This window comes from Cryptomeria japonica, chromosome 3 (genome assembly GCF_030272615.1).
Source record: "Cryptomeria japonica chromosome 3, Sugi_1.0, whole genome shotgun sequence".
Lineage (NCBI taxonomy): Eukaryota > Viridiplantae > Streptophyta > Pinopsida > Cupressales > Cupressaceae > Cryptomeria > Cryptomeria japonica.
In genome coordinates, this window is record NC_081407.1 from 540,565,611 (window position 1) to 540,709,789 (window position 144,179).

General features: G+C 38.0%; 1 protein-coding gene and 1 non-coding gene across 2 annotated transcripts; one reads left to right on the top strand and one right to left on the bottom strand.

Annotated features, from left to right (window-relative positions):
• Window positions 1–14,484: 14,484 nt before the first annotated feature.
• On the bottom strand, window positions 14,485–106,573 carry LOC131075086 (tRNA (guanine(9)-N1)-methyltransferase). The gene is made up of 3 exons (XM_058011901.2): window positions 105,997–106,573; window positions 64,623–64,982; window positions 14,485–14,880 (listed from the first exon to the last, which is right to left on the bottom strand). Exons 1-3 carry the CDS (start codon window positions 106,450–106,452, stop codon window positions 14,650–14,652), a joined length of 1,047 nt encoding a protein of 348 aa, XP_057867884.2. The 5' UTR covers window positions 106,453–106,573; the 3' UTR covers window positions 14,485–14,649.
• Window positions 33,240–33,311, top strand: TRNAA-AGC (transfer RNA alanine (anticodon AGC)). Its single transcript has one exon. It is a non-coding gene; the product is annotated as a tRNA-Ala (tRNA).
• Window positions 106,574–144,179: the final 37,606 nt, after the last annotated feature.

The window sequence follows — 144,179 nt, forward strand, 5'->3', positions numbered from 1 at the left end:
GGATTACCTGTATCAAAAGGATTTGTGGCGGCCATTGGAAGGAAAGGCAAAGAAACCGACCACAATGTCAAATGAAGAATGGGACATTTTAGATAGAAAGGCACTGGGATCCATTCGACTGTGCCTTGCGTCGTCTGTAGCATTCAATATAACAGAAGCAAAAATGACTATAGATTTGATGGTAACATTGGCTAAGTTGTATGAGAAACCCTCGGCTTCGAATAAGGTATTTCTTATGAAGCGTTTGTTTAATTTGAAAATGAGTGAGGGAGGATCTGTAGCAGAGCACTTAAATGAATTTAGTACAATTACCAGTCAATTGCCTTCAGTAAAAATTACCTTTGCAGAAGAGGTTAGGGCTCTCTTGATTTTATGTTCTTTGCCAGAAAGCTGGAATAGCTTGGTTATGGCTGTAAGTAACTCTGTCTCTGGTAAAAGTACTTTGGTATTTGATGATATTGTTGGTGTTATCCTAAGCGAGGAAATGCGAAGGAAAAGCACAGGTGAGACTCTAACATCATCGGGTAGTGTTTCGAATGTGGAGAACAGAGGAAGATCAAAGGAAAGAGGAAAAGGCCCTTGGAATGAGAAGTCACGAGGGAAGTCAAAGAAAGGACGCTCTCAATCTAGAGGAAAGAAAGATTGCTGGTACTGCAGAAAGCCTGGTCATCTAAAGAAAAACTGTTGGTCTCGGAAAAACAAAGAAGGAGACAAAAATGAAAATGACAGTAAGGAAGCTAATATTGCAAGTAATACTTTACAAGATGTTTTAATCTTATGTTTGGATAATGTTAATGATTCCTGGGTAATAGATTCTGGGGCTTCATTTCATGCTACACCCCATAGAAAATATTTTCTAGATTATGTTCAAGGTGATTTTAGACAGGTATATTTGGGTGATGATGAGCCTTGTCAAATTGTTGGAAAAGGAAAGATAAAGATCAAGTTGCAGAATGGAAATGACTGGTTTCTGCAGGAGGTAAGACATGTTCCTAATTTAAGAAGAAATTTAATTTCTGCAAGGCAACTAGGTAGTGAAGGTTGCATAGTTACCCTCTCAGACAGTATGTGGAAGGTCGCTAAAGGATCATTAGTAATAGCTAAAGGTGCGAAGGTAGGCACATTATATCTGTGTACAGGTAACACTTACTCTGCCCTAGCTACTACAGATAAAGTTACTGCAGGGACAACAACAATAAATGTTGCAAGAACAGATTCGATAATGTGGCACCATAGGCTTGGGCACATGACTGAGAAAGGGATGAAAACCCTTCACTCCAAAAATCTATTGCCAGGACTAAAGAAGATTGATTTAGAGTTCTATGAAAACTGTGTTTATGGTAAACAGAAAAGAGTCAGATTTCTCAAGGTTGGGAAAGAGAAGAAGAATGAGAAGTTAGAGCTTGTACATTCAGATGTATGGGGACCGGCTCAGGTATCATCTCTTGGTGGCTCTTGTTATTATGTTATTTTTATTGATGACTCAACCAGAAAAATATGGGTATATTTCCTAAAACAAAAATCAGATGTTTTTGAAACTTTTAAGAAATGGAAAGCTTTGGTTGAGAATGAGACAGAAAAAAAGTTGAAGTGTCTCAGATCGGATAATGGAGGTGAGTATTGCAGCAAAGCATTTGAGGATTACTGCTCCTTAAATGGGATTAGAAAGCAAAAGACAGTTCCAGGAACTCCACAGGAAAATGGTGTGTCAGAGAGAATGAATAGGACTATCATGGAACGCGCGAGGAGCATGAGATTGCATGCTGGATTACCCTTACATTTTTGGGCAGATGTTGTACATGTTGTTGTCTATTTGATAAATAGAGGACCTTCAACCCCTTTGAATGGTGGTATTCCAGAGGAGGCATGGACTGGTAAAAAGGTAAATTATTCTTTTCTAAAAACTTTTGGTTGCGAAGCTTTTGTCCATGTTGATAAAGAAAACAGAACCAAGCTTGATGCTAAATCTCAGAATTGTACCTTCATTGGATATGGGATAGATGAATATGGCTATCGGTTATGGGATTTTGAAAATAAGAAAATAATTGGAAGTAGAGATGTTATATTCAATGAGAAGGTTATGTATAAAGAACAGATGCGGGAAAAGAAGCATGAACAAGACAAACAAGAATATGTGGTGTTGGATGAGATTCCTGAAAATGAAATGCCACAGGTACCTGATGCTCAGCAACAACAGATTGTCCCACAAACTCCTATAAGGACAAGTAGACCCCCTGAAAGATTTTCTCCTTATTTGTATTCTATTTTATTAACGGATTCTAGTGAACCAGAAGAATATGAAGAAGCAATGCAGGTGGATGTCAAACAACAGTGGGAGTTAGGCATGAAAGAGGAGATGGACTCCTTGATGAAAAATAAGACTTGGGACTTAGTCCCTTTACCTGCAAAAAAAAGAGCCTTGCCTGACAAATGGGTTTATCGGCTGAAGGAGGAGGAAGGAGGTCAGAAAAGATATAAGGCCAGACTTGTGGTAAAAGGTTTTGCACAGAAAAAGGGTATAGATTATGATGAAATATTTTCTCCAGTTGTAAAAATGACTTCAATTAGAAGTGTACTTAGTCTTGTGGCTGCAGATGATTTACATCTTGAACAATTAGATGTCAAAACAGCTTTTCTCCATGGAGATTTGGAGGAGGAAATTTACATGTTGCAACCACAAGGATATGAGGTCAAAGGAAAGGAGAACTTGGTGTGCAGGTTGAAGAAAAGTTTGTATGGCCTAAAACAAGCACCCCGACAATGGTATTTAAAATTTGATAGTTTCATGGCTGAACACGGTTATCATAGATGTCATTCTGATCATTGTGTATATTTTAAGAGATTGGATAATGGCAGTTATATTATCTTGTTGCTTTATGTTGATGACATGCTTGTTGCTGGTTCTAACATGGAACACATAAATGATCTTAAACAAAAATTAGTCAGGTAATTTGCTATGAAGGATTTGGGTGCAGCTAAGCAAATTCTCGATATGAGGATTAAACGAGACAGGAAAAATAGAACCTTGAATTTGTCCCAAAGTGAATATATAAAGAAGGTGTTGAAAAGATTTAACATGCAGGATGCAAAAGCAGTTAGTACACCTTTGGCTAGTCATTTCAAATTGACTAAGGAGATGTGCCCAAAGGCACAGGAAGAGGTTAATAAAATGTCTAACATCTCGTATTCATCAGCTATTGGCAGTCTGACGTATGCAATGGTATGCACAAGGCCAGATATTGCACATGCAGTGGGAGTTGTGAGCAGGTTTATGAGTAATCCGGGTATGGAACATTGGAATGCTTTGAAATGGATTCTTCGGTATTTGAAAGGAACTACTACAAAGGCATTATGTTTCAAAGGATCTAATGCTGCTCTGAGTGGATTTATTGACTCTGATCTGGCGGGTGATATTGATTCACGGAGGAGTACTACAGGGTATGTTTTTACTATAGGGGGAACTGCAGTCAGTTGGGTTTCTAGGCTGCAAAAGGTTGTTGCACTTTCAACCACTGAAGCTAAGTATGTTGTTGCTACAGAAGCCAGCAAGGAGATGATTTGGTTACAATATTTTTTGGAGGAATTGGGTCAGACACAGGAGGATCACCCATTGTATACTGATAGCCAGAGTGTCATTCATCTTGCGAAGAACTCTGCTTTTCATTCAAGGACAAAGCACATTCAGCTCAGGTACCACTTCATCCGGACTGTTTTGGAGGAGGGTCAGTTACGGCTTGAGAAGATTCACACAAGTGAGAATCCTACCGATATGTTCATGAAGGCAGTTTCACAGGAGAAGCTGATTTCTTCATCAGTTTATGTTGGTCTTCTTGATTGATAATTGTGGAATTTATACCAATCGAGTCCTAGTGTTTTATCCAGCAGATGCTGCATGTACAGTGGTGTCATGTAGTATCAGTCTCCAAGTGGGAGATTGTTCGGTGTGGAGCCTGATTAGTCTCCAAGTGGGAGATTGTTGAAATGTGGTGACTGATCAGAAAAGTACTATACACTCAGCATGTATCCTCACCGGGTTATTTTTTGTTGATGAAAACCAACATTGTAATAAAATCCTAAAAAGGCCAACTTTGATTGTTGCCCTAAATTATAAGTGACTGGGATACTTAAGGCATAATAAGGTTGATGTACTATTTTTGTTGGAAAATAAGAAAGATTGGACGGCTGTGTATGGTGGACGTAACCCATTCTGGGTGAACCACGTTAAATCTCTGTGTTATCTGTGTCATGTTTTATTCCTTTATCTTTTGTATTTAAATCTGCATATAATTGTTAGTTCATATTTGCTTCGGATCTACTTGAAACCCTAACAGGAAGCTCAATAAGTCTGAAACCGACTGCTCTTGTTTGCCAGACTGTAATTTTTTTCAATTATGAACACAGATGTGCCTGTATACTTCACAGACGTGGTTAAATGACATAGACGTGGTTGAACACTGCACAAACGCGTTTCTGAGATTTTGTGAATGCAATTTTCTTTAGGATGACACAAACGCATTTCTGTACTTTACAGATGCGATTAAATGACACAGACGTGTTTCTGTCAGACACAGACGCATTTCTGGAAACTGAGTGCAATTTTTTCAATTTGTAAAGTTGTTTGTTGTGACCAAATCTGAATTTTTGACTATTTTTCATGACAAGAGGACACAATATTGATGAGGACTCGATGTTTGGAAGTGTTTAGACTCAAAATAACTCAAAAGAAAGTGTGTTGTTTGATGTATAAATGTTTTGCATACACTTGAAGACACAAAAGACACAATGTTTTGATGTTTGGTCTTGAATGTTCGAATGTTTAAAAGAAGACAAGCACAATTCATATGCTTGGCCAGGACAATAGTTGTTGATCCCACATGGGGTTGCCCCCAAGGCTATGCTATTCAAAGTTGATACTTAGATGCTTGACCCCACTGGCTCTACCCTCGGCACTCACTTCTCTGGGACAGCCAAGCACCAGTCCCCACGAAAACTCTCCGTGGCGAACTTTGTATCTCTACTAAGAACCGTATGTGTGTGGGCCACTCCAGAGGTCCGACCTCCTGCCCCAACAACTAGAAGGATTTTGGCTTTGTAAAACAAAAAGGTGCTAATAAGGGCATCCGCTCGTGTGGCCATACATGCGGCACTTTCAGCTCTGTAAATACAGAAGGCTCCCAGCTGGTAGGGGTTACACCCTACAACTGATCAAATAAATTTGATCAAACGGATGTATGGGGAGACATAGTGTCGGTATGAACTAATCAGCACACGTTACTCATGGCTTTCACCATGGATACAGTTATTTATAGTGGTTCGGAAGAGGTGGGTTTTCCTCGCTACCACTTGGGTCGCTCTCTCCTCACTAGTAGTCCTAATGACAACACGGGGAGACAAGCCCTCTAGAGATTAAACAAAAAGAGCCTATTGCTCAAGACACAAAAGACATTGTTTCAATTTTAGTGCACCAATTGAAGTGTTTGCTAATCTATGAAAACAAGGCACATAATGAAGAACAAAAGAAAAACCCTTGGGAAAATTCTGCAACAAATATTTATTATTAGTTATGCAATAATACCCCTCCTGCAAGCACACAAGTTAGGTAAATTTTAGATCCAAAAGACTGTGAAATAGGGGGCCTTCAACAATGCATTTTTTGACAAATTCAAAGATCTGATTTTCCACGAGTTCTTTTGCATCATAAAAAAATAGAGAACCTGTAAAATTTCAAGACATTTTCAGAAATGTAAGAAAATCCAAAAAAATTGCTAATTTGCTCCAAAAATTATTTTTTTATGAAAAATCATAAAAAATTCATATAAAATGCAAAATTAATCCAAAAAATCTGAATTTTGTACTGGACACTTCTGATAGCCTTCCAAAACTGCATAAAAACATTCCTGCAAAAAATCCAAGCAGTTTGTGAGATATGAGCAAAATAGTGCAAAACCCTAATTTTCAAAGATCTGATTTTTTAGGAATGATTTTGTATCAAATTTAAAATCACAAAGAACAGATCCTGTGTATAATTCTGAGAGATTTCCAAAAATATAACAAAATCCAAAAAATTCGCTAATTTTCTCTCAAAATTAATTTTTTATGAAAATGCATAAAAAAATCATAGAAAATTCACATATGATCCAGAAACTCTTATTTTTTTATAGAGAATTTCGGATACTGTTCTTGACCTGCGGAAAAAATTTGATGTCAAAATTCAAACCATTTTGTGAGATCTGATCACAATAATGAAAAACCCTAATTTTTAAAAATCCGATTTTTTAGGAAATGTTTTGAATCAAAATTAAAATCACAAAGAACAGATCATGTGTATAAATCAGAGAGATTTCCAAAAATATAAGAAAATCCGAAAAATTCGCTCATTTGCTCTCAAAATTAATTTTTTATAAAAAAACATAAAAAATTCATAGAAAATTAAAATATACTCCAATAGATCTGAATTTTGGATTGAGATCTCTTGATACTGTCTTCAACCTGCCAACAAAATTTGGTACAAAAATTTCAATCCGTTTGTGAGATCGGATCAAATCTCTCCAAGATCTTGATTTTGTGTACAAAACCCTAGCTGCACAAGGTTATTCTCCAAATTGTTTTACAAAACAACAATATAGGGTTAGCAAAACCTGCAAAAATCACAGATCTAACAAAAATCCATGTCCCACGGGGCGTGCCAAAATGTTTATGGTAAAAATGGAAACAACAATATTGAAAGACTAAATGAATTCAACCACAAAACTCTAGCCTAACAACAACAAATATCCACCATAACATATGAAGATTACCTAAGACAATGCAAATCAAATAAAATCACAAAGAATATACCATCACATGTCCAATCGGTTTTGGATCTCCATTCTTCCTATCCTCATTGATCTTGCTTGATATATTTGCTCTCATACTTTATGTGTGCACAAGAGCTCAACAAAAAACGGAAATGTGGTTGCAAGTAGACTTGATCGCATGTAAAAAAAACGTAGTTGGGGGTTAGAGTTGATAATGAAGGAAACATCTACTTATATAGAAGACACTATAAGAAATGGAGGGATAAGATTGAGAGGTGTAAAAGATAAATGGACAGCTAGGATTATAGGGTAGGTAGAGAAAATAAGAAAATAATAAGAGGGTACGTAGTGTAGGAATGAAGAGATGAATGACATGTGTCATTGGTAGAAAAGGTTAATGAATTAATTAAATAAATAAAGATTCATTGAATTAATAAAGGAAGTGGGATCAATTATATAAATAAAATATTTATTTAATTTAGGAAAAGGGGAATTTAAATAAATAAAGGTATTTATTTAAATGAGAAATGAGGATAGAAGAGAATAAATGAATTAATTAAATAAATAAAGATTTATTTAATTAATAGAAGAATTAGGCTAAAATAATTAAATAAATAAAGATGTTTATTTAATTAGACATGACAGTTTTAGGTGTCTACACCATGCATAATAGAAGATAAGCTCCACTTACCAATGGGAGTGAATCCTTGTCATCTGCATCCTGCATTGCACCAATATGGCTTCCCTGTTTGAGCATGCATATCTTCAACTTGTGATATCATCTTCATCTGGTGGGAGTCTTGTTGATTGACATCCACACAGTATACTGATGGCCTGCACATACTTCACCTCCGGTGTTGATGTGATTTTGGTAAAATTCCCCCTCTTCATCACAATCAACAGCCCAACATCTTGCTCTCTTGTTGGCTGGCCACAGTGCATTGCCAACATGTCACTTACCGATCTGTAGTCCTTATGTCTTCAACACAAGTCAACACTAACTTGTGTATTGGTGACTCCAATGGTCATTATGCTAAATGACACTCTCTTCCTTATCGGTGACCTAGTAAGCTAGGTGACACCACAGGCATCACTTTCAGTATGCATCAATGACAGTACTGCACATACATCTCCCATATCGGTTGCCATCCTATACCGGTTGACATCAATGACAACACAATGCCAACAAGTTGAAGGATGGAGATGTTGGCGGAGAAAAGACGCCCTCCCCTATAATGTTCAGATACTCCTACAAGGAGAGTGCCTATTTGCAGAGCCTAATGGGTAGGTTTCATCTTTTGGGGTGTTGGCTCTTGCAGCTTCTATTATCCTAGGCTAGGGGCTGCAAGTTTGAATGGAGCGGGAAAATTTGAATTTTGAAAAAAGCTGGTTTTGGATGAAGTGGTATCGGGTGAGGTGGGTTCCTAGGTGGCGAGGGTATCGTCAAAATTGCCTTGGCAACTCCCGTGTGCTAATGTGGACTGGGACCCACCTTTTGTGTGGTGTATGTTTTATGATGCTACGATATGATGCACTAACATCATTAAAAACTGAATCGGGTAGCAACTGGAGTAATGATGACAAGTTAATCCCTAGGGAAAGAAATCCTACGAATTTCAATTAAGCTATCACTTCACAATTCATGTTGTGTTGTTGTCACACACGAGGGATTAAGGAGAGATATGGGTGCATTTATGACTATGATAGCCTATTCAAAACTTGCCTTCACATTTACTGCGATAATTCTGGAAAAACCTTCACAATTTTCTCTCATGTTTCTAACTTTTCTACAAAACTTGCTTTCTACTAGAAGAATGGGACCTGAGACCTTGTGCGCATAGAGTCAGATAAGTCGAACGAGTTCAAAAATGTTGAAATTGTGTGGCACATTTGCAAGGAAGGAGGCGTTGATGGTTATCATGAACAAATGCAAGGGTTTGATGAAGAAATGTCGATCTAGTTCGCTACATCTTCGGTGAATAGAAGGGTCATTGTGGGTGGTATCTCGTTTGAGGTTAGTAAGGAAGTGATCAGGCAAGCAACTAGCCTCTCAATGTAAGCAGGAAGTGGAAGAGAATGACCCATGTTGCAAACAATGAAAGACTGAAGCGGTTCTTTCATGGGAAGGAAGCCCATGTGAAGTTGCAAGGTGGTTATGCGAGAGAAGAGTTCCCCAACCATTGGAAATGGTATATTTAATGATAATGAAATATTTCGCTCTCGAAGGTCATCATAATGTCTATTATTTCTACCATATGCTACTTCTCAACTATTTTAGGAACTATGACACCATTTCTTTCCCTTTCTATTTATTCCACTCCTTGGAACACTCTGTCAAAGAAGCCCTTGATTTGAAAAAACAAGAGAAAAGTCGATGCCTTTGCACTGGGATTTGATTTAAAAGCTTTATTCGTTCCATCTTGCCCTTTTTCTACCTAGAAACATTGTTGTAATGGGAACCCTGCCACGAGTGCTTCCCCCTTGCTAATTTGTGCACCTAATACCTGTACCAAACACTGCATTCCCCATTCGGAGGTTGCTTTCATGGCTTCCCCTAGAACCCCTTCCACTTCTATGGTTATAACAAAAATCGATATGCCCAAAACCTAAAAGGCCTTGACTAGTAAGAAGAAGGGGAAGATCTCGAGCCACAAACAGATTACAATTGTTGACAAGTCGAGCAAGGAGGAAGATGAGGAGAGGGAGAGTAGTCGAAATGAAGACAAGAGACAGTCGCACAGACTTGAATACCGTGAGTCTAGAAAGGGTAACAAGTTAAAATTGGTGGATTATAGCTCTGAAGATGAGGAAGGGTAGCAGGGTAGAGATTATGAAGAAAAAGGGGATGGTGGTAATACTAATGGTGGTGGAAAGCATCTAGACGAGAACCCTGAGAATTTGGACACGAACCCTAAAAATTTGGAAGACAACCCAAAGAAGCTAGTTAACAATAGCTGGGCGGAGCAGGGGAACCCGACTAGGGATGAAAAATTAGAAGAGGTGGCCATGGAAGAAGATGGGAAGACGAATGTTGCAGGCAAGAGTTGTGGGATGTTAGAAGGGTGAGAAAGAGCTCGGGGATATGGTGGAAGAATTGTGCAAACTTAAAGACAGACTCATTGAGCTAGAATCAAACATGGGCAGTGTTTGCAAATATGGCCTCAAACTTATGCACAGTTTAGCTACTTCTCTTTGTTTAATGCGGAAAAAGGTACTTGGTGATACTGCGGATGAAGGCATTCACAGGGAACTGTTTAAGTTCCTAATTGAGGATTGGAACAACGCCCTATTGCAAGCAGGCTAGTGTGTTAAAAAATCTAGCAATGCCTAGTTATTTAGAGAACTTTATTTTTTTAGTTGTTTTTTGTTTACAAGAGCTTGGCTTCTTTGTTAAACTCTATAGGTTACTATGGTAGGTTTTGTTGTTTCTGGTGTGTTGTTTAAATTTTGGACCCCTTCGTGCTGTGGATGTTAGAGGAACAGCACCCTTGTTATGCTGCTTATGATATCAAAAACAATAACCAAAGAAATTATGAATATTTTGATTTGTATATATATGCAAGAGGCCCTCTGTCTGCCCATGAATTTGCTTTGTTTGCTATAGGATAGGACGATTTATTATTTTCAAAAAAAAAATCAAATAAGGGGAAAGCGTGAGCTATAAAGATTTTGTAATTTTGTAAATAAAAAAAAGGAACACGGTTTATTGACTTGTACATATACATTTATATATGGTAAACCATATCTAATTAGTTCTCTTTCGTTTTCTCAGCTATTATAATAAATAAAACATTAGATGGTATTATGAGGCTGCCCACATGAATTGTAAAGTAATCCAATAATAGACAACAATGTTCAGACTTTGTGCATGTCGGATAACAGGCAATCTTTAAGAGCCATGGATATAGAATAGCTTTCTACAATTCATAAGGTCATTCAATCTTCAGCTACTTTAGGTATAAAGCTTTATTTTTAATATCCTATATTTTGAAACCACAGTTGGGAAATGCTTTACTAAATTTGGGAGTCTAAATATTACATCTGTGCACTTAACTTCTAGAACCTTTGCATGTTTAATTTTTAGAGATCATATAACAAAAACAAAAGCTGGTTTCTGATTGATTAAGTGAAAATGTTTTAATCACCTGTTAAACACTACCCCCTCCGCTATAATTCCATGGCAGGAACTAATAACTCTTTTCTAGCACGTGAAGTTTTATTAAACGCAAATATGGACTTTATAATTCCATCACAAAAGTTAATTTGTTCTTGCAGTATGGCCAATCTTCATATTGATGCTTATTTTACTACAACACGAATGTAACTTAGCAATTACTCAGAAATTCATTACACATTCCAAATATTTTTCCATGTACCATGCGCTTTTAAAACCACCCCAGTTTCTAGTTCCACTGAGTCTTGATAGCATATCGCACCATGATATATCAGTTGCCAAAATTCAGTTAATGGCAGCTCATAGATTTAAAAGTTTGTTTGTTGTGATACTTGTTAGCCAATAGGTATTCCTGCATATTACCACTACAACTGTCGAAGGTCTCTAAACTGATGTAATTCCGAAACCATATCAGAAAACCGCGAAATGACAGCTGTAAAACTACTCAATGTTTTCCGTTTGTTCCTTGCAGGAATAAATCTCTGTTTTTTATTTTCCAACTATAAAAAGAAAAAAGGGGGTCTGCTTACCAAATTAAGATAGCGTAAGATAATTTGTTATATAAATGAGTTATGCTGCTCTTTATTTTCTGTCAAAGTATTATCACTGCAGACACAGCTTTACACCCAGGTAACTTGCATATTTCATTAGTTCTGGTTGCCGTGTAAATTTCATTCTAGTCAGGTGGGTCAAAACCGTTGAGCCCCAGAGAGCCCTGAACACTGGCCGCAGACCTTCACACTGAATTGCTGATGCTGATTTTCTTCCTCACTGATCTTCCTTTTTTAATTGCCGAACCTAAGACAGAAGGAGCAATCTCTAGAAAATGGATCCTCCATTATTCTTTTCTCCTTATTTGAAGATGGCAAGATGGCGAACAGAAATAAGGCAGAAACACTTCCTTCCCCCCACAAACCACCTCCGAAATCCTTACATCTGAAAAAGCCACACCTTCAAGCTCATTCATTGCCAGATTTATCATCATCTTCCAAACAAACCTCTTCCATCCATACACAAACATCCTTCTTAGGACAAGCATCTACGTGGAGACAAACATTTAGCTCTATTTATTTTATCTTGTTTCTATGTTAAATTCAGCAATTTTGCTCTGTTGAATTCGGTGATTTTGCCATGTTATTTTAAAAAATTATATATGTCCGCTTTTAGCTGGTTTTTATATGAATTTTCTTCCACGTATATTTTAAGATTAAATTGGCATTATTTTAGTCATAGGTAAAAAATGGAACCACTACATACCGAACGATATTGTAATAAATCCATACGATTTGTATGCACAGAATCGGAGATGTATTCCTAGACTGTTATCAAATTAAAAAAATGCCTTACATCTTACAAGATCATCCAGCAAACCCCTTGAAAGATTAACGCTCAAAGTAAAAGCGCAACTTCCTTCAGTAAGATACTGTCACTCAAAATTAAACATTGAGAAAATCTCATTCAGAAGAACAATATCTTTTTTTTAAATTAAAAATTCTGATTTAATAAATAAGCCAAGCACTCTAACCTTCTCCATTTATCTTGATCATTCCTCGTAAATTCTACTCCCGTAAACTATCAGTTTATTTCTCGAAAATTGCATACAAAAGTCTTTAAAACTCCTTTTCTTTTCTTTTCCAGGAAAATTTTATATACAGACCACCAGTCAATTTCTTCCTTCGAAAACCGAGGAGGAAAAACATTATCGATCTGGATATCAAAACTTGGGGATGTGAGAAAAAAGGGACATTAGTCAACCCTTGCCACATTTGGAAGTTTTTATAAAACCAAAATTTTATTGCCCAACGGTCAGCATGTGATTATGAGTGTTAGAAAATTTCAGCTTGGAATAGTCGAATTGCTTCGAGCTTTTTTGTATCTTATCCTATTGCTGGATCCTCGAGTCCGTTGGTCGAGCACTCCCCACTGCTTGCTTGCCTTGCACATTGCCCTCCAGTAGCCAGTAGTGGTGGGTCCAGCACGTCACCCGATCTCCGATCTGCAGGCCACTGGAATAGCTATAACTCCCAGCCGCAGCAGAACCGGGGGGCCTCGATTGATTGAGAAATGCCCCATATATGGCATTATGCCCCTAGACCCCCCGGGGATAGAGGGCACTCTCTATAAAGGTTAGGGTTAATAGGGGATCCCGACAGGACAGCATTTATGCCCGGGAGGCCGAGGCCATAGATACATCCTTCCTGTCGTTGGCCCGCTATAGTTCCCATCGTCAGCCTACAACTTTCCACTGGTAGGTTGAATTTTTCTTTCCTTTCCTTTCCTAAATACGAATATGCCATCAGATGGTCTAATTTCTTTTATTTGGTTACTTGCAGGATCGAAGTCTAAATTTGATGGCCATATGGCCGTATTTAAGTATTTTGTACAAGCCCTTCCTGCTTGCCACAAATGACCCACGAAGAAAGAAAAATCGCACAACAAAAAGACACTAAAAAAATCATAGAGAAAATATTCTCTTTCATAGATTTTCTTATCTAGAGTCCAAAATTACATGTCTATTGAATTCCATTAAATAATTCTTATATTCAATTTTTTATTTCTTAGTCATAGCACTGATGAGGAAGTGGCTTTGAATTTTCCATCTCTTGACTTCTGCAAGAGAAAAGGGTAGGCCCTCTAATATTCCAAAACAGCTACGATGAGGTACATGAAAAACTCAGCCCAAAGAATTGGAGTAGCATAGATCAATGAAAATGAAGTTTGTCATTGCCGGTATTGGCATAGTGTGATAGTTCAAATGTGGTATAGTGTGACAGTTTAAATGTGGTGGTGTTGTTCTCGCTACCAAGGTTCAAACCCCATTAGGATATGATTGTTGATTGTTATGTTGGGGATGAAGTCCCTGATTTCTCACCTCACCGATTTATAGCTCTGCCTCAAAAGCATTTAACCTTTGAAAAAAAAAGTGAAGTTTGCCACAAAAGAAAGTCACTGAATGTAGTCTCCCCAAAAGTCCTATCAACAGCTCTGGCTCTGGGCCTATGATATATCATAGTGAATTTATTTTTCTGGTATTTGACTAAAATGCACTTTCTCGTTTCCTGAAGGCTACCAAGCCGAAAAAATTCAGTCCCAGAAATATTGTCTTAACTATAAAAAATATAATAGGCACTGGATTTGTTTCTTTTAATAAGAAAAATCAATCTTCTAAGTACAACAGAATACTTTTCAATTAGAATCTGTACATAATCCCTATCCTTGAACTCACTGCACCACAAAACAGTGCAGGTAATAGGTTATATGAAGCAATATCAAGATCAAGTTACAATTCTATATGGTGTTTCAAAAGATGAGGAATGACATGTAATATGGATATGCAACAATGTATTGCATATTTGAGATTTGAGAAGAAAGGTGATTCCATGTCAAAATAACCGGAAAAGAAGCAAAAGGATTTCATTGTTAAACCTTTTTCTTATGAAGTATATCACACCTCGAAGAGCCATTTTAAGTGCACTAAAAATAGAATATCATGCATACTGCATAGAGACAAAAGAGACCAATGCACACTTCCATTTCAATCCGTATAATCAAAATGCTTGTGTTCTTGACAAGCATATAATGCAGACAAGTATAAATAAAGGAAGAAACAACTTCAAGGGCTTTATCTCTGAATTATTAAGCAATATTAAGTTTTAAACATAGCCTCTATAAATAAGTTTATGTTTGAAGTGTCACTTCCTCCTCCTTTTCAGTAGACTCAAAAGTACAAGAAGTTTCCTCTCCGCTATTATCATTAGAAACAGTCACCTTCTTTGCCTCATTACTTGGGTCACTATAATCAACTTCAGATCTTTTTCTCTGTGGTATAACCTTCATTAGAGATTTCTTCCAATCTTTTAACTCTAAATACGTGATGAGAATTTCAAACACCTGATTCACAGTTAGGACCTGCAAATGAAAAAAAAAAAAAAAGTCAATTCTATTGCACAATGAGCAAAACAACACTAAATTCCTAATCAAATACAATCTTAGAACACATAAAATTAACCCTTGAATCATGTCTCAAGGCATCTGCTACAGAAAGAGGTTACGTTCTAATTAAATAAGGTATCCTCACTTATGAAGCTTAAAATCAAAATTAGTGGAGAAAGCACCTAAAATCTAAGAAAAAAGATTTTACGTGTAATTGCTTAGCATGTGATTTTTATATTTGAAATATTACCTACATGGCAATATAACAAATTGAAGGCACACAATGGAATCATACATGTTATATTCAGTCAAGATAAAACCAAATTCAAAGCATAAAGAATAAAATCTTGAGACAAGATTTATGTAATTCAGCATTGTTCCAGGGATGTGCTTCCCCTTTACCCTGCAACCCCAAACAAATCATGAAGTTTCCAAGACAAGGACAGACCCATAATGCCAATAAGACAACCCTCTGCTATCCCACAACTGCCACTTATTGTGGGAAACATTTTTGGGACTGCTTTGCAGTGCAGGGGACAGCTAGGAGCTCCCTGTTGTTTCCAAGACAGCTAGGGAATACCTCGGCATCCATAGACCATCTAAGGGATCTCAAGGAATCCCCATGATTTTGAAAATTCTGGTGCAAAGCCTGTTGTCCCCATTACAAAAATATTGTCATGTGTCAAGTTTTGAGCCAAAACTTGGTCTTTTCATTAAACGCAAAACCATGTTCAGAGCTTGGTTTTGTTCATCCCGTGGTTTTTGCCTTTTTCTTGAATATCCTTGCAAAATCAGTTCAACGTTTCCAAAATCATCTCATGTCAAAGAATGGATGGAAACCTTAGGGAGGAGAAGGCAATTTTTGATGGTAAGGGTTGTGATTCCCTTATCAGGTGTGCACCCATGAATGGAAAAGTCTTCCCTTTTGGAAAGTCGTGAAACATATATTCAGTGGCACACCTTTGAATGGAAACAATGATGAATGATATATTAGTCCAGACTGCACCATGAATGGTATTAATGTCTTCGTGGACAAGTTTGTTGCATGACTTTATGAAATTACTGAATGCTTTACAAAAATAATTCAGCTTGTTGAGAGATCCAACAATTACAGATCGGCATCTGTTGGAAAATTATACCACAATCTGATTTTATGAAGGTCTTCTTCGACATTACATGTCACCTAAGTATGTTACTTGTCAGATACTTATATTGGAATACATCAAACAATGGCTGAAGATGATGCAAGGTAATTCACTAATCAAGGAAACAAGTCTCATTTCCTTTTCTTTTACTTTGATAATGGTAGCTTAGCTTTTGAAAAAAATCTAAAGATCCCAGACAAAATGCTGCATTATTTGGTTTTTAAACGATATTTTGAATAGGTTTACAACCCACATGGTCTCTTCAATCAAAGGAAAGCTATGTATCCTTATCAAGCTATCAAACATGATCCAATGTCCAAGGTAAAACATATAGCTAATAAAATACATGGGAAGATGTCTTAAATAAATTGCAAGCATTGGCCACAGCCAGACAATCAACACCTGAATAGGTTCTCAATCAAATTCTCGCTACATTTAAGCCAAACATATGGTGCAATTTCTACAAGAAAGCAGCCAGAAATGCTTTGACGATATGATACCACCAAGATTCCCAAGTTGTCTTAAAAATGAAAGAAAATGGCCAGCCAATAAGATTAATATCCTGTTTATAATGAGTTGAGAGTTTCAAAAAAGATGGGAATGTCCATAATTTTGGTGACATGTCGAGAGATTAAGAATTCTCAAAAAATTGAGCGATTGCCCCAATGATGCCTCAGAAGAAGAGCAGACCTCATTCAATGATTGGGCCAGGATATGTATATACAACTTTCTGGGATGCAATCTCCAATATTAACCCAGAGCTTCTCCAAACCTATACAGATGGGGAAATCTTAAGTGAAAAATAGGGTTATTGGTGGTTTGGTAACACAACAAACAAGGAGCATAGAATCCTACACAAGTAAAGGCCAGGCCCCAACACACTAGAAATAGATCATTCACAGAAACATGAGATATTCAATCTCCTCATTTTCCTTGAGGAGACATCATTTGTTTTAGCTGTTTGTGCTGCCCCAAGTACCAAAGTGTCATCGGCCATCCCTCAAAACCAAGTCACTAGGGAAAAGAAGATACTTGATGGAGCTCTAAGAGAAACTAAGCAGAAGAAGCCAAAGTTTATCTTCAGAAACCCTGCCTATCCTCTCACAGGAAACTCTTCATCCAACCCTCCCACTACTGCTAGAAACCCTACTTGGAAATATGCCTATCAAGGATTGATACACAGGAATTATTTGCATTAGGGCAACCATAGCAGAACCCATAGTTAGTAGTCATGGTCCTCAAGTGCAACCAGAATCAGATGAAGATACAACATGTTAAGGCACGGTGGGCTCTCTTCATTGTCCATGCATCCGAACCAAATCAACCTCCACTTCATCTACTTCAAGTAGAGTGCTAGCATTCACACCTACACGCACACCATAGTTTTTTGAGCCCAAAAATATGCCTGGAGCACAATTATCATTGGAAGCTACATGGTGGAACAAGGAGGTGCATGAACTTGCAGATATGGCATGTGCTGATTTTTGGTACTTCAACAACATTCCTTTCAATGTGGCGAGTAGCCCTTATTGGGAAAATTTGTTAACTGCATTGACATTTGCTGGAAAAGGTTACAAGGCACCTTCTCGTCAAGACTTGAGTGGGAGGTTAGTTAATTTATGCTAATTTGTCATGTCCCCAATTTTTGCCCTTCCTTAGTGATAGCATTTCTAGTAGGGTTGGTCTATTATCTGGTTCCCGTAGGCCAGCAAAGCGTGGAGGGAACCAACTCAGGGACCTAGAGAGTCATGCATGAGCCTTTCAAGTAATTTGCAACAGCTTCCTATAATTTAGGAGGGATCCCTATTTTTAAGGGATTGACTGGGAGTGGTCTAAGGGGCATCCAGAGACCTCTGGGAACATTTTGGAGACTTTGAATGCATCTCCTATTTTTTAGGAGGAACTCCCAATTCACTGACAGACCTTTCAGAGGTGCACACCGCTGGGGGGGACCTTTGGGGTTCAGTTTCAGGTTGATAGGGTCAATCTCCTACATTTTAGGAGCATCCCTTGATTTTAGGAGAGAACTACCAGTTGGCCTATGAGGTTCAGGCATCCTTCACAGTCATGTGGCTACAAGCAGTTTTCAATTTTGAGCTCATTTGAACATTTTATGAATAAATTATGAAATATTTAAATATTTCCTAAGTTGGATTAAATAAATAATAATAAAGTGAAATAATATAATCACTATATATTATAATAAAGTGGCTCCTTGACGCATTTAGAAGTTATAACTTAAAGGTTATAACTTAATAATATGACCACTTTTAATGAGGAATTAGACCCTCAATGGGTCAAACCACTTAAGGGAAGTTATTTTTTAATAAAAAGAAACATTTTAACATGTTTTATGATGCCAAAAGTACAACTCTAACCCCAAATTCGAATTAGGGTTTGAGGCATGTTTAAAAAATATTAAAAATGATGGAGGCAGCCATTTTGCTCATTCACGATTCATTTCTTTCAACAGCAAATTGCAAATCAGAGCTCTGGAGCACGAATTGCAGCAGAGATCAAGCCTTGGGAACGGAAACTCCCTTGGAAAGTGAAGGTTGGACGAAAACCCAACAATTCTTGGAGGGTGAATTCATTTCAGAATTCATCATTGAATGGGAATCAGTGGATCAGTCATCTTGAAGGGCAGATTTAAGGATCAGAGTGCAGATCGGGGTTGTCTTAGGTGCATATATCCATCACTATCAGCACACCAAGCTTGCCGTACCATCCTTGAGTCATTTGCATCAATTCCTTCAGCTGGGTGCTAGTGTTTGGAGCCAAATCAGACCTTAGACCAGAGAAATTAAGTCTGATATCTCAGATGAGACCCACGGAGAGGCCTTACTTGTCAGTAGAATTTACCCAGGTGGCTGGAAATTGCGGATCAGACCTATCACAGTCATTTGATGCTGACCCAGAACTCAGATCAGACCTGGAAATTCATATCAGTCTAATATCAGACCTGTCTGTCTCAGTCTAGAAGCTCATACCATCTCCAAATAAGTCTCAACATCATCTACAACGAAGAGGAAGCATTCCGGGTATGTGAGCATGGTCTGTGAACCCAGATCTTTAATTTGGATTAAATCTGTAACTGCTGTCACAGTCTGAAACTTTCATATCAGACCTGTCATAAGTTGTAATCAGACCTGGTTTATATCAATTAAAGGCAAATTTGGGTGTGGTATACTTGATTCGTGCTTATGCAGTCACTTGATTATCATTTTGTGCATTTGTTTACATATTGGCATTGAGGAACTTTCAACAAACATCAGAAAATATTCATACACTCAGAAAATCAGAACTGAAACACTCTTCATGTCAAGTGTTTGACAAAATGTCAAGCAATCAAATCTGAAAATTTTGGGTCAAATTTGAGTGGGGATCTTTCATAATTTAAACATAGTAATTTATTTTGAATTGTAGTATAAAGTTTAAACTTATGTTCATTAATTTATAATAATTTATGTTGAATTTGGGCAATTTTTTGTGTTTAAAAATTAAAATTTTGTACTTAGAGGCTGCTCCTGAATGCAAACAAAAGCACAAGGCTAATAGTGGAAGAACAAAAAAAAAGCAATGGAAAAAATATGGCTGCACTATTCTTTCAGATGGGTGGATGGAAGGGAAAAACCACACCATTATCAATTTTTTGATAGCTTCGAATGGTGAGATGATTTTTTTTTAAATTGATTGTGGCCTCTAACAAAGTCAAAAACGCATAAACATTGTATCTAATGTTGGAGGAAGTTGTCATGGAGGTGGGCATAGAGAATGTGGTACAAACTATAATTTATAATGCAGCAGCATATGTGGTGGCTAAGAGATTGCTCCAAGACAAACATAAGACATTTTTTTGGACACCTTGTGTAGCATGTTGCCTTGACCTTCTTTTGCAGGACATAAGCAAACTTGATTGGGTCAGATCACTTGTAAATGATGCAAGAAACATAATAAATTTACCTGCAATCACCCTTGGGTCCTTAATTTGATGAGAGTATCACACCCAAGGGAAAAAGTTGGTAAGATCGGGTGTCACAAGGATTGCAACAATTTTCATAACATTTCAAAGCATTATTGGTTTGTTAACTTCTTTGAAACAAATGTTTGTGAGTCAAGCATGGCTAGACTCATCTTATTCAAAAAGCCGGATTAAAGCATGGCTAGACTCATCTTATTCAAAAAAGCCTAAATGAAAGAGGTTTACAAACTTACAAGCACAGTCTTTGACAACCTCTTTGCATAAAGATCTATAGAGATCGTGAAGGTAACCATAAACTTTAAATTTAAAATTAAACTGTATATTTTATTTTTTAATTTAAGTCTTTCATTATAAATTTGTAACTTTTATGTTTTTGTATTTGTAGATTGTAGGTGTTGGAGCCCTTTGTTAGAGTTCTCCATTTGTTAGAAGGGAATCAAAACCCAATGGGGTATATATTTATGAGGCCATGGATAGGGTCAAAGAGTCCATCCAAAGTCATTACAAGGGGGATAGCCTCAGATTTGATCCCATTTGGGAGATCATTAATTGGAGTTGGAACAATCAACTCCACCAACCCATCCATGTAGTAGGGTACTTCATCAACTCCCATTTTTTCTAATGGGAGAGGATATGGAAGGCCTCACGAAATGCATTTTGAGGATGACACCCCAAGTTGAGGTAAGAGACCTCATTGTCCAAGAATTGCACACTTACAAGACAGAAGGGATAGGCTCTTTTCTTCAGAGCTACCTACTCAAAGAAGAATCACTTAGACACCACGCATAAAATTTGGAGTCTTTATATCACATGCATCTTACAAGTTACAAATTTCAAATTTACAAATATTGATTGTTTGATAAAGTATGTTTTGACTTTTCTTTCTAATTCTTCAATGTTTTATTTTGTAGATTCTTGGTGGATAGATTGGGGTCCGATTCTCCAAAGATTTTCCCTTTGCGTTTTGTGCCAACTTTGTGGTGCCGATTCTCCAAAGATTTTCCCTCCGCGTTTTGTGCCAACTTTGTGGTGCATCCAGTTGTGAGCACAATTGGAGCTTGTTTGAGACCATCCACACAAAGAAGAGGAACAAATTAGCTCAAAAATGCCTCAATGACCTTGTCTTTGTGCAATACAGCATTCGGCTGCACTTAAGAAAGGTAGAGAACAACTCAAAGGATCACATTGATTTAGATGAGATTGATCCTTATAGCAATTGGATAGGGTGGGATGAGCAACGTCCTTGTTTATTGAAGATGAGATTCTTTATTTTGAGAGGCAAGTGTTGGAGGAAGTGGGTGCAGCAAGAGATATAGGATTGGATGACATTGATGAAGCTGAGGAGCCATTGCCATCTACTACCAGCATAGAGGTTGAGCCACAGCCTTCTATGTCAAGCAAGGAGCCACAGCCTTGTATGCCAAGCATGGAGCCACAACAAACTCCAAGGATTAGAACCTCAACCTCTCCCCAAGTTTTCACTAGATTAGAGAAGAGGAAGATGTGAAGTGTTGTGTTTACTATTTCATTATGTCAACTATCTATTGTATCTAATCAATCAATTCTAACAAAAAGCACTTTTGCACTCATCTTTGGACTCATTGAATACATCTCGTTATTGAATTTTGTAAAAAAATGTGTTTCTAAGGAAATTTAAGCAATTTTTTAAGTTGCTGAGTCAAAATATTTCGAGTCTGCCAACTATGGTTGCAAGTATGTCATCCATATAATGTGCCTCGCATTCTTCAGCTTACTTTGTGTATAAACAAAATGAAGTAGCTTGTAAACAAAATGAATGGTTATCTCCTTATCTAAGAGATGGTGTCACCACTGCTTCAAAACTTTAAACTTTGTGGAGAGCACCTCATTGGTAGTGTACATTCACACAGGATCACCAAATGTTTCTGAACGGTTTGCAACAAGATGTCCATGCCAAGTCAGTACAGCATAATGTGAGAAATTGGATGCATTGATCTCAATTTCAAATGACATAAAGCAAAGTGTTGGTGTAAATAAATATTCATTTTGGATATTATTACACTTACTTAAGTTAACTTAGGATAATGCATCTCTTCGTAGTTTGGATTTGAGACACTTAGGGAAGTGTGCACATAGGGATAGAGTTTGTAGGAGAAATTCCACCTTTTGTGGTCTTATTTTGCTCTTACACTCCACATTCGGTGGGTCATCCACCTCTTGTGGAATATTATATTATTTCTCCTACCTACCCTTAGTATTTCTTACCTACCCTTGTTTCTCATTGAGCCACATGTCATATTTGTGTGCTCATACATCCATATGGCCTTGCCTATATAAGCAGGCCTATATTCATTGTATTGGTTAATCCAGTTGATCATTTTGCATATTGATGAGAATACAGTTTGTTCTTGTCATTCTATTGTCTCTTTTATGCTTTTCATTGTGCCATTGATCTTGGCAAAATCCTACATGGTATCAGAGCTATTGGGGCTTCATTGATCGGTTTTTGGAGACATCGTGGAAGGCTTCTATTTTCGGATTTGGGGATCTTCATTTCTTGGGGGCGTCATACAGCGATTTAGACATCACCGTTGAATCCGGGAGGCTGTTTCCATAAATTTCGACTATAAAGTCGACCTATTTTGCGATCAAAAATAAAAAATAAAAAAAAGTTTTTTTTGGATCGCATTATTGGGGGTCCGCGGACCCCCCGTACTCTGTCGTACCTGCGTGTCGCAGGTGCCGCCGGCCGTTCCGTCCTCCCGCCGCCGCTGCAATGTACCTCCCGCTCCGACCGTGTACCCTCCGGAGCCCGTCGCCGCCGCCGGCCGTCTCGCCCCGTCCTCGCGGTTTCCACCGTCCCCGTCGCCGCCACCCGAGCAGGTTCCTCCGGCAACCGCTTCCTCCTTCGACGATCGCTTCCTCCTCTCCGACAGCGCCTCCTTCCGCCGGTAGTCACTAAACCAGGAGGACCCGCGTCCGCCACGTGGCAGGCGGCCACTGGCCCGCAGGTAAAACCATACATTCTGTCAGCCACGTCAGATCCGTACGCTCTGTCAGCAGACCTGCCCAGTCAACAGTCCGTATAGTACGAACGCCCAGTCAGCAGGGAGGCGAAGTTTTTGCGACGGTCATATGGCCATCAAATTTAACACAGTGAATTGCTGACGTCAGCGCCACATCAGCATTTTTTGAAAAAATTTTGACCCCTCTCCATTGGGCTTTTCAGTTTTGCAGTCCAACTTTGAAAGGCCATATCTTGCTCATTTCTGCTCCTTTTTTGGTGCAATTTTTTTTTAAATGGGCTAAAATTTCGTGATCTTCGCAGTGGTGTGGTTATTTTCTGATTTTGGTGCACAGGTTTTTCGGAATTTTCGGATTCTCTCAACTGTACCTGTCCAATCCTCAATTCTACAACTTCAAAGGCCTCGTTTGAACTCATATGACCTCCTTTTCAGGTGCCGTTTTTTTTTAAAGTGCATATTTTTTCGTCTACTTTCATAATCTATGATCAGATTTCAGAGATTTTGAGTGAAAATTGTACTTTCAGATGTTGGTCTTATTTGGCCTATTAGGTACTTGTAAATTGCTTGGATCTTAGTTAGATCTCTTGCATTATCAGTTTGAGACTCTTTTGGCCTTATTAAGGCAGTTGTAAAATTGTAATCAGAAGTCCACTTTGCCATTTTTTGCAAGTGGCCCATTGTATACGCACTACTTATAAAGTGCCAAATCATCACATTTGGGGGGGGTTCTTTGATGGAGTAAATTAATGGAAAAGGGTCTCACACACTACATAGATGGAACAATAACAGCACCACCTGATCCTAAGGCTGATCCAATTGCTCAATTAGAATGGCTCACAAAGAATTGCATGGCTCTTGGAACCTTACGCAAGTATGTATCACATGACCTCATTTTTCACATTGAGAAGTGTAAAACAATCAAAGAGGCTTGGGATATGTTTCAGAAATTGTATGGACAAGTTGATGAAATCAGAGGCTATCAGATTGACAATGAGCTCACCAACTTGGATCCCAAGAGTTTTGATACAATCCAAGATTATGTCACCAAAGCAAATGAGCTAAGAGCAAAGCTTAAGGATTGTGGAATTGACAAAAAGGATGCTCAGTTGATCTTCAACTTGTTGGATAAGCTTGCACCAAAATATGCAGCATTTGTGTCTAGCTTCCAAACTCATCGTTTGACAGTGGGGAGTTCTTATGTTATGCCTTCATTTGATGCTTTCACAGAAATGTTAATATTGGAACAATCTAAGTTGTTGAACATGGGGTTTCTCAAGTCTTCAAAGTCCAAGGCTTTGGTGGCTAATCAAGGGAATCAAGGAAGTCAAGGCAAAGATTCCAACAAGAAGAAGAAGCACTCTAAGTCTAAACCACACCAGGAAAAAGGACAATCATCCTCTCCATCACAAGGCGATTTTTCATCCTCTTCCAAGAAGGGGACACCACCTAAGAAGGATAAACCAACTTGTGCATATTGCAAGAAGTATGGTCATGATGAGCATCGATGCCACGCAAAGCAAGTTGATGAGTTAACCAATCTTCTCAAGAAAAACAACATCAACTTGCCATCCGCCTACACAAAGAAGGATTCATCTCCTTCCTCTTCCTCACAGGCTAAGGGAAAAGGGCAAGCATTTGTGGCTACAACAGGTTCTTCACAGCAATGGATACTTGACTCGGGTGCCTCATATCACATGGGTTCTACAAAGGAGCAGTTTTCTTCATTGGAGCCATCTAAGGTACCTCACATTTACATAGGTGATGACACACAAGTAGAGGTTGAAGGGAAAGGTTCAGTTGACATGGATGATGGAACATCAAATGTTCCCTATGTTCCTAACTTGTCTACCAACCTTCTCTCCATCTACCAAATCACTCACTATGGGAATGGGAAAAAGGTTAAGTTTACACCAGATTCAGTTGTGGTAAAGGAACTTGATGATGATGCCTTGGTAGCAATGGGACAAGTCAATGACAACTCAAGGCTTTATTCATTCTCCCACTTTGTGCCAAGTTCACCTTCTAGGGCCTTGCTTACTCATTCAAATTCAGAAAGTAAGCTATGGCATGAGCGGTTTGGTCACCTCAACTACCGCTATCTTCAGCAATTAAGCACTAAAGACATGGTCACAAGTCTACCTCGAATTAGTTTTTCAAAGGGTGTATGTTCAGGTTGTTCCCTGGGCAAGCATCCCGAAGAGAAGTTTGACAAAGGGAAAATTTGGAGAGATTTGGAAGTTCTTCAACTTGTTCACAGCGATGTAGCAGGTCCATTTCCAGCACCTTCATTTAGTAAGGCCCGCTATGTTCTTACCTTCATTGATGACTACTCCCGCTTCACTTGGGTCTACTTTCTCATTCATAAGAGTGAAGTATTTGACAGATTTTGAGGACTTCAAGACTCGTGTGGAGAAGCAATCAGAGAAAGTGGTCAAGATTCTTCGCACAGATGATGGAAGGGAATATGTGAACAAAAGACTTGAGGATTTTTGTACATTTGAGGGGATTGATCTTCAGCATTCTGTAGCATACACTCCACAACAGAACGGGGTTGCAGAACGCAAGAATAGAACTCTCAAAGAAATGGCTAGCTGTATGATACATGCACGTTCTCTTGATCCCGCCTTTTGGGCAAAGGCTATCAGTTGTGCCACACACATCCAGAATCGGGTTCCTCACAAAGCTTTGCAAGGTGTTACTCCTTTTGAAGCTTGGGCTGGTAGGAAACCGATTGTGAGACATTTCAGAGTCTTTGGGTGTCCAGCATGGGCTCGCATACCTCCGCAGAAACGCAAGGCACTGGAACCACAAAGTCGACCTTGCATATTTGTTGGATATCCTGAGGGTGTTAAGGCATACAGATTGATGGATCCAGAGACACATGAGGTATTCATTGAGAGGAGTGTTCACTTTGAGGAAAGCTCTCCTAGCTTAGCCTCTCTACCTCCTCCACCTTCCTCCATTGTGGATAGTGATGTTAGTGATTCAGATGATGAGACTCCCTCAACTCCGACTCGCAGGGTTACACCTCCGCAGGGTCCACTTGCAGTTGAGGAGCCTCGTTCTCCACCTCCACCTAGACCTCGTTGGGCTCGACAGACACTTGAGTCCGCGGGTTCTCTTGTTGGGGATCCTTCAGATACACGGAGAACTCGATCACAACATCAGGATCTTCCACATGCATTCATTGCTACCGCTTCTGATCCACAGACATTTAGGGAAGCATCGGGGGTTCTTGAGTGGGACCAAGCTATGGAGGAAGAGTATAGTTCCTTGATGAGGAACAACACATGGGATTTAGTCCATCTCCCTAAGGGGAGAAAGATGGTTCGATGTAAGTGGATCTATCAGACCAAGTTTGCAGCGGATGGAAGTGTGGATAAGTATAAGGCTCGGCTTGTTGCGAAAGGTTTCTCGCAAGTTGCAGGTGTTGACTATACTGAGACCTTTGCACCCGTAGCCAAGATGAACTCCATTCATTTGACACTTGCTATTGCTGCAGCTCATGGTTGGGCTGTCCATCAGATGGATGTGAAGAGTGCTTTTCTTCATGGTGATCTTGATGAGGAGATTTATATGGAGCAGCCACAGGGTTTCATCCAAGATACTTCCTTGGTTTGCAGACTAAGGAAATCTCTCTATGGCCTTAAGCAGGCCCCCAGGGCTTGGTACGCCAAGATGGATTCCTTTCTTCTCTCCGCAGGGTTCACCAGGTGTCATTCCGATCTGAATGTCTACATTTTGCGACAGAATGACTCTCACTTGATACTTGTGCTCTATGTTGATGACTTGATCATTACAGGGAGTACTTCATCCATCATTAGCAGGGTCAAATCTGCTTTGCATGACAGATTTGCTATGACTGACTTGGGTCTTTTGCACTACTTTCTCGGGATAGAGATTTCACAGTCACCTTCCGGGATTACACTATCGCAGCCCAAGTATGCTCTTGATCTACTTGCACGCTTTCATATGGCTGATTGTAAGCCTGCCCCGACTCCCTTTCTTTCAGGAGTCAAGCTTGAGGCTCAGTGTTCTTCTCCACCAGTTGATGCCACTTTGTATCGTCAGCTTGTGGGTAGTCTCATCTACTTGACTCATACACGCCCTGATATTTCATTTGCAGTTGGCATGGTTTCCCGCTTCATGCAGGAACCACATGAGCTTCATTGGAAAGCCGCCAAACGCATCCTTCATTACATCCAGGGTACACATCACTATGGGATTCACTATGCAACAGGCACTGGACTTCGCTTGGTTGGTTACACAGACTCCGATTGGGCTGGCGATCTTGATGATCGTAAGTCTACTTCTGGTTACAGTTTTGACCTTGGTTCGGGCCCCATTTGTTGGTAGAGCAAGAAGCAACATGCTATTGCTCTCTCTTCGACTGAGGCTGAGTATCGAGGCGCTGTTAACGCAGCAACTGAGACCATTTGGCTCCAGCAGATTCTCACAGAGTTTGGATTCACCACTCCACGGCCGACAGTTCTACATTGCGACAATTAGAGTGCTATTGCAATCTCGAAGAACCCGGTCCAGCACCAGCGGACCAAACACATCGAGATTCATATGCACTATATCCGAGAGCTCATCCAAGAGCAGGTCATTGATTTGCAGTATTGTCCTACAGCAGAGCAGGTTGCTGACATATTCACCAAACCTTTCACCGAGAGTAAGTTCCAGCAGTTGCGAGCTCTCTTGGGGGTGCGGGATGTGTCATTAGGGGGGGTCAGCTGACTTCTCCTTCCTCTCTTATGGGGGGGACTTTTTCCTCTTTGAGGTTTTGTCCTTCTTCTTTGAGAGTCTTCTGTACATTCATCTCTCTTTGGGGTGGAGTTTTTTCCCACTGGGTTTTCTCCCTTTCTCCGTTTGTGAGAGATTGCATTGCATAGTTTTGCTTGCATTTGCATATTGTACATGGGTACCTATCATGGCCTAGTAGCCGAGACCCATCTTGCATTGTTGACTTGAGTCTTCATTCCCCTAAGTTGCACTTAAGGGGGGGTGTTGGTGTAAATAAATATTCATTTTGGATATTATTACACTTACTTAAGTTAACTTAGGATAATGCATCTCTTCGTAGTTTGGATTTGAGACACTTAGGGAAGTGTGCACATAGGGATAGAGCTTGTAGGAGAAATTCCACCTTTTGTGGTCTTATTTTGCTCTTACACTCCACATTCGGTGGGTCATCCACCTCTTGTGGAATATTATATTATTTCTCCTACCTACCCTTAGTATTTCTTACCTACCCTTGTTTCTCATTGAGCCACATGTCATATTTGTGTGCTCATACATCCATATGGCCTTGCCTATATAAGCAGGCCTATATTCATTGTATTGGTTAATCCAGTTGATCATTTTGCATATTGATGAGAATACAGTTTGTTCTTGTCATTCTATTGTCTCTTTTATGCTTTTCATTGTGCCCTTGATCTTAGCAAAATCCTACACAAAGCATAGAAAGGTACAGAGCAGAGTTTGAATTTGGGTTTTTCACATGCTTGATGTCATACAAATGTCCATTAAATGCTGACCATGTACCATTAATAGAAATTACAGGTCTGAGATAATATCTGTAATTATATGTGGTTGCAAGGAGTTGGTCAATCTTGAATTATCTTGATCTATGTCAAATCTACATGAGTTGTTCATGATCAATGATATAGCCCAAGTACTAAATCTGAGTAACACCAAATGTATTATGGCCTATGTTGGCTTGCAACTTATCAATGATATAGCCCAAGTACTAAATCTAAGTGACACCAAAGGTTCACTTGCCCATGTTCACTTGCAATTTGTGGGTGCAAAGTTTGTCAAGAACCTTCTAAATTTATGCAATGTGATCTTCCCATGTCTTACTGTAAATAAGAATACCATCTAATCATCTAAATAGAAAATGATGAAGATTTTGGTGAAGGATCACAAGATTTCATTCATAAGTCAAATGACGGTTGCAAGTGCAAAGCATTACCAACACTGAAGCAACCTTCCTTTGTCTTGAACACAATCTTCCAAATGTCTTCCATGTTGACTAGAACTTAATGATGGCTACATTTCAGATTAATCTTTGCAAAGTGTTGTAGACCTCAAATCATGTCTAAAATATAAGCAAACCAAGGTAGATGGTGTATGTTGGTCACAATGATCTTGTTGGCTGCATGGAATTCAATGTGAGACGCCATGAGCCATCCATCTTGAATGCAGGGAAAATTAGACTACAACATGGTGTAGAACCTGATCAAATATTTCCCTAGTTAATAAGGTCCTGAATTTTCCTACAAAACTCATCATTCTCCAAAACTGATCTGTAATAGAGAGGAATTTTTTGGAAGTACTGGTCCCAACATGAAATAAAATTGATTCTTGGAGCAATCTACAATAATTCCTTTGGACTCATCAAAACCATCTCTGTATCATTGCAAGAGGTTGTCATGTTGCACAAGTGTGCTTCTTCAAAGTGGTTTGCATCAACTCCAGATGAACAATGACTAGGATGAACTACTAGGTGTGAAAGATCAGCTTTTCCCATTGTTTCCCAAATACCAACATAATGTTAGTTTTTGGAGAACTCCAAAATGCAACAGATGTAATTGTTGATCTTGACAAATTATCTTTAAGACTTAGCTTTGTAGGTTGCATCCCAACCATACAAAACATAGTTGATAGACTCTGACTTGGCAAAAGCTCAACAGACCCAAAACTTGAGAGACAAGAAAAACTTGATAACTTTAAAAATTGCTTAAATTTCTTTACCAACACTTTTTTTTGCAAAAAAATGTGGCTAATGAGTCCATAAATGAATAGAGAAATGTTTTCTATTAGATTTGATTAATTTTTTTACAATTTGAGTACAAAATTGCATCATGATGCGAAATCGTAATGTCCCCTTCCTAGTTTGCCCTAGAATTTTCCCTAAAATCACAATTGCAACAAATTAGGGTTAGGGTTACAACTTACTGAATAAATCTTTCCTAATATGTTCCTAAATTTGGATCCTGCAATCACAACATGTAAGACATATGCAATATACATACATATATATATAGTTAATCATTAGGGTTAGTCAATCCACATTATATTCATAGAGTATAAACACATTGGGGGAAGGAGACATGATGGTTCCATCTGAAGCCATTTCTACACCAAGCCTAAGAGTGGATGTCTACCACAGCCCTCTTGCTCGGCGGTTTGTACTTGCTTTCCCCAACCATGTCTCGTCTCCCTACAATCAATTGCCATCTTGTAGAGTTGGGCAGAGGTTGTAAGGGGTTACTTGACTCTGTAAGTGCCTACTTTGTCCTAGGCCACAATGGTCCTTCTAGGACGACCTACTTACGAGACTGCTCACCACCCTTATCTTACACCCTAGGCCCTTCTCTCGCAAGCTGGATTTCAAACAGTATCCATATCTATTCCCTAACATAGAGGCATACACTTCAGCATAAATCTCATATATAAATATGCAAACATATACACCTAAAGAATTGACAAAAATGATCTGAGCATTAATTATATCAAGATGTTGAATGTTAGATTGCAATCCCTCAACTGCTATTAATTGATGGACTGATCTGATATCAACTGCTGGTGCTCAATGCTATGCTAGAAGTACGATCTGTCATTTGGTGATTGAAATGCTTATTGCTTTCTGATCTTGTTAAGCTGATTCTTATATTTCTGCAGAAGTATTTGAGAATGATCAATGATGAATGATGGTGTTTGATATTGATATTTTCTAAAGGCGTATCTCGTTGATTGTTGATGATACTGGAATCTGAAGATGTGTTTTTTTATTGCTGATGATGTTCGATGATTGATGATTCTCCCATGTGATGATTCGATGCTTTGACTCATATATGTCTCAAGATAGAGCAAAGAGCTATGTCTTTAACCAGATCACAACCCTTCCAAAAGGCACGTGTTCCTATTGACTTTTTCTTAATAGACCAATGATGTTTTATCTTATTGAAATTGTTGTCTAAGTGTAGTCGTCCCTCATCACTGATTAGTAAACATGTATGAGTATGTGCCTAGTATTGCTGCCCTCTCTAAACCGACCCCCAAGCATTCTTCACTCATCATTGTCTTCCTTACGGTGGGACATGACAGTATTCATGCATCAGATCATAATACCATAGGCACACATATCAAACATATATGAGTAATCATACAGAAATCTACTCCATGCTGTATACCACAATAAGTAATATTTCTGCTATATTGATTGGATTTCAGGCTTGTTTAAATTACAAGCTGGATATATTCGTTCTCACTGCTCTTCTTAGATTAGTTCTGCCCCTTTTTCCCTGGAGTAACCCGATCTGCAGCACATATATATATATATATATATATATATATATATATATATATATCTCCATCAATATTGGAGAGTCATGTCTTCCCTGTAAAGTCTCCTCAAAGTGATGTCTCTTCAAGGATGTTTGTTGCCTCTTGCTGATTACACCGCTCATGTTATCTTAACCGAGATTACTCTTTAACACCCATACCTCTTCGCTAACAATTAACTATTGTTGTGGTTGTAATCGCACCTTGTCATCAGTTAATACATACACATCCCTTCCTCTTATTGCTAGATTCATTAAGTTTATGCCTTGATGAAAAACGCTAGCCTCTTAAGTCATTGTCTTCTCATGGTCAGTTGTGCAGAAAACCATGAAGTCTTATGAATAAGATCATTTCCCTAGTGATGAGGTCCTTTCTTCATGACCTCGGGACGTGATAAAAATGTTGATAGCCTAATACAATAGGAAGTTGACAACTATTATGAATTTATGATGATTGCCTTAAAAATCATCATAATTCATATATTACATATAACAAAATACAACATTTTATATCTTCCTCTTCCCTAATCTAGTGAAAACTTGTGGAGAGGTTGAGGTTCTAATCCTTGGAATCAATTGCAGCTCCTCACTCAGCATAGAAGGCTGCGCTTGTGACTCTAGCTCAACCTCCAACCAACTAGTAGGTGGCAATGACTCCTCTACCTCATCAATGCCATCCAATCCTATAGCTCTTTTTGTCGCACCCACATCCTCCATTGCTTGCATATCAAAATCAAGAATCCCATCTTTAGTAAATAATGGGGGCTACTCATCCCACCCTGTCCAATCGCTATAAGGATCAATGTCATCCAAATCATTGAGCTCCTATGATTTGTCCTCTAATCTTCTTGTGTGGAGCCAAATGTTGCATTGCACAAAGACACGTTCATTTAGGTGTTTTTGAGTTAATTTGCTCCTCTTCATGTGGATGGCCTATGGCCTCAAACAAACTACAATTGGATGCACAATTGGATGCACTACAAGGTTGGCGCAAAATGCAAAGGGCTAACCTTTGAAGATTTAAATATTTGCACCCCAATCTATCCACTAAAAATCTACAAAATAAAATATTAAAAAGTTAGTAAGCGAACCATATTTTATCACATTATGGATAGTTGTGAATTTGAAATTTGTAACTCATAGCGCGCACATTGCATGTGATGTGAATACTCCAATCTTTGTTACCCAGTGATTGAATAGTTCTTCATCAGATTACTAGTTGAAAAAAAAAAGAGGTTGCCCCTACCAGTCTTATAATTATACAATTCTTGAATAATGAGGTCTTTCGCCTCAATTTGGGGTGTCATCCACTGAATGCATATTGTGAGGCCCTCCATAACATCTCCATTAAGCTCTAAGAAGCTATCCAAGTGAAAGAAAAAAAATTGGGGTTGAGTATGTACCCTACTGCATGGATGGGTTGGTGGAGTTAATTATTCCACCTCTAATCAATATCTCTCAAATGGGATCAAATTTAAGGCCGTCTCCCTTGTAATAGTTTCAGATGGACTCTTTGGCCCTTTCCATGGCCTCATAAATGTATCCCATTGGGCTTTGATACCCATCTACCAAATGGAGAACTTTAACCAAGGGCTCCGATACTTAAAATTTACAAATACAAAAAATTAAAGTTACAAATTTATTATGTCAGACTAAAATTAAAAAATAAAATAATCAATTTTAATTTAAAAACAAAATTTTGAAGTTATCTTCACGATCTCCATAGCTCTTTGTGTAAGTAGATCATCAAAGACTATCCTTGCAACCTTCTCTCCATCAAGCTTCTTTGAATATGATGAGTGTTGGTGTGGAAATAAGCCACACCCGGACCGACAATGGACTAGTCCAAGAGGGACCAGTAGCTCAGTGGTAGAGCACTCCAGTAGCATATGGAAGGTCCTAGGTTCGAGTCCTAGCTGGTCCATGTCTCAACATGGTATCAGAGCCAGGTCCAGGCTAGGAGCCCCAAGCACACGAGAGGTGTGGCTTAAGGGGGGGGGGGGGGTTGGTGTTGGAAATAAGCCACACCCGAACCGACGATGGACTGGTCCAAGAGGGGCCAATAGCTCAATGGTAGAGCACTCAAGCAGCATATGGAAGGTCCTAGGTTCGAGTCCTAGCTGGTCCATGTCTCAACAATGAGTCTAGCCATGTTTGAATCACAAACATTTGTTTCAGGGAAGTCGGCAAACCAATAAGATTTCCAACATTAGGAAAATCATTGCAAACCTTGTGCCACCTGATTGCAAGCCTAGATTATAAATAAATTTTTCTATGCTTTTTACATCATATCTACAACCAATTGCAACCAATCAAGTTTGCCTATGTCCTCCAAAAGAAGGTCAAGGCAATGTGTTGCACAAGGGATCCAAGACAATGACCAATACCTCTCTTCAAACAATCTCCAACAATCACATGTGTTGTCGCATTGTCAATTTTAATTTGAACTACATTCTCTATACCCATCTCCAAGACAACTTCCTCCAACATTAGATTCAATGTTTTTGCATTTATTACTTTGGCATAAGCATCAACTGACTTCAAAAAAAATGCCTCACCATTTAAAGCTACCAAAAATTTGATAATGATGTGGTTCTTTCCATCCATCCACCCATCTAAAAGAATGGTACAGCCATAATTGCATCATTACTTCTTTTGTTCTTCCACTACTAATTTTGTCTCTTCAATTGCATCCATGAGCAACCTCCCACTTAAATCTTTCCGGGAAGGTGCCTCGTAACCTTTCCCTACTACTGTCAATGCAATTACCGAATTCCCCACTAAGGACTGCTCGCCACATTGAAGGGAAAGTTGTTGAAGTACCAAAAATTGGCACATGCCTTATCTGCTTCTTGATGCACTTCCCTACTCCACCCTGTGACAATTGTGCTCCGAGTATGCTTTTGGGTACAAAAAAGCTATGTGGTGTGTGTAGGATCTCTACTTGAAGTAGATGATGTGAATGTCAATGTACTTTGTATGCATGGACCACGAAAGGAGACAACTATGCCTTCAAATATTGTTTCAACTATCTCTGCTTGCATTTGAGATCCCTTACCACTAGCTATGGATACTTCTATGGCCACCCTTGTCTTCTCCCTTCGAATTTTTTTCTCTTCTACCAATGCAAGGTAAACATTCATCTCTTGTTTCATCTCTTTTGTGGTGTTGGTATACAGCTTGTCATCATGATGAGTAATGTCTACAAGATGATATTTGAAGCAATCTACACCTCTATGATATAGGTTTTAGCATCTAATGGAAACAGCTACCCACATGGCAATCCCTAAATGGCATATTCCAAGCAAGGTCTTAAACTCCAAGGGGACAAGTGTTTGTAACCAACATCCATTGGGTTAAGCCTAATCTCATCTAAAGGTTTCTCATTTGTCATTTTATCAAACCTACAAGTACAAAGTGAAATTGCAATATTTTTACTTTTAAATACGGAAAAATAGTCAGAATTCAATATCAATTACTATAAATAGGTATAAATTTATTATAAAAGAAGTATAAATAAATATAATTTAGTTTAATTCGACATAAATTCAATATAACCTAATCATTTTATTCCCAAAAAAAGCTTAAAATCAAAAAAAAATATTTGTATATACAAATAAACAGTAAATTCAATAGAAAATCAGCATGAGTGAACAAAAAATGGTGATGAATCCAATTCTTTGGAAGTAAAACTTGTTTACTCCCAAATGGAATAGCTTTAACTTACAAGAAATAATAAAACATAGAACATAATAGAACTAATAGTAAAAGATATTCAACACAGAATATGGCCAAATGATATTCCTTTATTCTCTGGTGTAATGTATGTACATCCTCACTATCCCCCTATTCCCGATACAACAATATAAATAGTACCGAACAGTTGGTTAAGGCTGCCAACCGTTGACAACCGACACAACTCTCGAGAACTAATAACACTGCCATTATTATCAAAACATGAACAAAGTATTATTTATTATTAGCGACATATTTGTTGTCTACATCAAGCCCCCCCCCCAAATGAAGTTGTCTTCAAGACGACAGAACAAAACGGGGCTGATTCTACACAACTACTAAGAGCTAGAAAGGTGAGAAGACGTCCCTAGAGTAGGTGAGGGCGTCGAAAGCTATTGTCGCAAATGTTGTACTTGCTCCATGCGGAGTCGCAAGTCCCACTCAACAAGAAGCTGACACTCCCGAGCCATCTTTACCATATACACTACCTCCATAATATCCTTCTCTTACCGTTCTAGAAATGTCGTAACTACGGCAATGTGTTCCTTCATCTCAGGTATCCCGTTCTGCTACAAGTGCTTTTTGTCGCTCCACCTCTTCCAAGGTCTCTCGCAACTATTGTTCTATTTTAGTAAGCTTCTCTTGGAGTGCCAACTCCTCTTGTACAGCTACAACCTTCTCCAATGCGGCTACCTTCTCTGCCTCAACCTCTTCGGCCGAGTGTATTGCCCTCTGCATCTAGTAAAATGTCTCCCTAAAGGAGCTCTCTATGCCCTGCAAGGTGACCAAGAGTTTGCCCTAACCCTCAATCTAAACTTGACGCCAGGTCTCTAGCATCTCCGGAGCCTCCATGGCTAGCTATCCACGACGCGTGAAGAGTTGTGCAAACTACTCACAGCCACCCCTCAAGAAGGCAAGGAGCCTCTCAGCCTCCGATACAAAACCAATCTCTACCTGCATTGCCAGATATAAAACCCCTTGGGTGATCGACACAATATCATCTAACTTTGCCAGGAATCTACATACAGACCTGAGGGCATCCTTTGGGTCGGGTTTTGAAACCCAAACATATCTTTCAATGTGACTCTCCTCCCTCCGGTTGGATTCCTCTATTACCGACCTGGTCTCCCCCAAATGTGTGCTTTCGTCTTCAAGGTCTATGACCATTTGCTCTCTCTCATCTGATGATTCGAGAAACCCTTCATCCTTCCTACCAATGTGCTTTGAATACAATTCCATCTCCATCTATTTTCCCTTTCGCCCTCTAGTTGTAACTCCTCCTCAAGGTGGGTGCCTTTAACAGACCATGGTGAGGATGGTGGCGATGCGTTGGGTGTCACGTACCTAACCAACTGTCTACTGCTGCATCAACCTCTCGGCTAGGCGTAGCAAGTACACCCATGGGCTCTCTTGGCACAAACCTGGCAATCAATGTATTAGTAGTGGCAACTAGTACACTAGCAATTGGTATAGTTGTAGCAACCGGTACGCTAGCAACTAGTATGACAACTGGTACTAAGGTGGCAACTGTAGCAACCGGTATGGTGGCCACTGTGTCACTACTACCACTGGTACAAGGAGGATTGATTTGGTACAAGGAGGTTTGGTACAGGGGTGGCCTTCTGCAACCCTTCCAACGTTGCAATTTGTATGATCGAACTAGGTGAGATTAGATGTGCCATTGGGGACAACTTGGCTGGTGTGAAGGTGATGGTACAACCTGAACCTCTCGATGCGGTAGGAACCTTCAGTTGTGCCTCTATAATCTTCAGCGGTTGCAGCACTCCTTCAACTAAGTCATCTCTCCCCATGGCCGAGTCATCTCTCTCGGCTGTTATATCCTCCACAGCCTCTTACTCGGGCTAAATTTCCCCTTTGTCCTCATGTATGGCCACCCGAAATGAATTATGTTTGCTCTCACTCTCCATGGATGAAACATCCACCATGTCTTCCTCTTCTTCACCCTGGCTTCCCTCATCCTCAACACCTTCCTCTTCGGCACTTGGCTCCATATCCTGCAATTCGTCTCATCTCTTCTACCTAGGCTAAGACTGGTACTCGACTGTGTAAAAATGCATCCAGTAAAACATTGTGGGCTTATTTGGTTCTACTCAACTAATGGGTTGGAACCACCCCCTTCTATCCATAGGTACCTGTGTGCGCAGTGCCTCCAAAAAGAGTCCGATGGCATGATGGCCCATGTAGAACGTCTTGTGCTCGAGAGTTAAGAATTCTTTGATACTCTTGGAAAGCACAGTCGCCTAGTCGTAGATGATGCAAGACATGACCCCATTCATTAGTTGAATAATCCAAACTGCAATATCCAAGGCTCTGCTAGCCCCCATGAGCCGACTCTTTATCAAGTCCAAGATGCGTCTCCGGTGATGTTGGATGCATGGAGATTACTTAGGGGTTGTCATTGATGGCAACTCAGTCTAGTAATCATATCCGGTACCTATAGATTTGATCTACCGGAAATCATATTGACTTTAGGCATAAGTTCGGCAAAGTGTGAACACAGTGTACAAATTCAATGAGCACAACTCATTTCCGGTGATGCAGTTTTGGTTGCAGTGATTGGGATAGTCAATTGGTTGTTTAAGGCAGATCACCTTGAAATTCTAGCCTCCGATGTCGATTCTAGTGCATGATTCTTGGTCCGGTTTTCGATGACTCCAGAAGAGTAGAGCTATTGTGTGGACAAGATGGGTAACGTGTGTTGCGGAATTGTAGAGATGATTTTGGTGATTGGTGGTGCTCGAGGAGTTTGTGTCGTTGCGTGTGAAGCTTGTGATCATATGTTTTAGGTCCAATATATGGATTTGTGATGGATTGAGCCGACATGAGACTACACGTTTCACATTTTGCAGTTTTGTGAAGCTGACTTGTTGGAGATCATTTTGGCGGTGCGGATATATAAGATCGACTTGGATGATCATTTTGGTGGGATTATGCATGTGCGAAATTGTTTTGGGAGCGATTGAGCACAGTTTCACGTGCGCATCTTGAGTCTTGGTGATTTGGTATTTGGCAACAGAGCAATTTTTCAGATCAGCAACAGTCGATCATTTTGAGCCTAACCGGAACTGATTCCTGGCATTTGTAGATGATGCTTACCAGTTCAAACATTGTATTTGCCTTTATATCTCATTTGTAGGACAGTGAGTCAACTAGGGTTGCAGCCCTGTTTTGTATTTGAGCAATGACCTCTAGGCAGTGTGCCTGAATGCAAGTGCATTCCCCTTTTGTAATATTGTTCTACTACTCACCACAGTATAATAATATTGTGGGTTCAAATCCCACCGTGGTTTTTCTCTTTCCGGGTTTCCATGTAAAAATTTCGATGTTATGGTTGTGTGGCTATTTGTCTTGAGTTTTTACATTATACTTTCTATCTTTTGTATCCGGGGGTTTAAGAATCAGTTTAATAAACTAGTAAATTACAAAACACTGATTCACACCCCCCCCTCTCAGTGTTCATTGACTCCAACAATTGGTATCAAAGCCTAGTTCCTCCGAGGAAGCCTAACAGCTTGAGGAAGATCCAGGAGATTGAATCAATGGACTCCAGTTTGCAGAGACAGCTTAGCGTGGCACTTGAAGATCATGATGCAGCAAGAAAGGAAGTAAGTTCCCTAAAAAGTAATCTGAATGCAGCTGAAGACTTCATTGAAACACTAAAAGATCAAGTGAGCACTTCTAGAGAAAAGAGAAAGGAGCTGATGGATAAGCTGAAGGAGAAAGAAGAACAAAGTGTAGACAATCAAGCCCTACAAGAAAAGACGGATGAATGTGAGAAACTGGCTAGGGAGAATGCAGTTCTGAAGAATGAGATGCAATCTATTGTAATGAAGCTAACAAAGGAGATTGAAGACCGGAAGAAGAATAAAGAAACCTTAACTCAGTCACTGAAAGACAGATCTGATGAATGTTGCATATTGACATATGAGAATGATCAGTTGAAGCTTGAATTGGTGCAAACAAAGAATGATGGACAAGAACTTGAAAGACAGATCATAATTCTGAGAGATGAGCTGACCGTTGCTAATGAGTACAAAGAAAAATTCAAAGCTAGTTCAGCCCGATTGTATGAGATGCTGGAAAGTCATAAACATGGGAAAGATATGTGAGGACTTGGATTTGAGAAAAGAGAATCCTCTGATTCTGGTCAAAGTAATCATCAGCAAAAGAACAAGAGAGCTTCGATAAGACAGCCTAATACCTATAAATTCAATGGTAAATGTTTTGTTTGTGGCAAGTTTGGTCATATGGCAAATCAATGCAGAAGTAAGATGAATAATGGAATGATGAATAATGGACCTACTTTTACCGGTCAATGTTTCATATGCAACAACTTTAGTCATAAGTCAAACATGTGCAGAACAATGATAAGCAATTTTCAGAATGAGAGATGCTATGCTTGTGGAATGTTTGGACATATCTCTAACCAATGCAGGATGAGACCTAATCAGATGAACATCAGGCCTATGCAAAAGAGTGTTGTTTGTTATGCATGCAACAAATCCGGTCACATTGCAAAATTCTGCAGAAGTAAAAACATGAGTAACAATGGTTCAGTAAACAAGAACCAATCAAATGAAAAGGGCAAAGCAAAGGTAGATGAGATCAAAGATCGGCATAAGAAGATGTGGGTGAAGAAAGAAGATCCTAATGCAGTAAATGGCTCCACACCTAATTTTGGTGTTGGAACCTCATCCGGTAACTAAGGCATTTTGGCCTTAGGGGGCAGATTATCATGCAAATTCATAGAACCCCCTTGCGGAGATCTGTAACCGGTTCTAGAAGGTTGCAGAAGATCTAGATTAGATGTCCAAATGTTATCCGGAAGAATTCATGGCGATTTAAGATTCCGGTGAGCGAATTGATGCAAAACAAGGTATCCGGAAGCTTTTAGGGTTATGTAGTTATTACAACTAAAAGTTAGGTTTTCTGAAGATAAAACGACATTTCTCTCATTGCGAACGAAGAGAGAGTGCAGAGCAGTGAAGTGAAAGAGATTCAGAAGCAAAATTTGAGTATGTAGCGATCCAACAAAGATTCTTAGCATCCGGTTGAGATTGGAAAGGTATTTACCCACATTCAAAGCTATTTGTTCATACCCTAATTTTCATAATGGCACCATCTTCTAGTATTTCGACCCCTCTTGTTGTGGAAATTACTGAAAGAGCAAGGTCTGTATTTAAGAAGCATCCATTTAAGTCAATAGAAGACCATCCGAATGGTGCATTTTCTTTTGTACCGTACGAAGTTTTACACAACGAAGATATTAGGGCTTACATACACTGTAACATTGAAGAATTGGGAAATTCAGACATGCTATCCCTGTACGCTCAGCACATGGTTGATGATTTTGGCAGTCTGAAATCAGATTTTAAGAATTTTGAAGAAAAGGGTTTCATTCAGTTCGTTCATTTCCCAGTATTTGACGAGCCCGAATGGGTGAGGTATGTACTAAGTCAAATCCATGATGAACTCCTATGGCTAGACAAACCCTACAAAATCACAAAGCAGGCTATTCGAGCAGTTACCTATTTAAGTCCATTCGGTGTAGTTCCTGGATTCCGGCATGTGAAGAACACCATTGTGATGGAGGTAACCAGTTCAAAGCATGACAATCGGTCGATGACAATAAGTGATATTGTTGAGCATGATGTTAGATTTGCATCGATGGTTATTGGTTACAAGGTATATCACTCAAGCAGGCAAAACTCAATATCCGGTACTGCTATCTATGCAGCTTATCAGATGCTAAAAGAAGATAAGAGGTATGATTTGTGTGAAGTGCTTCTTAATGATGATGAGCAATATTAAGAAGATCAAGCATGACAACAAGGATGTATTTAAATTTGGTTCTTTGATCATTTGTTTGGCACTGTATTTCTTAAATGAGATTCTTGAAATTGGAAAAGTTCAATGGGCATAAGACAAACTGGTGGCAGCTCAAATCAAAGAAGGTTTGCAGGGTGTGGGTGATGCAATTGCTCAACAATCTGCCTTATGGGGTTACTTTAAGACTTTTCAAGAGCTAATGCAGGGCAGAGAAAGAATTCCAAGGCCATAGTTGAAAAGTATGAAAACACAATATGCTTCATGGTAGATAAAGACCAATGTCACATGGAAGCAATTGAGCCTAGAACAGTTTGGATCCTGTTGATGGGTTATGAGGTGGATGAACTCACACTTGACACCTATGCTCAACACATACAGGAGGAAAGATTTGGTACTTTCAAAGAAAAAGACTTGGATTTGCACAAGCAATTCACTGGGCCCAAAAGGAAGAGGAAAATAAAAAAGGAAGTAGAACAGTTGGCAGAGCAAATGGGCATAACTACAGAAGTTGTGCAAAGGGCTAGAGAGCAAAATATATTGAAGGAGGAAGACATGGTGAAGCAACAGGCTAAGCCGGTTCCCCCTCCTCCAAAGCAGGCCAAGGCTAAGAAGAGTAAGTCTGCACACATCTCCGGTGTGCAGAAGGTGGTCCCTCCACCTAAGCCACAATAATCTTCTACCGGTGGAGTTGAAAAGGAGAAGTTGGTGAGAAAGTATGTTGTTGTGGAAGAAGAAACCAAATCAGATGAAGGGGTTAGAGAAGTAAAGAAGACTGCCACATATGTCAGGGTAGTCCGGAAGCCCTTATCCGGTGAAGCTCCACCTGTAAAGAAAGCTAAAACACAGGGCGAGCCATCCGGAAAAACAAGAGCAAGCAAGAAGAAATCAAAACTAGATGAAGCTCTCAAATCGGGTAAGCTTGAAGGTCCTTACACTGTTGTGCCTCCTTTGACACTAAGTGAGTTGATTAATCAAATAGTCAAGGAAGGAAATTTGAAGAATGTTTCAGAATATTACAAGAATTCTGATGAGAATGAGCAGAGATCAATTGAAGAAGCTATAATAGAATATTTGAATACATATAGTAAAGTTTCGTTAGAGCTATCATCTATAATTCCGAAGGAATAAGATAATGTTTGGTAAATCTGCTGAAATTGCTAAGCAAATTGAGAACATTTTGAAGAAGTTTTTAAAGGAGGATCAGTATTAGATCAATCCGGAGAAGGATGATTCCCTACCGGAAGAACAATTACCAGAAGACACTTCCATTCCGGAAGTACCAGCAAAAGCTCCAAGTGATCAGAGGTATCATTCATCTGAGCAGATTGATCTAGCAGAGCAAGAAGTTGCAGATGACATAACTGCTAACCTCTCAGTTGATGACTCCGGTGATGTTGTACCAGACCCTACGGTGATTGAAGTTAACATTGAGAAGACAACTAAAGAGATAGGAAAAATTGCAGATGAACAGTAGGAAGGAAATACTGAGAAGGATGTAGGGGTGAGCATGGATGCAGAGGCAATGAAAGAGAAAGGAGAAGAGCAGATTGATGAGGCGTCGGTGACCATGGCAAGAGCCACTAATAAAGGGAACCAGATTGCTCTTGATGAAGATGACTTTTCACATGGACTGATTGATTTAAGTACTCTATCTCCTATTCAAGCATTAAAATTAGCCACCCTTGCCCAAATCAAAGCAAGTGAGGACTTACTTAAGTCCACATCTGAGGAAAAAGAGGTTATATCTCTGGCGACTAAAGTCTTAGAGAAAATTTTGCCTAACCTTAAGCAGGATTCCAGTGACACACCCTCCGGTAAGCTTAAGGCTATGTTACGTAAAGTTGAATCAGATTTTGAGTCATTAGAGAAAGCTGCAGATGAGGTAGTTCTGAAAAGATTTAATGACATGACATTGAAAACAACTTTGCAAGCGGTTGAAGGTGATAGAGTCAGTTTGAAGACTATTGTAAAGAGTGTTGAGGATGCCTTAGATGAAGGTGGTAAGATCTATAAGTCATGTCTCATTTTGCCTAAATTTACAATAGACATCAACAAGAAAATAAGGGATCATGAAGGGCAGTTGGCCGGCATTGCACAATCTTTTGCCCCTCATTCAGATTTTCCCAGTAATTTTGAAGCTCAAATAATAGATCTAGCTGATAAAATAAAGAGCTTGTATAAAGAGAAAGAGCAGATTATGAGCAGAGTAGGGGAATAAAGGAGTCTAATCACTCCCCGGTTGGACACTTTGCTTGGAGCTCAGCAGGATGCAATAGTTGTTGTTTGTTGTATGCTTGATTAACCATGGGCAATGACACAGTGTTGCCCTTCCAAACATAGACGATAAACTCAATCGTCACCCCCAAGCACATCTCTTCTCAATCTATAGATCTGCTATATGATTGAGTGTATAATCGATGGAATGAGTGGAAATTCGATCTCCTTTAAATATGTTGCAAGTGACCCTTCACCAAGGGTCAGCCCTTCTCCTAATCAACACGATTCAAGGCAATGAGGCGGTGGACTTCCAAGTCAGCCTTTGCCTTGATAAATACAAATCATATTTACAAAAGCAAGTCGGCTCACATATGATTGATATATCGATGCATATGAGTATCTATAAATCAAACCTATAATTGTCTAAGGCCAACAGACCAATTAGACAATTATGTAAGCTATGTCGGCCATAGAAGGATCTGATTGAAGCTACACATCAACACTCCCTCTTAGCTAGGGAGGAATCCTTCTAGATGTCTACAAGTCACATCACCTCATCGTGATGACTAACACAATGATGTGTATGAAAGAAGCTTATCATCTCATCGTGATAGCATATCACCTCATTGTGATGTTTGACCATAATGGCTACTCCCATATGTGGAAAGAAAAGATATCACCTCACTATGATATCAACCATCATGGCTTCTCCCGTGGATGGTGTAAGGATAGATATCACCTCACCGTGATATCAACCATTATTGTGAGATAGTCACCTCACAATGATGGTAAAATGCACAAGTGTTCATCATTGTGAGATCGTCACCTCACAGTGATATTCACCATAGCTCATCCCAGAGGGTGAACACACAAGTACAAGAAAATCATCATGGACTCTCTCACGTGATGTTATCATGGTGTCACATAGTGACATCCACCATGGCTTCTCCCAGAGGGTGGATCCATCATGGCTACACCCATGTATGGAAATATGAACACAACCACCATGGGCACTCCCAGAGGGTGGGTCCATCATGGCTACTCCCATGAATGGAAACGCAAATGAACACAAATGCCCATCACGAACTCCTCAACGTGATGTCGTCATCTCATCATGACGTTCACCATGGCTACTCCCAGAGGGTGAAAACACACAAGTGCTAAGTCATGGAGTCTCTCACATGACATCCACCATGGCTACTCCCAGAGTGTGGATCCACCATACCTACTCGCAGAGGGTGGAACAAGGGCTTACACCTCAAACTTCTCTCTCACAGAGAAGAACGCATTAACAAGGGCTTGCACCTCAAACTTCTCTCACAGAGAAGAATGCATTAAACAAGGGCTTGCACCTCAAACTTCTCTCACAGAAAAGAAAGCATTAAACAAGGGCTTGCACCTCAAACTTCTCTCACAGCGAAGAATGCATTAAACAAGGGCTTGCACCTCAAACTTCTCTCACAAAGAAGAATGCATTAACAAGATCTTCATGATGATGTGGCTCCCTCTGAAACTGATATCAACCTTCTGACCTCCTCGTCCAAGGTTGCATCTGATGAAATGTCAGACTCCCTCTGAATCAGATATCAACCTTCTGACCTCCTTGTCCAAGGTTGCCTCTGATGAAATGCCAGACTCCCTTTGAATGCTAATTCCTCCTCTTCGAAGAAACTGATCGCAATGACAACCTGAATAGGTTCTTCCTCTTCGAAATGTTAGTTTTAGATCAGACAGTAGCAGAATAGATAACACTTAATGAAATGCACACAAAGAACACCAATGTATCCTGGGAAAACCTCCCTCTTGGAGATGAAAAACCCAGCTATAATTCTCAGATCTTATTATTCAATGATCAACAGATATCTTTTACAATTAGCTTCAACACTTGAAGCAATCAAAACCAGTAAATTATGCACAGTAGAACAGCATCTTCAACTTAGGATATGCACAATGATGAACTTATCTCTTAGAATAGGGTGTTTTCTGTCACAAGGAGATTCGTTGTCTCAGAGATGGAGTTTGTTGCCTTCAAATGGTGTTCGTTGTCCTCAAAGAATATTCGTTGTCTTCAAGATGATGTTCGCTGTCAGAAAGAACAGTTCGCTGTCCTTTGTATATGATTCGCTGACCTTTGAATGTGCTTCGTTGACTTAGGAATGTGCTTTGCTAACTTAGAAGATGATTCGCTGATCACAAAAGTAATTCGCTGGAGAGTGCCGAAATAGGAATGTAATCGCTGATTGTGTGTCATTACAATGATATTGATTTCGCATATATATGTGCCTCTAGCATCCTAATTCATTTATGTCGGCCTTGTTAGCTTTTGGCGCCAAGGAGGATCAGGCCTATAATTTACAAGTTACATCCATATAGGTCTTAACAAATTACAAGCTACACATGAGTGGTTACAAGTTACATTTAATCATTAATGCCTTTTAAGGCCGACAGGCCACATAATTGCTAAGTGTACTAGGTCAGCCCTAGAAGGGATCCAACCTAGCTACAAACACCAACACGAGTGATGTCTCCAGTTATGTATCACCAACTCAACAAGTTGTGTCTCTAGACTTCAGCCCGCGATGCATCCTCACAGGATGCCACAAGCTCTTCCTTCCTTGAATTCCTTAAGCCATCTCAGATAAGTAATTCATCATTCATTTGCTTCTTGATCCAACTGGCTGCACAGGGGTATTAGACACATCAAATAAACGACACTAGAGATCAGCAACAAAGAGAGCCGCAGTAGGATCTCTGTAATTAAGCAAAAGAACCTCTTGTGCAGTAATAATTGCCTTGATATGCTCCAAATTGATGACAATAGCTCGCTCTCGACCAAGTATAGTAGACGGATAAGAAAGCAAAGGATCCAAAATACGCAAATCACGAGCAGGTAGTCTCGTGTGGCGCATTATTGCATGTTTTTCGGCCTCCACAACCTGTGCCTGCCCAGACGAATTGAGCAGCAGCCATGCCCTCATGCCTACACCCTTCTTCTTCACTCCTCCGCTTCGTATGTCGCCACCACATGGACCGTCCTCCTCCTCTTCACCGTCGCCACAAATGGCCGCCTTAATTGCAATAGCCTTCGCCCTCATTGTCTTCGAAGTTTTGTTAGACGACTTCAAAAAATTGATCATGGCAATCGAAAGTTTACATTTCTCAGCTCCAAGATCTCCGCATGTTTGTCTTTTTCTCTATATAGTTGTGTGGTTTGTGATAGTGATCGGAGGAAGATAAATTGTGGCACTCTTCTTCACGAATTTAATATTCTTGATGCCTCCATCGCATGTCTTAAATTTGATCCCTATATCTCTTAACTTGACTACCCGAGGGGTGCGTCTCATCGTGTCTTTGTCGCTGTTATTAGCTTCGCCGGTCTGATTCGCAGGGTCACCATGAACATCGGAAGGTGTTTGCAACAAACTCTCTTCCTCGATTGTGGCTATGGCTGGAGACGATGTCTTGCACAAGGGATGTCATCAGACTTCTTATGATCTACAGGGTCAGCAACAGGAGTACATGGTGCATACACAATCAGGTTGTGCAACAAGCCAAGGAGATGTTCTGATCGCCGGCTATAAGGATGATTTACCAATGCATAGGCTCAGGAAAGAACTGCTTTGATACCATGTTGTTTGTTGTATGCTTGATTAACCATGGGCAATGACACAGTGTTGCCCTCCCAACCATAGACGATAAACTCTATCGTCACCCCCGAGCACATCTCTTCTCAATCTATAGATCTGCTATATGATTGAGTGTATAATCGATGGAATGAGTGGAGATTCGATCTCCTTTAAATATGTTGCAAGTGACCCTTCACCAAGGGTCAGTCCTTCTCCTAATCAACACGATTCAAGGCAATGAGGTGGCGGGCTTCCAAGTCGGCCTTTGCCTTGATAAATACAAATCATATTTACAAAAGCAAGTCAGCTCACATATGATTGATATATCGGTGCATATGATTGTCTATAAATCAGACTTATAATTGTCTAAGGCCAATAGGCCAATTAGACAATTATGTAAGCTATGTTGGCCATAGAAGGATCCGACAGAAGCTATACATCAACAATAGCTGCTTTGGGAAAAGATGTATCGTTAGATCTTAAAGGCGTAGAAGTATATGCATACATGTTTTGTGCCTTAATTAATGTTTTGGATTGTTTCCTGAGAGGATGGAATGAGTATCTGAAGTCTTTGAAGGTAACTTATGCAAATATTTTCAAGTTTTTGTAGACCACTGTATACATTCTCTTGTATATAAGTTTTAGCGGATTCCTACTTTTGCCATTGATGCAAAGGGGGACAGAGCAGTAAAAAATGGTGCACATTCTTAGGGAGAGTCAGTTGAGTGTACAGATTATCAAATTTGATTGTAGTTTTGGAGCACTTGTCATTTTTCACAGTGTTGCCATCAATGCCAAAGAGGGAGATTGTTGGCTAGAGACACTATTCCGGTGATGTTAGATGCATGGAGATTACTTAGGGGTTGTCATTGATGGCAACTCAGTCTAGAAATCCTATCCAGTACCTGTAGATTTGATCTATCGGAAGTCATAGACTTTAGGCATAAGTTCGGCAAAGTGTGAACACAATGTACAAATTCAATGAGTATAACTCACTTCCAGTGTTGCAGTTTTGGTTGCAGTGATTGGGATAGTCGATTGGTTGTTTACGGCAGATCACCTTGTAATTCTAGCCTCCGGTGTCGATTCTAGTGCATGATTCTTGGTCTGATTTCCGGTGATTCTGAAAGAGCAGAGCTATTGTGTGGACAAGATGGGTAACGTGTTGTGGAATTGTAGGGGTGGTTTCAGTGATTGGTGTTGTGTTCAAGGAGTTTGTGTCGTTGCGTGTGAAGCTTGTGATCATATGTTTTAGGTCCGGTATATGGATTTGTGATGAATTGAGCAGACATGAGACTACGCGTTTCACATTTTGCAGTTTTGTGAAGCCGACTTGTTGGAGATCTATTTTGGTAGTGCGAATATATAAGATCAACTTGGATGATCATTTTGGTGAGATTATGTATGTGTGAAATTGTTTTGGGAGCGCTTGAGCGCAGTTTCACATGCGCATCTTGAGTATTGGTGATCCGGTATTTGGCAGGAGAGTAGAACAAAGCAATTTTTCAGATCAGCAACAACGGATCATTTTGAGCCTAACCGGAACTGATTCTTGCCGTTTGTAGATGTTGTTTACCAATTCAAACATTGTATTTTCCTTTATATTTCATTTGTAGGACAATGAGTCCTCCAGGGTTGCAACCCTATTTTGTATTTGAGCAGTGAGCTCTAGGCAATGTGCCTAAATGCAAGTGCATTCCCCTTTTGTAATATTGTTCTACTACTGGCCATAGTATAATAATATTGTGGGTTCAAATCCCACCGTGGTTTTTCCCTTTCCGGGTTTCCACGTAAAAATTTCGGTGTTATGGTTGTGTAGTTATTTGTCTTGAGTTTTTGCATTATACTTTCTATCTTTTGTATGCGGTGGTTTAAGAATCGGTTTAATAAACTAGTAAATTACAGAACACTGATTCACCCCCCCCCCCTCTTAGTGTTCATTGATTCCAACAGTCCAGGATGCATCTCCATTTTGCAGTAATGATATAACTCTTCTTCACCCCTCAACTATTATTACTGTTCCATAACCCTACCCAATGTTCCACAGTCAAATCATTTTTGCATACTAACTGGAGCAATCTTTGTTTTTCCTCTTTCTTCATTTTGCCAAAGGGTTTAACCACCCCATGTCCTTTTGATGGGATGTCGAACACTCTAGTGAATTCTCCTGGGCCATAAAAGACTGTAACCCTGCTTCCCTGAAATTCTATGACTGACTTATTAGAGTGTCAGTCATATCTTGCAACCAAAGTCCACAACATTGGCTCATATTCCTTCAAATTGAACACAAGCATTTGAATCGCCTTGTCTGCTTCATCTTTCCTCAGCAATGCCCTCAATGAGTGGTAATCGGGAGCCTCTTGCCACCATGTGTGGCATTCAATACCGCTTACACTCTCGAACATGAGGTTCTCTACCGTGACTTGGTCATCCTTCTGGATGCGTGGCCGAAGTTTCTTGCTCTTGCTGTTGTTGGTTGCCATGACTGATTGATGTGATGTCTGACTGTTATCTTATTCGCTTTTATTCCCTATCAATTCATTATGATAATTGTCACCTCTAGTCGCCCGACCAGGGTTGCCCAAACTTCTCTTTACCATGATCTCATTTTTGTCGTACTGCTCACAACCTTATCCCTTGTCTTGTACGGCACAACCCTTACTGCATTCATATGGTCCTCTTCCCATCCATACTGTCTTTGTTTGTAAGATGTTTGGCCTTCTTTTCGTCCATAGGATGTTCTCTTCATCCCTGATCTCCATCCATACAACATTCTGCTCCTCCCCTGCATACCGAATGTTGTTCCCGTACCGAATGATTTGCTCACCCATATAGATGTCTAACTCCTTCCGCTGACTTCTTCTGGCTGCGTACAGATTTCGTACAAACTTTGTTCTTTGCTTTGTGTAAGGAGTTTCTTTCTCTGTTTTGTACGGACCCTCAGCATATAGAATTCTTATCCTTTGTACGGCGACTTCCTCCTCTTTTTCGTATGGTATAGTTTCGTACGGTGATGCTAGCCTTCGATATTGTTTCGTACAGATGTGGGTCTGTAAGGTGTTGCTTCATACGGTTTGTGTTCCTCCTCATGTTTGTATGACGTATGGATTAAAAACTCTGCCACCTCGTGCATGTAATATGCTTTTCATCTGTATGGCGTATGGTTTCCACAACCTGCCAAGGCTTCCATGTGGTCAATGGTTTTCCATACGGGGTGCTTTTGTGATGATTCTTTATCCATACGTGTACGCTCTTCTTCCAACCATTTTCCTCCTTCCGGCTCCTGGCGCTCTGCTTCTACTTCGTTCCTACGTTTTGGGATTAGATGGCTACTGTGTGAAGTTTAAAAACCTTTGTGTGTCAAGGGTAGGGTTAGCAATACATATCTAATTAACTTTTTATAAAATAGTCCCTTTTTTATTTTATTCATTGTTTCTTTTTTAGTCTTTTATCTTTTCTTTCTCCTTTATTTTTTCCATCCATTTCATAATTTTTACTTCCTTTTCCATCAATTTGCTAATTTTTTCCAAAAATTTTATTTTCCTTGCTTTTTCCATTTTTAACTTTCTAACCTTCAATACTTTATAGAAAATCATGCCTTTTAATTTTTTCACTTTTGGACTTGGGCTTACCTCTCTCCTTTCTTGCTTTTTTGTCCTTTTCCCTTTGAATTGTTGGCTCTTCACAACTCGATAGCAATTCTTCTTTTTAATTTTCTTAGTCTTGCCAACTTTGTGATCCTCCGTGTTGCCTTTTTGTTTTTTCCATGGTTCCTCATTTTCCTTATCATCCTTGTGTTTTGTCCCCCTCAGATCGACATTAGATCAGACCCTGGCCTCCGATTCATACCGCCACCAGCAAATTCCTGGCAAGGTCTTATAACATTCGTCTTTGCAGCACATTCCAATATATTCGAGATCGAATATCTTGTCAAGGGTGCTAGCCCCCACTCCTTTATAACTGACATCTATGTACCTCCTGCCATATTGTTGGTACCATGTTGCTTCATCCCCGTCAATCGTTGGTGGTTCTGTTGGATTTAAGATGACTATTCACAATGAATTAGAAGTAGGTAAGGTTGGGGGCTCTCTCCCTTCCTCCACGCATCTCCGAATAATATACTCATTATGTTTGTCTCTCTCTACTACAAACAAAACACTACTTTAACCACCATTTTAAGACAAGGCCCGAGAGTAGCTTCGTACTCCTCCAGGTCTATCTCTTCTTCCAATTCCTCTTCTTGGACTTCACCCTTCTCCACTTGCTCTTCCTTGCGTTTCCTCTTAGCTTCCTCATCAATGTCGTACGCCACATATCCTTGGCGCCTCCCCTCATATGGCGCCTTCCACTTCCAATAGCCATTCATCTGCACCCATAGTGCATGTGTGCCAAACAGTGCGTTGGTAAGGTGTTTGTGGACTCTCGAAACTACAACGCCATCCACATTCTTCCTTGCCAACCTTTCTTCTGGTGCTATCATTGGCTTGGCCCTGTCCACATTTGGCCTGTACAGTTCTTCGGTGATTACAAGGTCTTCTTTGAGTTCATCACTTCATCCAATTGTCCAATCTCCACGAGTTGCATACCCCAACATATTTATTGCCACAGTCGGCTTCTCCTTCGCTCTGCAAATTTTCAACTTCAATCCATTTACAGCATCTCGGATGGGGTTGTCGTCTAAAGTTGATAATTTGAGTGCCCCATTCAAGCCAACTTCCCTAACTTTCTACAACCCCAACCAATGAACTGTAAACTTCTCGGGCCGGAGTTTGTTACAGTTGTTATATTTTAACACCAACTATCCCGACCAAAAGCTCATCCACCGAAGATGCTTGTTGTGCCAAAACTTTTGTCGCCATTGAGGCACCTTTGTTGCCCACTGCGTCGTCATCCTCCATTCGTCTAGCTTAGATTTAAAAGACGTTCGTTCAAGCTCTCTGCATCACCCAAATGGTTTTCCATTACAATCCTCAAGCTCGGTATGGTGTACTCTGCTAGCACCACTGCTTATTGTCCGTACATTAGCTGGAACGGGGTGTATCCCATTGTCACCTTGTACCTAGTGCAATACGCCCACAATACGATTGGGAGTCTTTCTTCCCAATCCTCCTACTCCACTCTGCATGACTTGTATATGATTGACACTAGCACCTTATTTGTAGACTTTGCCTATCCATTGGCTCGGGGATAGTACAGACTCGACAAATTATGGAATATCTTGAACTCCATCGTCATTGCCCGAATGACATGATTCACAAAGTGTACCCCCCAATCGCTTGTCATCTGGACGGGGATGTCAAACTGCGTAACAATCTGTTCATAGAGGAATCTTGTTGTGTTGACTGCGGTGTTGTCCGATAGTGCCCTTGCCTCCACCCACTTCGTAAGGTATTTTGTCACCACTACAATGTACCGACACCGATGCATATTACTCACTTTCAATGCCCCAACAAAGTCGAGACCCCATCTTTCGAACAATTCCTATGGCTACGAAGGGAACGGGGTACGAAGTCCCTCTTCAATGACTTGTCGGCCCTCTAACATGTGTCACACTCCAGTACCCACTCTCAAGCATCTGTGTGTAGGATCGGCTAGGATCGGCCACCATAGTCCTGCCAATAGCACTTTTCATGCAGTGGCGTCCAGACCCATGTGGCCTCCAGCGAAGCCTTTCCTTTTAACACTCTTGGGATCTCCTCCTCCATCGCACATCTCCGTAGAACCTAATTGGGTCCCATCTTATACAACAACCCGTTGATGAGCTGACAGGTTTTACTTTTGAAAGCCAACTTCCTATGTTCGCTTCGCAGCATGTCCCTTGGAAATGTGGAGGTAGACAAGTACTCGCCGATGCTTCTGTACCAGGGTGGCAACGCAACTATTTGAAAAAAGTGGGCGTCGGAGAAATCTTCATTCGCCCCTTCTGGAGGCTTCTCCAAACCTGATCCTTGAGAGTTCGTTTGCTATGACGTGGCTCTTTCTAGGCCATACCACAATGGTGAAGGTGAATTCCTACAGCAGGAGTAGCCACCTACTCACCCTCCCTTGAATGATTGGTTTGTTCACTAGGTACATTAGCACATGGTGATATACGTAGAAGGTGAATGGTGTGACAATTAAGTAGTGTTGAAACTTTTGTAGAAAGTATACCATGCCCAATGCCTCCCTCTCCGTTGTGCTATAGTTTCGTTCAAGCTTGGAGAGTAAGCGATTGGCCAAAATAAATGGGGTGGTCTAGCCCTTCAGTACCTGCCTATGCCAATGTGGCGCCAATGGCATAGTTGGAAGCATCTACATGCACATGAAACTCCTTGTCCCAGTCGGGGTACGCCAGGATAGGTGTTCTTACCAACCTCGACTTAAGTTCCCTAAACGCCTCCTCTTGCTTTGTTCTCCACACGAACGGTTCGCCCTTCCTTGTTAGTGCATCCCACGGGTAGAAAATCTATGCGAAGCCCTTGATGAACCTCCGGTAATAGCCCATGTGTCTGAGGAAGGATTTGACTCCTATCACATCCTTCGCACTCCATCTTAACGATGACCCCCACCTTGTCAGGGTCCATCTTCAATCCCTCCTTACAAACTATGTGACCAAGCAATTTGCCTTGAGGTACCATGAACCAACATTTCTTCGAGTTGAGAGCCAATCATGCCCTCCACCTCTCCATGCATTCCCTCAACACAGTGAGGTGGGTCTCCTATCCACTATAAATAGACCAGTCGTCCAAAAAAGCCTTAAAGCTGCCTGCGGACACTTTGTCGAAGATGTGCAATGTTATCCTCTGAAAGGTGGCTAGGGGGTTGCACAGTCCGAACGGCATCCTCCACCACGAACGTGGTCTTCAATTTGTCTTCCTTAGCGATGCTGATAATTGTACTCGGAAAACCCATCCATGAACGAGTACATCTCATGGTCTGCCACATCCTCCAGTATGTTTTCCGCAAACGAGATCAAAAAGCGATCTTTGATTGTGATCGCGTTAAGACACAAAAAGTCCACACAAATCCAAATTTAATTTGCTTCCTTTTTAGGGGATATCACGATCGGTGAGACCCACTCACTTGTTTCTACTTTAAAAATGATACCAACTTCCAGCATCTTCTCAATATCTTCCTACACTTTCACCGCATAATTTTGTTCATTCTATACGGTCTCTTCCGTACGGGTTGTGCACTTGGTATGAGAGGTATCCTATCTATGCACAACTCTAGGGGTACCCCTTTAAGGTCTTTGTACGTCCATGCGAAGACATCCTTGTATTCCATGAAGATTTTGAATGTTGTTGCCTTTAGTATGGGGTTTCAATTGTCCCCTACCAGTATCACCTTCAGGTTGTCTTGTTCCCCTAGGTCGACCTTCTTTATGTTTGGTTCCTCATACTTTATCATTTTATCCCTCTTGAACCGGTGAGCGGGCGTATTATCTACTCTCGCCTCTCCCTCCTTGTACTCTCTATATTTTGGAGGGAAGGTGGCCTTCTCTGTACCAACTTCAATCTCCCCAACATTCTCCATACCAACTTCTTCAATCTCCCCAGCATTCTCCATACCAACTTCTTCAATCTCCCCAATCTACAACATGTTCGGGGTGGAAGACTTCGCAGTCCTCCATCTACCAATGGAACAACCCGTTGAGGGAGCTTGTCTCATCCTTTGAGCAGCTTCCAAGTTCCAACACCCATTCATCATTGGGTTCCATTGTCCTTCCTTCCTCCATCTCGAATTCTCCATTCTCAAACTCTTTGTCCAATGCCAACTCCTGGCTTACTCCTTAGCTCCATAGGTCAATGATGTACTTCCTCCCGTTACTCTCGATGGAGAGTGTATTCTTCTTCCAATTGTGGTTTACTTTCGTCGTGATTAGCCAACCCCTTTCGAGGAGGACATCGTACGCCTTCTTCACTAGTGGGATGACAACAAAGTCCAAAAAGAAATGTTGAGTGCCAATGGTGACCTTCTATGCCATGAGCGTCTCGAGTGGTTTGATGTCGTGCTAGTCAGCACCTACCAGATGGAAGGTTGGTGGCCAGAGTGTTGGCTTGCCAAGCCCCTTCCATGTCTCCTCTGATAGTACGTTCACACCAGAGCCTCCGCCAATGATGGTGTTTGTCAACTTGCATCCCATTATCTCCATCTTGACTACGGTCGACTTCCTTCCAATGCCCACTGTCAGCAACATCAAGTCAATGACCAGGCTGCCTATTGGCTTCTCCGTTGGCTTGTTATGCTCCTAGCCGACTACGTCGTCACCGACTACATTGGTAATGGCCATCTTCAGTTGCGGCATGGTTTGCAGAAAATTGGATACCCGTACAAGTACGGTGGCCTACAACATCTGTCTCATGATAGTTTTCTCCGACTCCAACCGCAATGGAGTACTAGCGGCCTCATTCAAAACCCTTCTCCGCTATCGCCCGTTCAACGTCAGACTTAGCTTCTCGAAGTCTTCCCTTCTCTGTACGGGGGTCAAGATATATTGCCTTATTAGTCTGGAGTCTAGTGATCGCCAGTACTTCCTCATCTAGCTCCTTTACGTCCAACATGTTCACCCCTTTCTATTTCAGGCAATCATTGTCTTCATGGTTTCTAGGTCCACACCGTTTGCACAGCAACCCTGCATTGTTACTTTGGCCACTCTGACAATCTCGTGCGAAGTGACCCCATTCATTGCAACTCTGGCATTGGATCAAGGGTCTAGCCTTCGCATCATACTATATTCTCCTTCGTGGGGTGTTGTTATTGCTATTATTATTCCCTCACCTATTATTTTGATACCCTCCAAGAGATGCATTAGAGTTGGCAAGAAGTTTTGGAGGTGTAGCCGGAGGGGTTGTTTGTTCCCCTTGGGCGAAGAGCACTTGTGTGCTTCTTGTTTTCAAATTGTATATGCATTCCTTGATGGAATGTCCCAATACCTGACGGACGTCGCAAAATGACTTATTTGGGCAAGTAGCCTTTGTATGACCTTCTGCCTCGTAGTCAGTGCACCACAACTATTTACCATCCTTACCGCCATCTTTCTCCACCTTTAGCTCCACCATCTGCAACATATCCCTTCTTAGGGCTTGTACAGTTTGATTCTCCGTCGCTGCTTTCTCTTGTATTATCATCATCATTGGCCTTATTCTTTCCCCGTGATGTCTTATTCCTGCTTTCTATGTCCATCGCCCGATTGTAAGCATCAATGTACAAGGACAGGGGTACCACCTTTATTTTTTTCCTTAAGGAGGGAATCAATCCCTCAACAAACCACCGCTTCTTCAGTCCATCTACTGGTTCGTTTTCCATCTTGTTCAATAGTTCCTTGAGCCTACGATTGTATGCTCGTACGTTCTCGTTCTTCCCTTGTCTAGTGTTGTAAATTTCTCCAACAATCTCATGTCATCTTTAAGCAATTTGAATTCTTCTCGAAATGCCTTCTTTAGTTCAGTCCATTCCGTCTTGTGCTTAGCCTCTAGGTTTGTATACCAATCAATGGCAATTCCTCATAAAGTGACGAGAAATGCCTTCAGCCAATAATCCCGGTCATCCTAACCATTTGCCTCTCATATTGTTATGCAAGTCTTGCAATGGCGTACGGGATCCTCTGATCCATCCCCTGTGAATTTCAAGAGTTTTTGCCTCTTGGGTGTTCAACAGTCTTCACTTGGAAGGTACCGTGTGAATTCAACCAAATTGGACCGTCTTGCTCTCGTTTGCGTTCTTGTGCCTCTCTTGCACTCTCGGTCGTGTGCGAGTTCTCTACGCATCCACCTTCTATGTCCTCTACACCTCGGTCACCTTCTTTTTTCCTATACTCTCTCCTCCCCGAAGTCTTCCGTTCAAACGCCCCCATACTCAACTCTTCTATGAGGGACAGGTTCTCGATACAGTGCAAGTTTGTTTCAAGAATGTCAGCAACTTCAATCTGGAGGTTCCTTTCATCCCCTTCCTCGCATACCTATTGTACGGACGGGCTGCTAATACTGTTACTGTGTGTAGATTCAGAGTCTTCACTTGAAGAAGAGTGTACGATTTGGTTACTTGCCTGGTCGGCGAGATCTTCACTTACTTTGTCATCCGAGAGTGGCAGGTTTCTCACAACCTCTTCCAACTCACTCCAAGTACATGATCTTTCTCTCTCCCGACTACGGCTTCAGCTAGCACTTCGACTCCTACTTCTCACAAGACTCTCAAAGTCTTCGAGGATTCCCCATAATCGTCTTCTTTCACTTTACTCTCTCAGGCAAAGAGATCTCTTTACTAATCCCTCCTCTCGAGTGTTTCTAGCACGTCAGTCCTTATTTGGTCGTAGGGGCATTAATTGTTGGGGGTACGGCATCTATCAATAGCCCACTCTTCTTCCTCCCCTTGGTTCCTTTCTTCATACCATTGCAGTATTTGTTTTTAACGCTGCTCTTGATTCCTTTCCTCCTATTGGTCTTGCAATTCAATCAAATTTTGTGCCAATAGCATCAGAATTCTCCTGAGAAGATCGAAGACCATGTGATTTACTGAAAGTTCATCACGTACCATGCTCTTAGGGACCGCTCTCTCCCAAGCTTCCCTCTACACATACTGATCAAAACCTCCCACAGGTTTACCAAGTCTTGCGTCAACCGATCTTCCAATGTTTCTTCCTCGGTGTCACTTTTTGTTACTAGTACTTGTTGTACATACAATCGGCCCATTACTCTGCCATGCCTATCGCCACTCTCGGGGTACACATAGATCTCCAAGTTCGAATTGGTAACGGCGCCAAAATGTTTACTCCCGAATGGAACAGCTTTAACTTACAAGAAATAACAAAACATAGAACATAACAAAACTGATAGTAAAAGATATTCAGCACATAATATGGCCAAATTATATTCCTTTATTCTCCGGCATAATGTTTGTACATCCTCACTATCCCCCTATTCCCGATACAACAACAATATAAATAGTATCGGACGGTTGGTCAAGGCTGCCAACCGTCGTCAACCAACACAACTCTCAAGATCTAAGTACTACCTAGTTTTAAAAAATTATGAATTTTTTATTGCCTACATGCTAGATTTAGCAGCCAAAATGAATTTTAGTGCTTGAAAAACAAAAATCAAAAAAAGATTTACAAACCTGCCCTTGAAATTCTTCAAATTTGTTTTTCAAATTCATCTAGAAATCCTTCCAATCAGCTCAAAATTTTCTCTTCAAGTGTTGTGTGAGTAAGTGTGAGGGAATTCATGCATTTATAGGGCAAAATGGAGAGTTTTTGCCACATTTTAGGCACATTCCACATTATGGATGCATCTAGCGAGTTTTACGCTCAGACTTGCCAAGTTTCTAGCAACTACTCACCAAAAATTCGACAAGTTTCCTCGGCAATTTTTCTGACGATTTACTTGTTTGTAAAACAACTCAACGAGTCTGCCAATTATGTACAAAGTATGGCTAGCCAAAAATAATAATTACAATTTGACAATTGTGCAACATCACAATAAGTGTTTCACACATGGGTAAGATACCAATCTTGAATGTGCACTATCAAATGACTTTGATATTATGTCCTTACTAATGTCATCTAAGTGAATATAACTACGTATCTGCCTGTACTAGTGTTGTGACCTTTTTCACACATCGCCCCATTGCAAATGGGGACCCTCCCTTTTCCTGCTTTCTAGAGTTTTTGTTAGTGTCTCGTGGCCTTCCGCTTCAGTTTTGCCAAGCCTTGCTCAATTTTGAGCGATTCAAGTCCTAGAGATTGAAAGCTAGTTTTTGCAAGCCAAGTGATACCAGAGTCCGGATACCATCAAAGTGCCTAGAAAGGCCAAAGGACAAAGATCGCAATTGATTTGGATGAATTTGGACGACTTTCTATTTTTGGAAAGTTTGCTTTTTTTCTTTTTCCTATTTTTTAGGAAGTTTTGTTTTGGGCATTTTTAGCCCAATCCCCGGTATGGCTATTTTTAGAAAGTTTTCCTTATTTTTTAGGGATGTCTGCTTTTTGCTTTTTCAGAGTGGGGACCTAAGGTTTGCACTAATACCACTGACCCGCTTCGACCGCGATCCAAAATTTTCAAGTTTTGACCCAAAAAGCTAAGTTCCTATATTTTAGGGGGTCATGGCACATTCAAAGGATAATCAGCTCGAAAAATCATCTGAATCTGGAATGTCATCCTGATCCTCAAATGTCCTGAAATTTGGCTGTCTCGAATGTCATCCTGATCCTGAAATTTGACTAAGTCTGGAAAATTGAAGAATCCTCCAAAAACTAGATTTTGCATTATAACTCCTGGAGGTCCAAAACCACTCTCAAACATCCTGACAATATATATGAAATATAACTTAAAGTATAAGAAATACCACTTATACTTAAAATGTTATATTTCATATATAGTCCGCCCTCTTGATGAAGAGTCTCCAAACTCCGCCCAAGGTGATGATGCATGGTGAGCTTGCAAAAGTCCGCCCAAGGAGGACACCTTCCAAAATCCGCCCTATGCCTTGAGAATGTAGTGAAAAGTCCGCCCATGACGGTGTGCAAGCCGCCTTGGTGTCCTTCCAAAACTCCGCCCTATGATGGAGAGTGCCTAAAGTCCGCCATGTAGAGGGATGTCAGCTCATGATGGTGTGTAAGCCTCTTAAGGCCTCCCAAAACTCCATCTTAGAGGTTGTCTCTTCAAACTCCGCCATGCCTTGAGAAGGTATCTAAAGTCCGCCTTGGTAGTCATGCCTTCAAACTCCACCCTATGGTGGAGATGTCATAGAAGTCCGCCCTCCTTGATGCCTTCCAAAGTCCGCCATCCTTGGTGATAGACCAAAAATCCGCCCTTGGAGATGGTTTCAAAAGTCCACCCAAACTTAATGGTGAAGGTAGTAAGGTCATCAAAAGTCCGCCATGTTTGATGAAGATAGCCATGTCCTTCCTAAACTCCGCCCAAGCAAGATGATGTAGGTGCTTCAAAGTCTGCCCTAGGAGGAAGGCATGTGAAGTGAACAAGAAAGAAAGTCCGCCTTCCATGAGCTAGAAAGTCCACCCTACCTAGTAAGCACTTCCAAGTGTAGTGTCAAAGAACCTAAAACCTCCGCCCTATGTAAGAGACATCAATGATGGCAACATGAAGATTGGAAGTCAGTAAATGGAGAGGTTAATATGATGCAATATGAAAGAGAAGTGATGACAAAAATTTAGCTAAGTATGAAGGGATACTTGGTGCCAAGTAGAAGTCCGCCCTACACTTGGGCATGCAAGATGTTGTGAGGTGTCTAAAGTCCGCCCAAGGAGAGAGCCTCCAAAAGTCCGCCCTATGAATGGGATGAATGAAGTTTAAGGCAAGCAAATAAACATGATGATAGAAGTCATAAAACTCCGCCCAAGCATCATGTTAGAAGATGAAAACTCCGCCCAAGCATGAAGTTGAACATTCAAAACTCCGCCCTACTCTTGGAAGTCAAATAAAGTCAACAAGAATGTGAGTGATGTCATCAAATCTTCCCAAAAATCGAACTCCTAATCAAATTAGAAAGTTGGAAAAAGAGATTTTCAAATATCATTGAGTTGAAAAGTCAAAATGGAAACTCAAAATTAAAATTGGAAAGAAAAGGATTTTCATACTGAGTTCCAAATTAGAAACTTTTTGGAAGATACTATTTTATGAGCCTAGTTTGAATTAATAAACTAAAAACAATTTAGAAACTTGCATAAGTAAAGGATTTTCGAACTAAAGAAGATGACAACACTTTCCCAAAGATTTGAGTTAGATTTAGAAAAGTGAGTTGGATGATTTTGCGTGTTTCTAATTGGGAATTCAACTTCATTTACAAATACATCATTTGTAGCTTCATTTTTACACCAAGACGTTCGAAATTCTTAAGGAGAGCATAGTGAAGTGTTTGCAGATTGGAGTTCATCTGGAGAAAATCTTGATATTGCTTGCAATTGGGTGAGCTTCTTGACTAAGGTTTTACAAATTTTGGAGTGAAGCCAGCTGGTATAAGGAAGAATTGTTAATTCTTTCTGAGTTTTCTAAGAAACTTCCAGCCTTATTTCAATCTATTCGAAGGTGAAGTTGAATTTACAATGCAGATTTGTGCATTTTCTGAGTTTTTTTTCAGAGTCATTGAAAATGATTTTAGTGGATTTATTCGAATTCTTAGTGAAGGAAAATCATTTTATTGACTAAGCAAAAGAGAGTTTTTGAAGTTATAACACTTGGTGTTGGATTGTGATCACAGTCATCCTTAGGATTGAAGAATTTATATACAAAAATCCATTTTTGTGGCTAAGTATGAAAATGAAATAAAATCTCCAAACACTTAGCCGTTCGCAGCCTCAATTTTCTTTAATCCAAGATAGATTTCTAACTTATTTTCCTTTGGTTTCACAGGTCGCAGGAGGAAATAGAAGCGGGATCATCATAGAGATCGCAGCTGGAATTTCGGCCCTTGATCACTGTTTGATCTCGGCCATTCATTTATTTTTGAAAAACTATACAAGGCTACCTCCTCTCATTTGGAGAGTGTGAGGTTTTTGATGTATTGTTGCATAAGGTCATTTCCAAATAATATATTGCATGTGCGCTTGCTTTGTAATCCCTATTGTTTGAATGATTTGAATGGTTTCAATTTCCTCAACACTTAGTTAAAATTAATCTAGATTTGCTTTCATTGTTGTTAATTTGAATGAAGGATTTGATAAGTATCGATTGATGGTGTACCTCCACTCATACTTTTGGTAAATGGATGATTTCCATTTCACCGTGCAAAGTTAGTCTGAGCCCGTCCTCTGTGCATCCCAACATCTTAATCATAAGCACAATCCATTGAAGATTGCAGCGGCTTTGTGTAGTTGTCCCTAGTGTGGCGAAGCAAAGTTTGGTTTCTCGAAAGCACCCGATTGATACCGTCTCCGGAGTTCGTAGGATTAGATTAGCTTTCTCAAACCCTATCTCTTTTCTCCTTTTTTTTGAAAGTCTAAATCCCAGAAAAAAGAAGAGCCTAAAATTGCTAAATCCGTCTAAGTCCAGCAGTTCAAGACAGTTGTTAAACGTAAGTCCCCCTTGAGATTTTCAGCATACACTACCCAAGAAGCTATTCCACTAAAGTCGCTTGTTCGCACATATAGACCTTGGAATCAGTAATGATTTTTCAGGAGAGGATAGAATGCCTTCAGGTATCCTATCCTAATGTTTGGTAGATGATAAAACAGACACCAACAACTAGCAAGCCTACACACTTCAGATTTTCTTATGCCATTATATTCTTTTGGCTTCCAGTGCAATGATCACATGAAGCAATTGTCCCTTGACCTAGTAGTCAGTGTGGAAATGTCATTCTTGTTCTTTGGCATCAACAAGGGTAAACAATATAACTATGTATCTACCTCTACTAGCAAGCTTAGACACTTGAGATTTTCTTGTGCCATTATATTCATTTGGCTTCCAGTGCAATGATCACATAAAGCAATTGTCCCTTGAGCTAGTAATTAGTGTTGAAACGTCATTCTTGTTCTTTGACATCAACAAGGATAGACAATATAACTATGTATCTGCCTCTACTAGCAAGCCTAGACACTTCAGATTTTCTTGTGCTATTATATTCTTTTGGCTTCCAGAGCACTGATCACATGAAGCAATTGTCCCTTGAGCCAGTACTTAGTGTCGAAATGATACTCTTGTTCTTTGGCATCAAAAAGGGTTGGTTGTGCATTGATGCTCAAGCAAGTTGCAACATTTGGAGCAATGCTTTTTTTTTCTACATGACATTCTCGGTCATTGTGTGTCAACCTTGTAATTACTGGACCATTGTTTCCTTTCACTTTTTTTTGGCTTTCCAAAGATAGAGTTTTAGTTGTTCATTCACCCCTAGCTTAGGTATAGGTAGTCCACGACAAGGTAGTTGTGTGTTGCAAATTATAAGTATTTCCTGAATATTTTTTGAAAGTGTAAGTAGCAAGACAAAACAAGGATTTTTTGTTTTTTCTTGGCTTGTTCCTTGATCATAACATCTTATTGATAGGATTTCCCCAAAATTTCACACAATAAGCACTCCATGGTGATTTGAAAATATTGATGAAGGCCGCTAGTGTACTTAGGACTATTTAAAGGTCTATTCCACAAAGATTCAAACATGCATAGATTTCATGGAACTTGTCTCGACTCTTTATAATTCAGAAGTAACAATTACTTTTTTCTCAACACTTTGTATCTCTTCTACACATCACAGTAGTGTTTGAGAAGGCAATATTTAAAACATAATACCTCAATGAACTCGGATGGTGTACCAATAGGTTTGAAATCGCTCTATTACTTTGCACTAACACTAAGAGATTTCTATCAATAAAGTACCACAATGGATATTTTCACTCTTACTTTGCACTAAGATATTTCTATCGATGGAGTACCACAATGGATATCTTCACATTTGTTAAGATGATCTTTTCTACATTTCAACATTTATGAACTTGTTGACAACATAGTATGCCTCCAATTGTGGAAGCCAATCGTCCAGTGCCTTGGCATCAATTTTGCCTTGCAACAACAAGACATCAAGATTGACTTGCACCTTTAAGGGACTTGACCTAAAAAGAACTAGGAATAACCACAAATGTTGTCATGGGAAATACAAGTTGCCACATTAGGTCATGGAATTGAGAGAAAATTCTATCATCTATTCTTCAAGATCATGGATGAGCCTTTGGACTTCTACTGAAACAACTTTCTTTTCATCATCAATCATCTTTGCTTTGTATGCCTTTTTTCTGATAGTGTACAAGTTATTCATGCACAACCAGAACTTGTTGCGGAAACTGACCAACAAGATAGTTGCTTCTGAAACGAAAAACAATTTTTTCATCATCAGTCATCTTGGCTTTGTATGCCTTTTATCTAATACAGCGTACAAGTTAATAATGCACAACTAGAACTTGTTGCAGAAACTGACCAACAAGATAGTTGCTTCTGAAACCAATTCTCTAGATCAGTATGAAGGTCACACAAAGAATGATATGGGGATGGCAATGTGTTCTAATTTTCATAATCCGTACAAGCACAAAATTGAACAAAGAATAATGCACAAAATAAGTAGAAGATGAATCAACTTAATTTATTAAAAAAGACAAGAGATGGTAAAATAAAGCTTATGAGTACAATGCCAGACATAAGCCAAACTCTCTGATTCTCGTGTGTCAAATCTTCCCAAGAGTTGAATGGTGTTTGTGTTTCTTTGCATCATCTACGTAGACTTATGAATTGAGTGAAATATAATGTTACAATCAATTTACAAGAACAAACAGTTACAAAGACTCTTCATATTCCAACCATTACATCTTCCTTAATTGTGGCTGAACGTGAAATATGAAGTGCAAATAGATGGCAGGGACCCCATACCAATGATGTGGCTATGTGTAATGGTTGTGTAGCCCAACATGTGAGAAGTGCAGTTCACAGCTTTATTTTCACAAGGTGCAAATTTCACGATATTCAAAGTTAGAAGAAGATTCCCTTCATAACTCACAAAGTAGGCTATAAGAGAAGCAAATAATACTTAGGAAGTTGTGAACCTGACTCTAAGATGCTTTGTTACAGCTCAGATCACCAACCTTAAAGGTAAACTTAATATTTACAACAAAACACACAAGGGAAACTTGAGGCATTCACTGTTATTCATGAATTGTATTACTTAAACATTTTTTGTGTTTACAAATACAAGTCTAAAAAAATTTTATGCTTGATGGCCCACATGAAATCATATCATGATATATATGAAATAATTTTGATGTGTATCTGTTTATGCAAAGCGACAATGTTCATATCATATCTTACAATGGAAGGAATGATAATGCTGACCTGGGAACTTGTCATCCTCAAGTGTTCTGAAATTGGAAGCTTTACTGTTTGAATGCCTTGATCTTCTGCTTTCTGCATGGTTATTCCTTTAAATCTATTGCGGTCCACAAGTCCACCAATAATATAAATTTTAGATGAATCCAGTTCTTTAACAACATTTTCTGAGTCTGCAGTAAGATAGACCAGATTATCCTTCCGCTCTTTTAATGCTTCAATATAGTAGCACTCTTCCTTTTCAACATGCCAATTATCAAAGCCTGGAACTTTCTCCAGCCTGCTTTTGATTTTCCCTCTACAACCAGTCAGCCAGATATGTGCTGGCGTTGAAGATTTTTTGTTTGCTGCATAACAGTACATGATCTGCTATCCAACATTAGTGATATATATTTTACCAATTTTTTAGAACTTCAAGTAATATTGCCAAACATAATAACAAATATTCATAGTTAACAATGTCTCCTATCAATGCAATAGCTTATAAAACAGTGGAGGAAACCATAGAAGAGACATATAAGTTTCATACTGCCTAATGTTAGTGAGATTTAATAAGCTTCTTAGTTCCAAGAACACATTTCTTTATTTGTCCCCACTACGACAGTAAATTAGAACTTCAAAGATTGTATGTAGCCAATGGAACACCTACAATGTACAACAGTAAACTGTCATTAAATTTCATAACAGTTATCATTTTATTACAATTTTCTTGTACTGCACTAGAGTTCAGCATAATTGCACAACTGAAAACCAACCCACATGAACTACATAATGAAACTGGTACTTGGACTAATCCCAAATATGCCTTGGGAACAAAGAATCTGTAGATGTGCAACCTTAATAAAGTAAATGATGAAACACATTTTCTTCTGGCATAAACCCCATATAATAATATTATGCACTATTACAGAGATTTTGCAATCAAACTTTGTTCATAAAATAATAATAATATTCAAACAAAAAAATCAAAGCAAGCTTGGGGAATTAATTTTAAAACTAAACACTGATGGAACCAATCGTCTAGGCAAATAAACACTTTTAATTGGTCCTAGAACCATAGAACTAGTCTTCTAAACAACTAAACACTTTTATTTGATTCTACGGTCATAGAACAGGTCTTCTAAACAACAAAACAGTTTTAATTGATCTTACAGACTAGTTTAGCCTAAAGGACATTAGAAGTCATCTCATCTCATCTCAATAACCCTGGATAAGATGGTCAGGATTCCCTACACTCGTTATATTTAACTGGCTGTTCCCTCAGACATATTACTGTTGTTTTTGTAAGTATTAGTACATTTATTACTTCTATTCGCTAAGCTCTTGTCCAAAGGTTGTTGCACCTATATGCATGATTATATCTGGAGTACAGAGGTTCTATGATATTTGTTGCCTAGGGAGGATCTAACAAGCTCTTTTTATACCAGAAGTAGCAATGTATTTGACTTGTTTCATGAGTCATAAGCAATACAAGGACTGAATTGTTAGCTTAACAGTTTGGCCTGCTCAATTTTCCTTCATATCTAATTTGGCACTTAATGCATGCTGTATTTCGCTAGCCTCTTCCTTAAACCTGCATTACATTTGCCAGTTTAATGTAAGAAAGCCCATCTTTTATTCTACTGTTTTCAAGTTGTTGGTGGTCTTTTTGTTGCAATGCATTCACTACTGGAACACAACGCTAAGAAAAGATGCCATGTTCAGGTTTCTAACAATGCCACTCACCTTGTTTTCTAGAAAAGCCACTGGCAAGGCACATTTCATTTCAACCAAGACATCTTCTACATATTTTGTCTTCAATAGCTTACTACATATTGCAACCCTCCTACCAGCAACCAGGAATTCTCACTTTAAGCTGTTGAGGATCAAGGGTTAAAATGCTACCAATTCTTATTAGGATGTCCAAATCCAAATCTTGGTCATGAAGAATCTCCCCATAAGAGGATCAAGCAACAATTACCAATAGCCAGGCAATCTCATTGACCTGAGGATTACACCTAATCACAAGGGGAATCACCCCGGCCCTGCAAACAGTAAAAGCCAAAAGTCTCACATCACAAAACTGGAATGAAGGTTTGCCTACTCAATTTGGTATCGACTAAACATAAGAATGAGAAATACAATCTTTATTGAGGCAAAAATAAATACAAACAGTAATTCAATTAAAACAAAAATAACTTGTGCCAGCTTAAATGCACTCAAGGTCTTATGATATTGGAAGGAAATATTCCTTGTCTGGGAGGAGAAACAGTTTTCCTTGTTTTTCCAACGAGAAATTTTACCCAAAAGCTGCATCCCTGGAACAGATATACTCAATAGGTTTCTGAGTTGAAGACCATACTGAATTTTTTCAACCAGATCAGAAATTGTGAGTACAGTATTTGTGTTTATTCCGTATTACTCCTCGGCAGGCAAAAGACACAACAAATAAGGCCACAAATCCATCTTAAATCACATCTTTAATCAGATTAATAATCATTCTCCGTCCCTAACAACATGTCCACTGAGAAATTGCAATAAACATTGACAATGCACCAGAATCCTCTTCATAGTTACTGGTCTTGACAGAAAAATATTATAGCAATAAAGCACTTTAATTTATGGTGTTGGATTTCTATTTATGGAATTCAACATGACCCCAATGTCTCTTATTTTCTTTTGATCATAATACCTTTTTTGGAAAACTTTTACAACATCCTACCAGGTTTTGGAACTTTGAATAAGGCCACAAGTTGTGTTACTATTGGAAGACTCTTATGGTCGAGTATCCCCCTATGTTTTTTAGCCCATTTGTGACACACTACCTTGAGCTAACCCTAGAGAGCATTGCAAAAGTCTCATACACTTACCAAGCTTATCTGCAATCACATGAGGATGATGTGTATAATGTGCTCTTTCACAAATGACAAGGAGCTAGTTCAACTGAGGGTGACAAGATTTGCTATGCACTTATTTGCATCGTAGACTCCTTGCTAGTAAAAAATGAAATTGAAATAAATGTTTGTTTCAAATGAATGGATGGAGTCTAGATTCACAATTCAAAATGATGGCAAAATAGTGGCACAGTACATTTTTCTACAAGTTTTTGGAATGCAACTATGTAGATTATGGAATTTTCAAAGCTTCTAGTATCAGTTTTGATGCTAGTGATGGGGAGAAATCCTCAATGGCCTATTTGTATCAGGCCATTGTTAGGGCCAAGTAGGTGATGTGAAGTAGGATGGAACCCATTGTGGGACATAATCAATAGTAGATGGGATCAACAAATGTGATCCCCTTTCCATGCCACTAGATGCTATATAAACCCCCAATGTTGTTGTATGGCCCCCCATTCAAAAATTAATGTTGAGAACACACAAGACCTATATAAGTGCATATAAAAAATGTTCATTACCCTAGAAGAGTTTCATGAAGTTATGGCAGAGCTAACAATATATGGGCAAGCAAGGGTTTTTTATCAAGTATGGTTGTTGTGTAAGGCAGGAAAACCTTTGAACTAAGTAGACTCCATGAACTTTTGATAATCTCTCTCTATTGTGGACATGTAGTTTAAGGTGTTAAACTTTTTGTAAATCTTACATGATATCATCTCAAAATAATTTGTATTTTTCGATGCAATGATGGAACTTTTGTGGCCAAGAAGCCAAAGATCATTACTGGATAGCAATGAACATTTTGAGCCAGACATGTTGTTCATCTACTTGTGGGTGTACTTGGAGCATTTTTCAAGACATAAATTCCAAAAAACACAACCATCTAACATAACAACGAATGAACGACTTGGTGTTTGTCCATCACAACTTCCAGCTGAGCTAAAGAAAGCTCAAGATTAGAGTTTTGAACTACTTACAATCATAATTATAAATCGGAATCATCGTTTTTCTACTTTTGATTGCCAAAACTAATTTACATATAGACAAAATCTGGTACTGTTGAGGAAGACCAGCCAATTGACATCAACAAGATTGATCTGGAATATTCCTAAATAGGGATAAAGGAAAAACAACAATATCTCCAAAAATATGCAACAGAAAATTCTGAAATTTTATTTGCAAATAAAAAACCAACTCAGATCTAGGCTCAGAATATTTATTTGATTTTTCTGCTAATTTAAAGAAATTTCTGAATATATCTGAATATGAAATAGTTTCAGAAAACACACTAAATCTGCCCAGAATTTTCAGAAAACTTACATTATTTTTTTCTTATTTTTCTGAGATGAATATGACCAGCAGTATGCACATTTATGCTCAAATACCTCAGAAATGCCTTTGAAACCCTAACCGCCCTTGTCAAAACCAGAACTAACTCTCACAATGACGTCCCACTTGTCCTTGTTGATGTTAGCTTCAACTTTGTTATAGGTTGTCCAAATATGATTATGTTAACTCTGAATCACGCGTCCAAAATGGCCTTCAAACCTGATAAGAATGTGCAACCTTGGAAATGGGCTATGGCATCATGGACCAAAGCCCTTCCACCGAACCACACTCTCGTGACTAGGGGGAGCCCACACATCTCTCTGAAACCAATGATACTAAAGAGTTTCAAGCCTCAAGCCAAAGATTGCAGCAGCAATAGAGAAAAGTCTGATCACATAATGAGCTCCAAGAGAACCCTAGAATGTTATATAATGACTCCCAAAAGAATGATTTAATCTAAGCCATAGATCCATGGCAAGTCCAATCCAATGATCCAAATAAAACCCTCAAAAACAAGCCAATAGGCTCCTTGATTTCCAACGCCCCCTTGACCCTTTATGCACGTCTCTTAAGTCATTAAACTCAAAAGGGGGAAATAATAAGTCTTTAGGCTGAGTCACTTAAGTTGGATAAAAAGACATGCCTACAACATAAGAATAGAATAGAGAACAAGACAAAGACTCTAACACTTGCCCAATGATGCTCTAAGTCCTCTTCCTCTTGGGTAATCCAAGGAAAGGACAGCCAATGCATACTTAAGCCTCACAGCTTGAGTTGGGAACATTAAATGATCCAGATTTTGAATGATGATGTTCTTAATGATGGTGATGATTACGATCTCGTAAGGAATGGAACTATATGATAGTTGTGTGGTTGAACAACTCAAAAGAGGCTCTAACCCAAGAGCTTCAAAGTCAAGTTCTGCAACCCTACAGTGTAGCTCTCTTCATAGTAGCAAAAGAATCATTGGCTGTCTAATTTTTTGGAACTTTGCATTCAATTTGCAGGCTGACTTTGTACAAAGTAGATCGTAATTGAGAATTTGAAAGCTCTTAGCATCAAGTTATTATTTATGCAATGGTAATTGTATATTAATAAAGAAAACGGAGTTTACAATATATAGGCAGTTACATTATGATGTTTCTGAAAAAAACAAACATAAACAGAAGCCAAAATAAGAAACTAACTAAACTAACTAAGATGACCATTAAAGAAACATTACATTATTTTAATACCCACCCTTAATGCTCATTATTCTAGCTTCTCTACGACAAGGATGCCCCCTTCTCTTCAAAACACTCTACGACATGAGTCTGCTATTGAGACCCTCCCTGATGCTACAAAACTTCTAGAAATGACCAAGATAACCAAAATCCTTCCAACCTGATGTTAGGAAACAAAACTGTCCTGCCCTATAGCCAAAGATACCAAGAATAGCTTCTCAAACTGAAACCACGATTTTGAGGAGAAAATTGCCAAACCCAAACTACTTCATAAAAAAAGCCAAAATTTTGTTCAAAAATTGCCAAAAACTTTTGCAGATGAGTACTACGACCCAAAACAAACTGCAAGAAACCACAATTTTTGCGGAAAAAATCACCAAACCCTTGATGTGATGCTGAGATCACCCACGAAACAGCAATTTTTTTAAGGAAAAAATTATAAAACCTAACAGTAATTTTTTGAGGAAAAAAATATAAAACCTAATGATAATTTTGAGGAAAACATTATAAAACCCAAACACGATTTTTGAGAAAAATCAGAAAAAACCCAAAAACAATTTTTAAGGAGAAAATTGAAAAAACCAGACACGATTTTTTAGGAGAAAATCAATCAAAACCATACGGTATTTTTTGAGGAAAAAAATTATAAAACCCAAACCACACAATTTTTTAGGAGAAAAATCGATCAAAACCCACAAAATACCACAAACCCTCCCATGTTTTTTTGTGGCAAAAAGTCAAAAAACCCTTTTACAAACAAAATTATGATTTTTGGGAAAAAAATCGCACAAAACCCATGAAAAAACACCACATTTTTTCGAAAAACGTGAAAAAACCCATTGCTCCAAAAACCCTAGCCATTGTAGAAGAGCAAAAACCCACGATTTTTTGTGCAAAAACCCTAAAAGCACGAATGCAGGCTTGAACATCAAGAAAATTGTGGCTCCACAAAACGCGAAAGAAACAAAGGTCTTGTAGGAGAAACGCGGGCTCGAAAAAATTCAAAAGAAAAAGTCGCACAGAGGAACAAAATGGCGCAAACGCAGGCCTTGTAAGACGAAAAACGGTGCCAAAACAATTTGCCCTTCCGTCTGCAAGTCACAAAAAAAAAAATGTGGGCCATTATTGTGAAAAGCAGTATGCGATTCTTCAATCTCCTCCACAAATTCTAGACTAGAAAAAAAAACATGAGTTTACAAAACCCTTGAATTGAAAAAACCGCTTCACAATTTGCAGTGAATAAACAACCTTCGATTTTGTTGAAAATAATCGAACTAAAAACCTCAAAATTATTTAGGATCAGACCACGAATTTTTTAAAATTAAATTTGCTAAAACTTAAAGAATCCCATTGACCCACTCTGATACCATGTAATGGTAATTGTATATTAATAAAGAAAACGGAGTTTTCAATATATAGGCAATTACATTATGATGTTTCTAAACGAAACAAATGTAAACAGCAGCCAGAATTAAACTAAGTAAGATGACCATTAAAGAAACATTACATTATTTTAATAATTTAAGCACTTTAAAGTATGCATCGTGCAATGCGGTGTAATCAGCGATATGAAAATGACAAACATCTTTATTCCATAATTCCTTGGCTAAACTCTCAATTTTATTTGCTCTCTCTGTCTCTATGATATTAAAATGCCATCAAATTTAAAAATCAGCAGGTTTTCTCCTTTTTTTTTGTTTCTTTACTCTTTTTTTAATCCAATTAAATCTCAATTTTTGAAAAAATCTTTTACTTTTGATTCGCTGATTTTTTCCCTAAAAGTTTTTGCTGATATGGGCCATCCTTTAGATGTGCCAAATTTATAGGAATTGTATTGTTAGTACGAACACTAATATTCTAAAGAGCACACAGGCAATATTGAGAGGGGGGGCAGCTGGGTGAATCAATATTGCAGAAATTTAACCTTGTTAAATTCTGAAATATATAAAAACACAACAAGAGCAAGCACAAAGACAAATACATCAGATATCTCATGGAAAACCCTTTCGGGTAAAAAGCCACAGCATCAAATAGCTTTCATTAATAAGAAATGGGCACCAACCCAGATTACAAAAGAACTAATAGTTTTTTGAGAGCACCAACTCTCTGAAGAACACACCCTGCAAGATGAAGCACCCACTCCACCTGAAAGAGGCACCAACCTCAAACTCTTCTTCAAATAAGATTAACTCCTTCAATCCCTTCCACAACTCTACTAAACTTCCTTAAACCATCGTTAACCCAAAACACAGCTGCACACACACACTCAGAAAAAAATTATTCTCTCTACTACAGCACAAAAGAAGAACACACATTTTATATATACTACACTCCCATCACTGTGATGTTTCCAGATTTAGCTGAGTTAATGAAATCTTTCTATATTGTCCACCTTTTCAGTCTTATGGACTCACTGTTATATTGATATGCTGTGCTGAAGGAGAACGATGCCCACTTTTGAAAATAATATCCAACTTACAAAAACTTCAACCTTTAATCCCAAAACATATCTCTGCACAAATACTTTTTCAGACCATCAACTCTACAACTTCAAACTACAGAATCTCCTTATGCAATATCAAGAATTTTCTACCCCTTCAAAAACGTTATTCCACCTCATACAGAAACTTATTTGGAATACCCTTTTTCAAAATCCCCAAAACCTGAGCTTCTAGAATTAATTCCATCAATAGCGCGGCCCAGTAATTGTGCACACGACACTTGTTTTTGCCAAAACAATAACCATCTTTTTGTGAAAATGATTTTTTTGAATATGGAGACTTCAACACACTCAAAGAGGATATGATGTCACACTAAAACTGCACCATAATAAAAAAAAATGAGCTGCATAGTCAAAGAAACGACTCCATCCAAAAACACAATGACTCCCATCCCGCCAAGAGTTTTTCAATATATCATCGCACAAAAGCTTTCATCAGATTTTTCAATCTCCCAAAGCGCAACGGCTGCAAGTTGTATCTCATGATGTTTTTTTGAAAGAAAAACATAACTCCTCACCAAAATCCCATCACACCCAACACCTTAAAAACCTTTTTTTAACAAGCAATGGTGCATTTTTCAATCATCCGCTAAAGAGTCACCTGAAACACAAAAAAAAACATCTGCTCCACTCTATCAGCACACTATCCATTTTGGAAGAACTTGTGATAGCCAAAATAGCTGCATACTTAATTTGGGCCACACGGCAGCTATTAGACTCTACCGGCATGAGAGAGAAACCAAAGAATTAATTAACAAAAAGAACACGATCTGGCTGTAGCATCCCTCCTTTTTTGGCAACAATAAAAATCCAAACAAAAATAGTCTTTCATTTGTATGTTACAAATCAGTTCCAGAAATAGCACACCATACTTCTTCACGGCATGCCCACACGGCTTATGAGGATTAAGACTGAAATGTATTAATGAATACGTTTTTTATTAGCAGCATACACGATATTATAATTCCAACCATATCACCAAACTTCCACTTACAATAGTGGAAATATAAAATTTAAACAAACCACCATTTAAACAAGTAACTTAATACGATTCCAAAGAGTCATCAAGGGATAAAAAATCATATTTGAACACTTAGCTGATGATGTGGCATGAGCAGTTCACAAGTAAGCACACAAGTTGCTTAAGTAGACACACAGCTAGGTGAAGCAGACAGGTAGCTAACTCAAGCACCTCAAGCAGACAACCAAGCAGCTCAACCAAAAACTCTATTGTTCAAAGTAAAACAATGACATCAATGACAAAATGTTCAACATATTCTATATCATGACATTTGATTTTGTAGGAACTGTATTGTTAGTATGAACACTTGTTTGTTTGTAATAATCAAATAAATATGAGTATAATCAAATGTCATGATATAGAATATTATAGTGTGAGGGATTTGTAATATTGCTGCACAATTATTTTTCAATACAATTATATTTTTGTTTTAAGAAGGATTCTCTAAGGTGGTTGCTTGCAGTTGGAGAGTGTGAAAGGGTCCACTAGCCAACCTATCGGTAATTATTCTGCTTATGTTTGTGTATGTGTTTATATTGTGAGTGCTAATGTTTGATTATGTATTTAATTATTGTAGTTTAGTCTTTTAATAAAGACTGATAAAATTACTTTGTATGTGAAGCCAATTTGGTTATTTACTTGCAATAGTTGCTTTGAATTCCTTTAGCTTTGTCATGTGGGAAAAAATCGGCAAACTAAAAGTATAAGATTTTTTGAAATAATTGGGAATTAAAAAGGAAAAAACCGAGAAAATATTGGATTTTAAAAAATTAATCAATGTTGAAAAAGAGACAAAAACTAATTGTGTTTAAACTCTAAGGGCGTGTCCATAACATAGAGATGTACAGAACAAATAAAAGACAGTTTAGCCTATGAATTGTCCAAATGAAAAATTTGTCTAAAATAACAAAATGCAGTGTAGTATGTAAGCTTTGCTACTACATGATTCTTTGATAAGTTCTATATGAAGTTGATAAAGTTATTGCTAAGTTAACAATAAAATAGTTGAATGATATGCTAGTAGACCTCTAGTCTTGTTGTATGATGTGAGTAGATGGTAAAATGTTACTAACAACACTAATTTCAAATTATTATTAATGTCAAAAGAATGTTTAACATAGAGACTATACTATTATAACAAACTCTGATAACTTTAAAAACTTAGTGAGACCTCTAGACAAATAAAATAAACATGTCTGCATTCCAATAGGATAAAAGAAAAAAAGAAAAAAAAAACATTTTATCATTGTGAAATTTTCAAGTAGGAAACTTCAAAGTGTTGATTGTAACTAGGGGTGTAGGGGTTCGGATTGCCTTAAGGCAACATCCGAAACCCCTTTAGGACCGGGTCCTACCCTAAAATAATGTGACCCCATCCTTATTCACCATGCCACGCTAAATAAATTCCAAAATAACTTTAGCACCAAAAATAATAAGGAGGCCGACTTAAAAGGAATAAAGATGCATATAAGTAAATGACAATTTGCAAGTCATTTCATCAAGTTTAATCACATCAAAAAGGCGATTTAGCTCTGCTGTGTGAACTTAAGGAAAAGTGCGAACTTATTCAGCTTGGTGTGAAATTGCCCAAAGGGACATAGTAGATTTTGATGCAAGACATTGAAGCATACAAGGACAGATTTGATATGTGAAGATCAGATTCAAGCTAAGTATTGTACTTATATTTTAGAGGAGAATATATAATCTGACCTATGGGTCTTTCATGCTGGGTTTTTCCTCCTTGGAGGTTTTCCCAGGGTATGCTTGTTTGTCTTCTATTCTATTTCTGATTTATGTTGGCTTACTAAATATTGCAAATCTGATTACAATCTAGGGCACAATTTAATCTATGTTGGTTTACTAAAATACTGCAAATCTGAATACAACCTAGGGCATAATCAATTAGATAAATCTGGTTAACATACCTAGGGTTTAAAATAACATGGTATCAGAGCTCTAGGTGGCACTAACTTCTGATTTTAGCAAATCAATTGTTGCATATAGCTGTTGTTTGTGTTCAGATTAAAGATGTCAGGTTTGAAGGCTGAAAATAGGCTTGAGGGAGCCATTGATTTTGCTGCTTGGAAAGTTCGTATTCTGTTGATCCTTGAAGAAAATGACCTACTGAAATTTGTAGAAGAAGAAAGGCCGTCTCCTCCAGAAGATGCTGAAGAGCTGAAATTGTTCAAGAAAGATTCCCTCAAGGCTAGAAGGATCATAATTGAGTCCGTCAAGAACCATCTTGTCACTATCATATCAAAGTTCACATCTGCCAAAGAAATGATCAAACACTTGGAAAGGATCTATGAAGTCAACAATCTCAGCAGGGCTCTTGCCCTAAGACAGCAACTTCTTCACATGAAAATGAAAGAAGAAGACTCAATCATAGCCTACTTCATGAAGATCAATGAACTAAAGGACAAGCTAAGCACTCTTGATTGCCAAATCTCAGATAAAGACCTTGTTATGATTGCATTAAATGGTCTACCAGATGAATGGGAACCATTCATTCGTAGCATTGGTGGAAGAGCCGATCATCCCAACTTTGAGCGTCTTCAATTTGATTGCATCGAAGTGGAATCTCGAATTGAGGTAAGAGGAAAATTCAAGAACTCTCTCAAAGATAATCATGTTCTCTTATCTAAATCTAGGAAAGGTGGTCATTGGAAGAAAGAAAAGAGAAGCAAAGATTTTCGATCCTCCTCCTATGATCCAAGGAAAAAGTCAAGAGATTCCTCTCACATTCGTTGCTTCAAATGTGATAAGTATGGTCACTATGCCAGAGATTGTCAAAATGACCCAAAGGAAAGGGAAGCTAACTTAAATGAAGTTGCCGAACAAAGTGAAGACTACCTTCTTATCTCTGCTCTTTCCAGCAATGTTCCTACGGACAGCAATACGTGGATACTTGACAGTGGTGCCTCCAGACACATCTCAGGATTTCATGAACATCTCTCAGATCTGATTGAAAAAGACACCAATCTTCATGTAGTAATCGGTGATGATGCTCGATACTCGGTAAAAGGTTCTAGTACTACCTCTTTAAAACTAGATTTTGGTATTTCCTTACAACTCTGTGATATTCTATTTGTACCTGGTATTAAAAGAATTCTTATTTCCATTTCTGCTTTAGAAGATAAGGGTTTGCAAATAGCATTTTCTGAAGGGAAAGTACTCGCTTGGTCTAAGAAATCTAACTTCAAATCTGCTCGTATTATTGGAAATAGATGTGATAGTTTATATAAGCTTGCAGCTAATCCAATTCAAGCTCTCATTCATGAGACCCCTGAATCATGCGAGCTATGGCATAGAAGATTGTGTCATCTTCACTTTCAAGCTCTTCCCACTCTCGGTAAAATGGTCAAAGGTATGCCTAATCTCAGTTTATCTCATGATGATGCTTGTAAAGGTTGTGCAATGGGTGAGAATGTAAAGAATCCTTTTCATAAAAGCGATAGTAGGGCTAAAGAAAGGTTAGAGCTTATTCATTCAGATTTATGTGGTCCTATGTCAGTAGCATCTCCTAGTGGTTTCCTATATTATGTTATCTTCATAGATGATTTCTCTAGGAAAACATGGATCTATTTTCTTAAAACTAAAGAGTCTGAAGAAGTCCTAAACAGATTTAAAGAATTCAAAGCCTTAGTTGAAAATACTACAGGAAATCGAATTAAATGTTTGAGGTCTGACAATGGAGATGAATACACCTCAGGTAGTTTCTATGACTTTTGTGTTAAAGCAGGAATTAAGAGGGAGTTCTGTGTTCCCTACAACCCTCAGCAAAATGGAGTTGTTGAAAGAAAGAACAGGACCATTGTTGAAGCTGCAAGAGCCATGATACATGATCAAGACTTGCAACCTTCCCTATGGGCAAAAGCATCCAAAACCGCAGTTTATATTCAAAATAGATGTCCTCATCAAGTCCTAAAGAATGTGACACCTGAAGAAGCCTTTTCAGGAATCAAACCAGACATCAGTCACCTAAGGATATTTGAAAGCCCTGTGTATGTTCATGTGCCTAAAGAAAAACGAACCAAGCTGGATCCATCTGGAAAGAAAGGCATCCTAGTAGGATGCAGCGAATCTTCCAAAGCCTTCAGGATCTACATTTCAGGTCAAAGGTATGTTGAAGTAAGTAGAGATGTAACTTTTGAAGAAGATATTGCTTTCAAAAGATCTAAAGGTTCATTAATCAACAATGATGATATGGTGATGAAAAAACAAGATTCAATTGTTGATGCTAACCCTGAGTTACAGGAGGAGTCTATTGATCTTCTAGATCAGGAAGTTCAGAATGACTCATCAGAACCCATGCAATCTACTGATATACCTCAGGATATTGTGGTCTGCAAGAAGAAACCACTTTGGGTTAGAAATACAATTCAAGATGTTGAAGGGTTTGTTGCTCCCAGAGGAACCTTCAAAAATAGCAAGAGTGTCCAAAATCACGCCAACTACATTTCTGTGATGTGCAATATAATTGAGTCTGAACCCCACAATATCGGAGAAGCTATGTCCCATCATGCTTGGAAATTAGCCATGGATGAAGACTATGGGTCTATCATCAAGAATGATGTTTGGGACATCGTACCCAGACCCAAAGGTAAATCTGTCGTTTCCTCTAAATGGTTGTTTAAAATTAAACATAATGCTGATGGTAGTATTGAAAAATATAAAGCTAGGTTTGTAGCTCGTGGTTTTTCTCAAAAGGAAGGAATAGATTATGAAGAAACCTTTGCCCCTGTTGCTAGATATACCTCTATTAGGTCTATAATAGCTATTGCTGCAGCCAAAGGTTGGGAGTTGCATCAAATGGACGTTAAGACAGCCTTCCTTAATGGTGTCATTGAGGAGGAAGTCTATATTGAGCAACCAGAAGGTTATGAAATCCATAAAAGAGATTCTCATGTTTGCAAGTTGAAGAAAGCTTTATATGGGCTCAAACAGGGTCATCGCGCTTGGTATGAAAGAATTGATAAGTACTTACTAAGTTTAGGGTTTTCCAAGAATGATGTTGATGCTAAAATTTACTTGAAAATTTATAATGATGATATGCTTATTTTAGTCTTGTATGTAGATGATTTATTTCTCACGGGTGAAAATAAATTAATCATAAGATGTAAAAAGGAATTAGCATCAGAATTTGAAATGAAGGATTTAGGTCTAATGCACTACTTCCTAGGGTTAGAAGTATGGCAAAGAGCTAATGAAATCTTTCTAAGTCAGGGAAAATACACTATTGACATTTTGAAAAGATTTAGAATGATAGATTGTAAACCTATGCGTACTCCTATGGAATCTAACTTAAAGAAGTTAAGTGTTTCTGCAGCTAACTCGGATTTTGCAAATCCTTTTGAGTACAGGCAGTTGATTGGCTCCCTTATGTACCTAGTCAATACTAGGCCAGATATCTGTTATGCTGTGAATGCTCTCAGTCAATTCATGAGCTCACCTAAACATGTTCACCTGGTTGCTGCCAAGCACATTCTAAGATACCTACGTGGCACGATTGGTTATGGGCTGAAGTATTCACTTAATACCCCAATCCTCCTGAAAGGCTACTCAGATTCAAATTGGGCAGGAAGTGTCAAGCACAGGAAAAGCACCTCAGGCATCTGCTTCAACTTGGGCTCCGCAGTGATCTCTTGGGCATGCAGGAAGCAATCTTCGGTAGCATTAAGCACTGCAGAAGCTGAGTACATTGCCGCATCTATTGCATCCAGAGAAGCAGTGTGGCTTCGTAAGCTCCTTGTTGGATTATTTGGTCAAGTCAATGATCCTACCACCATTCATTGTGATAATCAAAGCTGTATAAAGATGTCAGTAAATCCTGTATTTCATGATCAGTCCAAACATGTGGAAACACACTATCATTACATTCGGGATATGGTGCAGAGAGGCGCCATTCATCTAAAGTACATTAGCACAGATGAATAGATTGCTGACATCCTCACCAAACCCTTATCCAGAGTGAAGTTCGAGTACTTCAGAGATAGACTTGGTGTCATGGAAAACGGAACCCTGATTGAGAGGGAGCTTCAATCTCAGTGACTATTGGTAGCACTTTGAATCATTCTTTGCTTGTGTGCAAGAATGAATTTCATCCAATCTATGCTTGTGTGCTAGATGGATTATTGTAATAATGTAAAGACCCACTGGTGTATTACACTTTCTATGCTTGTGTGCTAGAACCATCCTATGCTTGTGTGCTAGGTGGAAGATGTAATTCTATGCTTGTGTGCTAGATCCATTCTATGCTTGTGTGCTAGATGGAACTTAAAAGGTTCAGATTATGTATTCTCCTCCTCCCTAGTTAAGAGGGAGTGTTGATTGTAACTAGGGGTGTAGGGGTTTGGATTGCCTTAAGGCAACATCCGAACCCCTTTTAGGACCGGGTCCTACCCTAAAATAAGGTGACCCCATCCTTATTCACCATGGCACGCTAAATAAATTCCAAAATAACTTTAGCGCCAAAAATAATAAGGAGGCCGACTTACAAGGAGGTCGACTTAAAAGGAATAAAGATGCATATAAGTAAATGACAATTTGCAAGTCATTTCATCAGGTTTAATAACATCAAAAAGGTGATTTAGCTCTGCTGTGTGAACTTAAGGAAAAGTGCGAACTTATTCAGCTTGGTGCGAAATTGTCCAAAGGGACATAGTAGATTTTGATGCAAGACACTGAAGCATACAAGGACAGATCTGATATGTGAAGATCAGATTCGAGCTAAGTATTGTACTTATATTTTAGAGGAGAATATATAATCTGACCTGTGGGTCTTTCATGCTGGGTTTTTCCTCCTTGGAGGTTTTCCCAGGGTATGCTTGTTTGTCTTCTATTCTATTTCTGATTTATGTTGGCTTACTAAATATTGCAAATCTGATTACAATCTAGGGCACAATTTAATCTATGTTGGTTTACTAAAATGCTGCAAATCTGAATATAACCTAGGGCATAATCAATTAGATAAATCTGGTTAACATACCTAGGGTTTAAAATAACACAAAGAATATATCATCCAAATAAAAATCTAATCAATTGATAAAAGAGAAACCATTTCTCATAACTAAGTAAGAATATGGGCATAAATTATGCATTTTCAAAGATTCAAGGTACAAACCAAGTCACATTCAAAAACTTTGCAATTAAACCAAACCTTCAAATTAAGACAAAGTACTAACTCATATGAAGTAGAAGTAGAAGATAGACACAAAACACATTTTAGGATAGATATGCGTAATATCAAAATAAGCAAACAAAATCACAATGACCGAGACTTTGGTGTCACAGAGATTGGACATCTTGGGGCAATACTGGGTTACATATAAACATCAAGCTGATATTTTTATGCAGGCAAGGGTTTTTGTAATACAACTTGAAAGAATGACAAAACGTTATGAAAAAAAATATGATCTACAAATAACATTATCTCTTCACTTCTAGTAATGAGATTGTGTAAAAAATGAAACTATAGCATTGTCATATTCATCAAGCGAAGAAATGATATGATAGAGAGCCTAAATTAGCATTAAATTCATGCCATTTTGCCGAGTATAAGGATTATTTCTTTCCAGATAACTAATTTACAAGGCTATCACTGTAGGAAAAAATAGACCATCAAATATTGTTTGAACCAAATAACCAACCAATCTTTACAGTAACAATTTAGTTGTGTAGAAAATCAAGATAAGAAGTAGACACAAAATTAAACCATGATAAAGTAGACATATAATATGAAGTGGACACAATGAGCTAAAATATAACCTCAGAATATAGACCGTTCACCTATCATAATAGTAAAATACTCTCTTTGGATGTAAGCCTCACCAAAATAAAATAGATTTAACTCTTTTTATCTTGTTAATTTATATTGAAAGATCCTTGTGATGTGCACATTGAAAAGTTTATTTAATATTCGATGTAGATAAGAAATAGACACAAAATTAAACCATGTGTGATAGCATATTGATGGTATAAACAGAAATCCTAGCATCTGAATATAGATAATATAAAACTATGATAAAGTAGACACAAAATATGAAGTATGAACAGCGAGCAAAGATATAACCTAGAAATATAGACCATTCACTTGTCATGACATTAAAATACTATCTCTTTGGATGGAAGCCCAACCAAAATAAGATATAGATTTAACGTTTTTTTATTTTGTTAATCCGAATTGAAAGATCCTTGTGATGTGCACATTGAAAAATTTATTAAACAATTTATTCATCTATTTGTATGGGCTGGTTGAATTTTGTCTAATACTATTTATATGACATAAGTTATAAAATGTATTTGCAACAGTGTTACAGCAAAAAATTCTGTCTTTGATTCAAATGCACTGCTTCTCAACTACCTGCAATTTGCAACTACTTGTGCCTTCATTGCATGTCCTGACAAGCTTTGAATTGTAGTTGTGCCCTAAAAATATCACACAACTGCACTATTCATAAAACACCATTTTGGAGGTTTTGAGGGTTTCACAAGTTGGCAAGAGATTGATTAAGGTTTTAGATGCAATTTAAATGCAAACAAATTGTCGAAAAATTGTAGTCAATGATTTTTTTAAAAGGGGATTTTTTTTTTTTTTGGGGGGGGGGGGGGGGGGGCGCAATTGTCTATGGGATAGATTCACAAAAAATCGGGTATGATCAGGATTTTTTTGGAGATTTTTGCTTCTCTGCTACTACCCTTATTGATCTTTTTCTTAGATAAATTTACATTCATAGTAGATACACTTAGTTCAATCACTTTCACCTCTTATGCATATACTTTGCTTGACACGATAATAATTATGCATTTCTAGATTGACAGAGGACCTTTCTGATCCTCGTGTTTTCGAGAAAATGAAATTGAAATATTTCAGTTGGATTAAAATTGATGAACAAAACCAGAACTAAGGTAAACACAGGCTCCTGTTAGTCCAAACAATGAGCATTAGCCTGCAAATCTTATCATACTACAATAACAGCCACAAAGACCAAGTAACACAACTGCTCCAATACTAATTCATGATTAGTACGGATATTCCATTACTAGTTCATCAACACAAATTGTAACTTATAAACTTGGTGTGTTATTGCTATGCCCTTCATGATGCAGGCACAGAAGGTTGGTGCACTGCCATGGCCACCACTCGAGGGGAGCAGGGCGAGAGGGAGATGAAACGCAGATTTATTTATTATTTAGTCATATATTTATTTTCTTTGGTGTTGCTTTTAACAGAAAGTTCTACATTATTCACCAAATCTTGGGCACTCAACCCAATTCTGACGTCTTCTAAAAATGTGCCTTTCCCTTTTTTTTGTTTGAGTTCAGAGATACAAGTTAATTTTGGCAGGCATCTGCGACTGTGGAAGTCTCAGCAACCTGCAAAGAGCATTTGGTAACACCATTACTTATTAATATTTATGAATTCTTTTTTTTGTCTTCTTTTCGTTTGTTTGCCGCTTATCAAGTGGAATGGGTTTAGATTCTTGGACCCTTATTGCAATATTTGTCGCAATGTAAGGACAAGAAAACAAAATAGTAGACCAACAGGTGAGATGTCTAAGCCAATTAGTGGAGCATCTGGTGATCCAAAAAAAAACTTGATGAAAGAGGCTTTCTTTTGATTGTTGTGAGCCTTAGATACCTGGACATAAGTGTAGGAGTGGGGGCAAGGCCCACAAGATTGAGGTCTTTGTAATGTCCCTGCTAAATCTGGCCTGAGTTTTTTCAGTTTGAGTTGTTTGGCATTTTGTCAAATACTTGGCATGCATTCACCTTGTAGACTGATTTTCTGAGTTTGGAGTGATTCTTGGAAGTTGTGTTGATTTAAATGCACTATTTTCTGATTTGGTTTATCATAATAGGTTTGCAAATATAGAAATGAAAAGCAACATTTATATAGCATGAAATACAAACATGACTCATCAAATATTTTCCAGAAATTAAGAACTTAGTCAAAAGTACAGATCACTCTATCATAACACCATTTTCTTCCAAATAAGAGAGATTACAAACAATATAACATACCAATACAAGTGATTACGCTGGAAATGTAGAGTTTAGTCCATATTCAGCATTAACTCTTCCTAAGCCCTAGGCGCAGCCTTCATTTGTCTCAGAACTGGTACGGCTGTATGGAAATACAGTGGTGCCACCTTCAATCTGCAGTTTGAACTTCAAACCTAGCCACCTCCTATTCAAACCTTATCATCCCCAGTCAATGTTGTGAAAGAAGCTCTAGGAATGGCTACAGCAGTTTGTACGGCCCCAACAGAAATAGTACGGTCACAGCATGAGAAAGTACGGCCCAGTAAAAATATGCTACGGCCAAGGAATGTGGTACAGCTCCAGTAATAAAGGTACGGCCAAGTAAAACATTCAGCAACAAATCTCTTAACCCTCCTGACTTCCTTCCTCGATCTTGATAGGATATGCAAGCATACAATAAGCTCAACCTAGAAATACACCTATAGCCTGAAAATACCTTTTCAATTCAAGCTCAATGTGTCTCCTGAAGTAGAAACACCACTAATTCTTCTGACTGTATCTTGCAACAGCTAAGAATGTCATTCATGAGGGATTTCCTCCTCACAAACCCTTGAAGATGAACTCTCCAATTAATTCACAAATTATCAATTCAACCAAGCATACTGAAAAAGAACTCTTAAGAGTCTTTTATAACTTTCCTAGGAGAGCTCACACACTTTCCAGCAAATGTGGGATCGATAAAATACTTCCCATTTTAATATTTAAGTCTCCAAGTACCTTTAATGAAGGAGAACTTTTAATATTTAAATAACTTCCCTTTTTACTTAAGTCCCCATATCAATAAAGTTATATATTTAATTTTAACTTTATTGATAAATAAATTAATAACCACAAGCGATTATTAAAAACTCTGGTCGATATCAACAATTACCATCAATGGGATAATATTCATGAATTCACTAATGATCCAGACTTGGCCCAACTAACTTACTATAAATAGTAAGTATCCCAAAAACACATCACAACACCTCAAAATCGCCTGCAATTGAAACTGTCTAGGCCAAATATCCTCAAGATCCCTTAAATGTCCTGGTTAGCCTACGAGACCATGGAAAAATAGGCTAACGACATCATACAACATGTGCTAGAAAGGGGACATTACAGTCTTTGAGGAACCTAGAGGTGATGAGTTGGAGGGGACACAAGATAATGATGAGCAGCATGAGCAGATGGATGGGGAGACGGGCACAAATGAGCATTAGGATGATTTGGCATAGATGGAGGGCATGATTGCAACCCTCCATACCACTCCTCGTTATAACGCCTTCAAAGTAAGGGGCGTTATGCAAGGAAAATGAGTTGTTGTGTTGATTGCTAGTGGGGCTACCCACAACTTCATCAATGCATCCTACGTGAAGAAGTGGAGTTTGAAAGTTGAGGAGCGTGATGGTTTCCATGTGTGGACAGCAAATGGCACATTGTGTTGTGTTAATCTTGTTCCACAGTTGAGTATGACCTTGGGTAATTATACCCTTACTAATGATTTTTATGTAATCGACATTGAGGAGACCAATATTGTCTCAGATGATCAAACGTTGCATACTATAATTCCATATCTCACAGACCTTAAGACTATGCAATTGAGTTTTATAGCAAATGGTCAGAAGAAGGTATTACGGGGCTTATCTTCAAATGTGCCTAGAGTTATTTTACCGAGAGGATGCAAAGAATTTTTCAGCATTCAAAGGCTGAGTAGGCAATGCAATGTTTCATTTCAAATAAGTCTACCGATACAAGACAGCGCGGATATCATGTTGGCATACAAGGCTTGTTGGACAAGCATAGAGTAGTGTTTTCAGATCTACCGCATGGACTACCTCCAGACCATGGTTTTGAGCATGTTATTGAGATTGTGGATAGCAAGCCAAGTGTTACAGATCCCTGTCGTCATCCTAAACAATTCAAGGATGAGATTGACAAGACTATTTGGGAGTTGCCAATGCAAGACATATACAACCTAGTTCTAGTCCCTTCGCTTCTTTTGTTGTCTTGGTAAAAAAGAAGGATGGTACTATGAGGATGTGCATTGATTATCGTGCACTAAATAAGAAAACCATCAAGAATGTAATGTCCCCTTCCAGCCAGAGATCACTCTTGGTGATGAATAGCCTATTCAGGAGGCCCATAGGCTATTTTTGGCAAAATTAAATTTTCCATCTTTCGAGAGAATTTTGAGTGGGAAGCAGTTGGAGTTTGGCAAAATGAATCAAAGTTTCCTTCTGGGTTTTCTGTAAGCTCCGCAGTGGTATAACATGCAATCAGTTCACGCAGGTTTGCAGAATTTACTATTTTTAGTAAGTTGTGGTCAGTTGTCATGATTACTGGGTTGTTCTAGGTTTCTCGAGCTAAGCTACAGGGTTCGAAGAACAATCTTTTTGGAGTTGTTTTCAAGACTTACTATTTTTAGTAAGTGTCATTCAGACAGTTCTATTTTTAGCAGTTCAGTTGTGAGTTCTGACCCAGCTCAGTTTGATGGTTTTCAGCACTTCAATCCATCAATTCAATTTGGCATAACCAGTATTTGATTTTTAGTGATTTATTAAATATTATTACTTTATGCTAAAGTTAATATTTAATGTGTTTTGGACGACTTATGGAAAAATACTTTGCACCTGAAAATATTATATTTTCCCTAAGTCAATGGCGTGAGAAAAGGAGGCATATTTCATGTGTTTATTATGTTTTAAGTTGCAAGTTATTCACCAAGGAAAAAGTTTGAACGTTTTGCCTAGGAGGGGACGCCAAACACACGAGGGAGTGGGAAATGAAATGCAAATGAAGAAGTTGTAATTTGGACGCCATTTGGAGGTGAATTTGAGGTCTCAGAATCTATAGATATGAGAGCTTGGACTCTCATTTGGCATCTTGAACATTTTATAACGAAGTGCTGCCAAATTTGTGCTAGACTATTGCTTCAAAGTTGAGTGCTTCCTAGCTTGTGTCAATTTCGTGCTTGTGAGATAGTACCTAACTGTGGGAGAGCCTATTTCTCATCCTGAGGAATAGAATAAGCTTCATTGTGATGAATTTTTTTTGTGGTGTTTTCAGTTTTCTAGAGTGAAGGTGTGTTTTGGTGTGTTGCTGGTTGTGAAGTGGCTGAAGCAGTGTTTCGAATATACCTCCCTGCCTGTTGATTATTTCATTCTGGGTATTGGCTCTGAAGTTTTCTACCACTATGGCGATGAGGTCCACCAATTTGCAGCTGCAAGTTCGCTGATTTGAATTTAATGTTGCAAATCGAACTTTTTCAGCTGGGACGTCTTTTTTCATTTCTACCTTGGGATGTGTGCTGCTGTTATTTGGGCTTGAAGTTGTAGGTTTGAGGTTCTAAAATGTTCGCTTAAGTCATTCAGTTCATTTGCTTTTGATTTGGTGTGATTCCGAGTAGATTTGAATTAGTTATGAGCATTTTGGTGTTTCTGGTAGTGGCTGGTCTACGTGTTATGCATTTTCAGAATTAAGGACAGCAGTAGTTGTTTATGCTTGAATTGGTTTGATAATAGTTTTCAGTTGTGATCAGCATTGTTCTTCTATTCTAATCTCTCTTCTCTATTTTGTAAGGTTGAATAGTAGTAATATCAACCACTTCTGGATTGTAAGGCATACCCCGCTGAAAAGTGGAAGAGGCTAGCTTGCTGCCTACATTTGATATTTGTAATTCAGTCCTCCCGCTGCATAAGCGGTCGAGTGATGTTTGTTTGTAATGGTCCTCCCGCTGCATAAGCGATTGAGTGATATTTGTTGTAATGATCCTCCCGCTGCACAAGCGGTTGAGTTGAGCTTTGTTAAGTGTGTTCAATCCTCCCGCTGAAATATTGCGGTAGAGTGATTCGTGCTTTGGAGTGTTTGTGTTGGCATTGTGTTGTCATTGATGTCAACTGGTATGGGATGACTACCGGTATGAGAGAATGTATGTGCAACACTGTTAGGGAGGAGTACAAGTTGAAATATCTTTGATATCACCTTGTGTTGCAAGACGCTGGTAAGGTAAGGAAGAGAATGTCATTCAGATGGATGACCACTAGAGTCACCAGTACACAAGTTAGTGCCTGACTTGTGTGGATGACATGGATAGGTTACCAGCACAGTGTATCACCGATAAGGAAAGGCTATCAACTAGTAAGTGATGTGTACAAGCAGGATGGGCAAGGTGCTTGAGCTATTGTTTGTGATGAAGAGGCAGGATGTTACCTAAATCACATCAACACCGGAGGAGAAGAAAAAACAGGTCACCAATATGCTGTGAGGTTGTTGATCAGCAGGACTCCCACCGGATGAAGATGCAGTCACCATATGAAGAGATGACTGATAGTGAATGTGCCCACACCTGATCACATATGCATGTTTGAAGATGTGTTGCACAAACAGGGAAGTCACATGAGTGCATTGCAGGATGCATATAACAAGGTGTCACTCCACCGATATGTGGAGCTTATCTCCTATTATGCATAGTGTGCATCATAGTTCTATGAGATAAGGTAGATGAGGCAAAGGCAGGTGTTTGAAGGTTCACACCGGATCTACCAGTGAATCGAAGGAATGCCTCAAGTGCATGAAATCGGGGCTATGCACTGGACCGACAGAGAAGGCATGTTGGGATGCCGGAACAGATGAAGTGTGATGAGTTTGTCACCTTGACAAACCGGCAGAGAGGTTATTCAGGCTGATGAAGGAGGCAAAGTGGTGCAGCTGAAAATAGAGAATGAAATCGGCATGCAAATGTCTTAGTTGGAAACCACTGAAGGATGATGGCATGTTGTCATCAGGATGGCTACTAATAAACATGAGAACCGATAAGGAAGCGAAGAGGCTAAGAGTTGTGACTCCCATCTGATGGAGATGAACATGCTATGGATAGACATGTCCGGTAAACCGGTTAAGGAGTTCCACCGGCAGTTTAGCAAAGAGCAGACATGAGGAGTTAACCGGTAGAATGTGAGATACCGGCAGAAAAGAGGAACCGGTAGAGTGTTTGGTTGGTGATCCTATCTGGACCGACATGAAGATCCAAGCTAGTAGTTGGTCGATGTGGATGCCACGTAGAAATGAAGTGGCAAGCTCGCAGAGGTCGGTTAAGTGTCGTGTAGGGGTAGGTATTTCTACAGGTGTGCATTTAATAAGGATCCCGTGATTTGTGGATCGGATCAGAGGAGTGTGGCTCGATGAAGAATGAACGACAGAGAAAAATCAGGGAGTTGTTGGCGCTTGGATCAAAGTAAGGAAGCAAGATTGGTTGAGGACCTCGAGAAGGAAACAGCAGAAGTATTAATGGCGTTTTGACAGATGCAAGTCGAGATACAGGGCCGTGTTTTCTATATTTGGAAAACATGTATTGGAAGGCGCGACAATGGCAGTGATGAGCAAACTGTTGTCTAGGCGATCGGATCGGATAAGATCTGATTGGATTTGGTTTGCCTCGAGGTTGATGAGGAAACCCTAACTACCCATGTTTTTGAATTGGCTTTTGACGGGAAAACCGGGTTATAAATAAGGAAGCCAAAATTGTTGATTTGTGTTGCTGAATGGAAGAGAATAGAGTTGCTGCAAAGTGTGTTGCATGAGAGAGCTAGATCTGTCAGAGAGAAAATAGCTAAGGATAGCAGTGACTGAGGGAGTGAAGGTTAAACCGGTGATAGGGTTTAACAGAGGGTTAACCGATATGGTTTGAGCAACCGGCATAGCAACTAAAGTGCATCTGAGGAGATAACCGGTAGGTGCTTGTACTAGCAGGAAGACAGTTGAGAGGACTGAAGAGCAAAGCAGTGAGGAGGAGATCCAGCAAAGCCGAAGAAGAGTAGAGGTGAACCGGTGGAGTTTACCGGCAATGCAACAGCAGAAGAGTGAGTCGGTGTAGCAAAGAAGATGTCTCATCTGCAGAGTGAGGAATATGAAATAATTACAAGATTCACTTGTAACAGTATGATTAATTTTGCATTTGAATATTTATTGTGATCACTGAGTTGTAGCTCGGTGCAGGGGTTGTAGCTCCTTTGGGTTGTAGCCCATAAACAAGTTTGGGGTTGGTGCTCCTTGGGTTGGTGCCCTAAATCAGGGGTTGGTGCTCCTTGGGTTGGTGCCCTAAATCAGGGGTTGTAGCTCCTTGGGTTGTAGCCCTAAACATTGTAACAGATTTCATTGTGAGGCAGGATTGAAGCAGTAGACTCCAACAGCATTGCTCACCGAGGTTTTTCCCATCTTGGGTTTTCCTCGTACATACTTGTGTTATGTGATGTTCATGTGTGTGAATGCATTTGTGTTTAAGTCTCCTCACTAACCGGTAAGTCTGCACTCAAAAGATCTGTTAATCGGTATACTTTCATAGGGATAGTTAAAGAGAAAACTTTGAGAACCACTGATTCACCCCCCTCTCAGTGGTACATTGTGTCTAACAGTTTGTTCACTTGGCTGGTTTACCGCCAAGTTTCTTTGTTTACCCGTTGGATAAGCACAAGGGGTTGGCTTGCCGCCCATTATTGTAATCAGCACTTCAGCAGTTTGCAACTAACGATCCCTTGCTACCGTATGCTCTCACCCTCCCAGTTTGGGCTCTTGGTGACCAAAAGGTGTAGGGTTCCTTCTTGTTGGTGTTGGATTTCTTATTCTAACCCTAACGGGTGTGGTTGTGTGTGTAATCTTGTTAAAAATGAAAATAAAATGTGGGGATATTACAAAGAACAAGTATCCTATTCTGCTTATGGATGAGTTGTTGGATGAGCAACATGGAGCAATCTATTTCTCCAAAATAGATCTTTGTTCAGGACACCATTAGATTCAGGTTTGGCAACAAGATGTGCACAAAACAGGTTTTAGGGGTATTCGATGATTCCCTTTGGGTTATCAAATGCTTAAGCCACTTTTCAATCTTGCATGAACCATGTGTTCAACGAGCAATTGCGAGAATTTGCTTTGGTTTTCAATGATAACATCTTAGCATACAGCAAGACATGGGAGGAACATATTCAGCAGCTTGATGAGGTGTTAAGTATCTTAGCAGCTAACTCTCATTTTGCAAAAGCCTCAAAGTGTGAGTTCAAAATGACCGAGCTATTGTATTTGGGATATTTCATTGGGAATGGTGGAGTGAAGGCATGTAAGGAGAAGATTCAAGCTATACTTGATTGGCCATCACCAAAGAACATGTCCCAATTGAGGGGCTTCATTGATCTATGCATATACTATAGACGGTTGGTAAAGGGATTTTCTTCATTAACCACTCCATTGACAAATTTGACCAAGAAGGATGCTTTTGTTTGGACAGATGATAGTCAAAGAATCATAGATCATATATAGAAGGTAATCAGTACTTGTCCTATTTTGGCTTTACCGGATTTCTCTAAACCTTTGTGTTTGAATATGATGCATTTGGTATCAGCATTGGGGCTGTTTTAATGCAAGACAGGCAACCAATTGCTTATGAGAGCCAAAAATTAAATGAGGTTGAAAAGAGGTTCTCTACATATGACAAGGAAATGTTGGCAATTAAGCAAGCACTTGAAAAGTTCGTCGATATCTTGTGGGCAGCAAGTTTATGGTGAGGATTGATATAAATTTATTATTTCATGGAGCAAAAGGGATTAAATGGGAGACAATAATGTTGGGTGAGTAAACTTCAAGAATATGACTTTGACATTGAATTTGTCAAAGGAAAAAATAATGTTGTTGCTGATGCATTACCCAGAAACCCTTCATTTTGCTCACTTTCAGAAATTTCAGCTGGAATATTCAAAAAATCACCACGCTTGTGAGATTCTAGATGGTAAAATCAGCGATGAAAGGTACAAAGTGGTGAATGACGTCGTCTATTATAAGGTTAGAATCTATTTTGTGCCAGAAAGCAAACTAAAACATAAGATTCTTATTGCTGCCCATAACAAACAGCTTGCTGGTCATCTAGGTTATTTGAAAACATACAAGTACATCTGCAAAAGATTTTCATGTGAAGGTATGAAAGATGATGTTCTCAAACATGTGAGGGAATGCATAAAGTGCCAAAGAAACAAATCAGAAGTTTCTTTTCTAGCAGTGTTTTTCCATCCACTTCCTATTCCCAATCAAAAGTGGGAACTGTTGAATATACTAACGCACAAGACAACTGAGATGGGGGGTGTGGGCGGGCGTGAATCAGTTGTACAAAACTTTTAAAACTATTTCCCAACTCATATCTGCAACAACTTAACTTTAACACATAATCCACGAAGAGATATAAACATGAAACATCAGAACACACCATGCACAATGAGACACCAGATTTTACATGGAAAACCCTGTTAGGGGAAAAACCACAGAGAAGCTATTCTCAAGATATAAACACCTATTAGGGTGACACCGGTTAAAATGATTTTTACAAAGTAAGGCTCATTGTCAGGGGCTCACCGCCAAAGGGCTCATTGTCCGAGCGAAAGAAAGGAGAGGCTCACTGTCGGAGGGCTCACTGCCAAAATGAAGAAGAATAACAGAGAAAGAATCCACCACTGATGCACTTCTGCAATCGCAAGATTTGTAGATACCTTCAACTCATTGCTTCCCGTAGCTAGCACATGAATGCTCACACTACTCAACACTTTTCATCAACTCAACAGTAACCATCAAACAGTCAAGAATATAGATCATCTTTCATACAACCTCATTGCATTTCACTTTCTTTCACCCATACCTCTCATCCACAACACCCAAGCATCACTAGATATACCATCTTCACATATGCAAAAATCTCCCAAAGTCGGCTAAGCAACTTAAGCGAACACAATTCAAATTAGGTCGGCACTAAACATTTCCGTGGTGAAAAAGAATGTAAAGTGGACCGCAACAAATCTTAAATAGGACCAAAATAATCATCAAACACATTATACCAACGTCCATAATCATTGAAGCAACAAAGTGAAGTGTAGACACTCGAGGTAAACACCATCAAACTTGAAAATCATGTTTCCAAAACCTAGAAACATGTGCCAACTGAATAGAATGAAGCTAAGGACATTATCAACTTAACTCCAAAACCGCAATGCCAAAAACCATAATGCGGAGAAATGTGGAGCATGCATTTCACACAGAAACACTGTCAGACATACTGGTAAACTCAACTTCCTTGTCACGGCAATTTGGAGCATCAAATCTAGAATATAACATCTCCAAACATATCTTATCAACATATCCAAATCGCAAGAATAAATTTACAACATAAAAGATATGCGGAGCAAATCACTCATTACAACTGCGCAAAAAACTCAACATCACTTACACCAATCAATCACTAATAACAACCAAAGTATGTTGACATCAAAACCAAAGCATGTTGACATCAATGGCAACATATAAGCAGCTCATACTGATCAACCTTGCAATAATCTCCCCCTTTGTCAATGATGGCAACACATCAACGACAACAACAACCCTTGTTGGAAACACGGTTGTTAATGCCTGATACAAACACGAGACTTAATGAATCCACAGGAGGTGGTTAAGTCACGTCACAAACCCAAGCGCTACGCTGCACAACACAAGGAGACCAAGGCCACACACCTTGCAACAATCCCCCCCCCAACGCAAGTGAGGGGTTTAAACCTGTGACCCAGTCTCTAATACCACTTGTTGGAAACACGATTGTCTTTGCACCAAAAGATCGACCTATTAATGCCCGATACAAACGTGAGACTTAATGAATCCATGGGAGGCAGTTAAGCCATGTCGCAAACCCAAGCGTTGTGTTGCACAGCACAAGGAGACCAAGGTCTATCAAATGGATGTCAAGTCTACATTCCTAAATGGAGAACTAAAAGAGGAAGTATACATTGAACAACCGGAAGGATTCAATCTATCAAATACTCCCGATATGGTCTGTAAATTGAAGAAGGTGATGTATGGACTGAGCAAGCTCCAAGAGCTTGGTATGCAAGGCTTGACAAGTATTTGTTGAAGCAAGGATTTATGTTGAAACTTAGTAGCTTCGGTAAGATAAATGATTGAATGAGAGACTTCATTTATCTCTCATTCAATCATCTACCTTATCGATATAACTACAATATAAATATAGACCTCATGATTAAATAAATGAACTTGTTATAATCATCTTATATGCATAATCGATAATATTACTCATGTTGTGATCAAACCAGAATTATAACTATCATAGCTATCATATGATAGCATCAATTGATGCTATCATATGATAACTATAATGATGCTATCATATGATAACTATAATAGTTATCATCCTAAAACGCATGTTAATACCGATCATTTATTTGTTGATTATAATTGACTTATCTCGATCATTTATCGGATAACTATATTACTTCACGTTGCCCCGATTATTAATGGTTATCGGCATGAGCATGTTAAGTGACGTAACCGATAATTATCGGCATAACACACGATAAAGAAGAAATGACGTGACCGATAGTTATCGGCATAACACATGTTAATGTGGTTATATTAACTGAAGCGGCGCCTATGCACTGATCAAGACATGTCTTGATCGGGCATGTCTAAAAGACATGACCGATCAAGGCATGCCTTGATCGGTGAAGCATAGACTATAAGTATATGCAAAAGAAGTGTTGAAGATGCATTGAAATAATTAATGTTATCTTCAGCAACCTGTGACATAAGAAACAAAAAATATCAGTAAATAAAAATAATAATATATATAACCCTAGACTTGAACATAAATTTGAATATCATTTACATGGTATCAGAGCCAGGTTGATCGAACCTGAGGCATTCAAATTTGAGAAGTTCAAACCGAAGATATAAACATCATATTTCCCATGGCTAATGCTATCAGATTTGAGGATAGACTTGAAGGAGGCGACAATTTCTCAGCATGGAAGTTCAGAATTAAAATGATTCTAAAAGAAAACAAGGTTGAATCATTTATTAAAGTTGAATCTAAAGAACCAGAGGATGAACCTGACAAATCAACATGGATCGAGGGAAATGAAAAAGCTATGAAGATCATAGTCGATGGAATAAGAAATCACATCATGCCAATAATAACAAAACATGAAACTGCCTATCATATGTTCAAATCACTGGAAAGTGCATTTGAGATAAATAATGCAAGTAAAACCCTGGCTCTAAAAAGGGAAATAAATCATATAAGTATGAACAAAGGGGAGTCAATCAATACATACTTTATGCGGATATCAGCCCTAAGGGATGAACTGGCAATGCTTGGATATGACATCCAGAGCAAAGAGTGGGTTGCCTAGTACATGGGAGACATTCGCCCAAGGCATCAGTGCAAGAGATAAATATCCAAAATTTGATAGGCTAAGAGCAGATTGTCTTCAAGAGGAGTCAAGGCTAAATAAGAAGGGGATCAAACAAAAGAATATAGATAAAGATCTCCATGTTTTAAATACCAACTCCAACAAGAAAAACAAGAAGAAACACTTCAAGAAGAGAAAGAACCGACATGACAAAAAGTCATCTAAAAGAGACAACTCTCACATTCAGTGCTTTAGGTGTGATCAATATGGGCACTATGCAGCAAGGTGTCCAGATAGAATCAAACAACAAGCTACATTTGCAAAAGTTAAAAGGGAAGAATATGACTCCGAGAGGCATGTATTCTACTATGCTCTCTCCAGTCAAGTATCCAATAAATCTAACACCTGGATCATTGACAGTGGGTCTTCAAGACACATCACTGGGTATAGAGAATTACTGGATTCCATGGTAGAAGAAACCGATGAGGAAGTAACCATTGGTGATGACTCTGCACATCCAATGAAAGGCGTCGATACCTGCACCATTAAGCTGAAGACAGGCATGTCTCTTCAACTCACAGGAGTCCTATTCGTTCTTGGCATCAAGAGGAACTTAATCTCCATATCTACACTTGAAGATGATGGGTACAGAATAACATTCATGAATGGTAAAGTTCTAGTATGGCCACAAAACTCTTCCATCAAGAAGGCTACACAACCCTAGGACATAGAAAAGGCTATTTATACGAGGTATGTACTGAATCTAACCTAGCCCTACTTCATGAGATTACAGATTCAAATGAAATTTGACATAGAAGATTAGGTCATTTAAACTTTCGTGCTTTATGTTCAATGGAAAAATTACTAATTGGTTTGCCTAAGTTAAAACAATACCATTCTGGTACATGTAAGGGGTGTGCCCTAGGCAAAAATACCAAGAGTTCCTTTCAGAATAGTTCTAGAAAAACAAGCAATGTTTTAGAGCTAGTTCACTCTGACCTATGTGGGCCAATGTCTATACCATCATTAGGGGGGTTCCTTTACTATGTAATATTCATTGATGACTTCTCCAGGAAGACCTAGATCTATTCTCTTAAACGTAAAGAATCGGAAGAGATTCTCAAGAGATTTAAGGAATTCAAATCTCTCTCTGAAAACTCTTCTGAAAAGAAAATAAAAACCTAAAGGACTGATAATGGAAGGGAATACACCTCAGACATCTTTAGAGAATTTTGTAAAGATGTTGGGATTGAGAGGGAGTTCACTGTCCCCTACAACCCCCAACAAAATGGGGTTGCTGAGAGAAAAAATAGAACCATTGTAGAGGCAGCCAAAGCCATGCTTCTTGACCAAAACTTAGAAACTCATCTTTGGGCAGAAGCCTCCAACACTGTTGTATACATACAAAATAGATGCCCTCACTCCCACGTTGAAGATAAAACCCCTGAAGAAGTTTTCACAGGTATAAAACCTGATATCACTCACTTTAGGATATTCGGATACCCTATTTATATTCATATACCTAAAGAGAAAAGAACAAAACTAGAACCTTCTGGAAGAAAAGGAATCTTTGTTGGGTATAGTGAAACTTCTAAAGCCTATAGGATATTTGTACCTGGACATAATAATATTGAACTCAATAGAGATGTAATATTTGAAGAAGACAGCCTTCAAAAAGGCTAGATACTCTATTGAGTCGGAAACTTATGCTCCATCTTCAGACCTAGAAAAGGATCATGTTCCTAAGGTTCAGAGGGAGTATTCAGAAGAGAATGAGAATGAAGTTCAAATTCCACACCTGGAAAACCCTAAGAAAAGACCACTATGGGTTCACAAAACAGTGGAAGATGCAAGGAATTTCGTAGCTCCTTCAGGGACCTTTAGAGAAAGTAAGAGGCCCCAAAGATTCACTAGCTATGTAGCCTTAATGAATGATCTCTCCAAATCATAACCTTCTAATGTATCAGAAGCACTTAAACAACAAGTATAGAAAGATGCCATGTCAAAGGAATATCAATCCATCTTAAACAATGATGTTTGGGAAATTGTTCCTAGACCAAAAAGAAAATTTGTTGTTTCATCCAAGTGGCTATTCAAAATCAAACATGCTGCAGATGGTAGCATAAAGGAACATAAAGCCAGATTTGTAGCTAGAAGGTTCTCACAAAAGGAGGGAATAGACTATGACGAGACTTTCGCTCTAGTTGCTAGATACACCTCAGTCAGAACAGTACTAGCCATTGCAGCAGCCAAAGGATAGAAAGTCCATCAGATAGATGTAAAGACAGCTTTCCTGAATGGGAAAATTGAGGAGGAAGTCTACTTACAGCAGCCAGAAGGGTTTGAGATCCACAATACAGAATCTCATGTGTGCAGATTAAAGAAAGCCCTATATGGACTGAAACAAGCCCCCGGGGCCTGGTATGAAAGAATTGACAGCTACCTCATGGGATTGGGATTCTCAAAGAATGACGCAAATCCAAATCTATACTTCAAACAGATCAAAGGTGATATTGATCTTGTATGTTGATGATCTTTTGATTACAGGAGAAGGTCACCTTATTGATCAATGTAAAAAAGACCTTGAGAAGGAGTTTGATATGAAGGATTTAGGCCTTCTACATTACTTCCTTGGATTAGAAGTTTGGCAAACTCTGACAATATTGTGCTTAATCAAGGGAAGTACACCTTAGACATATTGAAGAGATTTGGCATGATGAACTGCAGACCGATGACTTCTCCCATGGAAACTAATCTTCACAAACTGAAGGAGGCAACAGCAGATTCCCCATTGGTAGATCCTACGCTCTACAGACAAATGATTGGATCATTAACGTATCTAGTCAATACTAGACCTGATATTTGTTATCCAGTAAATGCCTTGAGTCAATTCATGTGTGAACCTAAGGAGATTCATCTTATGGCAGTAAAACATAATGACTCAAAACTAGAGATATTGAATTCTATCTCTTAATTCTATAATGAGATGCCTTCAAGGCACTCTCAACTATGGACTCAAGTATGAGAGTATTGATTTGAATCTACACGGGTTCACTGATTCAAATTGGGCTGGAAGTGTGACTGACAGGAAAAGTACCTCAGGGTGCTGCTTCAGCTTGGGTTCAGCCATGATATCTTGGATTAGCAAAAAACAGTCTTCAGTAGCTCAGAGCTCTACAAAGGCTGAATATATCGCAGCTTCAATGGCTGCACGAGAAGCTATATGGCTACGGAAGTTACTTGTGGGATTATTCGGAGGACCAATGAAGCCTACTATAATTCATTGTGACAATCAGAGTTGTATAAAACTCTCTGTAAACCCTGTATTTCATGATAGATCCAAACACATTGAGATCCCTTATCACTATGTGAGAGATATGGTGGATAGAAATGTGATTCAGTTACAATATATCAGTACAGGAGACCAGACAGCAGACATACTAACCAAACCTCTAGCCAAAGTAAAAGTTGAACACTTCAGAAAAGGTCTTGGTATGATTGAGTTATAATCAATTTTTGTAATCTGTACTAATATATGAGATGTTTAATGTGTAAACTTCTTTTGTCGTGTTATGACTTTATGGGCTCCACCCCCTATGTACAATTCTAAAAGGTGACGATCTTTTAGACTATGAACACTTGTATTAAACATTATGAGGTGACGATCTTGTAATGTTGATATCATGCTAACTTGATATCACTCTGACTCATGGATGTGCCATGATATGTTATGGTAGACATTATATGACGTAATGTCAGTGCACATGCCATAACCTGGATATAAGGGAATTTCAACATTCTTAAGTATTTTATATCCAAGGTATCGCGTGTTATGTGATACTGATATCGCGTGTTATGTGATATCTATATCACGAGATGATGTGATATATTCCTGTGTCACTCATTACATGATGCATCATGTCACGAGCATATGTGATATGATCCTTTGTAATATGTAGACGTGTAATACATTTTATTATGAGAAATATGATGCTTATTTTCATAGGTCTCTAGATATCTTCCCTAGCTAAGAGGGAGTGTTGAAACTTAGTAGCTTCCGTAAGATAAATGATTGAATGAGAGACTTCATTTATCTCTCATTCAATCATCTACCTTATCGATATAACTACAATATAAATATAGACCTCATGATTGAATAAATGAACTTGTTATAATCATCCTATATGCATAATCGATAATATTACTCATGTTGTGATCAGACCAGAATTATAACTATCATAGCTATCATCTATCATACGATAGCATCGATTGATGCTATCATATGATAACTATAATAGTTATCATCCTAAAACGCATGTTAATACCGATCATTTATTTGTTGATTATAATTGACTTATCCCGATCATTTATCGGATAACTATATTACTTCACATTGCCCCGATTATTAATGGTTATCGGCATAAGCATGTTAAATGACGTGACCGATAATTATCGGCATAACACACGATAAAGAAGAAATGACGTGACCAATAGTTATCGGCATAACACATGTTAATGTGGTTATATTAACTAAAGCGGTGCCTATGCACCAATCAAGACGTCTTGATCGAGCGTGTCAAGGCATGCCTTGATCGGTGAAGCATAGACTATAAGTATATGCAAAAGAAGTGCTGAAGATGCATCGAAATAATTAATGTTATCTTCAGCAACCTGTGACATAAGAAACAAAAAATATCAGTAAAGAAAAATAATAATATATATAACTCCAGACTTGAACATAAATTTGAATATCATTTACAATTTCAATACTACTGATAGCAATCTCTATTTTAAGGTTGTAGAAAATGACATCTTGATTGTAGTTGTTTATGGGGATGATATAATCTTTGAAGGAAATGATGGTATGTGCAAGAAGTTTTCTGATGAAATGCAAGAAGAGTTTGAAATGTCTATGATTGGAGAGATGAATTTATTTCTTGGTTTACAAGTTAATCAAAAAGATGATGGTATATTTATTTCACAATCTAAGTATGTCAAAGAAATGTTGAAGAAGTTTGGAATAGAAAATGCTAAACCTGTATGTACTCCTATGGCTACTAGTTGTAAGTTGAGCAAAGATGTCGAATCATCGAAGACTGATTAGAGCATATATAGATCAATGATTGGAGGTTTGTTGTATCTGACTACTAGTAGATCGGATATCATGCATGCAATGTCTTGTGGCTAGATTTCAACAAGACCCTAGAGAGACCCATGTTGTTGCTGTGAAAAGAATTTTCAGATACCTAAAAGGAACAAAAAACTATGGTCTATGGTACCCTTAAAGATCTAATTTCACTCTTATTGCCTAAACAGATACAAATTGGGCTGGTTGTGTGGATGACAGGAAAAGTACTATTGGGGGTGCATTTTTACTTGGACCCCAATTGGTTGCTTGGTGAAATAAGAAATAGAATTCAGTATCTCTATCTACTACTAAAGCTGAGTATATTGTTGCTGCTACTTATTGTACTCAAGTATTATAGATGAAACAAACTTTGAAAGATATTGGAATATTGTTTGATGAACCTATTTCTATCTTTTGCGACAATACCAATGCAATAAACATTTCTAAGAATCCGGTACTGCATTCAAGAACGAAACAAATTACAATTTGGTACCACTTCTTAAGGGAGAAAGTTTTGAAGAATGAAGTAAAACTTGATTACGTGCCTACAAAGGAACAGATTGCTGATATATTTACTAAAGCTCTTGCTAAAGATACTTTTGAATATCTCCGGGAGAAATTGGGGGTTACTGCCCCTCCTTTTCTTAACCATACAAGTATCGATGGATTTCATTAAGGGGCTGTCCAAGGTCAACAGTAAGGACTGTATTTTTGTTGTGGTGGACAGACTCACTAATATGCTCATTTTATGCCAATGTCTTTCAAGTTTAAAGCACCACAAGTTGCTGGTCTATTTTTTGAACAAGTGTTCAGACTTCATGGTGTGCCAAAGAGGATTGTAAGTGATAGAGATCACATATTCATCAACACTTTTTGGCAATAGTTGATGAAGCTGGCTGGAACGGAACTCAGTCATAGTGCTAGTTATGATCCACAAACAGATGGTCAAACTGAGATTGTAAATAAATGGCTTGAAGGTTATTTGAGAAAATATGTCTCGAAGCAACAAAAAGCTTGGGCAAAACGGTTACATTTGGCAGAATTCTGTTACAACACTACATATCATATGAGCATAGGTATGACTCCTTTCAAAACTTTGTATGGTTATGAAACTTCTACATTTGTGGATTTGGTTTTTTTTATTCTAGAGCTCCAAAAGCTCTTGAGTGGGCTAAAGAGAATCAAGATATCCTAAAGGCACTTAAGGAAAATATTCAAATTGCACAGGAACAGCAAAAGAAATATGTTGTTCGTCATCGAGTTGAGAGGTCTTTTGAGGTGGAAAACATGGTATTTGTGCATCTTCAACCTTATAGACAATCCTCATTGAAAGTAAGTGGAGTGGAGAAGCTTAAATCGAGGTTTTATGAGCCTTTCAAGGTGATCAAAAGAATTCGTGAAGTAACATATGAGTTGGAGCTGCCATCTACCAGCAAAATTCACAATATATTCCATGCGTCATGCCTCAAAAAGGCACTTGAACAGTATGACTCCTCCTACAGAATTGCCTCCCATGGATTGGATGAAGAAGGTAAATTGATACTCATTCCGAAAACAATTTTGCAAGTAATAGAGAAAAAGCTGAGGAATAAAGTAATTTCTGAATATCTCATCAAGTGGAAAAACTTGCCTTTGGAGGATGCAACATGGGAAGGAGAGGAGATTCCTAAGCATCCTAGTCTACAAATGCTGAGGGCAAGCATTTTCTGGGTGGGGGGTACTAGAATATCCCCAACTCAAACCATGAGGATTAATAGCACATTGGCTGTCCTTTCCTTGGATTACCAAAGAGGAAGAGGGTGAAGAGCATTATTGGGTAATTATGGAGTCTTTGACTTGTATTCTATTTAATTCTTAAGTTGTGGGCATGCCTTTTTATGCAACTTAAGTGAACTTAAGTGACTTTATGTTGTGGGCATGTCTTTTTAGGCAACTTAAGTGACTCCTAGCCAAAAAACTTGAAGTTGTCCCCTTTTTCATGTACTTTAAATGATATTAAATAACATGTAATAAAAAGGCAAAGGGGCTGTGGATTTTCTAGGAGCTTATTGGCTCACTTTTTAGGGTTTCAATATGGAGCATTGGATTACGAGGTGGTGAATCAAGGGTTGAGATCAATTCATCTCTTTGGGAGTTATTATATTACTATCGAGGGTTCTTTTAGAGCTCATTATGTTTTGAGTTTTCTATCTAATGCTGCTGCAATCTTGGCTTGAGGTTTGAAACCCTGGAGTATCCCTGTTTCGGAGAGACATATGGGCTCCCCCTAGTCAAAAGGGTGTGTTTCAATGGAAGAGCTTTAGTTTGTGAAACCCTGGCACATCATCTTTTTTGGGCTGCAATTGTTTATCAGGTTTGGAGGCCGATTCAGAGGTGAAAGTCAAAGTTGAAGATACAGATTTGGATTAACTACAGCATGGCATCTTCATATTTTTTAGCATTCTTGAGGACGGCAACAGAAAGTATGAGCCAATCAAACCTAGCGCTATTTGTCTTGGGAGTTTGATGCCATATTTGAGGGCAGCTAGGGTTTGAACAAATCTGAGACTCTGAGGTATTTTGCTATCTAAATCTGCATACTTATTTCATCTCTATCGCAGAAAAAATAAAGAAAAATCATTGTAATGCATTTCTGAAAATTCTGGGCAGAAATAAAAGGATTTTTTGTACTGTTTCTAAATCATAATACTCAGAAATTTGTTTCTTTTAGCAGAAAAATCGGATCAGTAATCTGATCATAGATCTGAGTTTATGGTAGAATTTCTTAATATGCTCAAAAAAAAGCCCGACTGTATCATTGTTTGTACTGACAAGAGTGAGTGTAACCGTCACTTAATAACAAAACCTTAATGATGGCTCTAAACTATTAATTCTGTCATTTGCATAACTGCCCTTGTTGCGCTTTTCTTTTTTTTTATTTTGAGATTTTCCTTAGAATCTACTCCAATTGTGTTTGACCCCAAGGTGTCTAGATCGCCTTAAAACCATCTACAACTTTTGTAGACTCTTGTATAGTTGACATTCTTCATTATTAGTCTAACTTGATTGTTTTAGAGAGAGTCCAAGTTGCATTTAACTAGTTTGACTAAAAATGAGAACAATGTATTACTTAGCTGATACTTACCTACTTTCATGATCCAATGTATATCATTATGATTTACGAAGTCCTAAAGTAAGATAGAATCTAGTTACGACCTTTTGAAACCAAAATCAGGCACAAGGAATATGCAGTTCTTGAATAGTATATGATGCAGGAGCACCGGAGTAGTTCAAACCGGCATTTGGATTTGATCTTGGTGAGACATCGATCTCAATATTAGTCAAGTATTGGTATGTTCTTATCGGTTGGTCTTGCATTGTATAGAACGAAGATGAATCGGGTTGCGGGTGAATCCCGTAACTTGCGGATCGTTGAGCGATGTTGTTTTGGGCCTTGTCTGATGTTTCCGGAGGACCACGTGAGGTTTTATGCATTTAAAGATGTTCTTGGTGATTTGGGCCGACATGTTATCGTTTACACATTTCATCATGAACCGGTTGGTCTTTGGCCGACTTGAACGAGTTGTTATCACTTGCGGATGGTATAATGGGGAAAGTTTAGAGATTCATTTTGGGGGACAGCGGTTGGAGGAGAAAGAGATCGAGCGAAAATGTAGTTTCTGGAGAGATTCTAGTCCAGGGGGACTGAAATCCGGAGGGAGTGAGGTCTGGATCAGTGCAGAACAGTGCAGACCGTTACCGGAGGCTTATTTGTCAAGCAGAAGATCTGCGGATCTTAGATTTGTGTTGTATGGATTGTTTTGTAATCCTGGGCTGCGGTCCAGCGTGTGTAGCCGTTGAAGGCTTATGTAATTCATTAAATGGTTATGGTGATTGATTTATCTGTTTACCGGTTATATCGTGTGTTTCTTCTACCGGTTAAGTTGCTCTTTACCTGTTTACCGGTTAGATCTTGTGTTGTGTTACCAGTTGTCGGTATCTTGCATGGTGTTTTGTGTTATAGGCTGCAAGGCGGGGATGTCCTTCATTGGATCTCCCTACCTTGACTGCGTCAAATGGTATCAGAGCTGGTTTGTGACCCTGTTGATCGAAGAAGGCCTGGTTATGTACCGGTTGGTTGGAAAGGAAGTTGAGGCAGCTTGTAGACTTGTTCAGATCGCTGAACGCGAGGCAGTACAAGGCTTGCAAGTAGACCACCGAACCTAAAGCTTGAGCTTGAGGCAGTTAGTGGGTGGAGACTTGAGCAGATCGTCGAATCGAGGCAGGCTATAGGTTGGACCAGTAGATCGCCGAGGAGAGGCAACCGGAATCTGTAGCCAGACCGCCGAACCCTTGAGGCAGTTGCAAGTACCTACTGACAGATCGCCAAACCAGATCAAGTGATGGGACTCACTTTTCAATTAACCCTGAGAGTCTGATGCGGGAGCACCGGAATAGTTCAAACCGACATTTGGATTTGATCCTGGTGAGACATCGATCCCGGTATTAGTTTGGTATTGCTATGTTCTTACTGATTGGTCTTGCATTGTATCGAACGAAGATGAATCGGGTTGCGGGTGGTTCCCGTAACTTGCGGATCGTTGAGCGATGTTGTTTTGGGCCTTGTCCAATGTTTTCGGAGGACTGTGCGAAATTTTATGCATTTGAAGATGTTCTTGGTGATTTGGGCCGACAAGTTATCGTTTACACGTTTCATCATGAACCGGTTGGTCTTTGGCCGACTTGATCGTGTTGTTATCGCTTGCGGATGGTATAAAGGGAAAGTTTAGAGATTCATTTTGGGGGACAGCAGTCGGAGGAGAAAGAGATCGAACGAAGATGTAGTTTCCGGAGAGATTCTGATCAAAGGGACTGAGGTCCAAATCAGTGCAAACTGTCACCAGAGGCTTATTCGTCGAGCAGAAGATCTACGGATCTTAGATTTGTGTTGTATGGATTGTTTTGTAATCCTGGGCTGCGGTCCAGCGTGTGTAGCTGCTGAAGGCTTATGTAATTCATTAAATGGTTATGGTAATTGATTTATCTGTTTACCGGTTATATCGTGTGTTGCTTCTACCGGTTAAGTTGCTCTTTCCATGTTTACACGTTAGATCTTCTGTTGTGTTACCGGTTGCCAATATCTTGCATGGTGTTTTGTGTTATAGGCTGCAAGGCAGGTATGTCCTTCATTGGATCTCCCTACCTTGACTGCATTAGTATATGTATTCATTTTCATTATCATGTTTCTCCTCTATATCATGTTCATAGCAGCAACCATCTCATACTTGAATTCTTGGCCAATATATGTTAATTCTATCACAGTTCAATTATTGGCATTGCCAGAAAATCAAAACGTGGGCATAAGTAATATGTAATTGCATTATTTTTATATCTTTATTATACTAATTTCAAAGCCAACGCCTCAAAGTCAAAGCCTTGTAACCAAATTCCACATTTTATATATTATTTAGTCAACATCTTCAATATTAAATTATTTCAAGTTTGGTGGCGTGTTCGAATGATGAATGTTGCCCCCAATAAATACTATTTGAATTTTTCCACAGCATGCATGAGTAGCAAACAAATTATGATAAATATAAATAGATTCTTGTCATTTATTTCCTGCTTTCAAAAGCAATTGGTCATTCGTTTTGAATCGAAATCACCCATAAGTACTTTTCTGATGCATCACAGCCTACTATAAAAGGTTGTAATGAATCTAGAAGCTCAGGAGTGGGGGTAGAAATCATTACGTTGTTTCGCTTCCTTAAAGACACCCCATGTTGACTCTACTCATTTATCTTCTTCCTTCTATGTTTGATCAGCTAGGGCTTCGGTGACAATATTTTTCAAGGAACTAGAATCTGTTACTCTCCGGGCATTTTAGGAAATCGTGAAGAACAAAGTACGGCGCCTACAGTTAAGGAAAATTAGGGAAGAAGAATCAATGCTAGTAAAATTATGTTTAGGCAATGATAATGGCATTGTTAACATGAAGTTTCTGGTCTGATGTTTTGTTTCTGGATTTCAAAGTGCATGAAGACAAGAGGGGTGAAACCCTGCTATAGCATACCTGTTGCATGAGGCTGCTGATCTCACCGGAGGTCATGAGTTCACATAGCTCAAGGTCAAGCACTATATTTTGTCCAGATTGCTGTGCATTTTTTAGTTTTTGCTTGGTAAGTTGTCTGTCTTGAAGCATTTGGGCTCTCCTCTCCTTTCTGGCGTCCACCTTGGCTTGAATGAGATTTGACCGCTCCTCCTCTCCGAGCCCCGCCAGCTTGTCGGCCCAATCCTGCCTCTTCTGTTCCTTAGACCTCTCTTTAATCTGCTTAGCCATGGCCTTCTGCCGAGCTTTCTTTTCCTCATATCTCTGCAGCTTCTTCAATTTCTTCCCCGCACTTTTACTTAGTGGAGGGTCACCGATTCGAATCTCTTCTTCTTTTTCTGGCCGATGTTCTGGTGATGGAGAATCGCCGTTGCAGTGGGGAGCACATGAGTCATTCCCATGCATCCCGTTTTCCTCCATGGATACTGAATTGAAGCTCTTCTCAAGGTTCGCTAACTTGGCAGAGTAAATATTTGACTTCCGACATCGCCAAATTCTTTTAGGACCTGCATCCGTTATTAGCAATCGCACTCAATGTGCTTTTATCTTTCTAGGGCTTCATAAGTTATCCAATTATTAGATAATGTGGAAGAAAAAAAAATTTACGGATGAATATGTCTATATCTAAATTTTTTTAATTTGTTAATTATTAGTATAGACATTTTACATATATTTATTAAAAAATGATAAAATCTAGCATGTCATAGACCATTTTCTTATGAACATTAAAAGTTTATGACATACTATATTTTATCAAAGATTTTTAATGTTCACATAGGAAAATGGTTTATGGGATGCTAGATTTTATCATTTTTGCTTTGTCTAGCGTTGATCTTGTATTATTCAATTTGATAATGAATTCTTACATTCTCTCAACCTTCACCTTGTCAAATAAATCGTGAAAAAAGGTTGGTGTTAAACTATGATCTTAGGGAACTCTTTCTTTTCATCAAAACATGAAGTATTAACATGGACTATAACAAAATTCCAACTCTATATGTGAGTTGCATATATACATGTGTGTGTGTGTGTGTGTGTGTGTATTTATATGTGTATGTATGTATGTACACACACACACACACACACACACACACATATATGCATGTATATGTATATGTATGTACACACACACACACACACACACACACACACACACACACACACACACACACACACACATATATATATATATATATGCATGTATATGTATATGTATATGTATATGTATGTACACACACACACACACGTGTGTGTGTGTGTGTGTGTGTGCGCGCATATATATTTATGGAAAGTATGACTATGAGAGGTAGTGTCTATCAATGTCTACCATGTTGTGTGTGGTCATAGATCTCTCCCTATCTTAATAATTACACAAGGACTTGCAGGTTGAGCTCACTGCTCTAGGGAAAGATACATCAGGGTTTATAGGTTGAAGCTCACTACTCCAGGGAAAGAAACATTAGGACTTGTAGATTGAAGCTCACTGCTCTAGGGCAATATACAAAGACTTGCAAATTGAAGATCAATTATCTAGGGCAAGATACAATATCATAACATTGAATCAGCAAGATAAATTTTGAACCTAAACAAGATAAGTTAGTGTTGGTTGAAAATTTTGTACACCTAGGAAGATGTGCAAAATTATGGTTTCAGCCACAACGTGTGAGTTTAAAACTCTCCTAATTTAGGGAAGGCTCCCCCTTTTCTATTAACTAAATACTTAATCTAATTTAAATTTGGGTGGGACAACAACCTTTCCTCTTTTTTCATAAAAGATTATATTCTTTTCTCTTCCTAAAAAAGAAGCAACAATTTTTAAATGATAACAACATCAGCTTAAAGAAAGACAAGAGAGGAAATGATGTTTCCTAAAAGCACAAAGACTTATGTCACATCCTCTGGGACGAGAAAACAACAACTAAGCACAAAGTCTTGAGTTCCCACAATCCTATCTACCTTTTTCAGAATGATAAAACAAGAACAATATACAGCATATGGCAACGCAAAGTCTACAAGTATGATGCACCTTTGAATTTCTTAAAACAAGAACAACCACAAGCACAAAGTCTTGCAACCCTTCTCAACTTTTAACTAATAACTAAATTAATTCAACTCTCGCTATTTCCAGCACAAAGTCTGCAAGAAATCAGAGTGAAGCTCTTCTCAACAACTTTCTACAATCTCAAGCAAATACAAAGAAATAATCCACTATGAAAAAAAAACACAATGGATATGAAGTAACACAAAGTCTGAAATTCCAAACTCTCTTGATATTACTTGAAGAGAAACAATTTATAATTAAAGCTCAAAGTCTTTATGATTGCAATTTTTTGCAAAGTTTTCTTGCTTGGTAAAAAGATAAAAATTACAAAGGGCACCCTCGTGTATATATAGGAGAGGGGCTGAGAGAAAAATGTGGGAGAAGTCTAACTAACTAAAACTTTTTCCACAACTAACTATGACTTATTCAAATTACGGTTCTATTACTAACCAGCTTGTAATTTGTTTACATGTAATTACAATTTATAAGGTTATAAGTGAGGATCCACTTGTAATCATCAATCCCGACACTACATGTAATTTGTCGAAAACAAAATACGTAAACAAAATGAAAGTGTCAAGAGACACTTCTTATTCTTTTCTATCTCTAGCCATGAGGGACTGGAAACTGTCGATGAATTTTTGTAACTCATCAAGATCAGGGCTTGCGGTATTCCTGGCAACGGCAACAGTCTTGATGATAACATCAAAATACCTTGTTGGTGTCTCCTTGTGCTCCTCAACAACAGTTTGCATTTTATCAAATAACACTTGGTAACATACAAACTTGTGGATTGAAGCCACGGTAAATTGTTCTGATTCTATTTCTTGACAAAGCTTTCATACTAATTCAATAAGTATCAGATCTTATGTGAGTAAATCTCCATCGTGACTTAAGATCTTGCAAGATATCTTGTCAAAACTAGAGAGGACATCTTGCTCCACCTCATTACTCATTTCAAGAGTAACCTATACATCTTTGATGAAATCTTTAATAACTAGTGACTTGTTGGTCATAAGTACTTCAAATTCTATGTATTTTTCCCTGTTTGGTATCACCATTTTGTTGAATAGGATTTCGAATTTAATCTGATCCATCTCATGTTAGATTTTTAAATCTTTTTCAATTGAAACTAGACTTTGGTTAAAAGCCTCCATAGTCTAATTCAACTTCAACTTCACTACTCTTACATTTCTCAATACGTGCAATGCTTTCTTCACCACCTAAGTGTTTTGTCCAATCAGTTGATCCACCCAAGAATCAACTGCCTTGGCCTTCTAAGCAGCTTTCTCTAATCACTTGATAGATTCTTCAGACGTGGAGGAGGTCAAAGGATCAACCTTTTATGAAGAATTAGTGATCTTATGGATTACCATGATGAGCTATGAATTATTTTCCTGAAGCTCATTTTTCTTCACCAGCAGCTCGTCATAACTCTAGACCAGTGAAGCCAATAAATCCATAACATCATGCATAATACCTGCATACATATGATTTCCAAGTTCTATCTTTGTGGGTCTATAATCAGACAGTTACATTTCTTATGGCGGTTTCTCAACTAAAGGCTTTGCCACTCCTGCATATTTCATTTTATTATTATCTACCACCACCCGTGAAATTGTCTTTGCCTTTTTAGCAGCCCTTGACTTAGGTTTCCAGAGCTGCTAGAAATCAAATATGTCTAGAGAGATTTCCTGATTCTTCCTTTTAGGTGTGATTGAACTCAAACATCGGGGTAGTTCCAATGAGTTTGCATTTGACATAGCAACAATGGTTTGTGAAGAAACAGGGTCTGCATGTACCACATTTGTCACTCTTGGAGAAACCTCTATTTGTGTTGGCATTATTGGATGAATTGATTATGTGTTGCATTGATTTTTTATCATTGATGTCAACACTAGCTGTTATGGTTGGTTACCGGCAGACATGTTTTAGTTACCAGAAGAAGATCTGGTGTTACCAGCAGAAGAGACTATTTGTTGGACACTTATGACATGTTTGGATCTATGGAATGTGATTGGTTAGATGTGGTACGTGCTTATGGAGCATGTATTGGTCAGATGGTATTGACTTGGTAATTGGATGCTATCATACACTTTGGTAAACCCTTACCGGCACTAGTTTAAGGCTTTATCGACAAAGCTCTCACTGAGGAATCTTGATAGGATGCATAATTGGTGTTGGTGCAGCTTCTACATGGATTTCGGGACGTTGAAGATATTCTTTGATCGTGCTTCAACTGCTTGAAGATATTTCTTTGGCGTGGTGGACCCAAAATAGGTCTGGTGTCTATCTAGGTTATGGATCGGTATCATGTTAACGTGTACTCTACACATTATCGGGATGTTTTGGGATGTTTTATGGATTTATTATTGTTATTTTGGTCTTAAGCCGACATGGCATATCATTGTAATATGGATTTATATAATGATCTGATTGTAATATCTTTTAGGTGGCTGACATAATTGGTTTAGGCCTTAGGGTTTGTATAAAATGATGTAAGATCTCATTGTAGATCGTGGCATGGGAATGGAATAAGTGTTTGTGGTCTTGAAATGCAAAATCATATGCGAAGGAGACTTGGTTGATCATAGGTGATCGAATTGGGATTAAGGAAGAGATCAAAGGCCTCCAGTATTGAGCTTAACCAGGACTGTAATCAGGCATGGTAGATGTTATTTTTGGCAATTAACTCTATTGGATTGTTGTCCATTTATCTTGAGATGGTTGTTGCCTCTATGTAGTCAGTGAGACTCTTTTGTAATGAGCAGTACGCTCTAGGCAATGTGCCTTCCTGCATGTGCAAGCCCCTCATTGTATCACATACTTTTTGCAGAAGTATCATCAGACTGTGGGTAAGCGTTTTTCCCTTTCCAGGTTTTCCATGTGCAAATCATGGTGTTATGTGGTATGGTTTCTTTGCATTGATTATCTGTTTAATTGTTAAGTTGTATTGTTTATCAGTATCTGTTTATGTTTTATCGGTACTTAATCAGGTTAAAGGTTATTAAGTGGATTAAATGTTATAATTTGTTAACAACTGATTCACCCCCCCCCCCTCTCATTTGTTCACCGGTTATCCTAACAATTGGTATCAAAGATTTGGTCCTCTTTTGCAGAAGCTTAACCGCTTGAGGTAGATCCTATGGCAGCTAACACTTCAAATCCATCGGCAACTATTTTCAGAAGAGAAATCTCTAAGCTTGATGGAACAAATTATGGGATATGGAAAATTCAAATGGAGACTCATCTTAGATGTCTTGGAAAAGATATTTGGGAGATCACTAAGAAAGGATACACACCTTATGATCCGACATCTGGCAATCCTACTCTTGCAGACTTGGACAAGAATATTGTAAATGATTACAGAGCTAGAGAAGCCCTCTTGTGTGCACTTACTGATCAGCAGATCATGGGATTGACTGATAAATCATCGACAAAGGTTATGTGGGACAAATTGAAAACTCTAAATGAAGGTGATACTACTGTCAAAATTGCTAAACTTGATGGTTATCGAGTAAGATATGAAAACTTGAAGATGGAAGATAATGAAAGAATTGTTGTGTTTATGGAAAGAGTAAATGAGATTGTCATGGGAATTCAATGTTGTGGAGGATTTATGAGTGAAGATGAAATAGTTTCCAAAGTCTTGAGAGCCCTGCCATCGGCTTACAAGATGAAGGCAACTGCAATTAATGAGTTGAGAACAATGGCAAACTCTTTCGTTAATAGAGACATTCTAATTGGAAAATTATCTACTTTTGAGCTTGAATAATTTGGATCTTCTAGAGCTGTAAAGTCTGAACCTGCTTTTCATGCATCATCATCATCATCTACCGGAAAAAGTGATTGGAAAGTCTTATATGCAAAAGAATTAGAAGACATGAGGAAAGAAGATGAAGAATTTGAGCAACTTGAAGCCTTATTTGCTAGAAGAGTACCTAAAGGTCCAACAGGAAGTAAGTATGAAGGAAAAGCACCTTTTAGATGTTTTTCAAGTAATAAGATTGGTCCTTTTGCATTTAGATGTCCTAAAAGGAATGCAAGGTTTGAGGAAAGAGTTAAGAAATCATTTAAGCCTAACCAAAATAGATATAGATTCAAGAAAAGTAAACAATGCTACATAGCGGATGAGGAAGGAGTAACTGATGACTCTGAGGATGAACCGACAACAAACTCTGCTAGTGGATTCGGAAATGGAAAGGAATGGGTGTTCTATGCTTTAAAGGAAGATGAACTGGAACCGACTATCATGAATGAAGAAAAGGCCCTGGCAGCAAAAGTTGAAGATAAGGATGAACGGGTAATTGATAGTGGATGCTCACATCATATGAATGGAGATAAAGGGAAATTTTTGTCCCTGCAAGAATACAATGGCGGTCAAGTCAAATTTGGAGATGACAAAGCATGTATGATCAGAGGTAGAGGTATTATTTCTTTGGATGGTAAGCATAACACTGATAATATTTATTATATAGAAGGTTTAAAGCATTATCTTTTGAGTGTTAGTCAATTGGTGGACAAGGGTTTCCAACTTCAGTTTAAAGATAGAAAATGCAAAATCATTAACAAGACTGGTTTGAAGATTGCAACTGGTATTCAGAATGGAGGTAATATATTTCACTTGAACACTAGTAATAAGAAATGTTTGATTGCTCATATTGATGAAAGTTGGTCATGGCATATGAGGTTGTGTCATGTTAATTTTGATTGTATTTTTAAGACCAGTTCAACTAAGGTAGTTAGAGATAATCCGGTATGTAAGGAATGTCAATTGGGAAAGCAAGTTAGAAGTTCTTTTAAGAGCATACATGATAAATCTAATGATGTACTTGATTTGATTCACACTGACTTATATGGTCCAGCAAGGACTAGAAGCTTTCAAGGTGATAGGTATTTCATGCTGATTATTGATGACTATTCTAGAATGATGTGGGTGACTTTTCTTAATGAGAAGTTTGAAGCGTTTGAGAAATTCAAGATCTTTAGAGAAAAGGTTGAAACAAAAACTAGATTGAAAATCAAATGTCTAAGATCAAATCATGGCGGTCAGTTCGCTTCTCATGAATTTAATAGTTATTGTGAGATAAATGGAATCAGGAGACAATTATCTACACCTAGGACTCCTCAGCAGAATGGAGTGGTGGAAAGAAATAACATAACCATTTTGGATGTAACAAGATCTATGATGATGGAAGCCAAATTGCCTCATAACTACTGGAGAGAAGCAATATACACATTCAACAAAGTTCACATCAAAGGTGAAACCGGTAAGACCCCTTGTGAATTATGGTTTGGACATACACCTACTGTTAAATATTTCAGAATTTTTGGAAGTAAATGCTATATCAAAAGAGATGATTCAATTGGAAAGTTTGATCCTAGATGTGATGAAGGGATATTTCTTGGTTATTCAATTCAAAGCAAAGCATATAGATGTTATAATAAAAGATTGCAGAAAATTATGGAGAGTGACAATGTGAAAGTGGATGAGCAGTACATAAATTATTTTATATCATATGACAGGGAACTGACGATGGCAATGATCATAACTGAACTGACAATGCCTCAACTGGTACAGGAAACTGAGACAGTTACACCGACACAATAAAAAAATTCAATTGTGACTGATGATCAGAGCAGTGAAGTCGAAGTTCAGAAGACACCAAGGTATGTAAGATTAAATCATTCTGATGATCAAATAATTAGAGATAGGAACAAGGGAGTTATGACAAGAAGAAGACTGACAAATGAAGAGGTATGTCTTATTTCTCAAGTTGAAGCGACATCTGTTATTGAAGCTTGTAAGGATGAACATTGGTTAAAGGCTATGGAAGATGAATTAGATCAGATAGAAAAGAATGAAACTTGGACTTTAGTTCCTCAGCCTAAAAATAAGAATGTTATTGGAACTAAATGGGTTTTTAGGAATAAACTCAATGAGGATGGTCAAGTTGTAAGAAACAAGGCTATATTGGTTTGTAAAGGATATTCTCAAATGGAAAGAATTGATTATGGTGAGACATTTGCACATGCAGCTAGAATTGAAGCTGTTAGACTATTTCTTGCCTATGCAGCTTATAAGAACTATAAGGTTTATCAAATGGATGTTAAATGTGCAAATTTGAATGGTGAACCTGAAGAAGAAGTATACACTGAGAAACTTGATGGATTTTCACTAACAGATGATAAAAATATGGTTTGCAGATTGAAAAAAGCTTTATATGGATTGAAACAGGCAGGGTCTTAGAGCTTGGTATGCAAGATTGGATAAATATATTTTGAAGCTTGGTTTTACTAAAGGCAGTGATGATAGTAACTTATATTATAAGATCACTAATAATGATATTCTGATTATTGAAGTATTTGTTGATGATATCATTTTTGGAGGAGAAGATAAATTGTGCATGGAATTTGCTAACAATATGAAGAATGAATTTGAAATGTCCATGATTGGTGGGATGAGATTTTTCTTAGGTTTGCAGATTACTCAAATAGACAAAGGCGTTTTTATCTGTCAAACTAAGTATCTGAGGGAATTGTTGAAGAAGTTTGGTATGGATAATTCCAAACCGGTAAGTACTCCTATGGTGATAAGTGAGAAATTATCTATCAAGGATACTTCTACATCGATAAATCCGACAAGGTATAAGTCTATGATTGGTGGTCTGTTATATTTAACTCAGATTAGACCGTTTATTATGAATGCAGTAAGTATTGTTTCAAGATATCAAAGTAATCCTAAAGAAAATCATGAATGTGCAGTAAAGAGGATATTCCGGTATTTTCAAGGAACAACAGAATATGGTTTATGGTATTCTAAAAATGATGATTTCACTTTATGTGCATATACTGACTCAGATTGGGCAAGAGATGCTGATGACAGGAAGAAGACTTTTGGTGGAGCTTTCTTTCTTGGAAAGAAATTGGTTTCATGCATCAGCAAAAAATAGTCATGCATTTCTTTATCTACTGCAGAAGCTGAGTATGTTGTAGCAGCAACTAATTGCACTCAAGTCTTGTGGATGAAGCAAATGTTGAAGGATATCAGGGTAAATTGTAGTGAACCGGTAGTTATCTATTGTGATAACTCTGCAGTTATTGACATGTCTAAGAATTCAGTATTTCACTCCAAGACTAAGCATATATCAATAAAGTATAACTTTTTGAAGGACAAGGTAGAAGGAAAGGAAGTCAAATTGGTTTATGTGACCACTAAAGAACAAATTGCAGATATATTCACTAAACCATTTTCTAAGGAATCATTTGAGTATTTGAGAGACAAGTTAGGGGTTTCTTCCCCTTCGGCTGAGACTTGATTGATGTAGTTTGTCATCAGTTCAACATGCATTATCAGAGATATTATTCATTCTGACACTGGTGAGTGGTGCTACTACTCAGGGGGAGTAGTCAGCTTTGAGATTTAGGGGTTTACATTATTGCTTTGATATTCTTGTCAGATTTCTGGCATTGATGTCAAAGGAGGAGTGATAGTGATGTGAAAAATAAATATAGAACTTTACAGAGATATCATTCACAGCGGGAGAGTTATTGATATTCAGGAGATTATTGGTTGTCTTTCACAGGGTGAGACTTGTTTGCCATTTCTTGGTACTTAGATGTTTTCCACATCTAGTGTTGCCATTAATGCCAAAGGGGGAGATTGTTAGCATTATTAGATGAGTTGATTATGTGTTGTATTGATGTTTTGTTTTTGATGTCAACACTAGCTATTATGGTTGGTTACCGACAGACAGGTTTTGGTTACCGGAAGAAGAGACTATCTGTTGGACACTTCCGACATGTTTGGATCTATGGAATGTGATTGGTTACATGTGGTACATACTTCTGGAGCATGTCTTGGTCAGATGGTATTGACTTGGTAATCGGATGCTATCATACACCCCGGTAAACCCTTACCGACGCTAGTTTAAGGCTTTACCGATAAAGCTCTCACTGAGGAATCTCGATAGAATGCATAATTGGTGTTGGTGCAACTTCTACATAGATTTCAAGGATGTTGAAGATGTTCTTTGATCATGCTTTAACTGCTTGAAGGCATTGCTTTGCCGTGGTGGACCCAGAATAGGTCTGGTGCCTATCTAGGTTATGGATCGGTATCATGTTAACATGTACTCTACACATTATCAGGATGTTTCAGGTTGTTTTGTGGATTTATTATTGTTGTTGGTCTTAAGACGACATGACATATCATTGTAATATGGATTTATGTAATGATCTTATTGTAATATCTTTTAGGTGGCCGACCTGATTGGTTTAGGCCTTAGGGCTTGTATAAAATGATGTAAGATCTCATTGTAGATCGTGGCATGAGAATGGAATAAGTGTTTGTGGTCTTGAAATGCAATATCATATGTGAAGGAGACTTGTTTGATCATAGGTGATCGAATTGGGATTAAGGAAGAGGTCAAAGGCCTTCGATATTGAGCTTAACCGAGACTGTAATTAGGCATGGTAGATGTTATTTCTGGCAGTTCACTCTATTGGATTGTTGTCCATTTATCTTGTGATGGTTGTTGCCTCTCTGTAGTTAGTGAGACTCTTTTGTAATGAGCAGTATGCTCTAGGCAGTGTGCCTTCTTACATGTGCAAGCCCCTCATTGTATCACATACTTTCTGCAGAAGTGTCATCTGACTGTGGGTAGGCTTCCCACCGTGGTTTTTCCCTTTCCAGGTTTTCCACATACAAATCATGGTGTTATGTGATATGGTTGCTTTGCATTGATTATTTGTTTAATTGTTAAGTTGTATTGTTTACCGGTGTTTGTTTATGCTTTACTGGTACTTAATCAGGTTAAAGGTTATTAAGTGGATTAAATGTTATAATCTGTTAACAACTGATTCACCCCCCCCCCCCCCCCTCTTAGTTGTTCACCATTTATCCTAACAATTTGGACAACGATCAACATTTGTTTTGGTGGCAAATCATGACTAGCTTCAGCCATGAACTTATCAAAACTCATGGCAGAAGTATCAACCTCAGGAAAAGATACACTGGACAAGATAGCATATGAGGGATTCTCATCAAAGAAATTCTCCAGACCAACATGAGAAGTCTCAATAGGTACTTCTATATTAGTACAAACAAATTTACTTAATTCAACAAGATTTACATGAACCGTGGAGAAAGATTCCACATCTTTGTCAATTGGAGACATGGGTACATCCAATGACAACTAAGGAACAACTGTATGAAGATAATCTAAGCCTATAGAAGGAGGGGATCTTGTTGTATTTTCTTCATGCTCTTCACCCTCTGGGTCAATAACATGGATCTGCACCTATGGTTTCTCCTTTCCTTTCAATGTTACTTCTTGTAGAGGAATAACCAAGGCCCTGCTAACCCTTATCTTGATTCTGGTGCTAGAAGAGGAAGCACCTTCTTTGGATTTGATTCTGACCTCGGATCTTTTCCCAACTGGTCCAGCTGGATCACTTCTACTCCATATTTTATCTTGATGGTCTTGACATTATTATTCTTTAGCCAAGCATCGGTGTTAGTAAGAATGGGCTAAAATCTATCGAAAATAGAAACACACTCCTTTTTTGACCATTGAGGAGAGGGAAGAGGAGCCTCTATAAATATTTGCTCTTTATACTCTGGGTCAAGGATCTTCTCGTCATCCACCATTCCTTCTGGGATCTTGGTTAGATCCAGATATATAATTTTCTCCAAAGTGAGCCTGCTATAATCCATTCTCCTAATGTCTTCTCCAGTGCAAAGATCAACCCACACATCTTCGAGGTGATGAACATGAGTGAAGGTTCTCTTCATTTTGTCCTTCATCCCTCGATAATCAAAATCTTTCCTCTCCTTGATTTCTTGAAGTTCAGTTTCCATCGCCTTAGCTCTGGTTGAGGTGCTCAAAGAATATTGATCAATTTGTAATGGATTATGAGAGGAAATATCGATACATTGTTTATGATTGGCTAACTGGATTGCATGAATTGCCATCAGTTGCCTACCTAATTCCATCAGAATGATCTTGTCGGTGGGGTATCTAGGTAGTATAAATGGCTGACCTTCAAAACATTTGACTCTTAGGTATGTGAAAGTTGGGAACTGCAGGAACAAACATTCACACGCATTCACCTTCCTCCATGCTACCTTAGAGACTCTCTTGTTCTTGAGTGTTTTGTCAAATAGACACATGAAGTAGCCAAAGAAAGCATCTTGCACTCTTCTGTAATGAATTCTACTAGTCCTCAAAGTGAGTTGCTCATAATACCTCCATATTGGCACTAGCGATCTGTCACCTTTGGTAGAAAGACCAGGAAATTGTCTAAGTGATGTCGCTATGTACACCAAGTGTTGGAGCTCAAAATTGCAAGTTTCTAAACCCTAAAGGTATGTCAAGCCTTATGTTCAGGTTCAAAATTCAATTTTGGCCAACTGACGAAACAAATCAATGTGATTGTATTTACCTACTCTTCAGGCTTTGCTAAACCTAGGTGAGTGCACCTTCCAATTAAGCAGATTTAATATTCCTTTACTCTATCTTCTATCTCTATCTCAAAATGGCATGAACTTCTAGAATTGATTAATTTAACTTCTAATCCTACTCCTATCTTCTAGTTGCATAAAACAAAAAACAAAATATAATTAACTGATTTTCTTGAGATTATAAGTGTATAATTCTGACAAATGCCTTCTTCACCTATTGGGTTCAAAGTCTCATAAATTTATTTCCCTCCATTCTCCTTGTTTGACAGTTTTAAAAAACCATCCACTGTTAATCTTCTCACACCAGGTGATTGAATTTCATTATGACAATTACCATGCATGCAATTTTAATCTTTCCTAGAAAGAGGCTAACACAGTAATTAATCCAAGAATAGTAATTTCTCTTGATCATTCCACACAACAATGTAGTAGACTGAAAATAACAAAATCACCACTGTATGCAGAAAAAAATTTAGCAGCCTTTGATTTCTTAGAATCAAAATAACAAGCTTGAATTGAAAGGCATTCACAATAATCTCTTACACCAGATAGAAATGAAAATATGTTGATGGTATTGCTTATCCCGAATAATTGATTTTTTTTTTTATCCTCCCTTTTTAGTTTTGGTCCTGATTTCCTTCTTATAGAAAACAAAGGAGCACTTCAGACCATTACAACCTTTAGTTATAAAATTATAAATTTATTCAAGTTCACACCCCAACTGAAAAGTACATTTAATAATCAATAAAAACCCTTTCTATTTAACTCATAAATAATTTAGTTATATCCTCCCTTTCACTTTATCTTTCTGTAAAAAGCCCTCATAAAAGATATGTCAAGTAGTCCATTATTATTAGGCTAAAGTTATTTCTCTAATATCCTCACCCAGGAACTCCTTTCTCTTTTAAGTGAAAATAATTCACCTGGCCATTGTATCCTTCATTTATCAAAATAATTGATGAAAGTATCTTTACCTTCAATTCAAATTTGTTTGATCATAATCTTTATGAAAATATTTTCTCTCCTCGGGTGAAAATAATTACCCCGAAACAAAACATGAGTAAAACTCCCTCATTGATAATTTTCTTTTTTGAGCGTTACTCTTTCAAGAAAAATAATAATACTTCTTATTCAATAACTTTCCCCTTTTTGGCATATCATAGGTGTTCGGTAAGATATCCTTCAGGTTTGGGAGACTATCATTGTTATACCGAAACTTTACATTTCAGTGAAACATAATAATCATCACTAAAAAATGTTAGAATATGTTCCCCGTGGGACCCCCGTATTTCACGAGACTCAAGATTTTTGAGATAACTTTTGTTTTCACCACGACTTTTATGCCCTCTGTAGATCTTATGGTCACGCCGAAATGGATATTTTGGCTTCTCTCCCCGATGAGCTTTCTTAAATTTTCAAAGTGAAAGTTTCACATTTCTTTTGGAGCATATTTTTTACCACAGTTCACATGCATTATATCGGCTTCCATATTCATGTCAAACAATTCAGATCAATATTTAAACTCAACATTTATCCTGCAAGCTTGGTGGATGCAACAAATTTTAGCTTTGCACTAATAGTTAACTGCATTGTCGTGAAAGCTGCTCAGCACTTTTAACATATCCTTTTTCCTCATACCAATGACCTGAAGTTTCTAAAATATGTTAAAACATATTCGAGGGTGCCTCAGTAATTCAGAAACTCAAAGATTCCTTGTAAACCGAAGTCTACTCACATTATGCAATTTTTTTTTTGTATCCCTTAGAAAATATTTTTTCACGACTCTTTAAAATGTGCTTTTTGTGTGATGCCTCTTTACACAAATCTGCAACTTGCATTAATAAAATATGGAAAATAGTTCACTTGCAATGACTATGCATTTCCACATTTTGCATTGATATCTACCGGGGAATTACAACTCCAACATTTGATGGAATCCCGTTATTTGTTATGCTTTGTTGGTTGTTCATAATCTGTTTCAACATTACCATTTAAGCACAGGAAGGAAGATTACTGCAATGTTCGTGGAATAAGTTTTACACCAGCTAATTGCATTTGCTTGAAAGTCTTTAAAATCTGTTGCTATTTACTAAGTTGTCATTAGTTTTATACCCAAAGTCATTATATATACTCTAGTCGGTTAATACTACCAAAAAGTCCAGTCGATAAACACCAAGGTCACCAGTGTCAGTTATAGAAGAAAAACAAGTCACCAAGTTGATACACACCGAGCTGTGAACCGAGACATATGCAGAATGTCTACCGAGTAAGGTTTATATGTTTACCGAGAAGTAAAGAAGGTATACTGAGTTAATCTTAACCGAGTGAAAACGTGTTACCAGATTCAATGAACCTGGACACTCATGTGAAACGTGTTACATAGTTCGAGAAGATGAAACCGTTACTACATAGGAAATTGCATTTTAAGATTTTGTATGATTTTGAGGAAGAATATCCAATGACATAATTTCTACGTTTATTCATTCAATAAAACATGTTTGTATGATCGAAGCATGAACAAATCATCATTTCAGAGATCTATATAAACAAAATGAGTTGAGTACATGATATGAGATGAAAAGTCAATCAAGAAAAGAGACATAAAGGAATGACTTAGTTTAGTATGAAAAAAAAAAAAAGATTGACAGAGATAATCATAGGTTACCGAGAAGATTTCAGAGAACAATTTAAGATGACAGAGTATACAGAAGTGGTTACCAAGGAATGCTATGAGCAAGGTAATTTTATATTGAGCACATAGAGTCTGCTATAACATTTCAGATTTGAAGTTGCAGATATTTTGTAAATATTTTTGACTAAAATTTTAAGTTGTAATAGAAACCTTTAACAGGATAAAAGACTCTAATAAAGTATATAAATTGTAAAGCCTTTAACCAGGTACAACGTTTTGTAGAAGTGTTTGTAAAATCCTTTAGCAAGGTAGATCTAAAGATCTTTATACTCCTAATAGGGTAAGCTATCAGAAATGGCTAAACATGTAGCTCTAACCGAGCAATCTTGATTACTGCAGTAGTGAAGTTGTGGGTGTCATCCCCATCGCAGTTTTTCTCTCTAACCAAGAGTTTCTGCGTGACCAAAAATCTTTGTGTTATGGAGTGATATTTTGTTGTATGTTATTTCTATGATTATGTTTCAGTATTACATATCTTTGAGATCGGCAATTCATAGTTTGTGTTTATCAGTAAAATTATTTTTCAAGAAAAGTTTTGAAGTACTGATTCACCCCTCCCCTCTCAGTACATTAGCCTTCCAAGTAAGACCTAACAATTGGTATCAGAGCTATATTCTTGGTAAAGGGTCTAACAGCCAAAAGAGAAAGATCCTATCAATGGAAGGCTATAAACAATCTCGCAGGATTGTGAATCTTCAAGAAGAATTGGATCATGCTAATCAAATGATTGTAGATATGCAGAGATCACTGAAAGTCAGAAGAAGGTTGTCTGATGATTTATAGGACTCACAAGAGTTGGTGGAACAAATTGAGACATCATCTGAGAATAACATATCAGAAGAATCTGAAGAAATGATTGCAGAACTAAAAGAAAAGAACAAAGCACTTAATGAACAGCTAAAAGCAATGAGAAGGGAACATGAGTATTTTAGCACACAGATGACTGAAAATCTTGATGCATTGAGAACAACTGAAGATAATAAGTGAATTATAGAAGGAGAAAAACAACAGGTAGAAGCAATGGTGTCTGCAAAGAATGAGGAAATATCAAGGATGATTGTAGTTCAACATAATCTGTCCGATCAATTGGACTATACACATCATGAAGCTACACTAAAAGAAAATGAGAACCAAGCATTGAAACTTGAAATATCAAGATTGACCGATGAATTGGAAGTAGAAAAGAAGTCAAAAGAAATATTGAGGAAAAGCCATGAAGCATCAAAAATGTTGGATGGGCAACTGAATATGAGAAAACCCAACAAAAATGCAGGACTTGGTTACAAAGGAAACAACTCTACCAAGAAAGGGATCAATACTACCGAGAAAGGAGAATCATCCAAGCAAGCTAGAAACAAAGAGAACATCAAGGACAAGAAGCCTATTTGCAACTACTGTGGAAAACAAGGACATACTACCAACGTTTGCTGGATCAGAAAAGGTAAGCAACCGAATGTTACTAGGTTTTATGGTTATTGTTACAATTGCAATAAGTATGGTCACACATCTAAGAAATGTAGAACAAAGTCTGTCAACAACTATCAGAAGACAAAATACAAAGGGTTTTACAAAAATTGCAATAGATATGGACACAATACCGAGAAATGTTGGTTTAAGCAGAAAAACTGTATGAGGACTCCACACCGAGCAAACACTAGAAGCTATCGAACTGACACAAATCTCAATCAACAATATACTTCAGTACCATGGGATTACAATACAAGAATTTGGTGTGAATGTTGTGGAAGATATGGACATATAAGTGCAAACTCTATGATAAGGTTTGGAATGAACAACCGGAGATCATGGAGAAATCCAGGAATGGCATGTTTTCATTGTCACAAAGTTGGACACATAGCTAAAGACTGCAGAGACCAACCGAGAGGAGATACTAAGGAGATAAGAAGTAAATTGCAAAAATTTTGGAAAAAGAAGGAAAATGTGTCAACTAATGAAGGAAGCACCTTACCTACCGAGTTAGGTGCATCTACTTCGAATTAGTCCATAAAGGTATGGAGGGACTGCATTCTCAAAGGTTAGATCTTAACAGTTCCTATATATTTATGCGCTTAATTCCAAAATCTGCATAGCTAAGATGCAATAGAAAGTTCGAAAAATTATCTAGTCTTTTGATTTACCAGAGAAGTCGGTAAAAGTATTAAACCTGCCTAGTCGGTAAAAGCTTATAAGAAAGTTAGTCAGTAAAGTAAAACCAAGTGCATTTAAAGCCTATTTAACCTAACCTCACAAATCCCGATAAGGTCAAAAGGAGATATTTAAAGTATTGAGCGCGGTCATTCTTTTACTTACCAATTTTCAAAGTGCAGAGCAGAGCGATTCAGAAGGCGATCAAACATTTCTGAGAGCGAATTCAAGGTATTTTAGCAAATCTAAAGTCGCATTTTTAGTAGTTAACCGATCAAGTCAAGTTGTGAATATTTGCAAAGTATTTACTAAGTTGAAAGTGTTTTCTGGTTATTTGAAACCCTAAGCTACTTCGTAAGTAGAATTTCAGTTTGAAATGGCCCCCAAAGTTCAGAAACCTATTGTAGTAGAAACCATTGAGAAGCCTACACAGAAATACACCTTACCTCCCAAAGTGGCTTCCGAACCCGATGAGAAAACTGCATTTTCTCTTATTCAGGATAGGGTTCTGTTGATAGAAGATGTTAGATTTTATACCAAGTGCAGAGTTGATGAGCTAGGTCATACTAAGATTAAGGATATGTATGATAAATTGTGCACCAATGGAAATCTAGATAGCAAGTTTGAGCATATCAAAGTCAAGGGATTAACCGAAGCCCTAACCTATCCTCGAGTCTTCAAATCCCAATGGGTCAAATTTGTCTTGAGCCGAGTACGTGACAATTTTATGTGGCTAGAGGAACAACCTTTCAAGATCACCAAGGAGATTATTCACATAATAACCGGATACCCTATATGTGACCATGTCTGAGCATAGAAGATGATTTCACAGAAGGAATTGATAACATTAACAGGTGTTGAGTCTGATAGCAGAGGTCTTAAGTTGAACAATGTGATAGATGTAGAACTTAATTTTGCTATTAGAGTTATTGGTTATTGTTTCTTCCAGTCGGCAAGAGAAAACAATGTACCGTGTGCAACTGTAGATTTGGCCTATAAAATTGTTTAAAAGGGTATGCAAATTGATTTATGTGAAGTGTTGTTGAAGAATCTTTTTGAAAATCTAAATACAATAAGGAAACTGAAGAAGAATAATACTGCTAACACCCTAAAGTTTGGGTCACTCCTAGTGTGTATGTTCTTCTATTTTTCAGAAATTCTTTCCATCAGTCAATAACGTTGTTTGGGAATTACACCAACCTATCACCCATCAAATAAATGATTTCATCAATCAACTAGGTGATATTTTCAATATGATAATGGATGACTACTTCAACAAATTCCAGGAAAAGATGCATAGAAGGTACAGGATTCCACCTCAGCTAGTAGAAAAATACAAGGATACTATATGTTTTGAATTGGATACAGACTACTGTTATGTCAATGCAGTAGAACCCAGAACTCAATCATTACCGCCTATGGGTTATGAGATATATTTTGACATTGCTCAACAATAGATAGATGCCTTTTTAGCACTTCCAAGGAATGCTACTGAGAAAAGATATGACACCTATGAAGAGGTGGAAGAGAAAGTAAAAATGAGCATTGTTGTTCCGAAGGCTGCCAGAAAAGCCACCAGAATGATCAAGGATTTAACTGAAAAGTTTGGAGAAGGTTCTACCTCCACTCCTACTAAGAGTGATCAACTTTCAATCGAGGAAGAATTTGAAGCTCAAGAAGCAGCAATTACACTGAGCACCAAGTTGCCAAAGGGCAAAATTTTGAAAAGAAAGAAACAAGATGCAACCAAGGTATCACCGACCCCACCAGTAAAGCGACTGAACACTAGATCATTTGTTGTGTCACCCGGTAAGAAGCAAAAGAATGTAGAAATACCTAAAGTTACAAAATCTTATAGAAAGAAGAACAAAAAACTAATTTTGGAAAGTGACACAAAGTCAGAAGATGTAAATAAACTTCAGATTGTAAAAAGCACAAAGGAAGATGTACATAGTGTCGACATTTTTTGTGCAAAATTGAAGGAATATGGTGGATTTGGGTCATTTAAATATGTAAAATATGATACTAGAACAAATGAAGAGAAGAGGAAAATAGAAGAGACTGTAATTAGTACACTTCTCAAATTCCAAGTAGTTCCATTGGAAGTGACTGGTTTTCTTCCGGAAGCATTATACTCACATATTGATAATAGATGGAAGTATGCTATGGAATCGGAGAAGCAAATAAGAGAAAGAGTTTTGGTACATCTCTTTCCAGATATGTCGGTAGATGAAATAAGAGATCACTTGAAAAACTACCAGACAAATTTTCAAGTAAAACAAAGGGCCTTAAAAATGATGAATGGACTATATCTTGAAGTTGAAAATGAAACCAAAGAGAAATGGAAGAAGATATTCGGGATTCAGACTGAAGAGCCAAAAGGTGAAGATGAAATAGTTGACATCACTGAGCAAGATCCTGATTTCACTATTCAGATAGATGAGGATGTCATAGACACTGAAGCATAGGAAGAAGAGACGATAGAAGGAAGCACCTATGCCAAACTGGTGTCCAGTGAATCAGTTTTGGAACAGGTTAAGCCTTATCCTTCGATCACCCAACAAGTCTCAGCCGAGAAACCTTAGGACACAGATGAAGGCACAAAGGCTCCAAAGGATAAACAAGATGAACCTACCTCTCAGGCCATCGGCGAGCAAACTTCACAAGTACCTTCAAGCACCGAGACAATTGCCACTGAAATTTCGAGCAAGGAAACACCGAAGGATACAACATAGGCTACAGGAACCAACAAAAGTGTTCCCTCTACCGAGCAACATACCGAGGAAGGACAAGTCTCCAAAGCCATTGCACCCATTCAATCGGCAAAGGCATCATCAAAGGAGAAGAAAGCAAAATGACACAGTTTTAAGGTAGATATGTCAAAGCCTATTGTGCTACCGAATGTTGACCTAACAAAATTGAAAGGGCAAGCACTGATAGAATTCGGTGAGCTTTGTAAAGCCAAAGTAGAGCAGGAAAGACAGATAGCTATTCAACAGAAGAACCAAGTACTTCAGAAAGTCAAAACATTATTGATAGATATGATACCTGAAGCTACCATCAATAAAGACGTTGTCATCCATGTGCAACTAGATGAACTACTCACTCAACTGGAGGAATCTGGAGTAGAAGCATCAGAATACCTTAGCAAATTGAAGGAAAAAGAGCTAACTACCAAGATGATTGAAGAAGTGCAGAAAGCAATTGCTATAGGTAAAATAAAGCTTATTGAATTCATTGCTGAGTTATCCCCTCAACTCAAACATATTATTTCTTTATTCTAGAAGTTATGTACATTTTCATTCTTCATCAAAGATATCAAGAATAAGACTGAAGTCATTGAAAAGGAGATCACCGATCTCTCAAATAAATTGACTACCGAGCCAAAATCTCTTCATAATTTTTATTCAAGGCTACAAACACTTATGGCTCAACAGTTAGAACTTTGGAATGAAGATCATAAAATAAGGATGGATATCATGACTCTTCAAACATTATTTATTCCCTATTTGTCATCAGTTCAAGAGCAGATCAATCGAGCTACCCAATTGTCAACTCAAGTCGAGGGAAGCACTTTAGATGGTTTGATCACACTGTCAGTTGATATTACAGCTCAGATTACAATACTGGAGAGTGTCAAGGATGCCCTTAAGAACACTCTTACAGAAGCTCGTACAAAGTATAAATCTATTTTTGATCAGTTGCCTCCACCAAATGGTAACTAGTTTTGATGTTTGTCAAAAAGGGGGAGTGTACCGAACACATGACCGAGCATGAATATCTGAGTATACAGAGTATCTGAGTGTATAGTTGAAATTGTCAGGGGGAGCATGGAACATTAGGAGCTTGTAACATCAAGAGCATGGAAATACAGATCATAGAACATCAAGTTATGTACATAATATTGATAAGGGGAGTATGTATTTGAACATTGTATATACTGACATTTCAGTTTATTTTGCAAGTATATAGATTTTGTATTATGACTTTGAAAGGAATTTTGTCAAACATACCAAACTAATGTCAAAAGGGGAGATTGTTGCTATTTACTAAGTTGTCATTAGTTTTATGCCCAAAGTCATTCTATATACTCTAGTCGGTTAATACTACTGAAAAGTCTAGTCGGTAAACACCAAGGTCACCGGTGTCGGTTACAGAAGAAAGACAAGTCACCGAGTTGATAAACACCGAGTTGTGAACTGAGACATATGCAGAATGTCTACCGAGTAAGGTTTATATGTTTACCGAGCAGCAAAGAAGGTATAACGAGTTAATCTGAACCGAGTGAAAACGTGTTACTAGATTCAATGAACCTGGACACTCATGTGAAACGTGTTACATAGTTCGAGAAGATGAAACCGTTACTACATAGGAAATTGCATTTTAAGATTTTGTATGATTTTGAGGAAGAATATCCAATGAAACAATTTCTACGTTTATTCATTCAATAAAACATGTTTGTATAATCGAAGCATGAATAAATCATCATCTCAGAGATCTATATAAACAGAATGATTTGAGTACATGATGAGATGAAAATTCAATCAAGAAAAGAGACACAAAGGAATGACTTAGTTCAGTATGAAAAATAAAAGAAGATTGACAAAGATAATCACAGGTTACCGAGAAGATTTCAAAGAACAGTTTAAGAGGACAAAGTATACAAAAGTGGTTACCGAGTTGATTTATCAATTACCGAGGAATGCTATGAGCAAGGTAATTTTATAATGAGCACATAGAGTCTGCTATAACATTTCAGATGTGAAGTTGCAGATATTTTGTAAAGATTTTTGACTGAAATTTTAAGTTGTAATAGAGGCCTTTAACAGGGTAAAAGACTCTAATAAAGTCTATAAATTGTAAAGCCTTTAACTAGGTACAACATTTTGTAGAAGTGTTTGTAAAATCCTTTATCAAGGTAGATCTAAAGATCTTTATACTCCTTATAGGGTAAGCTATCAGAAATGGCTAAACATGTAGCTCTAACCGAGCAATCTTGATTACTGCAGTAGTGAAGTTGTGGGTGCCATCCCCACCGCAGTTTTTCTCTCTAACCAAGAGTTTCTGCGTGACCAAAAATCTTTGTGTTATGGAGTGATATTTTGCTGTATGTTATTTCTATGATTATGTTTCAATATTACATATCTTTGAGATCAACAATTCATAGTTTGTGTTTATCAGTAAAACTGTTTTTCAAGAAAAGTTTTGAAGTACTGATTCACCCCTCCTCTCTCAGTACATTAGCCTTCCAAGTAAGACCTAACAAAAATCTACCTCACAAAATTTGTTATGTGCACATCCACCCAATCATCGCATATTCGCATTCATCTTAGGGCTTGGCCTTTGAGTATTTGTGGGACAATGATGACTTGCAATACCTTCCTCTTGCTGCCCTAATTTTACATTAATATTCAGATGTACCATGGGAGAATAAAATGAAACAATAAAATTTTAATGACTTCATTAGTTTATAGTCATTTGATTTATTGGCCCTCTCCAATAATTGCCTTGATGTCAATTTACAACATTTAAAATATTTAAAATATTCTTTATTGAAGCTATAGAATATAGGTGAAATTTTATTTTTTCTTCTTACCGTTTCAGAGTAATTTCACTACGGACAAACCGCGCGTCTTCGAGCCACAAAAATTTATGAGTGGCTATGATATTTAAAATAAAACATGGTTTTTTATTCCATTTTTTAGCAACTTGCTAATTTCAAGTACCTCCTTTGTAAATCAACCTTGCCGACTAAATCGCTCGCTTAAGAAAAGATTAAAATAATATACCATATGATCTTGAATGACCATGAAATCAGAATTGGAATCACTTGGGACCAAAATAATAGGTGGTTTGCTTTCAAAATTGGAAAATTTGACAAAAAAAATTTGACACATTTTTTGGCTCGGGACAGTTAGAAAACAATTTAAAAGCTTATCAAAACTCCTCCAATCTTCACGAAATCGCATGGGCATGCAATCATGTATACCAAAAAACTTTTTACCACATGGAATTGCAAGATCTTTCCTAGATTTCAAAACTTTAATCATCAAAGTAGGCTTTCGGGGCATGTATCTCTGAAAGTGCAATGAGCGAACCCTTTCAAACTACTTATTGTTTAGGCCCTGAAAAGATGTCAAATTTGATCATGGAGACTTGCAATATCACATAGGGGTAAATAGACATATAGTTAATTTCTAGGATCAATCGACTTGACTTAAAAGTCATTTTATTGTAAAAATTTAATTTTTAAAGTAGGTCTTTTGATTAATATTAACATTGTGCAAATAACAAACTTGCATAAATTGCATTTGGTTTTGGCTTGGAAAAAATATCAAATGGATTGTTGGGGCTTTGATAATTTACACATGATTTTGTAGTGTTACTAAAAATTGCATGGATCAATTGGTTCAATATGAAGGTCATCTGGATATGAAGTATCAATATGTGTAGGAGGCCACTTTAATAAACTTTGCAATGTGAGGGCAACAAACTGAATAAATTGGAAATGGATTAGGCTTAGGAAAAATATTAAATGAGGTCCTCGGATTTTGAAAATGGATATGGTGGGTCATTATTATAGGGACAATTTAGAGGAGCAATTGGTTCGACTTGAAAAATCATAGATGCAAAGATATCCATTCCCAAAATGCTCACCCAAGATAATTTGCAATATGCAACTATGTAGAACCCTAAAATTTGATATCTCCAATACTGATCCTTGTTTGACTTTGGTGGGATAGATATGAACATACATATATCTTTATGAGAGGTGAAGATGATGGAATAGTGAATTCATTTATTGATCAAGGGATTTAGGAGAACATTTTTCAAGGTTTTCTCATTATGTGGAACTCTAAATTTTGCAAAAAATTAGGGTTCCAACACCAAGTATGAATTCATGTAGAAGGTGAGGGTGGTTGGGACTTGCGATAGCTTCTCACACAGGTTGTCACTAATGAATTCTCCCTAGAAAATATGAGATTTCCCTTTCCTCATGAATATGTTGTACTTATACATCCAGATTTCAAACATATTGGAGTGTCTTAGACCCATTATCCTTCTAAGAAGTGTGATCATATCACTAAACTCTTTAATGAAGTTAGAGCGAAACAACTTGGGCCATCTTGAGAAACAGGTCTTGGGAACCTTTATCCATTTAGATTTTATGTGTCTAATGCAATTTGACATTCTCTAGTTGTAATAATACAAAGCACTTTTCATTGTAATGTCCACATACACAGGGGTTGCAGGAACTTTGAAGATTTTGTCAATGGTCTCTACATCTAACCTGATTATGACATTACCATCATCATCCTTGATTGTCCTAGATTCTCACTCAAAATGAGAAGCACATGCAAGAGCAAACTCCGGCTCCAAGGCAACCACTAAGAAAGAAGGAATTTTATGAATATGGCTATTCAGGAGCAATTGCATGCCATGAGTCAGTGATCCTTTTGTTCTTTGTAGAAACTCAGACATGTCAAGATGTCCAATCTTTGTGTCTCATATCTCATCAATGAGAGAAACCACTTGAGTGGGAGTGATCTCATTCTGGTATTTATCATACTTATATTTCATCTTCTTGTTGGAAGAAGATGTTGCCTCTTCTGTCATTGAACAGGAATCTGCAACACTGTGATGAAAACTCAAGAGAGTAAGAACATCTTTAGCGGCTATTGGGGATTTCATGATGCCAAAACTTTGAAAACCAATGCTCACATAGAGACTCACATGGGTATTTAGCATAAAAAGGGATGGATCAACTAAAGATGCTTTATGGATGAACTTGGACAACAATAGGAGTGGAAATCGGATCTCAGAAAGTCAACTACAAGTGCATAAAGAAAATGAACCTTCATGACTCACACTTGTAATTTGGGTCTCTAAGACCCGACTACAAGTGTGAGTACATAGCTTGAAATGGGAGTGATAATGAAGGCTTGCAATAGTGTCTTAGAGACCCGATTGCATATGAAGAGTATCTAGTACAAGCTAGAAACACTTGAAACCGAACCATGAATACATCCTTAATGCATATCATAAGACGTGAGCTTGAGCTTACTTGTAGTCGGGTCTTTAGGACCCGACTACAAATGGAGACATAATGAATTTTCAATCAAGCCCTAAGAACTCGACTACAGGTAGAGAGTATGAAGCAATACAAAGATGAACAAGATGAGATGATGAAGAATTTAAATTTGATACTTGTAATCGGGTCAAAAAGACTCCATTGCAAGTATACTTGGCTTACATAAGAGAGTGAACTTGTATTTAAGGAACCCGATAATGCATCTTTCATGGCATGATGGGGAAAAAGATAACCTTATTCACTTGTAATCGGGTTACAAGGACCCGATTGCAAGTCAAAATTGCTTGGGGAAGTAAGTGCTACCTAAAATTTGCTTCCAACTCAATCAGGTAGAGCTGAGACAACATTTTCACTAAAAAATTAAAAGTACCTATCTGATTATGATAAGTAATGGATGCTATCAAATGAATAATAGATTCAATGCAAGTGTTTTTAAGAAAGAACAATACACAACTTTGCATAGAAGGTTGATTTATTTATTCATGAACATTAAAAGTATAGTGTCTCAAACAAGCAGTGGGAGTAACTCATTCAATGCACTATGAAATGAAACTATACATTTATAGAAGATTACATATAAAAAGAGTAGGGATCCGTCATTTCCTGAATGATGAATCTCGTGGCTGAGTTGCTTCTTGTCTTCATCCTCCTCCCACTTTGCTCCTCCAGAAGTGTCTGCAAGAGATGAGAAAAATAGGTGTTAGAGCTTAGGATGCTTAACCTTTCATATGAAACATCAGTAAATGCATAGTTATTCTCATAAAGCATCAAATTTGTCATGCAATCGTTTCATGTATCAAAGAAAAGCAGATGATGATCATCAGGATTCATCAAGATCATAACTTCATTTCTTTATCTAACATGTTTGTTCACTGTGTAGGTACATGTATGATATTCATTACTGAAATACTTTAGAAGTTCACACTGATATTATAAGTTATAACATGTGGGGTAAATGGGCTCCCACAAGGGTTGAGCCTAATGTGTAATCATTTATGCTATTGTTATTGGCAGATATTTAATGTGTTATCCTACATGACATGGTGATTCAATCGAAAATGAATTCATCATTCATAACAATGAAGTGGTGGGTTCACTGGTATAAATAACAAATTAATGCTCAATGGGACCACACTGTCATGGAAGACAACAATACTCACCAATGACATTTCTCATAGTCATCCTCAAAGAAAAGAATAATCATTTGTAGTGATTAAAGTCAAAGAGAGGAAAAATACCATCCCGATGAGGTATACAAACAATAAAAGCCCTCATCATAGAGCAAAGACAAGATCTCCAAGCATAGAGGGGCTCATAAATAAAAAAAGATTTAATCACCATATTACTATCAAAAGAAAAGACAATATGATATAATAACAACATACTCCAAGAAGACTATCAAGGGCAATGAACACAGTTATATTTAAAAATTGCAATAGTTGTGGACAAAGTAATAATGCAGTCATGAGTTGTAGACTTAAGACTTGAGTCATTACAGTCACCCAAGGGTTTTTTTTGCAAATGACAATCCACATTAAAAAGACAGTGATGTTTCCAACTAAATTAACAATGAAAGTTACAAAGCAAACCATTAGGACAATGGTAGATCTAGGATCATGAGAGAACATAGGTATAAAGACACGATCAACAAAGATTGAATAAGGGATCATTACTTTTGGAAATAATAGTGATATCAATATCATAAAGACAACCATAAAAGTGTTGGCATTATGGATGAATTAATTATGTGTTGCATTGATGTTTTGTCATTGATGTCAACACTAGCTGTTATGGTTGGTTACCGACAGACAGGTTTTGGTTACCAGTAGACATGTTTTGGTTACCGGTAGAAGATCCAGTGTTACCGACAGAAGAGACTATCTGTTGGACACTTCTGGCATGTTTGGATCAAAGGAGTATGTTTGATTTTATGCGTTACATGCTTCTAGAGCATGTTTTGGTCAGTTGGTATTAACTTGGTAATCGAATTCTATCATACACTCTTATAAACCCATACTAGCATTGGTTTAAGGTTTAACCGGTAGAAATTTCACTGAGAAATCTTGACAGGATGCATAAGTGGTGTTGGTGCGGCTTCTAGATGGATTTCAAGATGTTGAAGATGTTCTTTGATTCTGCCTCAACTGAATGAGGACATTGCTTTGGCGTGGTGGACCCAGATAAGGTTCGGTGCCTATCTAGGTTATAGACCAGTATCATGTTAACGTGTTCTCTACACGTTATCAGGATGATTTATGGATTGGTTATTGTTGTTTTGGTCTTAAGCCGACATGGCATATAATTGTAAAATGGATGTATGTAATGATCTTATTGTAATATCTTTTAGCTGGCCGACCTAATTGGTTTAGGCCTTAGGGTTGGTATAAAATGATGTAAGATCTCATTGTAGATCATGGGGAATATGTGTCATGGTCTTGGAATGCAATATCATATGCGAAGGAGATTTGGTCGATCATAGGTGATCGAATTAGGATTAAGGAAGAGGTCAAAGGCCTCCAGTATTGAGCTTAACCCAGACTGTAATCAGGCATGGTAGATGCTATCTCTGGCAATTCATTATTCTGGATTATTGTCCATTTATCTTGAGGTGGTTATAACCACTTTGTAGTCAGTGAGACTCTTTTGTAATGAGTAGTACGCTAAAGGAAGTGTGCCTTCCTGCATGTGCAAGCCCCTCATTGTATCACATACTTTTTGAAGAAGTATCATCTGATTGTGGGTAGGCTTCCCACCATGGTTTTTCCCTTTTCGGGATTTCCATGTACAAATCATGGTTTTATGTGGTATGACTGCATTGTGTTGATTATTTGTTTCATTGTCAAGTTTTATTACTTACCAGTATTTGTTTATGATATTCCGGTACTTAAAGTTTATGTGATCCGGCTAAAGGTTATTAAGTGGATTAATTGATATAATCTGTCAACAACTGATTCACACCCCCTCTCAGTTGTTCACCAGTTATCCTAACAATTGGTATTAGAGATTTGGTCCTCTTTTGCAAAAGCTTAACCGCTTGAGGTAGATCCTATGGCAGCTAAAACTTCAAATCCACCGGCAACTATTTTCAGAAGAGAAATCCCTAAGCTTGATGGAACAAATTATGGGATATGGAAAATATGAATGGAGACTCATCTTAGATGTCTTGGAAAGGATATTTGGGAGATAAGTGAGAAAGGATATACACCTTATGATCTAGCATCTGGCAATCCTGCTCGCATCTGGCAATCCTGCTCCTGCAGACTTGGATAAGAATATTGAAAATGATTGCAGAGCTAGAGAAGCCCTCTTGTGTGCACTTACTGATTAGAAAATCATGGGATGACCAATAAATCATCGGCAAAGGTTATGTGGGATAAATTGTAAACTCTGAATGAAGGTGATCCTACTATCAAAATTGCTAAACTTGATGGTTATCGGGTAAGGTATGAAAACTTGAAGATGGAAGATAATGAAATAATTGTTGTGTTTATGGAAAGAGTAAATGAGATTGTTATGGGAATTCAATGTTGTGGAGGATCTCTGAGTGAAGATGAAATAGTTTCCAAAGTCTTGAGAGCCCTCCCACCAGCTTACAAGATGAAGGCAATTGCAATAAATGAGCTGAGAACAATGGCAAACACTTCAGTTAATAGAGACATTCTGATTGGGAAATTATCTACTTTTGAGCTTGAAGAATTTGGATCTTCTAGAGCTGTAAAGTCTGAACCTGTTTTTCATGCATCATCATCATCTACCGACAAAAGTGATTGGAAAGCCCTATATGCAAAAGAATTGGAAGATATGAGAAAACAAGATGAAGAATTTGAGAAACTTGAAGCCTTATTTGCTAGAAGAGTACCTAAAGGACCGACAGGAAGTAAGTATGAAGGAAAATCACCTTTTAAATGTTTTGCATGTAATAAGATTGGTCATTTTGCATCTAGATGTACTGAAAGGAATGCAAGATTTGATGAGAGAGTTAAGAAATCATTTAAGCCTAATCAGAACAGATATAGATTCAAGAAAAGTAAACAATGCTACATAGCGGATGAGGAAGGAGTAAGTGATGACTCTGAGGATGAACCAACAACAAACTCTGCTAGTGGATCCAGCAATGGAAACGAATGGGTGTTCTATGCTTTAAAGGAAGATGAACTGACATCGGCTATCATGAAAGAAGAAAAGGCCCTGGTAGCAAAAGTCGAAGATAAGGATGAATGGGTAATTGATAGTGGATGCTCACATCATATGACTAGAGATAAAAGAAATTTTTTTCTCCCTGCAAGAATACAATGGCGGTCAAGTCAAATTTGGAGATGACAAATCATGTATGATCAAAAGTAGATGTATTATTTCTCTGGATGGAAAACATAATGCTGATGATGTCTATTATGTAGAAGGTTTAAAGCATAATATTTTGAGTGTTGGTCAATTGGTGGACAAGGGTTTCCAACTTCGGTTTAAAGATAGAAAATGCAAAATCATTAACAAAACTAGTTTGGAGATTGCAACTGGTACTCAGAGTGGAGGTAATATCTTTCACTTGAACACTGGTAATAAGACATGTTTGATTGCTCATATTGATGAGAGTTGGTTATGGCATAAGAGGTTATTTAATGTTAATTTTGCTTGTATTGTTAAGATCAGTTCAACTAAGGTAGTTAAAGATATACCTAAGATTATGAAGCCTCATAATCCGATATGTAAGGAATGTCAATTGAGAAAGCAAGTTAGAACTTCTTTTAAGAGAATACTTGATAAATCTAATGATGTACTTAATTTGATTCACACTTACTTATGTGGTCCAAAAAGGACTAGAAGCTTTCAAGGTGATAGGTATTTCATGCTGATTATTGATGACTATTCTAGAATGATGTGGGTGACTTTTCTAAGGGAGAAGTCTGAAGCTTTTGAAAAATTCAAGATCTTTAAAGCTAAGGTTGAAACAGAAATTGGATTAAAAATCAAATGTCTAAGATCATATCAAGGCGGTGAGTTTACTTCTCATGAATTTAACAGTTATTGTGAGACAAATGGAATGAGGAGACAATTATCTGCACCTCGGACTCCTCAGTAGAATGGAGTAGTGGAAAGAAAGAACATAACCATTTTGGATGCAACAAGATCTATGATGATGGAAGCCAAACTGCCTCACATCTACTAGAGAGAAGCAATGAGTACAACAATCTACACATTCAACAGAGTTCACATCAAAGGTGAAACCGTTAAGAACCCTTATGAATTATGGTTTGGACATACACCTACTATTGAATATTTTAGAATTTTTGGAAGTAAATGCTATATCAAAAGATATGATTCAATTGGAAAGTTTGATCCTAGATGTGATGAAGTAAGTTTGATCTTAGATGTGATGAAGGGACATTTCTTGGTTATTCAATTCAAAGAAAAGCATATATATTTTATAACAAAAGATTGCAGAAAATTGTGGAGGGTGCTAATGTGAAAGTGGATGAGCAGTACATAAATCAATCTCTCATATGACAGGGAATCAACAGTGGAAACGATCATAACTGAACCGATAATGCCTCAACCGGTACAGGAAACCGAGACAGTTACACCGGCACAATAAAAAAATTCAACTGTGACCGATGATCAGAGCAGTGAACCTGAAGTTTAGAAGACACCAAGGTATGTAAGATTAAATCATTCTGAAGATCAAATCATTGGAGATAGGAACAAGGGAGTTATGACAAGAAGAAGACTGACAAATGAAGAGGTATGTCTTATTTCTCAATTTGAACCGACATTTGTTATTGAAGCCTGTAAAGATAAACATTGGTTAAAATCTATGGAAGATGAATTATATCAGATAGAGAAGAATGAGACTTGGACCTTAGTTCCCCGACCTAAAAATAAGAATGTTATTGGAACTAAATGGGTTTTTAGGAATAAACTCAATGACGATGGTCAAGTTGTAAGAAACAAGGCTAGATTGGTTTGTAAAGGATATTCTCAAATAGAAGGATTTGATTATGGTGAGACATTTGCACCTATAGCTAGAATTGAAGCTGTTAGACTATTTCTTGCCTATGTAGCTTATAAGAACTATAAGGTTTATCAAATGGATATTAAATGTGCATTTTTGAATGGTGGACTTGAAGAAGAAGTATACATTGAGCAACCTGATGGATTTTCACCGACAGATGATAAAGATATGGTTTGCAGATTGAAGAAAGCTTTATATGGATTGAAACAAGCTCCTAGAGCTTGGTATGCAAGGTTGGATAAATATCTTTTGAAGCTTGGTTTTACTAAAGGCAGTGCTGATAGTAATTTATATTATAAGATCACTGATGATGATATTCTGATTATTGAAGTATTTGTTGATGATAACATTTTTGGAGGAGAAGATAAATTGTGTATGGAATTCTCTAATAATATGATGAATGAATTTGAAATGTCCATGATTGGTGAAATGAGATTTTTCTTAGGTTTGCAGATTACTCAAACTGACAAAGGCATTTTATTTGTCAAACTAAGTATCCGAGGGAATTGTTGAAAAAGTTTGGTCTGGATAATTCCAAACTGGTAAGTACTCCTATGCTGACAAGTGGGAAATTATCTATCAAAGATACTTCTACACCGGTAAATTCGACAAGGTATAAGTCTATGATTGGTGGTTTGTTATATCTAACTCAGACTAGACCGGACATTATGAATGTAGTAAGTATTGTTTCAAGATATCTAATCCTAAAGAAAATCATGAATGTTCTTTAAAGAGGATATTCCGGTATTTGCAAGGAACAACAAAATATGGCTTATGGTATTCTAGAGATGATTTTTTCACTTTATGTGCATATACTAATTCAGATTGGGCAGGAGATACTGATGATAGGAAGAGCACTTTTGGTGGAGCTTTCTTTCTTGGAAAGAATCTGGTTTCATGGATCGACAAAAACAATCATGCATTTCTTTATCTACTGCAGAAGCTGAGTATGTTGCAGCAACAACTAATTGTACTCAAGTCTTGTGGATGAAGCAAATGTTGAAGGAAATCAAGGTAAATTGTAGTGAACTGATAGTTATCTACTGTGATAACTCTGTAGCTATTGACATGTCTAAGATTCCAGTATTTCACTCTAAGACTAAGCATATATCAATAAAGTATAACTTTCTGAAGGACAAGGTAGAAGGAAAGGAAGCCAAATTGGTTTATGTGAACACTAAAGAACAGATTGCAGATATATTCACTAAACCGTTTTCTAAGGAATCATTTGAGTATTTGAGAGACAGGTTAGGGGTTTTTGCCCCTCTGACAAAGAATTGATTGATGTAGTTTGTCATATGTCCGACATGCATTATCAGAGATATTAGTCATTCCAGCACTGATGAGTGGTGCTACTACTCAACGAGAGTAGTCAGCTTTGAGATTCAGAGGTTTATATTCTTGCTTTGATATTTTTGTCAAATTTTTGGCATTGATGTCAAAGGGGGAGAGTTAGTGATGTAAAAAATAAATTCAGAGATATCATTCACAAGGGAGAGTTATTGATATTCAGGAGATTGTTGGTCATTTTCCACAGGGGGAGACTTGTTTGACATTTCTTGGTACTTAGATGTTTTTCACATCTAGTGTTGCCATCAATGCCAAAGGGGTATATTGTTGGAATTATGGATGAATTGATTATGTGTTGCATTGATGTTTTGTCATTGATGTCAACACTAGCTGCTATGCTTGGTTACTAGCAGATAGGTTTTGGTTATTGGTAGAAGATCTAGTGTTACCAGCAAAAGAGACTATCTGTTGGACACTTCCGGCATGTTTGGATCAAAGGAGTATGTTTGATTTTATGTGTTACATGCTTCTGGAGCATGTTTTGGTTAGTTGGTATTGACTTGGTAATCAGATGCTATCATACACTCTTGTAAACCCATACCGGCATTGGTTTAAGGTTTAACCGACAGAGCTTTCACTGAGAAATATTGACATGATGCATAAGTGGTGTTGGTGCATCTTCTAGATGGATTTCAGGATGCTGAAGATGTTCTTTGATCACGCCTCAACTGAGTGAAGACCTTGCTTTGGCGTGGTGGACCCAAATTAGGTCCGGTGCCTATCTAGGTTATGGACCGGTATCATGTTAACGTGTTCTCTACACGTTACCAGGATGATTTATGGAATGGTTATTGTTGTTTTGGTCTTAAGCCGACATGGAATATCATTGTAAAATGGATGTATGCAATGATATTATTGTAATATCTAATAGGTGGCCAACCTAATTGGTTTAGGCCTTAGGGTTGGTATAAAATGATGTAAGATCTCATTGTAGATCATGGGGAATATGTGTCGTGGTCTTGGAATGCAATATCATATGCGAAGGAGATTTGGTTGATCATAGGTGATTGAATTAGGATTAAGGAAGAGGTCAAAGGCCTCTGGTGTTGAGCTTAACCGAGACTTTAATCAGGCATGCTAGATGCTATCTCTGGCAGTTCATTATTCTGGATTGTTGTCCATTTATCTTGAGGTGGTTATAACCTCTCCATAGTCAGTGAGACTCTTTTATAATGAGCAGTACGCTCTAGGCAGCGTGCCTTCCTGCATGTGTAGGCCCCTCATTGTATCACATACTTTCTACAGAAGTATCATCTGATTGTGGGTAGGCTTCCCACCGTGGTTTTTCCCTTTTTGGGTTTTCCACGTACAAATCATGGTGTTATGTGGTATGGTTGCATTGTGTTGATTATCTATTTCATTGTTACGTTGTTATTGCTTACCGGTATCTGTTTCTGATATTTTGGTACTTAAAGTTTATGTGATTCGATTAAAGGTTATTAAGTGGATTAATTGATATAATTTTTCAACAACTGATTCACCCCCCCTCTCTCAGTTGTTCACTGGTTATCCTAACAAAATGTTCCAAATGCATACTAAGATTCTACACAAAGTATTTGACTATGAGCAATGTATTAGCAAGATTTGTTGAGAGTTAACTTTTGACAATGGTGTGCTAATGAACAACAAAAGGGTCGAGATCATTGAAGAAACCACTATCAAAAGTAGAAAGCACAATCCTATAGAACAAATCAAAGGCTAGGTATAGTCCATATCAAAGACTATAGCAGTCACAAGGATCTCTATATAAAGTGGAAGATAGCAATCATTGAGTTGTAGACTTAATGAAGGGTATAAGAGAAAAGAATGAATATTCAAAGCACAAGAACAATGAGACAATGAGCAGACTGCAGTTGACAGTCCTTTATGGTCAATTGATAGTTCAAGGTGGAAATTTTAATCTATCATAAAGTAATGAGTGTGCAAGATTCATACATGAATGTGAGTGTGGAACTGTATTAAAATCAAGTTGTCAAGTGTGACACAAAACAATGAATTACAACATTAGCAGAGAAAAGAATAGTAACTGTCAAATAGAAGTTAATAAGAGAATGACATGGATTGCAGTGCTTACACTATATATGCAATCACATGCATCCCAAGGATAATCAAGATAAGCCATTAGTGGCTCTGTCCCAAAAGCTTCAAACCCTAAGTCCATGATCCTCCCATCCAATGATAGGAAATGTCAAAGGTTTTGCAACAAGCATTAACAGTAAAAGTAGATGATAAAGGTTTCTAGGCAATAAAAAAGGACTTTAGAGTCAGACCCAAACACCAAAATCAGTCTAGAGCAGTCTCATGAATGAATGCTAGAGAATACATAGTCGAAGACAAATCTGAGATACAAGAAAGGGACTATGTTTGAAGAAATATAATGATTTCTATCTACTTATATAGTTAATATTTAAATGGATCAAGGAATCCAAATGAAGATGTAAGTAGAGGTTGCAACCTAGTCATATATAAGTATGAAGGCATATCATACCATAGAGCTCAATCAAAACCACAGTGAGTATTTACCAAACAAAATGATCAGTTGACAAAAGGACAAATACAATCATGACAACCAATAAGAAAGTCACAACAAAGGGTAGGACTGTCAAATAAAGTTATGCCAAGTTTACATACAAGTCGTAGGGACTGCTAAGGTTGGAGCAACAAATGGATTCTCATAAGGAAATAAAGGACAATTTTGATGCACTTAAAGATGCAAACTTAGTCCTAAACACAAGAGCTTTCATAAATTCTTACTAGAGGTTTGAAGACAAGGATATCTATACATTGTAATGAGAAAATATAGTGCATGTAATGGAAATCGCTTACAATGTTACAAAATTAATATTACAGTCAAACCCATCAACAAAGTAATATTATTTATAAACATAGAGGCCAAAGGATGTAATAATAAGCATATCACTGTTAAGAGCAAAAGCCATCATTAGTCTGTGACAGAGTGTTTTGCTGAAAGTCTCAGGATTCGGTTACCCACAATTATGGAGTCAATACAAAGATACAAAAAGGCTTTAGAGAAGACTAGGAGAGGTATAAAGGTTAAAGGATGATAGATAGAATTTAAAGTCATGTGGTAGTTGGAATCATTAACTGTGCTTCATGAGGTTACGTGGACTTTAAATTCAATACAATCTCATATCATCATGTATACATATACAATAATTTGAAGATATACCTCTATATTTTTTTATATAAAACAATATTTTTAAAAAGATGTAGAAGAATACTCAAGGCAGAGCTCTAATCGAGCATCAATAGTTAGAGAAGTAAGGAAAAAATTCAGTTTTTCTCCATATTATGAAGCATGATATACTGAAAGTAGATTAAACTTACTAGACTCTGTCTCAACGTGCCTTAAACCTACATAAAATCCCCTCAAAATCTTCAAGAAAACCCTCATGGCGGTGCTTCTCCAAAATAGTAGCAAAGCCTCATGAAATTGCTAAGCAAAAAAAAAATGAAATGTATGACTTTTTGCCACGGTTTTGCTTGTTAGGGTTTTCACCCTAATCCTTATGCCGACCACTTAAGGTGTTTTTTCACCTTTTGTTTTAAAATTTTTGAAGTAACTAATATATGTCATGGTCAAGGGTTTTACCCTAATAAGTCATGTATGCCCCTTTTGTGATGCACTCGTGACTTTGTGTTCTTTTTCGCTTTGACTCCCTTGGCCAAGTTTTTTCTTGTATTTTTGCATTGATTCAAAATTGTAAAGCATTTGGTTGATGAACATAATATAAATCATTAAATAAATTTGCTATTTCAAATGCAAATATTAGAGTGTTATACTTAGTAGATGCATTTATGTATTTTGTTGAGCATTGATGCTTTTTGCAAGTTTGTAGGGATGCTTGGAGAGTTTATCAAACATGTGGAGAGCATCTAGGAGGTTGTTTTGATCTTTTAAAAGCCTTGGAGAGCATTTAGGCATCATTTTATTGTTCCTTAATGTTTAACATGGTCAAACTTGACTTTTTCACCTTTTTGGAACTCATTTGGACAAAATCTAGTTGCTCGATTTTAGGTTTTATGGAGGCATCCGACATAAGGAAGCTTCTAGTTCCTTTTTTGGTGCAAATGTTTGGAAGTTGATGGATATAGTTACTTTTGTAACTCATTTGTAAGACAGTTCTTATTATGCACTTTTATATACAGTGATTTTTTGCAGTCCTTAGTCAGATTTTGAGCATGCTTTGTAACTCTTTTGGGATATGAAATGCAGAAAAGGCCTTGGATACTATTGATGATGAGATTTTTCCTTCTTGTTCTTGTAGTATTGTGTATTGTTAGATGATTGATCAAGTTACTTGTGAGATTTTTCTTATTTCCTTGTAGCTTTGTCTCATGTTTTTATACCTTATCTACAAGAGTATGTTTATGCAGGTTGAAAAATGTGTCTTGAAGATGCATGTGACTTTCTAATTGTGAAGTTATCTTCCTTTTAAGGGTTAATGCATTGTGACCTCTTTGTGAAATATTTATGCAAAGGCATGGAGTAATAGGTTGTGCAAATTTAGTTTTTGTCATTTGTAACCAAGTGTATGTAAATCTAAGTTTTCATAGTCCTTGTCAGTTTGGTGTATCACCCTTTTTTTTCTTTTTTTTCAGTATTAAGTATGCATTCCTTTTTCCCTTTTTCTCTGCAAATTTAGTAGTTTTTAGGTGATAACCATCTAGGAGCTCATTACAATCAAACATACTTGAAATGCAGAGGATGGGAAGAGAAATTTTAAACATACATGGCTCAAATGGAAGGACCACTGTGAACGCTTCACAAATATTTAACACTCAATTGAAATAAAGTAATCCTCACATAAAGTGCATAAATGAAAACAAGATAAAGGAGGCCATGCAATGAAAAACAAAAAGAAAGCAAGCAAAGTAAGAAACTTACCTAGATTCAACACAAAAGAAAGAAAATACCTTGCTCTCTTACGTGACCTCAAAGAAGAAAGTGAAGCATGAATAATGCATTCAAAGTCTTAAATAAATATGAAAGAAGAACACTCCTTTCATAATACCATTACTTAGAACATTATTGATATTTCCTCAAATTGTGGGGTGAAGGAGAAATGATCGAGGTCTCATAAATCAATGAAAAGCAAAAAAAAAAATGCAAGAGACGTTTGTAATCAAGGTGTTAAAAGTCGATAACAACTAAATAGACCACTTACATATCACAAGGAACACTTGCAATTGGGTGTTAGAACCCCAATTACAAGTTGACAAAAATAAAAGATAAATAAACTTACCCGTAGTCGGGTCCTAGAGACCCGATTACAAGTATTATTTATTTACTTGTACTGGAAACAAAAAGTTCCCCTTACTTGCAACAAGGCT

Excerpts from the sequence above, each read along its gene's own strand:
- LOC131075086 (XM_058011901.2), bottom strand. The coding sequence starts at position 106,452 with ATGGAGGAAAACGGGATGCATGGGAATGACTCATGTGCTCCCCACTGC. Across the intron at positions 64,983-105,996 it reads TCAGCAGCCTCATGCAACAG|ATCATGTACTGTTATGCAGC; the intron begins GTATGCTATAGC and ends GTTGGATAGCAG. Across the intron at positions 14,881-64,622 it reads TGAGGATGACAAGTTCCCAG|GTCCTAACTGTGAATCAGGT; the intron begins GTCAGCATTATC and ends TTTCATTTGCAG.